The sequence below is a fragment of the Pinus tabuliformis genome, chromosome 3_2 (genome assembly GCF_031772625.1).
Source record: "Pinus tabuliformis cultivar Carrire ecotype Pingquan chromosome 3_2, CPIR1, whole genome shotgun sequence".
In the NCBI taxonomy this organism is placed as follows: Eukaryota; Viridiplantae; Streptophyta; class Pinopsida; order Pinales; family Pinaceae; genus Pinus; species Pinus tabuliformis.
In genome coordinates, this window is record NC_142302.1 from 978312564 (window position 1) to 978437813 (window position 125250).

General features: G+C 40.2%; 1 protein-coding gene across 1 annotated transcript; it reads left to right on the forward strand.

The window, feature by feature from the left end:
- Positions 1–47225: 47225 nt before the first annotated feature.
- On the forward strand, positions 47226–121592 carry LOC149183895 (elongator complex protein 3-like). Its single transcript, XM_089415134.1, has 8 exons — positions 47226–47930; positions 82909–82978; positions 83088–83260; positions 83506–83680; positions 84174–84340; positions 121028–121247; positions 121347–121451; positions 121581–121592. The coding sequence occupies exons 1-8, from the start codon at positions 47428–47430 to the stop codon at positions 121590–121592; spliced, it is 1425 nt and encodes a 474-aa protein (XP_089271260.1). The 5' UTR covers positions 47226–47427.
- The last annotated feature ends 3658 nt before the right edge of the window (positions 121593–125250 follow it).

Below are 125250 nucleotides of genomic sequence, written 5' to 3' on the forward strand. Positions count from 1 at the left end.
TCAGCCAGTCACCCCCATGCCATATTCCAAGCATGAATGTGGGATCTCATAGAACAACCAAGGGAATAGAGGTTAAACCACCTCCACCCTCACCACACTGTGATCACACTAAAACCGGTGCTCCAATCACAACCGAACCAAACTTGGAATGCCATATGGAATCCATCACTGTCCTTTAGGAATTTTCTGTCTCCTTCTCTCTCAGGCTTTACTGCAATCCAATCCTAGATCACGAGGCCCTAAACCGAGACCAGTCTCTCAAGCTTTACTGCATTCCAAACCCCGATCACTTTGACCTAAACCAAGACTTCTCCCTCAAGCTTTATCGTGTATCCCACAAAAATCGGTCAAGGGATTCCTAGGCCTTTGGGAATCAACCTTGAGACCACCTCTACCAAGGATTCTGAAATCCATCTGGCAAACCAAAGCTCAAAAACCGAAATAAGCATCCCAACACCCTGGCATCTAGAAAAAAAGGCAAGTCTTGGCTTAAAACCATTGTCATAACCCAACAAAACCATGCCAACGACAGCAAGAGAACCATACACCAACATGCAAATCCATGCATGTCCAAACCAGCTAGGAAATCACACATGCAAAAGGTTACCTAGAAGTATTCCTGCTGAAGCTGATTGATACTGCTCTTCCTTCCTTGATCCTTACTTTCCTTGCTTTCCTTTTGCTTGATTTTCCTTCCTTGATCCAAAGCTAGAGTGCTCTAAGAAAACTCTATGTGACCAAGAGTGAGAGATAGAGAGAGAATAATGAGAGAGCTCCAAACTTGAACTAATCAAGAAAACTCCAAGTGACTAAGCTTAACACAGAGTAACCTGCCAATTGGTCCTTAGAAGCCTTTTTGTCAATGAGCCCTCTAATTTATTCATTTTCCATTATTTTCATTCATTTTCCTCCTCACATGCAACCTGTGACATTTTACCTTCCTTTTCTCCTAATTTCCTTTATTTTCATAAATAAATGTGCCAAAAATGCCTTTTCCTTAGCCTTTGCCAATTTTCCTTAGCCAAAACACACATCCAGTGATGCCCACTAGGATATATTTTCCCAACATTCAGCTTGGAATAAGTGTCCCTTACCCATGGTCTTATTTTTCCTTTATTAACTTTTATTAGATGAACTTTTCACCAGGGTTGTTACACAACCCTCCCCCTTGGGGAACACCATCCTCTGTGTTAAACCACACCATGACCTCATAAAGACTGCGGAAAGTAAATGTACTTCCCATTGAGCTCTATAATTTAGCTCGTTGCAGTATTTACAATGAATGACATGCTCAAAAGCAAAACATCATGACAACATGACCAGATAACAACGATACCGCATGCTAGAGCTTTATAACTTAGCTCATTATGGTATTTACGATAAACACATATGCACATTTTCTAAACCAACAAATAAAGGATACGATGCCCGTATCAATCAACAAGGGAATCCAAAGGCTCACACCTCCACCCTCAGAGTAATACCAGGATTCACCTCCTTCCCAGGAAGTCTAGAATCTACCACAGTGAAAGCTGCATCCAATGTCCAACGCTACAATCCTGCGCCACTTGTCCTCTTAGTGAACAGTTACCGGCTCATTGTTCCAGGGCGCACCCCTAATGTGCATCTAATTCCATTTGGCAATGCTAATGACCAAAACCAATACATCTACGACCTTCCCTTCTCTGCTACACAATCCCTCGAGAAATATGTGGAGTCACTCACCTTCCAAGTTCCCCGAAATCCCCTACCCTGGGCGATCCATCCCTTGGCAAGGCTTCCTCGCATCGAAAGATCAAACCACCAAAGCATATACCTACCTCAACCATCATACTGATCATAGCATGCTCATGGCAATTTATTAGGTGCTCAAAATTAGGATCAAAACTCAGAGTGTTAGAATTTCTATAAATTTAGCTTCGAATTGAAGAGATCATCATCCTGATTCCAACAGTGTGAACGACACTTGAATTCGAGCTCGTATGAAGAAATTAGAGTAAGTCAAAGAGCAGGTTCGACTTGGACAGATGGCAGGAAAAGATGATGTGGCGGGGCTCTTCAGCGAATGGGGAAGAGCCAAGTGGTAGGCCACCATTGGCCCCTGCATTCCCCAAATCACTTATCATAGGCGAGTGGTGTTAAAGAATCGGCCCCAAGCAAGGTCAATGTTGTGATGCGATAAATCACACTTCGCAATAGGGAAGGCATTACAGAAATCAAAGTCCCACATTATGTTACTTGCTGGTTCTTTGCCGATTGTGATTTGCAATGGAACAATTGATGCTGACAGATTATGGATCACCGTATGGTGAAATTTTCGCTTAGTTAGCACTTTTTGGAGCTAATTTGTAGGATCATGCCGGATTTGGAGCAATTTGTGGAGCGAATAGTGGGAAAACTAGGACAGGTCATAATTCTTCGGTTTTCCACCAAATTGGATGCAAAAAGACGCTAGATAGCCATTTTTAGACATTCTAGACTCATTGGAGCAGGTTTCAGAAACATTTGAGCATTGCAAACACATATTTTACACTTTTGAGCATAATAGAGAGGCCCAAGCCATTGGAAGCTGGACCAAGGAGACATAGCCCAGGAGGGGTGAAATACTTTATCATGTTCTTGTTGTAATGTGTTTTTGATTTTGTTCTATACATGTTTATTCTGTTATTCAGTATCTTATTTATGTTAAATTTCTCATAAAATTAACATAAAAAAACTCTTCATTTCACTTGCAAAAATTCATGAATCCTTAAGCACAATGAAAGCATTTTGTTTTTAATTTGAGGAGGATCTTAGAACAACAATCTAATATTCTAAATCATATCATTTTGGTATCATAGCACTAGGTTTGATTTGTGAAAGAATAATTTAATTGTTTGCAAGTTTATGTCATGCTTATAAGGTTAAAACTCAAAAGAGGAGAAGGGAAATTGGTTGGAAGCCCTGAGGTTGGGTCAAGGGGAAGGAGAGCAAGGTTGCCACAATCTCGAACACCAATTCAGCCTCAAGTTACAGTTGAGACTCCAGAGATCATGTCTCATGAAGGAGAACCTACAAACATGACAAAAGATGAGAAGACCTCCAGAAAGGCTTTCTTTGATATGATAGAGATGGTGAAGGTCCTCTATGAAGATAGGAATACCAAGTTGCAAGGGGAAAGTTCCAAACCTCCCAAAGGAGAAGGTAATGGAAAAGGAGGTAATGGAAATGGATACAAACCTCCACCCTCTCCACCATCTTCTTCATCTTCTTCTTCACAAGCATCTTCACCCTCTTCCACTAACACAACCCTTACTCATACTCATCATCATACTTCAAAAGGAACTGGTAAATCGCCTTTTTTTAAAACTTGATGTTAAATTTGAGCTGCTCATGTATAATGGTGAAGTGAATGCAGAGAAACTTGATAATTGAATTCGTTAGTTCGAGGTCTATTGTAGGATTCAAAACCTTCAAGAGGATGACATAAAGATTCAGTTAGCTTCCTTGAGAATGGAGGGTGCAACACTAGTATGGTGGGAATCAAAGACCCAAGAGGAGATTAAAAAACATGGTAAGATCTCAATTTCTTGGAATGATTTCATTGCTGCAATCAAAATACAATTCTACCCTCTAGCTTATATGCAGAAAGCCATCATGAATTGGCAGAACTTTAGACAACTTAAAGGTCAAAATGTGCAAGATTACACCCAAGAATTCAGAAAAAAGGTCTTTGATGTTAGGTGTAGATTTGCAATCACAAGACACATTGCTGAAGTACATAGGGGGTTTACACAGTTACCTTAGGCATACTATCTTAATGTTTAATCCCAATAATCTAGATGATGTGTGTGTGCAAGCCACTCATCTTGAGGCAAGAGGGAAAAAACACCCCATAAGAAGGTAGTAAAAAGCCATTTAAGGGTAAAGAGAAAGAAAAGGTTTCAAGGGAAAGAAAAATGCATCCATTAAAAAGGAAGGAGAGAAAACAATGTGTAAACATTGTTCCAAAGAGGGTCACGATGAAGCTCATTGTTGGAAGCTTCATCCCAAAATGAAACCAAATAATTTCAACAATGAAGGAAAAGAAAATGCAATTGTTGGGCGCGGGATCCCCAAGGGCACTTTTGGGGCTAAGAGCCTAGTTTTGGTCCAACTTTGTAATTATAATGTAAAGACTCCGCATTTTGTGGGTGCGGAGCGCATAGTTGTTAAAGAGTTAGAGGGTTGTGTACCCTTATTTTGATAATGTAATGTCGGCTATAGAAGATCTACCCATGGTCTGCGGACCATGGAATTGTATAAATAGAGCGAATCTTTAAGTAGTCAAAGGCATCTAATCTAAGATAAAAAAATGCAGATGTATGCGAGATAGTTCTAAAGTGTAAGTCTAAGTTTTGAGTCATAGCGTAGGTAGAGGCTCTGCAGCTAAGTGCGCAGAGGCCTAGTAGTCCATAGCTAAGTGCGTAGAAGCCTAGTAGTCTGCAACTTAGTGCGCAGACCGCTGCAGCTGAGTGCACAGGGCGTGTCGAGTCTGTAATCATCCGAAAGTATTAATAAAGAGAAGTTTCTATCATTTATGCATCTTTATTTCCTGTTTATGTATCTGTTATTTTGGGTATGAATTTCACTTCTAATGCTTACATGATGCGTGAATGTGTATGACTGTATTGGTTAAGTGGATGCAAGTAAGAAAATTTGTTTACACGAAGATAATTAAGAGTTGTAAATAAGATAAGTAAGTTACTTATCCTAGTTTGGGAAATAGCGCAGTTCGCTGCCCTAGCAGCACGAAAGCATCTCAGCCCCTGATTAGGGTTGCGCGAAGGTCAATTGTAACAGATTGTGAAGGTGTTGAAGGTTAGAACAGGGTGCGAATCAACCTGCGCGAAGGCAGGTCTAGTTGGAATAAACTGACATCACATCCATCTCAAGGGTGTAGAAACTTGGTTCCAGCATCCCCCCATACTGCTTCAGGTGAGACTTCAGTCCGCGCTCCGCGGGCTAATGCCGAAACGGCCAGTATTGTAGGGATTTGTTTGGCTAACTAACTCAGAACTTGGGTCAGGCCCCCTCAAGCCAAAAAATGGTTCTGTTGCCGGGACTGGAATATGCATAGAGATGTGCAATGTCGTATCAATGTAATCCAACTAAGAAATAAATTGAAGGCTGGTTGAACAGAATAATTCACGAGTTCGCGGTGTAGGAGAACAAAAACCCGCGACTGTCAAAAGAAGAGTGGCTAGATAGCTACCTGTATATAGAGATCCACGAAATCTTTTTCACGTCCTTCCCTGAGTGGATCACGAAGCTAGCAGATAGCCCAGGAAGGTGGAAGCTTGATGGTCCTATTATATGGACCCCAGAGCTAATGCGGAGATTGGAAGCATCGAAGGATAATATCACACGTGTCATTGATCATTGGGTCAATCGTATTATAGGAGGATTTGTTACTGAGTTCGCGGTCGACGCCTCAGTCAGCTATAGCGAGGCAGAGCGACGCTTTCTCAAAGGACCGCAAGGTAAGTACGTAAAGTCTTTGAATACTTGGATTAAAATGTTGTTGTGCGAAAAGCAAGTTATGCAGTTACCTTGATGTTTGGGGCTACGCGAAGCAAAAAGGTTTACAGGAACGAAGGAAATAAGGGTCCAGAAAATAGCCCCTTGATTTCACCTTCGCGAGGGGACGAGGAAGAGCTCGTGAAGATCTCTCCATGAAGTGCTATTCACCTGATAAGACAAAGTATTCGACGAATACCACCTCCACCCACACCACCACCGACTTCACTGCCATCAACTCCATCTTTGCCCATACCAACTCCACCAATACCGCGATTCAATATGGAAGACACAGTGAAGTTGCTTGTGTTCAAAGGTTTGGGAAATGAAGATCCAGACCAATTCTGGTTCGTTGTAAGGGCTATATGGGAAGCGTAATGTGTTACAGGTGACGATATAAAGAAAGCAACGCTGGTTAGCACCCTTCAGGATCGCGCGCTGACCTGGTATATTAAGTACTCCAACAATAACCCAAATGCGAGAGTCACGGATATCTAAACAACGCTAAATACAGAATTTAGCAGGCTTAAATCTGAAGTGCAGTCGATCATGGGATTTAAAGAGATCACGATGCTACCAGGCGAGACTCCTTGGGAACTAGATCAGAGGCTGAAATGTACGATTTGCGAAGCCAATATGAATCTGACAGATGGACAGCATCGCGAGTGATTTGTGGATTTGCTACTACCACATTTAAGGAGTGCGTTATCGCAGCAGAAGATAACAGCTCGGGCAGAGGCCTTAGAGATCGCTATGAGGCTACATGAGAACCCGATGTAGGATCCTAACCTCGGAGTTCAACAAATCCATGCGCAACTAAAGAATTTGTGCCTTGAGATGCAAAGTTTGAAACAGGACAGGACGGTTCAACCAGAAGTGCACAAAGAAGTGTGGTGCGTAAAATGCAAGAGTCAGGGTCATGACAAAGACCACTGCCCGATTTTTACGAATTACCTTGCAGGAGGAGGATCGATGCCTTTAAGGCCGGAAGTTCAAGAAAGACCTAGTGCGGTGCCTGCTTTGTGGTGCGTTATCTGTCAAATAGCAGGAAAACATGCCACGGATAACTGCCACTTGTTACAGAAGTATACGCAAACTTCGCAACAGTTGTTCTGCAACTTTTGTAGGTCAGTGGGACATGACGAGCGTACTTGCAGAAGCTATGAATTGATGATGGATAGAACTCCCACCTACAGGGTTCTGGACGAAATGCGTCCACTTGACCAGAATGCAGGAATGGCATGGATAGTATTTCAAGGGCGCGGACAAGGACGAGGACGAGGCGGAGGAGGACCTAGTAGAGGTCGTGGACAGTTGATTTGCTACAATTACGGAGGACCAGGACACTATGCTCGCGATTTCACGAATCCAACGCACCCGTCGTGTAAGTATTGCATGTTGTTTGATCATGAGACAGAAGATTGTCCTACACTGATAGCTAGGATACACGACAAAGGAGCGCTACCGGCTCCCCCAACTCAAAACCTACAGATGATGAGGTTTGAGCCGCACGAGGAAGATCCAATTGTAAAATTGTGCTCCGAAGTGGAATCGCGATGGGGGATGACAAAGGAAAACAACCAGAATATAGTACATGGGTTCGTAAAGCCCTGGCGAAAACGACCAAGTTTGATTTGGAGCGTGCTTAGGAAACCTTCATGGAAGCTAAGAAGAGCTTCACTGAGGCCTCCATGTTAGGGAGCAAAGATAAACCGGAGCCGGAAATGGACCCATCCATGCTGACAACTTTCTTGGAAACCTGTATGAAGTTACTGCGCGATAGTAAGGCTGTGAAAGGGCTACAGGAACTTATCAATAGTTGGGACCACGCCAGGAGAACCGCATGCAGTCCGCAAGATCGGAAAGCATAAGATAAGGACAAGCCTTGAAATGAGATTGACAGCATAGATCGGAGAATACAAGATGGACCAAGTAATTCTGGATTTGGGATCAGACGCGAATGTTTTACCGAAACAGACATGGGAGAGAATGGGGAGACCTGTGCTACAATGGTCTCTGATTTAGCTGAGAATGGCGAACCAGCAAAAAATCATACCCATGGGGCGATTGCAGGGAATAACTGTGGATATTGAGGGAGCAAGCGCACTGGCAGATTTTGAAGTAATAGAGATTGTTGACGACAACAATCCCTACCCCGCGCTCCTGGGAATTGACTGGGCCACTGATATGAAGGGGTAATTAATCTGAAGAAGCGAAAAATGATCTTTGAAAAGAAGTCACTACGCATAATTATACCCCTGGACCCTGCTGAAGGATTGCATTATACGAAGCCGGTTCACGACTATAAGAGTGATGATGATTTGGACTGCATCTATAAGATAACAGCGCGAGACCAAGACTAGGTGAATCCCACCGCAGATGGACGGATTACATGGGAGCGCGAGAGTTCCTGCACTTCAGATTCCGACGAAGAAGTAGAACAATGGCAAAATTGGTTACACGAAGTAACTACGTTGAATTGTAACATGATGACCTGGTCGTTGCGCTGCGTGTCGACAAAAGTCAGAGATTCACCTACTTATGATGGTCTAAATGAGGTAGATACCTTCTTGGATTCATTCGAAAGGGAGGTTCCAGAAAGGCAACGTTTCCAGGCCTTGGATTGGGTACTGCGCGCTATGCCCGCGAGATGGTGGCGTACGCACAAATGAAGCTTTAATGATTGGTGCAAATGTAGGAGACTGATGCAGACACGATTTGAGAAGCCCAAGATGGGCCTGACAGACAAGTATGATGGACAGGATGACCCGCGCACGCATCTGGCCAAGTGGACGCAAGCCTATGGAGAAAAGCCCCAACCTGTGTAGAGGCACATGTACTCCATGCTAAAATACCTGGTCAATAAGCATGTGTTGGGGGGGCGAACTTGCAGATGGCTCTTAATGTTGGGAAGACATTATGCAGGAAGAGCAACCGTGCATAAGATTCTACGTGCAAGGTTGTGGTGGCCAACCCTTCATCAGGATTCAAAAGCATATTGCAAGGCATGTGATGTATGTCAGTGGACAGGAAGGTCATCACAGAGGGATGAAATGCCTTTGAATCCACAAATGGCATTGCAACCTTTCGAAAAATGGGCAATAGATTTTGTAGGACCTATTAAACCTCAAGGAAAGACAGGCGCGAGGTATATTATCACTGCAACGGAGTATCTGACTCGTTGGGTAGAAGCGCAGCCGGTGAAGGATTGCACAGGCACGACTGCCACGAAGTTTTTATTTGAACACGTACTGACGCAATTTGGATGTCTGAATATCTTGATGAGCGATCGCGGTACACACTTCCTGAACGAGACAATTAGTGCACTAACAGAGGAATTTCAGGTGTATCACCAGAAGAGCACACCTTATCACCCATAGGCTAACGGGACAATGGAGGCGTTCAATAAAGTGCTTGAAAACATGCTGACCAAGGTATGCAATGCGCAATGAAGTGATTGGGACCTACACATACCTGCAGTGTTATGGGCTTATCAGACGACATGCAAGAAACTGACGGGACAGACACCTTTTAGGCTTGTCTATGGAGTGGAAGCCATAATGCCTATGGAATATATCATGCCTAGTCTACGCATAGCAGCGCTCACAGGTATGACGGATCGCGAAGCCCTGGAGCTGAGGCTCGCGCAACTAGAAGAGCTTGAAGAAGAACGATTTTTGGCGGGATTTCACCAGCAGGTCTGTTAGGGTCCCACCCTAACCCCCTTATTTATGTCATGGGATCACATCATAGTCAAGAGTCAATAAAGCCCATATTAATATTTGTAAGTGGTTAACCCGCAATTAATGACGGGACCACAGTTAGTTGCAAATGGGCGGTAGTATTAGATAGATGGTAAATGGGCGGTAGTATTAGATAGATGGTATTAATAAAACCCACGATATTGGCCCGTGGTATTGCATGTATGAGTCATATATAAAGGATAGAGACTCCCTGCGAGGAGTATCGTGTCTTGTTTTGTAATCGAGCTCTGCTCTATTGGAGGTTGCCCCCTCGAAGAGGCCTGTGAACATTTCTCTCTGAATAATAAAATCATTTCTATTCTGTGTTCTGGGTACATTTTCTTCGCATATTTTGTGCTCTCGGTATCTTTTCTTCGCAAATTCTATGTTTGGGTATTGCTTTGCAGGTTAAGAGCATAACAAGTGGTATCAGAGCACTTTCCAGGGCTCGGTGGGATCTCCAAATTTTAGCAATTTTTTTTTTGGATAGAGACGTGTTCCGGCGTCTTTAAACCACGGGATCTGTCGTTAAGCGCATAAACCTGCGGATTTGGGGAGGCATGCACGCAAGAAATACAAGAGGTGGTCACGTCTGTTGGACTCCCTTGTAACCCCTGTGGGTACCCCTTCGAGTAGTAGCGCATTAGACAGAACCGCGCACGGACTATCTTCCACGTACCCTCTGGGTATATAGGAAGCCCCCTAGCTCCCTTGAAACCTCGCCATAGATAAACCTTCGGCCGTCTTGTGGCTACAGTACACCGAGAACAGCACTCGGAGAGATTACTCGCCCGTACGATAGGGTAGTCGGGTTGTACGGCTAAGGGTACGGTCGATCCTCCTTAGTTAGAGCCCTGAAACATTGGGCCGAGTACTACTGTCAGATCCTTATGTATATTGCGATCTGTAGCACCTGACACTCCCCAAGACCATAGTTCCCTTTCTATCGGGGGATCACTCATCATCTATTCCAGATCAGCAGCAGCAGTTGTTCCACCATTCAGATCTCTCAGATCCACTAGATCGGAGTAGTTGTGAAGGGTTCCTGTACCTGGATATAATTTTCGCAGGACTTTTGGCGGCATTGACATTTTGAGGATTTGGCGACTGCAATATTGATCAGGAAGGAGTAAAACTCCGTTAGGAGTTTTCCAAAAAAAAAGTCTAAGATCTTCCGGGGCGCTTATTGGTGACCTAGCCCATTAGTATCAGGACGACGAGCTGAGCAAGGTGGTACCATTCAATTTCTTAGTAAAAAAATTTTAGGCGGTCCCAAGTTTTCATCAGGTTGGTGTATGGTAGAAACTCGCGCTCAAGCGATGGCCAATGAAAGGATCGACAAAATTGAAGACCATGTGCACTCCCTCCAAACTGCGGTGAAGAATATCGAACTTGAGCTTAAAGGAATAAGTAACCAGATACATGATGCGATACATGATGCACTCCCAAAGGGCAAGGAGCCAGCCCACGAGGCGGCGTATAATGGCCATGAATACCATGAGGGTGAGTCTAGCCACTCTCATCATGTCTGGCACACCCATCCACCACCTAGTCAGCGACCTCCCAAGTTGGATATGCATAAATTTGACGGTTCTCACACGTCCGCATGGCTAGCACAAATGGAGCAGTATTTCCAATTGAATCATATCATAGATGAGGGGACTAAGCTTATGGTGGGCACCATGTACTTGGACAATGAACGATGGCAATGGAAGGAATGGCATCAGCGTTGCAATGGACATTTTCAGGATTGGGCCCAATTTGCCTAAACTCTTCGCAGTCGCTTTGAACAGGAAGACTCTTTTTTGGGGCGTCTCACTAAGCTCCGACAGACAGGTACAGTGGAGGAATATATTACTGCTTTTGAAGCCTTAGCCTTCCGCACTAGGGGTCTCACAGATGAGTTCTACATGGAATGCTTTATCAGCGGTCTTAAAGAAGCCATCAAAGCTCAGGTTCTACTCCACCACCCTCCCACATGGACAGAGGCTTGCCAGGTAGCCCGTAAGGTGGAACGTGCATTAACAGCCCAATCCAACCGCCCCAACTTCCCCGCTAAAGGTCGTCCCTCACAGGCTCCCAATACGACTCAGACACTTAAGATTCAAAAGGTGTCACCTGCAGAAATGGCCGAAAGAAGGAAGCAAGGACTATGTTACTACTGTGATGAAAAATATTCCCTGGGTCATAAATGCAAAGAGCACAAGTTTTTTCAAATAGATGCCACTGACTACAGCTCCACCGAGGAAGATCCACCACTTGAGGAACCGGAGGAGATCGAAGAAGATAACCAAAAGGAAATTGTATCTGATGAACCAATTATTTCGCTAAATGCATTGGCAGGAATTTCTTCCCCTCAAACTCTCAAAATCAGGGGTTTTCTTAAACATCGCCCAGTAGTAGTCTTGATTGATAGTGGAAGTACCCATAATTTCATCCATCAAAAGATCGCTGAAGCAGCACATTGTTTCGTCCGGGCGGTTTCTAACTTCCAAGTCCAGATTGCAGATGGGGGCACAATGAAATGTGAAGGTCGCTGTGAAAATGTCAAAATTCAAATGGGGGATTATCAATTGAAAACCCACATGTTTGCAATACACATGGGGGGTTGCGACATTGTCCTAGGCGCGGAATGGCTCCGCACTCTTGGGCCAATCACAATGTATTTCCAGGAGTTATATATGAGTTTTAAGCAGAACAACTCCACACATACCCTCCGTGGACTACAGGCGGGAGCCCCCTCTATCATCAGCTCGCATAGGATGGAAAAATTGTTAAAAAAGGGCTATCATGGAGTGGTAGCTCAATTTAATGCCATCCAGGTAGTAGACACCATGTCTCCGCCAATTCATCCTGAGATGCAACAGATCTTAAATAAACATCGGACGGTCTTTGACAAGCCTCATGAGCTTCCACCCTCGCGAGGGGAACATGATCATAGCATCACATTGGTTCCAGGGGCCCAACCCCAAAATGTGCGGCCATACAGATATCCGTTCACCCAAAAGAATGAAATAGAAAAAATCATCAAGGAATTGTTGGAAGCAGGTGTCATTCGTCCCAGCATTAGTCCTTATTCATCCCCAGTGGTCATGGTCCTCAAGAAAGATGGGGAGTGGCGGATGTGTCCCGACTTCAGGGCCCTCAATAAGTTAACGGTCAAAGATAAATTTCCCATCCCAGTGGTTGACGATTTGCTGGACGAACTCAATGGGGCTCAATTCTTCACTAAGTTGGATCTTCGCTCAGGCTAACACCAAATTTGGATGAAGGAAGTCGACATTCCCAAGACAGCTTTCAAAACTCATGAAGGCCATTATGAGTTCCTGGTCATGCCATTTGGTCTCTGTAATGCCCCCTCTACTTTTCAGAGCCTTATGAGTCACCTCCTCAAACCATATCTCAGAAAATTTGTCCTTGTCTTCTTCGATGACATCCTCATCTATAGTGGCACTTGGGCGGCACATCTTCAGCATGTAGATCTACTCTTGCAACTGCTCCGCATGCATAAATTATTTGTCAAGATGTCTAAGTGTTCGTTTGGCATGGAAGAAGTTGAGTATTTGGGCCACATTGTGGGGCATGAAGGTGTCAAGGTGGACCCCAAAAAGATTCAGGCAATGCAAGAATGGCCTCAACCTAAGACCTTGAAAAGCTTGAGAGGATTTTTGGGTCTCACAGGCTATTATCGTCAATTTGTCCGCAACTATGGCCGCATAGCGAAGCCCCTAACGCAACTCCTAAAGAAAAATTCCTTCTTCTGGAACAAGGAAGCACAACAGGCATTTACCGCTCTCAAAACCGCCATGTGTTCCACTCCTGTCTTAGCACTATCGGACTTCACCAAATCATTTGTCATTGAATGTGATGCTTCGGGAACAGGTATTGGAGCGGTCTTAATGCAGGAAGGGCGACCATTGGCCTTCACCAGCCAACAACTAAGTGGGAGGAATCTGGGCCAATCTACCTACGAGAAGGAAATGATGGCCATCTTACATGCAGTCGAGACCTGGCGACCTTACTTGTTGGGGCGACGTTTCCAAATCCGCACAGATCATCACAGTCTTAAATATTTTTTGGAGCAACGCCTATCTTCCCCACAACAAAATAAATGGTTAGCCAAAATGTTGGGATATGATTATGAGATCATTTACAAGAAAGGGAAAGACAACAGGGTAGCAGATGCATTGTCGCGCCAATTTGAGGAGGAAAGTACTATGCTCGCAATTTCCCTCCCCATTCCCGACTGGATTGAAGAGGCTCGCAGGGAATGGTTTTCACATCCCGGGCTCTCCCAACTCATTTCTCAATTGCAGGTAGATCCTAATTCCAGCAAGGGCTACTCGTGGCAGAATGATATTCTTCGCTACAAGGACAGAGTCGTAATATCGCCAACATCCACCCTCAAAAGTCGCATTTTGGCAGAATTGCACTCATCTCCCATTGCAGGACATTCGGGCTTTCAGAAGACGTATGCTCGCACCAGAAGATCATTTTTTTGGGCCGGCATGAAACAGGACATCCTTACTTTCGTAGCAGAATGTGACGTCTGTCAACGCCACAAAGGGGAAACCGTCAACACACCAGGCACATTACAACCATTGCCTATTCCGGCGTCAATTTGGACGGAGGTCTCCATGGATTTCATTACAGGTCTTCCAAAGTCTGGGAACAAGTCAGTCATCATGGTGGTTGTGGACCAACTGTCGAAGTATGCTCATTTCTGCGCCCTACCCCAACCATTTACACCAACTTTGGTTGCTCAAACTTTCATGGATCAGATCTTCAAATTGCATGGCATGCCCACTTCTATTGTGTCCGACCGCGACCCAATCTTCACCAGTAATTTTTGGCAGGAGCTCTTCAGAATACAAGGCACTCAACTCAAACTCAGTACTTCATATCATCCGCAAACAGATGGTCAAACCGAAGCCGTCAACAAATGTCTAGAAACCTACCTTAGGTGTTTCACTTCAGAAAAGCAACACCTTTGGGTACAGTGGTTACCTCTGGCGGAGTGGTGGTATAACACCAACTATCATGCCACCACCAAAATGACTCCCTATGAAGCAGTCTATGGACAACTTCCGCCTTCCCCTACTTCTTATCTCACGGGGTGCTCCAAAGTACAAGCCGTGGATCAACTCCTACAACACCGCGCAACCATGCTTGCCCATCTGCGTGAGAATCTTCATCAAGCTCAGAACCGTATGAAGCAACAGGCTGACCAACATCACTCAGAGCGCCAATTTCAAGAAGGGGATCAGGTCTTTTTGAGGCTGCAACCATATAAGCAAACATCACTCAAAGACAAGGGTTGTCAAAAGCTCTCTCCAAAATTCTACGAACCATACCAAGTACTTCAGCGCATTGGAGAAGTGGCTTACAAGTTGGCTTTGTCACCTACAGCAAAAATCCACCCAGTTTTCCATGTATCGTGCCTCAAGAAAGTGATTGGGAACAATTGCCGAGTTCAAACCAGCCTACCTGAATTGGACGAAGAAGGGTCAATCTGGCTTCAACCTGAACAGGTTCTAGACACACGAGACAAGCACCTACATGACCGCATGATTAAGGAGGTCCTCGTCAAATGGAAAGACACCTCTCCGGAAGATGCAACTTGGGAACCAGCCACTATTCTTCAGCAATTTCCGCAGCTTCAGCCTTGAGGACAAGGCTAGTCTTAAGGGGGAGGGCATGTTAGGGTCCCACCCTAACCCCCTTATTTATGTCATGGGATCACGTCATAGTCAAGAGTCAATAAAGCCCATATTAATATTTGTAAGTGGTTAACCCGCAATTAATGACGGGACCACAGTTAGTTGCAAATGGGTGGTAGTATTAGATAGATGGTATTAATAAAACCCACGATATTGGCCCGTGGTATTGCATGTATGAGTCATATATAAAGGATAGAGACTCCCTACGAGGAGTATCGTGTCTTGTTTTGTAATCGAGCTCTGCTCTATTGGAGGTTGCCCCCTCGAAGAGGCCTGTGAACATTTCTCTCTGAATAATAAAATCATTGCTATTCTGTGTTCTGGGTACATTTTCTTCGCATATTTTGTGCTCTCGGTATCTTTTCTTCGCAAATTCTATGTTTGGGTATTGCTTTGCAGGTTAAGAGCATAACAAGGTCCAAAAGCAGCACGAAAAGGCTTCGCGCGATCGACATATTAAGTTGTGCACCTTCAAGGTAAATGATCTGGTTTTTTTTTGTATGATAGTAAGTTTGATCAATTCCCAGGGAAATTCAGAATTCACTGGTTAGGGACGTATATTATTGACGAGATTACAGATGGTGGTGCGGTACAGTTGGTAAAGTTGAATGGCGATCCCTTCCCAGAAAAAGTGAATACCAGTTGTTTGAAGCCATACATAGGTGGTCTGGCCACCTAACTAGTCGACCGAAGCACAGTCTTAGCGCTCCAAGTAGCTGAAAGGAGGCACAGGACTATAAACTACTCTGCTCGAGAATTGTGCGCAGTTGTGAAGTGTCACAGGGTCCGCGACAGCGTGAAGACAGTTGCGCTAGTGCGCAGGTCTGCCGAAAAGTGACCGTTACAGTCACTATTCACGATGTGATGCTTGGTTTGAGGCCAAATGGAGCGGGCGATAGGAATTTAAGGCGAACTTTATGGGCTAGATTCTTGAAAATATGTCGCCAATCTAGCATTAATGGACCGAATGTGGGGGGAACGGTCGAATTCAAATTCGAAAGGCGCTATAAATTACAAGTGGTTGTCCAGCAAACAACACTTGGAAATTTGAGAACTGAGTTGTTACACGCTCAAGTATTCATGAACCGAGACTTATTTGATATTTTGAAAGTGAATTCGTTATTTAATCAATTACCAGAGACACTGAGAGAACTGTGGAATAGCACTATGTCAGCACCCGAAGAAGCCATGGACACAGGAGTAGTGACAGCCGAGGAAGCCGTGCAGGAAATTGTGGAAGTAGAAGCCCCAGAGAGCGCCGGAATAATCGTTGAGGTCCCTAAATCACCGCGCATGTTGAGACCCAAGAAGGATAAACATGCCATGATATCGGTGTGCGTCTCGCCTAGAAATCCACTAAGGACAAAGCTCACATTAGAGGAAAAGGGGAAGGCCATTAATCTAGAGGTCGATGAGGAGGAAGAGTTTGAAGAAATCCTAGTGGGGGAGGAGGATGTAGAGATGGAAGTCAAAACCCAAGGCGCAGACCCTATCACCAGTCTACCGAAATATGTTCTTCTACGAAAGGGTAAAACTAAGGTTCCAAAGGATATGGATGAGAGCAAGAGCTCTCTATAAACTCCCCTGCTCCCCGACGATATTGTGTTTGAAGGAGTGCACTTGGGACGGGTTCGCGTGTTGAAATTTGAAGATTGGGACCTCGCAAACCATGAGAAGTTCCTGCATTTAGCGACTATGAAGCTAATGCGCCAGAAGATAGACGCGTCGATTGGAATGATAGAGTTGGAGCCACGCAAATGGCTCAGAGGTGTTGAGAAAGCAGGGTTGCTAAACCTGCTCTGGGTGCCACATTACCACCGCACCCCAGTGACCATTTTTGTCATCAGGCAGCTTCTCTACTTGGTGCATGATGGGTGCTTGTGGCTGGAGGAGCCCATCCCCATCACAGATCATCTGGTTCACTGGATTACACGGCTACCTTGCACAGGGGAGGACCCAACAAATATTTCAAAGGGAAAAGGTAGCGATTTGGCCCTCGCGGAGGCAATGAAAAAGAAGTTTAAGTTGGAGAAGAAGAAGCGAGGGTATGCCATCTCCAGCATCAACAACCCTGCAGTCAAGGTTGCGACACAGATATTGGCAGGAAAGGTGATGCGAAAGTGCCGCACGGATGAGGTGCTTGCGCCAGTGGTTTCACTAGCAGCGCAATGCGCAGAAGGGGTCCAGTTCAACTGGGAAAACTATCTATGCGGTGAGTTCCTTGCGAACTGTTGCAAGGCACAGGAGCAGGGAAAAATATTTCATTACGCATGGCTCCTATTGTCGATAGTACTGGTGGCATGGGAGTTGCCCAAAGATAGCCAGTTCCCGTTGATCGCGCAAGAACTTCCAAAGGCAAAGAAGTACGCTTCACTGTGGGAGACCAGGTACGCGTAGAGGATAAAGGAGAGCAATATATTTTGGGTGCTCATGGAGATGAACATCATGATGGGGATCAATCACAAGCCGCGGTTATTGCCCACAGTCTACAACAGTCTGCAGAGCTTTGCAGAATTCAAAGCAAACTTCCACCATGTCTTCATCAGGGCGTGGAAGGACCCTATGAAGATGTGGCATGAGTTACCATACTTAGCGACCGATGATGTAATTTTCGCAGTCCTTGAGTCTTGGCCGCCGGAGTGGCGTGCTCCAGCTGACTCCACAGTGGAAGCAAAGAAGTTCGCTGCGCAGCGGAAGAAGGAAGAGACAAAACTGCGGATAGCAAAGTTGGCGGAAATGCACAGGCAAGAAGAAGCAACGGCTAAGGCCCAGGCAACGCGTGACGCTGCGAAGTTGGCAGAGTAGCAAAAAACAACAAAAGAAGAGTGCGAAGGATAGAAGTCACCTTCGCCCGAACCAAAGACCGATACAGAACAAGGTGGCGCGGACCCGCAGACAATGTCCACCTAGCTCAAGCGTTCACGACCACGAGAGCAGGTAGGGCCGCGAAAGAAAATAAAGGCCTCGAAGATATCTTTCGACCCTATCACCCTCACTGAAGGGGATCTACATGATATCGTCAAAACGGTGAGGCATATCACCGCAAAGGCCCTCTAGCAGTTTGAGGAACAACACCAGTTGGTATTGGGGGCTCTCTGGACACAAATATAGGAGTTGTAGGTGCGCACTCCACAGGTTAGCACAATGTCCACTAGCCTTGCAGTCGGCACTTCAACTGCTGAGGAAATGTTGCGTGCCAAGATGACCAACACAATAGTGCTACTAGATGGAGCACTCATTACAGAGAATGAGGCTGACAGGCCTATGGTCAGCAGTTTGAAAGGGGTCGGGTTAAACATGGTTGCGCTCCCTTAGGAGACGCTCTATCTTTTGTAAGATGGAGTCACTGCAGAACTTTGGGCCAAGGAGAGTCGCGCTCTATAGGTAATGAGTGAGAAGCACACCAACAATGAGCAGTTAAGCCTACAACGCAACGAGGTAGTGGAGCAGAACAAACAAATAGTGCAGGTTGTGGAGGAAGCCTGCCAGATGGTCCCAGAGTTGGCCATCTGAGCAAAGGAATTGGTGGAGGCATGCGTCTGAAAGATAGACACAGGGGTGCGCGACACAAGAGCAGAAATGGCCAGGGTTCAGCCGGAGTTGAACCTGCTGATAGCAGAACTGTAGTTGAAGGCTCAAACTTCAACTCCGCCGGAGGTTAGAGAACAGTGTACCACCACGGTCACAACAGCAATGGCGGCGGTTGATAGTGCAGTGATAGACTACATGAAGTTGTTCGAACAATCGTTTGAGGTCCTAACCACCCAACAGGAGGACCCGAACATAGAGTGCCTAGAGACAAAGGCGCGCGAGCTGCAACAAAGATACGATGAGGTAAAAGGGACCACGCGGCGGTTGCCCTTACACAGAGGCTTGCAAGGATGTAACAGGCAAAGGCGCTCAAGGAGCAGGTGGATGTCGCTTGGCATAAAGAGGCATTTTTGAAAGCGTACCTACAACCATGGATCGATGAGGCTTATACAATTACAGCCTCCATTGAAGCAAAGCTCGTGCAACTGCAAGCAACTCAAGAGAGGATTCAAGGCAGTAGTTCAACAACGATCACCAAACAGCGTGTAGAGGAAGTCCAGCAGGCAGCCGCTCAGCGCACTGTCGAACTTGCAGCGATCCAATCAGAGTTGGGAGGTCTTTGCGCTAAGATCTCCACACCTGCAGAGTGACTCGAGGGCGAGTCACGATGTTTGTGTTGGGGGCCTGTTGGGCATGGGATCCCCCAAGGGCAGTTTTGGGGCTAAGAGCACAGATTTTGGTCCAACTTTGTAATTACAATGTAAAGACTTTGCATTTTGTAGGCACGGAGCGTGTAGTTGTTAAAGAGTCATAGGGTTGTCCGCCATTATTTTGATAATGTAATATCGGCTATAGAAGATCTACCCATGGTCCGCAGACCATGGAATTGTATAAATAGAGTGAAGCTCTAAGTAGTAAAAGGCAACTAATCTAAGATAAGATAATTCAGATGTACACGAAATATTTCTAAAGTGTAAGTCTAAGTTTTGAGTCATAGCGTAGGTAGAGGCTCTGCAGTTGAGTGCGTAGAGGCCTAGTAGTCTGTAGTTGAGTGCGCGGACCCCTGTAGTTAAGTGCACAGGGCGAGTCGAGTCTGTAATCATCTAAAAGTATTAATAAAGAGAAGTTTCTATCATTTATGTGTCTTTATTTCCTATTTATGTATCTGTTATATTGGGTATGAATTTCACTTCGAGTGCTTATATGATGCACGAATGTGTATGACTGTATTGGTTAAGTGAACACAAGTAAGAACATTTGTTTACGTGAAGATAATTAAGATATGTCAATAAGATAAGTAAGTTACTTAGCCTAGTTTGGGAAATAGCACAGTTCACTGCCCTAGCAGCGTGAAAGCATCTCAGCCCCTGATTAGGGCTGCGCGAAGGTCAATTGTAACAAATTGCGAAGATGCTGAAGGTTAGAACAGGGCATGAAGCGACCTGCACGAAGGCAAGTCTAGTTGGAATAAATCGACATCACATCCATCTCAAGGGTGCGGAAACTTGGTTCCAGCATCCCCCCATACTTCGTCGAGTGAGACTTTAGTCCGCGCTCCGCAGGCTGATGCCGAAAGGGCCATTAGTGTAGGGATTTGTTTGGCTAACTAACTCTGAACCTGGGACAGACCCCCTCAAGCCAACAACAACGGTCGTCATTCAAGAGGATTTGGAATCCGATTTGGGTGACAAAACTAAAATCATAGCCACGGGGTTAAAAGGAAAAGAATCCATTGCTAACACTAGTTCTTCAAACTCACAAAATGAAACTCCAAACAAAAAGAGGAGAATATAACTTTTTCACATAAGGGTGATATCAAAACACAACAAGATTGATACACTGTTCGATAGCGGCTCTCAAGCCAATCTTATCTCTGAAAACATTGTCAAAAGTTTAAATTTGGAAACAGTTCCACATCATAAACCGTATCCACTTGGATGGGTGTGTGACAATGCACAATTGCAAGTTACAAGAAAGTGTAAACTGAAATTTTCCATTACTAAATTTCATGGATGAAGTAGAGACATGAAAACAAATATCATTTATTCAAAGGTGGGGCAGAATATATTGTGATATCTCATGGCAAGAAAATAAATATTCCGCTTGTTAATGCAAGGCAGATGAAAAGACTAGTGAATTCGAGCAAGAATTTTGTGTTTCTAATGATCAAACCTAAGGATGATGTTGATAATGAAGCTTTTAAAGGTTGTGATTTGAATTTGAAATCTGAATTGGTTGACGTAGTTAACCAATATGGTGAGATGTTTCAGGAACCAAAGGGATTACCTCCCAAGAGGAGAATCCAACATGAAATACAATTGCAACAAAAGTATCTTCTTCCTAACATTGGCATGTGTAGGATGTCAATAATGGAAAGCACAAAAATTAAGACGCAAATCCAGGGATTGTTGAATAAAAGGATCATTCAACCTTCTCCTTTACCATGTGGTGCACCTCTTGTTTTGGTGCCTAAGAAGAATGGTAAGCATTTCATTGAATGGGATTGAAGAAGTGGTTTTCATCAAACTAGAGTTGTTGAGGGAGATATATGGAAGACGACATTCTAAGCCAAGAAAGATTTGTTTGAATGGATTATTATGCTTTTTGGTCTTTGCCATGCTCCTACTACTTTCCTGCATATGAAGCAAGACATATTGAAGCCATTTATAGACATGATAGTCTACTTGGATGACATTTTCATTTTCAGAAAATTTCATTATGAACATGTCATGTGTGAGAAAAAAATATTTGATGTCATATGTCAAGAACATTTGTTTATGAAGATGTCAAAGTATATGTTGGATAAAACTTCTTTGATGTACTTGAGCCTTGAAATTGGTTCTTGCAAGCGCAATACTATAATTCCAACGAGTGGGATCTAAGGAAGTTGTAGATCTGTCACTCTGGGGTCCGTTCTAGTAGTCCACTTGGCTGTAACAGTCTGTGATGGTATTGACTCCATTATTGTCGACACTGGTGAAAAAATTATGCATCCTCGTCAAGTTGCAGACGCATTTGCTCTACTCTCAATTTATGCAGGCAGGCTCAAGACAGTCATTTGGATAAGAGGTTTTTCTCGAGCAGCCCAATATTGGAGGAAATTCATCGCCAATTTTTCTCTTGTAGCAGCTCCTTTGCATGCGTTGACAAGTGTGAAAAAGGTTTTTCAATGGGGAGGCAAACAACAAAAGGCCTTTGATGCATTGAAAGAAATTATCAGTACAACTCCAGTACTTGAACTTCTAAACTTGAAAAATTCATTTAAGTTTCAGGTTGATGTATGTGACTATGCCATGGGCGCAATCTTTATGCAATGTGGTAAGCCCATTTCTTTTCATTCAGAAATTTTCAATGGTGAAGTGTTTAAGTTGCAGCGACAAAGGCACTTCCATTGGATGGGTTTTCTTATACTATTCCACTCGGTCAAAAGGTATAAGAAAGGTATAAGCGATAAGTTTGTTGATGTACTTTCTAGGCCTATAGTTTGTATAACTACTTTCCTCAAGCATCATTTTGTTTTACATGAAAGTTATGTTTAGAAGAATACATACTTTCAAGATGTACATTCAAGCTTGAGTCAAATAAATCAAGTGGAGGAATTTGTTTACCATTTGCATCATAATGTATTGTATCATCTTGGTAAGAAGGATGTTGCTACTAATAGTAACATGGACAAAGCCAAAGAATTCATTGAAAAACTCCAAATGGTACATCAAATAGTGCAAGAACAACTTGAAAAGGGAAAATGCAAGTACACAGCAAGGCATGATAAGCATCATGTAGATCATAAGTTCCAACTCAGTGATAAATGGATCGAGGTTGGAAAGGTGAGGGAGTTGTACCCTCACCTGTTGGATAATTGAAAGTGATCTTTTTGGGGTCCAAAAGGCTTCCATTGGGGAGGAGTGATTAGGTGCTCAAAATTAGACTGAAAACTCAAAGTGTCAGAATCTCTATAAATTTAACTTCAGATCGAAGAGCTCATCATCCTGATTCCAATGGTGCGAATGACACTTGAATCCGAACTCGTATGAAGAAGTTAGAGAAGGTCAAAGATCAGGTTTAACTTAAACAGATGGCAGGAAAAGATGATGTGGCAGGGCTCTTCAGTGAATGGGGAAGCGCCAAGTGGAAGGCTTCCATTGGCCCCCACATTTCACAAATCGCATATCGCAGGCAGGTCGTGTTAAAGAATCGGCCCTGAGCAAGGTCAAGGTTGCGATGCGATAAATCGTAATCGCACTTCGCAACAGGGAAGGCATTACAAAAATTGGCCCCCAACATGCCCGAGTTGCGATGCGATAATCGCAATCGTAGATCGCAATCACACACCACAAAAGGCAAAGTCCCACATTATGTTACTCATCGGTTCTCCGCCGATTGCGATTTGTGATGGGACAGTCGGTGCCGACAGCTTATGGACTGCCACGCGACAAAATTTTCGCTCAGTTAGCATTTTTTGGAGCTAATTTGTAGGATCATATCGTATTTGGAGCAATTTGTGGAGCGAGTAGTGGGAAAACTATGAGAGGTCATAACTTCTTCATTTTTCCACCAAATTGGATGCAAAAAGAGGCTAGATAACCATCTTTTTCACATTCTGGACTCATTGGAGTAGGTTTCAGAAGTATTTTAGCATTGTAAACACATATTTTTACACTTTTGAACATAATAGAGAGGCTCAAGCCATTGGAAGCTGGACCAAGGAGACGTAGCCCAGGAGGGGTGAACTCCTTTATCATGTTCATGTTGTAATGTGTTTTTGATGATGTTCTGTACATGTTTATGCTATTGTTCAGTCTCTTATTTATGTTAAATTGCTCATAAAATTAACATAAAAAAAACTCATCATTTCACTTGCAAAAATCCATGAATCCTTTAGCACAATAAAAGCATTTTATTTTTAATCTGAGGATGATATTAGCACAACAATCTAATATTCTAAATTAGATCAACAATCAATGGACACTATTGGGTACCAGTGTCCCACAATGGCCCTGCTCCTAAAGTACTCTACCAACATACTGCTGAATGTTCCAATTTCTTTTGCTGTTACTACCGATTCTTGTAGTCGATTTCAACCACCCAATTGGGCATGTTCATGCATTCTTGTTCCAAGCACATAATTTCCATTAGATTCAAATAAATTGAAATAACCTCAAATCATACCTCATTGGTAGTTTGTCAATAAGGTACACTTGCAATTATGTTCGCTTCCTGTCACAACAAGTCAAACTAGCATATTTGAGCAAATCAACATGTATAAAAATATCACATCATGTTAGCTCAAAACATAACCACCATAATCATAAATCACATGTAACCATCACAAACCCAATCATAGATCACATGTAATCATCATAAACCAAATCATAGATCACATATAATCATCATATACCATAGTCATAAGTCACATGCATAATAAAACAAAAATAAAATGATGCTACTTATCCTTTCATCAATCCTTAGCTTCTACCTTTGTATTTATTCCGTACGCACTCTGGATCGATTGCCACACCAAACAAACACCCTGTGCCTTCTCCTCAACCATGTGCACATACACATAGTGTGCATCACACACATACAACTACACACGTCATACAACACCATGAAATACATGCATCTACACTAGTGCCATATGTACCACATGTACACAATACCACCTGTACACTGCAACCACCTGCACAATGTGTGCACAACATCACATGTACATGGCACCACCTGCACAACATGTACATAATGCCACATGTACACTGCACCACTGTACAACGTGTACACAATACTAAATGTACACAACATCACATGCACGACATCTGCACGACACCACATGAACATAGCATCACATGCATGACATGTACACAACACCACATGTACAACATGTGCACAACACCACATGCACACAACACCATATGTACATAGCACCATATGTACAACATGCATAGAACACCATATGTACATAGCACTACACATCCAACATGTACATAGCATCATTTGTACACAGCACCGCATATGTAATATCCGTACAACACTATATGTACCATCATATACATAACATTGCATAAACAACATGTACACACGCTATGTATACACAAGACCGCATGTGCACAACATCATAGATGCAACATGTACAACATATGCACAATAATAGTACCTCACATTCAAAATCACACTGTCTCTAGCAAGAAACCTTGCTCCCAGTGTCTTATCTATGCTTGTCTCAGCATGTCGCAGACCACACTGCTTTCATTTCGATGTTGTATACCTCAGTATAACCTGTCCATAACATAGGCATAATATAGTCACATAATATCAACTCATAAACACATGATATTGAACTCATATATTTGTCGTGACTACTCTTCCCACTTGATTCCTCATGAACCAAGAATCTCTTCATGCCATTCACCTGCATAAGAAATCATTCCTCCACAAGAACGATCCCTGACAACCCTGTCAGACAGTGACAACATACATACATACATATATAATCATTAGCATAAAACAATCATCATCCTGTCAAACAATGACATACATACATACATGCATACATATATAAACATCAACATAATCATGATCATGACATAATTACCAGATAACATAAGGTTTAGGTTAAGAGAACTTCCTTTATTTGTGTACAACATGTACAACATTGAGAACAATCATTCCCAACATAGCCAAGGCATCTGACTGATCTGAATGTTGGGAAAACTTGTTAATTCTATGCAAGCTCCCTCATTAGTATAAAAAAAAAATGTGTTTAGGATCATCTCAAATTAACCAAAATGTGAGGAATTATGTGTTAAGTGTTGAGTGTCTTTTAAGAGAAATTTATGAGGCTAATTAGATGTTTAAAACACATATACAACAAGTAAATTGCATAGAAGTAAAACACAACAACTCATAACACAAAGCTGATAAAGGAGTTCACCCCTCCTTGGCTACATCTCCTTGGACCCGCTTCAATGGATAGGCCCTCTTTGGATTACTGGTCAATTCTCTGATTACATACACCTGCAATGCTCCATTGGATTCAGAAGACCCAAAAACGACAAAAATGACTATCCAAGCTCTGCAATTGGACTTCAGTTGATCTAGGCTTGACCTCCTCTCTTGGTGGCCCTAGGCTTCCTTAAACTTCAACGTAGCAAAATCATATACAAAAGTGTCTTTCTGCCTCTACAACCTATTCCATTGTGTTCAGAGCATCCAAATAATCTAGGAATGACTCTTTTTGAGCCAAAATTGGTCGAATTTAGCAAAAGTTATGGTCTCTTTAGTTTTCCCTAGGAAAACTCCACCAAATTTGGAGAAACTCTAGTTAGCCCCGCCAAAATTGGAGCAGCGCCAGATTTATCATCCTGCTAAAATTGTCGCCAAGTTATTCCGCACTTTAATTAAGGGATAAGCATGGTTTAATTAACATTAATCTCCACTTAGCGCATTAAGCGCGCGGTTAGCATTAAGCACCGGCTCTCGGTTATGGTGTAAGGTCACATGTGGAGGGGGTTGGTCCTCTCCTCCCCCCAACTGCCACATGCTATCTCTTGAAATAGAAATTGTGCCCATTATATGTTAAGTTAAATGGTTGTGGCATAGCGGTAAGGCGTGGAGCTTATGTGGGTGAGGTCACGTGTTTGACTTCGTCAGCTTGCCAAATAACATTTTACCTGACCTTTGAGAGGGCATGTGGCGGCCTCCGGGCTTGCCACGTGTCAGCCTCTCATTGGTCCACCTCAAATGTCGTTGATCAATAACATGACAACACTTGTCACAATGCGATTGAGCCACCTATCAAAATATTCCAGTAATATTCTTTTTGTTGACTAGGCTATACGAATGCCTAGTCAGCGTCCCAGTCAACCCTGTACCTAAATTTTGTCCTATTTGACAAAGCAGACAGAAGTCTCTATCTTTCTCATACGAGCTTCGTTTTGAGTGAAACGAGTCGCGTTGGGATTGTATCACCGAGACGAACGTGGTCATTCAATTTTTGAGCGATTATGAGCACTTTGATTTTTGAGCAATTTTTTTCCCCAAATCGAGATTCCAATCACCGACACCTGAGATCGATTTAATTTACCTTTTCTATTTACCTTTCACATGTTTCTACTGCAACCATCAATTTACCATTATGGACTAGCCAATCCAACCAACTGTCATAGTATTAACTTCCACTACGCTTACTCATGCACAAAGCTTCCTCTGAGTCTTACATTACCTGTTGGGTACCACACGGCTCTCCTGGAGCTCCACTAACTTTCCTCTTTCCCAACCAATTACCAGGACTCAAAACATAAAAGGAAACCCAAGAAACAAACAAGAAGAAGATGATGAAAACCCATAATAACAATACAACACCACAATAAAGTGGCATAGTTATGCACCAGACACACACAAAATCACAAATCAAGCACAACAATTGCAAAAGACCAAAAGCGCAAGACTAACAATAGACACCATCACTCAATCCACATGGTTCCCAGTGCTTCGAAACGAAAGCTCAACCTGAGCCTTCTTCAAGATTCATGGAAATCTCTCTTGCCATGCAACTCCTTGCATTATACTGCCATAAACACATAATGTCAGTGCATAAATAAACATAAAAATACATTAGTTACCTTATCTTGTTGTGCCAAGCTTGCTGCCTTGCAACTGAACACATCCACACCATCTCTCAAGGGACTCCAATTATCTTGACAGATCCACCTGTAACTAGAGACTAGCTAATATACCTGTCAAGTACATGTTCATGAATCTAGCACATATCCACGTAATGTCAACAAAATCAAGGTTAAGAAGACTCCCTGTATGCAAAACACTCATTCATTTGCAATTAGGGCTTCCAAACATAGCCAAAGGAGTTATTTCCCAATTCCATTATTTTATCTTTTTACCTTGTTGCACTCGAGGCTTACTATGCACTGTCACATCACCCAATTGTTAGTTATATAAACACGTCAACTATTACCTTGTCACGCTACTACCAAGCATGTTTCCCTGCTACTGCTCATACATGACAACCGCATGTTCCAAATATTAGGACAATCATATATGTCAATTTGAAATTAACCTCTACCAAGACTAACAATCATGTCATAATCCATAGTCAACTCATAGTTATTAGACATAATGCTACAACTATCACCTACTTACACTTAAGTACATATCAACTGTCTCAACACCTATGTGTTAGTGCAATCATCTTAAAACAAGATCATTAGAACACATACTCATATTTTTCAATTCATCAAACATTCAACGAACTTGCAACATACCATGTTAAATAAATCAACTAGATGACATAATCAAACAGTCAAGCACCAAATATACAACATAAGCAAACTTGTACCTTACTATGTCTCAGGGGAGGCTATCTTGTCTGCACAATCAATCTAGTTAGCATGATATAACTTCACAACATATCAACTCAAACATAAATAAGATCATGATATCCAAAATAGTCACTAGCTAACATGTTTACATCATAACTCATACACAATTATCGTTCACACATATGCAAGGTCAATCTAGATTAGTACAACACCATATCACAAATATGTTAGCTCATACTTGAATATCGTAACCATAACCATTTGCATAGGCCAATCCAATTTAGCATGATACATATAACATCAAGGTATAAATGCTATAACCCTAATCATCAAGCTAACTATCATTCTCATCAACAACATATAACCTAATTGTCAAGCTAACTGTCATATAATAACAAGAAGTTAACCTATAACATACTCATCAACAACATATAACATAATCATCAGGTTATCTAATATAAAACAACAATAGCAATGCATACAACTACAGGTTACTATCATTCTTGACTATCTGACACATGTGCATATAACTACACTAATCAACTAACATCTATCATGAATGTAACCATAACATCAAAAGACATGTACATAACCCTAATGTATATAAACCTAATGCATATAACAATCATTGACTTACATACCTACATGCCAAACATAAAATACTTGTATGATGATCTGCTCTTACCCCAAAGTCCAATGTTACAACCTCATTATGATGCTCTGCATCTCCTGCTCTATCTCAGCCAACACATTAGCATCATAACATACTAATATCACCCCGATGACCTAAATTGCATACCACGACATCATAAGGCATGTTTTACCTATTATTCATGCATAACTATAACCAAGACCATACATGCATGACCACAACCATTACTCCATTGTACACATTGCCTCATGCAACTATCAACCTGCATAAGCAATGCTTAATCAACTACACATACACATAACTGCATGTAGTCGAGCATAAGTAATCAATTCTTGTAATCAACCTACAAGACTTGTGCATGTAATCAAATAACCAATAATGCAATCCAACATACAAGGATGTAATCAAGCTGCATATACTCATGTAACCAATCATATACTCCTGACGATTCATTCCATAAAATCGACATCAAGTTCTCATGATAACCTTACTACTACCATGATCAATATGATGCAGTTTAACAAGCACATTAAATGCAAGTGTAAGAGCCACACACGCAACTGACATGCATGCATGACCAACACATTCACCCATATCTATAGCACTAGATATGACCCAAAGAGAGCGTAACCATGCTCTGATACCAATCTGTAACACCCCCTCCCAAGTCTACCCAAAGTAACCATGCCAACTGGGGTAAACATGAGGAGAGATGCTACTACAACCAGATTCAACCTCCTCTGTCACCTTAAGGAAGTGGAATTGATGGAACATCACATAAAGTCATCCAACATCATCAAGATAACCCTCAGGATACAAGTTAGCTTGTCCCTGGGTCCCACTGCTATTATGCATCTCTTAGGCCATAGTCGCTCTCATACTATGGCCAAGTGAGTAGCTAACAACCTAAAGTCGCTCTCACAGTCTTGCCTGCCAGTGACTGTGGACCAAAATTGCCAGTTCTATGTTAGCGACCCCAATATTTAAGCCACTTTTCTAGCCTAGAATCCTAGCCTCTACCCATAACTTGTTGTAACTTCCAGAATTCATTAAAAACATAATAACAATGTTGATCAACCAAAAATCACCCTTAGGATTAGGCCTGAGCATCCCCAATCGGGACTAACATTCTGTCAAACACTTGGCATCAATGTAACCTACAGGTTTAGGATACAAGATGGAGCATAAACAACTGAAACAATTTATGAAACATAACCAGAAGGATCACCTCCTTCTCCATTGAACTATTATATAATCAATTAGGCCTTGCATCCATCCATTTAACAATTACAAGTAAATATATGAAATAACCATGACATAAAACAGTCATTCAACCATGCTTATAACCAGCATAAAACCATATAAATATTAGAGACATGACAACCATTAAATCCACATATAAACCAATGCAAAAGTAATAGAACTTAACTTTTATTAATCATAGGAAAATCCGACCAGGTTTAGGACTTCCACGTACCACCTGACCATAGACATGGCTGAAGCAAATCTCTCTTTCAGCCAGTCACCCCCATGCCATATTCCAATCATGAATGTGGGATCTCATAGAACAACCAATCCAAGAACAACCAAGGGAATCTAGAGGTTAAACCACCTCCACCCTCACCAAACCACGATCACAACAAAACCGATGCTCCGATCACAACCAAACAGAACTTGGAATGCCATCCAGAATCCATCACTATACTTGAGGAATTTTCCATCTCCTTGCCTCTCAAGCTTTACCGCAACCCAATCTCGGATCACTAGGCCCTAAAACGAGACCAGTCTGTCAGGCTTTATCGCAATCCAAACCCAGATCACTAGGCCATAAACCGAGACTTCTCCCTCAGGCTTTATCGTGTATTCCGCCAAGATCGGTCAAGGGATTCCTAAGCCTTTGGGAATGAACCTTTAGACCACCTTCGCCCCGGATTTCGAAATCCATTCGACAAACCAAAGCTCAAAAACTAAAATAAACATCCCAACACCCTGACATCCAGAAAAAAGGTAAGGCTAGGCTGAAAACCACTATCATAACTCAACAAAACCATGCCACCGGCAACAAGAGAACCATACACCAACATTCAAAGCCATGCATGTCCAAACCAACTAGGAAATCACACATGTAAAAGGTTACCTGGAAGTATACCTGTTGAAGCTGCTTGATCCCACTCTTCCTTCATTGATCCTTGCTTTCCTTCCTTTCCTTTTACTTGCTTTTCTTTCCTTGATCCAAAGCTAGAGTGCTCCAAGAAAACTCTAAGTGACCAAGAGTGTGAGAGAGAGAGAGAAAAACGAGAGAGCTCCAAACTTGAACTGAACAAGAGCTTAACGCTGACCAAGCTTAACACTGAGCAACCTGCCAACTGATCCTCATAAGCCTTATTATCAATGAGGCCTCTAATTTCTTCATTTTCCATTATTTTCATTCATTTTCCTCCTCACATGCAACTTGTGACCTTTTACCTTCCTTTTCTCCTAATTTCCTTTATTTTCATAAATAAATGTATCAAAAATGTTTTTTTTTTCTTTTTAATGCCTTTGCCTTAGTCTTTGCCAATTTTCCTTAGCTAAAACACACACCCAGTGATGCCCACTAGGATATATTTGCCCAACATTCAACTTGGAATAAGTGTCCCTTACCCGTGGTCTTATTTAACTTTTATTACATGAACTTTTCACCATGGTTGTTACATCTTCTATATGCCCTGGTTGGTTCTTTTGGTTTGAGTCCCATATTCATGCATGGAATATGGCATGGGGGTGAATGGTTGAAGAGAGATTTGGCTTATCCATTCTATGGCCGAGTGGAACGTGGTAATCCCATCTCCTATTGGTTTATTGCATTCATTAATGAGAAATGCATTCCCTTGATTTCCATGTGCAAATGTATTGATGTATATGTGGATTTTAATGGCTGATATGTTTATGGTAATTCTGTTCCTATTTTGCTAGTTATATGTATATTTTATGACAACAACTATGTATGACCCTCAACATGTTTTTACTTATAAATGAATGGATAGTGTATCTATGGCCTAATAGATGATAATGCCACAAATGACATGAGAAAACAATGGTTCATAGTGATTCTCAGATAAGTATGAGATCCCTACACTTGATTATGTTGTTTACACCTGTAGGTTACATGTTGGTGATGTGTTTGATGAAATGCCTAGTGGGGGTTTGGTTATGGTCTTGTTCAGTTTATTGCTTTTGCATCATTGTTTCCCTAAAATTTTACTGATTCTAAGCTATCACTCCATTATGGGCAGTGGCTTGGGCTTTGGGCCTGAAAAAGTGGCTTAAATCTTGGGTCGTTGACACAAATCTGGCAATTTTGGTCTTTGGCCGCTGGTAGGAAAGCTTGTGGGAGGGACTTTGGGTTGTTGGTCACTCCCTTGCCCATAACATGCGACTATGGCATAAGATATCTAGAACAACAGTGGGACCCAATGACAGGTTGTCTGAGTGGTTGACTTATCCCCTGAGGATTCTGTTGATGATGTTGGATGACTGCGTGTGATGTTTCTGTCGATTCCACTTCCTTAAGGTTACATAGGTGGTCGAATCTGATCATAGTAGCCTCTCATCTCATGTTTACATTGGTTGGCATGGTTACTTGGGGTAGATGTGGGAGGAGGGTATTACAAAGACCATAAGGCCCATAACACATAGAGAATGAAAATACAGCTAACAATCATCGGGGAGCATGAGGAAGGGTTGGTGCATGACCTGCACTCGATGCATCGAAGGTCTAGGATCCCCATAAACATGAAACTCCAAGTGAGTTAGGCATCCCTCAACTTGATCCATACAGTTATTAGTGCGCCTTTGACTCCTTCTCAATGTCAAGCGGTCGAGGATGTCCCACTGGTTTTGTTGCAAGTCATGCATAAACGCTATCACTTTGTTACAATCATCATGTCATTGTTGCCTCATATCCTCCAAAAGTGCAGTGATGTTCCCACATTTGAAGATACACATAATCTAGGGAGGGTGGTAGGTTGACTCAACCTGGAGAAGGGACCCTGTCATGAGAAATTTCACCCTCGAACTCTGCCCCTATAACTCCATCATTGTCTGCCTCTTCTGCCCGAACATGACGGAGGTCCCAACCACTGTTGATCCTACCCTCGTTGCCTAAGTATTGCTACAGGTGTGACAAACCACCAAAATTTAGGCCTTATTGTTGCCCGAGCTCGATGTCTATTCCAAATTACCCATAGACCGCGACCTACAACATGAGTGTCACCAATCCCTACCCAATCAACGTCTCAGGTCACATAAACTACATGCTAACTCAACCAACATCGTCTCTAGGATACATTGCCACAAATAGCCAGGAGGGCCTTCCCAAACACAGAGAGAACTACCATGGCCCTCCAATTGCCATACCCCCACACTGCGACGCCAAGGGTTCAAAAGCACACCCTCCCCTAAATCGATTTTAAACCAATTCACAACTTCCCAAGGGTGGGGTATAGAATTGAGACCAAACTAACCCGCACCCAAAATTGTGCAAAGGAAAAACTCTGAAAACCAAAGACCAAAGATAAAGAACTCACCAGAAAGTCGCCAAGAGTGCCAAAGTATCTTCGTCGACAACTACACACAAACCAAACCAACAAAATGCTTTCCCACACCAAAGCAAACTAGTAATAATGCAGACTCTAATGGATTCTTGCCTCAAGATCCCAAATCGTGCGAATGGTCTTCCCAACAGGACAATGCTGCAATCCCCACCTACTAGCTAAAAACGCATACACAAAATTCACCAAATGAAAGAGCATGCACAGGTTGGCAGCTTGTGCATACTTTACATTGTTCTCGCCACCCACACAAATTGCCCATAACCTGAAACCACAAACGACAAAACCAAACCCCCACCTAACTTATGTACCAAATGTCGCTCATCTCGAAACTTCGACGCCTCCAACAACAATTGTCACTGCCATCCGCCCTATTCCTACCCATTGTCATATGTGAGGGTCACATCTACACCTTACAACATAATTCAGACCATGTTCCTTCTCCCTCATCGGGGTACAAATTAACTTATATATTATTATTATTTTTAATAAAATTAAGAAAATCTATTGATTCATCAACAAGTCATACATTAAACTATTCTTCGTCGTGGTCCACCACTAGGGAAACTAGACCATCAACAGAATAATAAGTCTTTGTCCAAAAATAAATATTGAGGATACATAAGTTATTCCTATGGAGAGTGTTTCCATGAGTACATATATATGTAAAAAAAGGGAACATGTTTTGTACCGTGGACACCGTGAGACTATTATTATGATTCCCTGCTGAACCAAGAGAGCCAATTATGGAAGAGTTACCTGCTACAGTGCAACTAGAGGTAACACATGTCATGAGCAGAGGATTTACGATATCCCAGTAGTCTCTCTCCCCACTGAGATAGATGTCCATCACAAAAAAAGAACTCCAGAGGACCATAATGACTCCAACCTCACTTGGATAAGGAGCCATCAAAACTTCATAGAACAAAGGTTCAAATTCAATATGAGGGGTCTCTAGTTTAGGAGGACTTGGATAGTCCCCAATAGCGAAAATGGAAACAATAATACTCCACATTAACATATGACAGATGAGGGTGGAGAGCGAATTCACTACGTTTGGAGGATCAAGGCACTGGAGTGGAGGGGTCACAATGAACTAAGGATTTGTCGTATCACTTGCCTTGAGATGTGAGCCACTAAGGGTACTCACCATATTAATTGGTATCATGGGTGTGGCCAAGTGGAGAGTGAGCTAGCCTAACCTCCCCCCTCCGATGATCGAGTGACGACAAACTCCATGATTCCTCTTGCCTCACGCTTTTATGCAATTACCACCCCGAGTCATGATATTAATTTTTTTTATAATAATAATAATAATAATTTAAAATAATTAGAATTTAGTTAATTTTTATGTTTTAACCTATTATGTATTGATGTGTATTGGCATTTACGAGCCATTTAATATCTATTTATGTTTAATTCATATAATAATTCTTTTTAATAATAATAATAATTTAAATTAAATACAATTTAGTCATTTTTATGTCGATATGAATGGTCTATTTCAGTATAGGGCTTCCAGAATTTCCATTCTTAATTTTTTTTGCGTGAGATGGTTCAAATTTAATAATCTAATAATATTTGTCATCATATACACAATTTACTGGATGAAATCAAGAGTTTCCAAACCCTTTTTCCACTTCAAAACTATGTGCTATGTTTGTGACCTCTACTATGTCACGATGTTACAAATTCTCAGTGTTACATAAATTAAATAGCTCACAAATTTAATGGTACATAAATGTCTTCATTGACATTAATGACTAATAAATTAAACGACACATAATTTTGATGACTATCAACATTTATCAACTATTTAATTTAAATAAATATACCAATTTATATTTGTGCCTATTAATTTAATTTACCAATAATTTAATTTATATCACTTACCCCTCTCTCTAATATATATATATAGATGGTAGATCCACTCAAAGGGATCACTTACCGCCGACATATTAGCAGAGCTTAACTACGAGACCGTTGAGGAGAATGGACCCTGTGACCTCACTTCATCCAAATTGGATCCATAGAAAGACTGTCAAGAACCATGACTGAATCAGGTCAAACAAATCTCTAAGGAAATCCAAAACAGTATCAAAAACACCCTGAACCAGTGGCAATGGCAGCTGACGTGGAACGACAAGGACCTCAGTCAAAGCGCGCTGATCGAGGCCCATGGAGACTGCGCAGGAGGCCAAAGTAGCCCCTGGGATCCCCGGAATGGGAAAAGGGCGAGGTTTTTTATGCGCGGTTAGCGCTTAAACGCTGGGCGAACAAGGCCAAAATGGAGGAAGTTCGAGCACTCGGCCACGTTGGGAACCAGAGGACCGCGGGCGGAAAAGGTAAAGGCGCTAAAGTAAAAAGGCGGGACCCGCGCTTTGGAAACTGGCGGTATTGATCGGGGCGCCCTTGAATGGTAAGAGGTTTTGGACGAGAGCGGAGCGATTCCATACACCGATCGACGTGTGGCAGGCGGAGGTGAGAGAAAACCGTCGTTGATCGAGCGCTATCGGTTAGGCAAGTCAACCACGCGAAACGTGCATATGGCATCGGATTTGGAGGGCCTAGATCGAACGGCTGAGATTGCACCCGATGGAAAGAAGTGGAATTGACAGGGAATTAAGCCGCGTTCTAAAGGGATTTGGAATCCGTTTGACTGCCACGGTGGAGGAAGAACGCATCCACGACGTAACTGAAGAAACGAACCGACGAAGCATGCTGGCACCATTTAGAGGAGGACAAGTGGCCACTCCCTGAGCGTTCATGATGACACCGAACACAGGGAACTCCAAGCGCAACTGCAGAAGGCAAATCAACACAAGCGGAAGAGGAACCGAACAGGCATAGGGATCGAATGGCTAAAGCCGTGAACAGAGACAATCGAATCAATCAGAGTTGATTTGGAGTCAGAATTGAGAGGAGTCCAAGCGACCAAGAGAGACAGTGAACAATGAACCCTGAGAGGAGGACTGAACACAAAGAACAGTAAAGCCAAGCAGAAGAGGCAGAGGGCCGAGCTGACCACAGGCAGCGTCGAGCACCAGAGAGCTTGAAGATTCAAGCCTTCCCATAGAGGAATCTGTCCAGACTGAGCATCACATTTGGCTCTTTCCACTGTAGACCAAAGGTCACAGAGCTGGTAGGAAGAAGAAGAGTTTGTGTACTCCAAGTGGCTTGGGGAATCCAAGAACCACCCTGCCAAGCAAAATCTGCTTCAGGAGAACTCATATTGAGTCCCTGTACTGTAATCTCTGTGCGGAATGACACAATAAAACAAGGCCACCACTGAAGCTGGACCGGAGACGTAGCCCTAGAGAATAGGGTGAACTCCTTATTAAAATTGTTTGTGTCTTTGTGTTGCTTACTGTATTTCTCTGCTGTCTCTCCATTTTATTGTCTGTGTATTGGCAATCTGATCGATCTGTTGTTTCAATAACACAGAACACACACCAGCACATGAGTCTGTAATACCTTTAGTTTAATAAATCTTTAACTGATGGCACTCATAGGGTGAATATCAGATCAAGTGGTATTAGAGCTCAAGGTTGTAAGGTTAGACAAGCTTGTGTTGGTATAGCTGTGAATGCTCACAAGATCAAAGCTCAAATTAGGAGAAGGAGAGTTGGTGGAAACTAATCCTGAAATTGGAAGAGTCTATCCTCGAAAGACCATGTCAGAAGAAGGTTCTATGGGGCCAGATCCTCAATTCATAGAGAGTTTCCTAGCTATAAAGTTTGTGGTTGAAGAAATGTATAGAGACTTTAGAAAGCAAAAGGCAAAAGATGCATCAGGCTCTAAGCAAGAGAAAGAAGACGATGAGTCTCACTTCCATGAGAACTCCAAAGGAAAGGGGAAAGAGGAAAACTTTCTCACACCTCCTAATAGCCCTGTACATAATAAGAAAGCATCATTGATTAAGTTAGATGTTAAATTTGATTTGCTTATATATGATGGAGAGCTAAATGCTGAAAATTTGGATAATAGGATTAGACAAATCGATGTGTATTACAGGGTATAGAACATAAACTCAGACAAGAGTAAGATTCAGCTGGCAAGCCTACGCCTAGGAGGCACTGCCTTGGTTTGGTGGGAAGGTAGAACCCAAGCTGATATGAAAAGCCATGGTAAGACGATCTCTGTCTGGAGTGACTTTGTTTCTACAATAAAAAAAATAGTTCTATCCATTGGCCTACATGCAGCAGGCCATGATGAGTTGGCAAAATCTTCGACAGTTGAAGGCGTAGAGTGTACAAGGGTATACTCAAGAGTTCAAAAAGAGAGCATTGACATTGGGTATTTCACTAGACTCACGAGAGACTCTTTTGAAGTGCATTGGTGGTCTACACAGCTACATGAGGCATAACATCCTCATGTTTAATCTGACTAGTATAGATGAGGTATCTATACAAGCTACTCATCTAGAGGCTAGAGGAAAGAATGGCAATCCAGAAGTTGGGGGACCATCCCAACCCACTGCAAGCAAGAGCAAGGAGAAAAGAAAGCAGAAGTGGAAAGCAAGGAAGACTAACACTGCACAGAAAAGCAAAGCTTCATGCACTCACTGTAAAAAGGATGGGCATGATGATGAGCATTGTTGGATTCTGCATCCAGAGTTGAGACCTAAGAAGTCCGAGGGCAAGAAGAAGAAGACAGTTGCGGCTATTCAGAGAGATTTGGGGTCAGACTCGGGAGATGAAACAACCATAGCAGCCATAGGTATAAGAGGTAAGAATTCTGAAGCAACCACTAGTAATTCTGCTCAATCTATTATTGATGAAGAAAATGAGAGAAAAAGGCATGAGCTTTTCCATATTCGAGTTATTTCCAAAAATCAAAAGATTGATACTTTGTTTGATAGTGTCTCTCAAGTAAATTTGATTTCTTAAGCAATTGTAAAGAAATTGGGATTAGCAACTACACCTCACAAGAAACCATACCCATTAGGATGGTTGAATGATAAAGCACAACTACAAGTGACTAGACAGTGCAAACTCAAGTTTTCTTTTCGGTCAACATTTGTAGATGAGGTTGAGTTAGACATAATTCCTTTGGATATATGTGGAATTGTTTTAGGAAGCCCTTACTTGTATGATAGAAAGGCTATTTTCTATAGAGCTGAGAACAAGTATCTACTGGTTAAAGATGGAATCGAATACTTTGTAAGAGCTCATAAGCTCAAGAATAATTATACTCTCATAAACTCAGGACAGATGAAAAGAATGATTAATTCATGCAAACAATTCTTATTGATGGTTGTAAAGGAAAAGAAACCTGATAAAACCAATGTATTTGAGGGTTGTAATGCTGAACAACAGGCTAATATAGAAAAGGTTGTTTCAGAGTATGATGTCTTATTTCAAGAACCTAAAGGTCTGCCACCCAAAAAGGGAATAGTACATGATATTATTTTGCAGCAAGATGTTCCATTACCTAACATTGGGATGTACAGGTTGTCTGCTTTAGAGAATGCTAAAATCAAGAAGCAGGTGCAGGAGTTGCTTGAGAAGGGCTTCATCAAGCCTAGCACATCACCATGTGGGTCACCAATCGTTTTGGTGAGAAAGAAAGATGGCTCGTGGAGAATGTGCATTGATTACCGAGCAGTGAATAAGATGAAAATCAAAAATCATTATCCCCTTCCTCGCATAGATGATCTTTTAGATCAATTAAAAGAAGTTGTTTATTTCACCAAGCTGGATTTGCACAGTGGATACCATCAGGTCAAAGTTGCAGAGCAAGATGCATGGAAGACTGCTTTCAAAACAAAGCAGGGATTGTATGAATGGCTGGTTATTCCTTTTGGCTTAACTAATGCTCTTGCTACTTTCATGAGATTAATGAATGATGTGCTCAGACCTTTTCTTGATGATTTTGTTATTGTGTATCTGGATGACATTTTGATTTTTAGTAAAACATGGGAAGAACATTTAAAGCATGTTAAGCATACATTAGATGTTTTGAAAAGAGAAAAACTTTATGTTAAACTCTCAAAATGTGAATTTGGCAAAACATCTCTAAACTACTTGGGTCATATAGTAGGGGGAGGTGAATTGAAAATAGATCCCTCTAAAGTGGCAGTCATTGTGAACTGGCCTAAACCCAGGTCTGCTACAGAAGTGAGAAGCTTCCTAGGAGTAGCACAATATTGGAGGAAGTTCATCTCTAACTTCTCCTTGATTGCAGCTCCCTTACATGCTTTGACAAGATTGAATAAGGTGTTTCAGTGGGGAGGCAAACATCAGAAAGCCTTCGACACCTTGAAAGAGAAAATAAGTACAACACCTGTACTAGCACTGCCAGATTTACAAAGACCATTTGAGATCCAAACTGATGCCAGTGACTATGCCATGGGAGCAATGTTGATACAGCACAACAAACCCATATGTTATCATTCTCAGACTTTTAATCGTGCAGTAATTAACTATCCTACATGTGATAAAGAATTGTATGCATTAGTTCAGAGTGTGAAAAAGTGGAAACATTATTTAATGGGCAAAGAGACAGTAATACATACTAATCATCAGCCACTTCAATATCTACACTTCCAAACTAAGTTGTAACAATCAAGACACTACAGGTGGATGGGTTTTCTACAACAGTTTCACTTAGGCATCAGACATAAAAAGGGCATACATAACAAGGTTGCAGACATGTTATCTAGACCCATTATAAATTCATCTACCATACTTAAGCATAATTCTGTGCTACATGAAAGCTACATAGAACAATATGCTCAAGATATGGACTTTAAAGATGTATATGCAACTTTGAGTCAAGGCAAAAGAGTAGAAGAATTGGACTATCATATAAAGGACCAACTCTTATACCATTGTGGGAAACTCTGCATTCCACAAACTGAGAGAGTAAAGATAATTAGGGAAGCACACACTTCTCTGATATAAGGTCACTTTGGAGTAAGCAAAACAGTTGCACAGCTACAAAGATTCTGCTATTGGCTGAAAATGAATGAGACAGTTTCTAGATATGTAAAAGGGTGTGCCATGTGTGCTAAAAGCAAGCCCAGTAATAGAAAAGTAGGCTTGTACACTCCATTGCCAGTTCCTTCTCACCCTTGGGAAAGTATTTCCATGGATTTTGTTGGAGGACTACCTAAATCTAGGAAAGGTCATGACTATCTATATGTTGTTGTGGATAGGTTCAGCAAAATGTGTATTTTGATACCTTGTAGTAAACAGATCACAGTGGAACAGACTGTAAAATTGTTCTTTGAACATGTATGGGTTCATTTTGGATTACCCACTTCCATTGTATCTGATCGAGACACCCGATTTGTGGGGAAGTTTGGTCTAGTCTGTGGGAACTGATGGACACCAAATTAAAGAAAAGCACAGCTTTTCATCCACAAACAGATGGCCAGACAGAAGTAGTAAACAAGACTGTGATCCAGTTACTGAGAGGATATTGCAGTAAACATCCTAAGCTTTGGGATGAACACTTGTGTTATGTGCAACATGCTTACAACAGAGCCAAACACTCTTCTACACAGAGATCTCCTTTTGAGACTTGCTTTGGTTTCACACTAAGGTTTCCTTTGGATTTTGTCTTTGGTAAAGATACCATGGTTGATGGACACAGTGATGTGGACAAGGCAACCAGGTTCATCGAACAGATCCAGGAGATCCATCAGGCAGTACAGGAACAACTGGAAAAGAGCCAGGCCAAGTACAAGGCTAGGCATGATAAGCATCAGATGGAGCATAGTTTTCAAGTTGGAGACCAAGTCTGGTTGTATATCAGCAAGGACAAGATGCAAGGTGAAGGTAAAATTCTAAAGCCTATTAGGTATGGACCTTTTAGGATACGTGAGAAAATTGGTGAAAATGCTTTTCGCCTTGATCTACCAGCTTACATGCACATCTACTCAGTCGTAAATGCAGATTGTTTGAACCTTCAATGATTGAGGAGAGCAAAGTCAATTGCCTTCTATTGATGACCTGCTACCTGAATACCTCAATGAGTTGAAGGAAGACACAGTGTTGGACAGGAAGGTGAGGACAATGCGCAGGGGAGAAGTTGAGTACCTCAGGATTGGGCTCAAAGGTTCAAAGCCGAGCAGCGCAAAGTGGATTGAGATTGGACAAGTGAAGGAACAATATCCTCACTTAGTCGATGCTTGAAAACCAACTTTTGGTGGTCCAAAAGCTTTTAAGTAGGGAGGCCATGATCCAAATTGGATCCATAGAAAGACTATCAAGAACCATGACTGAATCAAGTCGAACAAATCTCTAAGGAAATCCAAAACAATATAAAAAACACCCTGAACCAGTGGCAATGGCAGCCGACGTGGAATGACAAGGACCTCGATCAAAGCGCGCTGACCGAGGCCCATGGAGATCGCGCAGGAGGCCAAAGTAGCCCCTGGGAGCCCCGGAATGGGAAAAGGGTGAGGTTTTTGATGCGCGATTAGCACTTAATCGCTGGGCGAACAGGGCCAAAATGGAGGAAGCCCGAGCACTCGGTTGCATTGGGAACCGGAGGACTGCGGGCGGAAAAGGTAAAAGCGCTAAAGTACAAAGGCGGGACCCGCGCTCTGGAAACCGGCGGTATTGATCGGGGTGCCCTTGAACAGTAAGAGGTTTTGGACGAGAGCGGAGCGATTCCATACACTGATTGACACGTGGCAGGCGGAGGTGAGAGAAAACCATCGTTGATTGCGCGCTATCAGTCGGGCAAGTTAATCGCGCGAAACGTGCGTATGGCGTAAGATCTGGAGGGCCCAGATTGGACGGCTGAGATTGCACCCGATGGAAAGAAGTGGAATCGACAGGGAATTAAGCGCATTCTAAAGGGATTTGGAATCCGTTTGACCGCCACGGTGGAGGAAGAACGCATCCACAGCGTAACTGAAGAAACGAACCGACGAAGCATGCTGGCGCCATTTAGAGGAGGACAAGTAGCCACTCCCTGAGTGTTCATGATGATGTCGAACACAGGGAACTCCAAGCGCAGCTACAGAAGGTGAATCGACACAGGCGGAAGAGGAACTGAACAGGCATAGGGATCGAATGGCTAAAGTCGTGAACAGAGACAGTCAAATCAGTCAGAGTTGATTTGGAGTCAGAATTGAGAGGAGTCTAAGCGACCAAGAGAGACAGTGAACAGTGAACCCTGAGAGGAGGACTGAACACAAAGAGCAGTAAAGCCAAGTAGAAGAGGCAGAGGGCCGAGCTGACCACAGGCAGCGTCGAGCACCAGAGAGCTTGAAGATTCAAGCCTTCCCATAGAGGAATTTTTCTGGACTGAGCATCACATTTGGCTCTTTCCACTGTAGACCAAGGGTCACAGAGCTGGTAGGAAGAAAAAGAGTTTGTGTACTCTAAGTGGCTTGGGGAATCTAAGAACCACCCTGCAAAGCAAAATTTGCTTCAGGAGAACTCATATTGAGTCCCTGTATTGTAATCTCTCTGCTGAAAGACACAATAAAACAAGGCCACCACTAAAGCTGGACCAAAGACGTAGCCCTGGAGAATAGGGTGAACTCCTTATTAAAATTGTTTGTGTCTTTGTGTTGCTTACTGTATTTCTCTGTTGTCTCTCCATTTTATTGTCTGTGTATTGGCAATCTGATCGATTCGTTGTTTCAATAACACAGAACACACACTAGCACATGAGTTTGTAATACCTTTAGTTTAATAAATCTTTAACTGATGGCACTCATAGGGTGAATATCAGATCATCACTTCCTGCCAACATATTGGCAGAGCCTAACCCCGAGAGCGTCAACGAGAATGGAGCCAGTGATCTCCCAATAATGAAGTGCTTTTAAGGCCTTGATCAATTGAGCTCACCCTAGGACTACTTGCCACTCTATATATTATTATTATCATCACTCTTGGGGTTAAACAGGGTTGTCCACTGTCCCCTACCCTGTTTGGGATCTATATTGATGAGTTGTAAGCATTTCTACACGAGCATATCTAGGACACTGATGGCTGCCTTCCTCACTAGGTTCTGATATCTATTATACTCTTTGCTGACGACGTGGTCCTCCTCTCCTCATCCCCAGAAGGATTACAAAGGTAGTTGGATGCCTTAGCTCTGTTTTGTGACGATTGAGAATTGACGGTCAACCTGAGTAAAACCAAGGTTATGATCTTCAATGGGGTGAAGAAAACCTCAGACCTTCACTTTCTATTCAGAGGGGAGGAGATTGAGATCACCAGCATGCATACTTACTTGGGGGTGCAATTCTCAGGTCCCCGCTTCAGTTTGCAACTAATGCTTCAATCTCGGATCAACAAAAGATATGGATCCTTAGCCCTTCTCGAGAGATAGTTCTTTCGACATCACTTCCAGGACATCTTGTCCAAGATGAGCCTCATGGGCACCTTGATTCGTCCCACTGTTCTATATGGCTTAGAGATTTGGGGACCATCTTTACTTGAGTCAGACTGGGCTTCAGCTGAGAGAGTCCAGATTCTTCTTCTCCATCGCATCATTAGGTGCAAACTGACAGTGCTGCAACACATCATCCTTGCAGAGTTTGGAGCTCAGCCCTTTCGGCTTGAGACAGTCTTCAGATTGGTTTCATTTTTGCATCGTGTCCAAGGCTTGGCAGACTCGATAAAAAGTAGGGATCGTTATCCTTACTTGGCATATTGCTCTTTTGAGATTATTGCCCGTTCTACTCCCTTAGGCTGAGCCAGATGTTGGTTTACAGGAGTTTCAGACCTCTTAGAGTCAGTGGGAATTCAGTTGGATCATCTCCCTCCTTTCCGATATTCCTTAGATGCTCCTAGTCAACTTTAACCTACTAGACAAGAGCTAAACAAGATCACCAGGGAGGACATCGACAAGCAGTTCGTCCAAGTCACATGGGTCAATCCCCTAGGAGGGTTGCGCCCAAAGATGGCCTTCTATGCTGAGCACTTCTTGGAGTTGAGAGACGGGCTCATTGTTAGACCCCAGTATATGTTTCACCACTGGATGCATGCTCTTCACATTCCTCTAGGCCAGTTCAGAGTAGGTTCTCATAGACTTCGGGTAGAACAGACCGCCTGACCCCAGAAGGAAGGGAAAGGGAGGCATTCAAGGAGGGCTAACCTATGTGGGGGAGAGTCAGAAGGAAGGGCCCGCTGTGGGGGATAGAAGGAAGGAAGGGCTTACCTCATATCCTTGCCTCCAAATTCAAGACCTCAAGGAAAGGCTACAAACCTACCCTTAGCTTCATTCTTTGGCTTAGAAATAAGACATTACCTTACCTTACCTTTCACTGCACTCATTAGTTAGCCTCATGTATTAGTTTGTTCAACTTGCAAGTTAGCAAGCATTCTTCTTAACCACATTGTCCCACTAGCTCCTTTCATTGTTGCCTTGTACTCTGCTTCAATTGAAGAAAGTGAAACTACATCTTGTTTCTTGCTCATCCAAAACATTAGACCAGTACCAAGACAGAAAACATATCATGTAGTCTATTTTCTATCATCAACTGATCCTGCCCAATCTGAATCTGAATATCCAATCAATCCTTCTTAGAATGGATAAGAGTCTTAATAGCCCAGATAATATGAGTATTAAGAGCGTTCCTTCCCTGTATAGATCGGCTCAAGCCCTGCCCTGTTTAGATCCCTCCCTGTATTGTATAGAGCAGACCGAGCTACGTTTAGTAGAAAACCCATTAGTAGTTTATTCCTTAGAGATTGGATAGAAGTGCCTTACCGGTCACAATCACAGTTACCAGGCTAAGGTAGAAAAGAGAAAAGAAAGCATAGAGCAGACCCAAGAAAGAATGAAGAAATGAACCAGGCAGTCCAAAAGCCATTCTGGGGAGGATGCGTAAGCAGGCTCGACTGATAAGGAGAGGACACCTACATTCTTGACATTCTTGAGGCTCGGGACCATAAATAAGGAAGGGATCTGCCCGCGTCTAAGGGTTTGAACCAAGGAGCACCTCCTTGTAGCTATTCTTGTGCCACCCAAAGGAGCTACTTGAATTGGTTCTCGCATTAATAGAAGGTCCGGAGGTCTTGCACTTCCGAGTGCAAGGAATACTACCTTAAGCCGCTCCCATAATATGCCCTTCGCGCTTTTAGTCTACTTATGGGGTTTGGTTTCGTGCCCGGTAAGTCAGTTACGAGTTGGAAGTATTAGGTTATTGACGAACCCCATTACTTAGCTTATGTACTCACTTTACCCAACCAATGGACATATCAGTAGGATAGATATGCCCAGCAGAGATCCTGTTTACAAGAGGCCTTCCAAGAGGCTTGCCTGCCTTATCCATTCTAAGAAGAAAGGAGTGGGACAGGAATCACTGGCCTCGGAGTAAAGAGTAAGGAGGACAGAGTAAGAGCTAATGACAGGGGAGTATGAGCAGTATCAAGCACTGTGACAGGGGAGTCAAAAGTCAGGAGTAAACAGCTAATGACAGGGGAGTCTATGATGTGGGCCGGTGTAGTTGTTGGGCCTGTATCTGTAGTTGTTGGGACAGATCATGTGGGCCAGTAAGTCCTCCAGTCGTGCTTGTGCATTGGGCTCTATCTGCTATGGCTCGTTCCTTCCTACTCTCATTACAACTCTTAGGTACGATAGAAAAAGAGTATAAGTCCCCCTTAAATGGTTTCCCCCTTAAAGTGATAAAACAACTAGCTAGTTCAATACTTCTTATAGTGTATAAGCACAACTTTTAGCTATTAATAACTCTGATCCTGACAAGAAAGTTCGAATGAACGAGAGAGGACTCTATGTAGGTAACCCAATGAAGGCCACAATAAAGTAGCTAGTAGCTCGTGCAATGCGTGGGTTTGAGCATGGAACTGGATGAAGCATGTTACTGCAAAGGTGGAGAATGGAAAGCAAAGTAGATGGAAAAAAAGAGAAACCACTCTAAACAGTACAACTGGGTAGAGGAAAATACATTAACACAAACAACCATATGTGCTATGACCAAGTAAAGCATGCTACGACTGCGAAAAAACATAGAGTGGGATATGAGTGTGCAATGGAAATTAGTGGATAGACTAGACAGACTCTGCCAGGTATGTCATTTACAAGAAGTGGAGACCGAGGTGCACTTCATCCTTGGATGCCCTATTTACTACGAGATCAGAGGAAGGTTTCATTGCTTGTTCAGAGATTCTCGAACCCTTGCCGACTTTTTCAGGTACCCTGATAAGAGATGTTTGGCCCTATATATGCAGGAGGCTCTTAGGTTCTGAGGGCATATTTTTCAGCCTTTCATCAGACCAAACCCCACACAGAGGATCATGACATTTTTCAGGGTACTACCTTCAGACAGGGGCACCAAGAGATAGATTGATACCAGTACGTATCCAGACTCCAGATTAGTGAGGATTCGTGGGACCTCACCCTGCCACACGAGATCTTAGCAACAGTTTCATCTCAGATCCGTTCCTGGGAGACAAACTAGGTCCTCCAACATTCAACAACGTGTGAACCCCCACAAGATACGATTTAGTGGATAGTCTGCACTTGCCATCGACTCTTCATTGGGCCAACAAACTTTGTTGAGTTTCTTCAGTGTTATTCATTCAACCTCAGATGTTAGGAGAGATGGGTCTGATCCTCAGACCTATTAGCTCCTGAATCTTTTGCGCTAGGGCCAGATGTTGATTTACTTCATGCATTGTATCTTTTATAGGAGACAGTTTGGTTCTCCTGCTTTGTATATACATTAGTGTACTCAACAGTCCCTTTGACCTACTTTGTGGTCATTAGTTGGACATAAATATAATTATCTTATCTTATCCTATCCTATCTAAAAATTACTAAAGATAATTATAATTTTCGAATATATTTTTTTGAGTATATTATTTGGTTGAATTTTCTCAAAATTCTCTAAAAATTTATTGAAATAAAAAATTTCAGTTGTGAACTCTTCACAATTCAAATACCTTAAATTTTTTTAAAAATACAAAACCCATATATTTAATAAAAAACATTAACTGAAAAAAACCATTTAACCCTAAGTTATTTCAGGTCTCTCCTGCCAAAAGAAACTACAAATTATTTCGGCTTTGGCTAAAAAACTCCAAAAACATGACCTCCACGTACAAATTTATTTCAGCTCTCGCCACATATAATACATAGACAACGCTGTATACTTCTTAAGATATATGTACCTCCGTATACTTTGTATTATTTTTATTATATTTCGACTCTTCAATTTGTTAGGAGGCTACGGGACCTGAACTGTGACAAAATATCACTTGGACGCCATGCTCTGCAAATCATTAAAAACTGTCTTGGACGCTATGCTCTGCAAATCATTCAAAACTGTCTAAAACCGTAAGCCATCCCTCTGTCCTCAAACCGTAGGTCGCCTCGATTGCTGTCATGGCGCTGGTAGAAACGGAGCCTGTAACCTTAATACACCCGGAGGAGCCCAAAAAATTCAAGAAAAAGCCCACTCCGGGCCGCGGCGGTGTGATTTCCCATGGGCTAACAGAGGAAGAGGCAAGGGTTAAAGCCATAGCCGAGATAGTCGGAGCGATGGTGGAAGGATGCCGGAAGGGCGAGGACGTCGACCTGAACGCCCTCAAGGCAGCAGCATGCCGGCGCTACGGGCTATCGAGGGCGCCGAAGCTGGTGGAGATGATCGCAGCTCTGCCCGATGGCGAGAGGGCAGCGGTGCTTCCCAAGCTCAAGGCCAAGCCGGTGCGTACGGCCTCGGGCATCGCCGTTGTGGCTGTGATGTCGAAGCCACATCGTTGTCCGCACATCGCCACCACTGGAAATATATGCGTGTACTGCCCCGGGGGCCCCGACTCAGATTTCGAATACAGCACGCAGTCTTATACTGGCTACGAGCCCACGAGCATGCGTGCCATTCGAGCCAGGTACCTTCATTTTTATTCGTCCAACCTCCTGACGGATTCATTAAATTTGGTTTTCGTGAAATTGCTAAATTGGGGGTTCTCAGAGCAGTATTTTTACAGAATATGAATTGGTTTTCATTTAAGATTGTTTCTGTACCCTGAAATTTTAGAATAGGTGGAATGAAATTCTAGCACGACGAGGTTATACTTTGCTTCAAAGTCACCTTGTTGGTGTCGGGGTACAATGAATTCAGAAAAAAATTTACCAATGCAAAAACAAATGATAGAATATTTGTTTTAAGTTAATCTGTCAGGAGAGCAAGTTTGGTTATAACTGAATATTTTAAAGCAAAAATAAATAACAATATTTTTATTTATAACTTCAGATAGATTGATGTTCTCAGAAAAATTCAATCTGACAGATTCCTTCCGAACGAATCCAAAGATCATTTAGTATATCCTGGCATTGTACGGTTCAAGTCAGTCAAATTTATTTCGACTTAGCAGAATCGCTAAACAAATCACAGTGTGAGACCACAATTAAATTGCTTGGGAAATTGTCAGATGGAAACCCAGAATTAGAACTTGATGGAATTTAGCCACCATTTATCTACATGTGCAAACCATCCCCAGGGAATACAAGGGATTGACGGTTAGCAACTTTGCAGGAATCACGGCATGGAATATTGGAACAATCCGTAATGCTGTACCTGTGATCAATTGCCAGAGTGACCATTTGAAATCATAAAATCAATTCTCTTTGTTAGGAAATGGGTACCAAAGGAAACTGCAATTTATTATTCTTAGCAGCAACCGTGAAATCTGATGTTGTGGAACTTTGACCCCAAAAAAACGTCGGGATTTCATATCATGAAGGTTCCCATCACAAAACTTCTCCATCGAGGGACATTTGAGTTAATTGTGTAACTTTGCTACAAGACATAAACGTTTGATTTCTGTATTATAGGGGTATAACTCACATAAATGAGAAACCGGAATATTCAACCATTTTAAAATTTTATAAGTTATAGGCTTTCAACCACATGGCTGTTTGATGTTAACTAACTACAGTTGAGGTTTGTTTGGAGCTTTGGGTCGGGTTACAATTCAGCACATGTATTTCTCTGAATGGTGGAATCCTATGTTGAAACAAGGTGGTCTATAATTACTAGCAACCGGTGAGGTCTTAGTAGAGCCATCTCCAAGATGGGAGTTTCCAGATTGTTATAGGTGTTATAAACAACTAATTTCATGTTTTCAGTATACACATAGTTCTATCGATAACAAAGGAAATTGGGGTGTCTCTTCAAAGAAGCATCTGCTTGTCATTAATGTCCCTTTGCCAGAGGTCATTTCATTTTCTAAGCTTTGTTGAGGGTTAACTCTAGGTTTTTGTGGTTATGGCCTTGTTACATCAAAATCCAATAGGCCTAGTGCAAAGCTTCACTAGGCATATAGGTCTTATGTCAACAAAGAGATCAGCCACCACTCAATGGCCTTTCTCCTGCTATTTTGTGGTTAGATGTTATCCCCACAAGGGAGGTTTCCCTCGCAAGACTTAGATGACTAGTTTTCCAAGCCAAATGGCTCTGTAAGGATCTTGCAGATAAATCACCTAGAATAGTCTTCAGTAAAGGAGGGTCATGTTACGGCTCAAACTAGCAAGGGTCCTAAAAGGGGGTCTTTGAAGGGCTACTAGTAGGCTAAGGGCAACAATAGAGCAATAGCCCACTGTCACCTTGGCTAAGGCTCCCTACTCTTTACGGACTTTCACCGATGGGAGGAGACCCGTTATAATAAGGATCACGAAATTGAATGGATCAATGATAGGATGAGAGGTGATCCTAAAAGCCTATTCACAAGAGAGGCTCAGATATAAGGCTTGCTTGCATTGAAAGCAAGATGAAAGACTCTCTAGGAAGGGCATAAGGGAATTCTAGGGGCTAGGGTTTGAGTATATGACTTGTCAACAAGATTCTTAGCTCCTAAAATCCCTATGAGAAACTTGGCTTCCAAGTGGTCTTTGTGAAATTGGCTTCAATAAGTTGCGGGACCACATGAGACCAAGCAGACCCAAGGTTAGGTCAAGGGAATGGGGTTGAGGAATCAATGATGTGCTTGACTTAATCAGGGAGGAGAAGGGGATCAATGAAGGAATTTTCAATGAAAGGTAATGCAATGATCCCAGTGAGGTTTCTAGCCAAGGGAAACCGGGGAAGGAATGGTCCCTGAGCTAGGGCTTGCAATATGAAACTTGGCTTCCAAGTGGTCTTTGTGAAATTAGCTTCAATAAGTTGCGGGACCAACGAGACCAAGCAGACCCAAGGTTAGGTCAAGGGAATGGGGTTGAGGAATCAATGATGTGCTTGACTTAATCAGGGAGGAGAAGGGGATCAAGGAAGGAATTTTCAATGAAAGGTATGCAATGATCCCAGTGAGGCTTCTAGCCAAGGGAATCCTAGGGCAAGGAACGGTCCCTGAGCTAGGGCTTGCAATATCTTGAGATCTGTTAAATTATGGTATGTTCTATGCTTAGAGCAGTTTACTTCAATTCTTCTTATTAGCCACTGATTAGCAATCACATATATATAAAGTGCAGATAGAACATTAAACGATCGATAGAAAACAAGCCAAGACAAGAGACACAAGATGTGGCCGCTAGCCAGGGACAAGCCCCAATGCAGGGGAACCCTTTGATCAAATCTTCTTTTATCTTCAATTGTTCAACAGAGAGAAATAGTACAAAATCAGAATTCTGTAATTTTATATCAGCAGCAACAAACCCTAAATCAGCAAAGTCAAACTTAGTCAAACGAGATGAAATTGACCTCCAATGTGCTTGGTCAATTTCTTGGGCATCTAGTCCATGAACAACCTAAAGAAGCAGCCCATAAATAGCCCCAAAAACATAGTCAAACTGCAGTTGATTGAAGTCAACTTGCTGCCCCAAACTAGGGCAGTGAACGCTGGTCAAACCAGAGGTTAGATTGCCTCGGTTTGTGTGCCAAAATTTGCAGCCTGCCTAGGAGAGGCAGGCACACCAAAACTGCACTCTTCTAAGGTCAACACTTGGTCAATGCTGGTCAAAGAGACCTTCTGCAGCCTCGGTCAACACAGTCAACTATTTTTGCGTCCTTTTTCCTGCGTCCTCCTTCAGCCTGCGTCCTCTTACTTCCCATGTGAGAGAGATCCTCTTCCTTGTGAGTACCTAGTATGCAAGGAGAGAGAGAAGAATGTGAGAGATGAGATGAGTTGAAAATGAATCAACCTCACTTGTATATATATGATTTGTTGGGCATGTGTGCCACACATTTAGCTGCTGGCCGACCTTGACAATTTGTCAAGTAAATACAAATAAATTCATATCTCCATAATTACTTGTCAGAATCGGATGATCTTTAGATCAATTCTACACCTCTCGACAAGAGGAATCTAGGAAAAATATCAGCTGCCATAAATAAGGTGACCCACATGGAGTTTGGCCCTAGTTGCCAATTTTAACAAGATCCCTCTGTCGGATTTGCTTGAAATTTGGAGGGCCTCTAGAGCAAACTCCAACGCAGTTGTGGACCAAAAATCGAAGTATTTGGATGGCTAGATTGTGAGATAAGTGATGCCCTAGGTGACCTAATGGGCTAGGCCTAGAAAAGAAGAGGGAGGAGAAGAAATAAGGTTTAAGGTGATCACCTTATGGTGGACCAGTGCCTAATCCTTTGGGGAGATTTGGAGTCAAGAGTAATTATGACTATGGACATTGAATTTTCTATGTCAAGGAGGCCTCAAAGACAACTTCGCATAACATTAGGGCAACAACAAAAGTAACTTCAAGAACTTTATACTTCGTTTTGCAAAATTGATGTCTTATAAAGATGAATTTCAATGAAAAAGCATCTCTAGGAACATTCATTCATAATACATGACCCATGCATGAAGCATCGCTATCTAGAAACCAAATTTCCACAACTTCGCATAAATGGATGCAGTAAATTAGCCCTAGTATAACGAAATCCTAGCAACAATGTATGTGACAAAAATAGAAAAGAAAATAACATTAAATTGCACTTACATGTATTAAGAGTATATCCAACCATCAAGAATTTTCCAATCAAGAAGCTCCAAGACAAGAGAAAATAATCCGAACATTAAAATTCATTCCATGCTCCAAAATTCATCCTCCAAGAAGGATAGCGAAATTCTCAAGAGAAATACAAGTCCAATCCAAGTGATGATGCTAAAATGAATTTCCATCACTTGTATTTATTCACTTCTAATGAGTTCGATTTAGCTAATTAGGCCTACATTAGCCCTAGAATAAAATAAGGTGCAAAATAACTAACTTTTGGTGAGACACCCACCAAACTAGCTCATAAACAAAAGAATAAGCCTCTCAAGAGGTCGAATGATCAATAGTACATGTCGTTGGGCCTTCTAAGAGGTCTGATGAAGTCCATAGGTGCCATAATGAGAAATAGGATGCCCAAAAGTAGTGGACAAGGGGTTGGCCCCTTGTTCTCCAAATAATAAACCTGTGGTGTTCCCAATGGGTGTGGGGGGAACACAAGTGTCCTCATGGGTCTCCAAATAGATTAAAATGCCTGTAGACCATTTGCAAGGGCTCAGATGATGGTGTAAGTGATGCCACATCATCATACATGTCTTGGGTCAGCTGCCAAGTGCATGATACAATTGTGGGGCCGACTGGGCATGGTGAACCAGGTGCATCTTCCTCATCCAATGGATGAAACTCGAGCAATCTCTGAACATCTCTGGGGATCCATGGAGTGTTATCTACTACTGTGGAGGCCCATGGCTCTCTACACACACCCTACATGTGCCAATGTAGCCCTCTAGAGAGTTAAGACCTCGTATAGGGAGACCAAACCCAAAATGGAGACCACTTGCAATCCTGCATAAGATCCGATGCGTCCCCTTGCCTTCCAATACAACGAGTCATTTAAAGAAATTGAGTTAAAGAGCTTACAAACCATGGACAACAAGTGGGCACATCATAATGGCATGCCCTGACATAGTGGGCTTTGACATGTGCTAATGTCTCCAAGCTCCAAGGGGGGTTAACCAAATACCTTATTAGGTGGTTTTTACTTTTAAAGGGGATGATATGTCCAAGGTACATCCTTCAAATGGTGGTGGCATGTGATAAAGTGATGGAACGAGGTAGGGGCTGAAGGGGGCAACTTTGGGTCACATGCCAAGGTACAAGGGTAGCTAATAAAGGGGAAGCCCACACTTGGGTATATAATGTATAAGAGGGAGCAATCGTGGTACATGAGTTACCCCGGCCTTGATTTTTCCACCCTTCTTCATATGCCTTTTGCCTTTTATGATTTTTCTTTGATTAACTGCTCGAGGCTCAAAGGATAAGAGCATGATGTGTAAGGTATAACAGTGGATACCCCTTTTAAGGTAGGGCGGTTCATTGCCCACCAGAGGTTGGGACAATCATGGGTTCCAAATGATAAAGGAGGCTCATCTAGGGCCTATAGGAACCAGGTTGATGGCCATGGGTATGGGGTAGAGCTCATGCATTTGGCTTTTTCTCACGTGCTAAATGTGTTTGTCCCCACCATCTTTTGCATTTTGTTGTACATTTTCCTGTTGAATATGGCCATTTATGCTTTTACTTTTCTTTTCAGCTGAATCAACCTCCGGGGCATCGTTTCAAGCTCGACCTAAGGTGTGGGAATGGGAAAGGGAAAGGGGAGGCTAACCTTATGTGGACCCAGTGGGAGAATGTAGACCTAGGAGGGAGAAATGATGAATGAGGTTATAATGAGCGAAGGGTGAGCGATGTACGTGGATAAGGGAGCGGGACCATGCAACCAAAATTGGGGTTTCCCATGAAGTACCATTTGGAGAGCCCAAAGGTTAATAAAAGAGATCCCACGGGACTAGGGCCCAAGGATAACATCCAAAAGAGGTCTAGGGGACAAGAGCACATACCTAGCCTACTCTTTCCGCCGAATCCCCCCATTAATTCATGCCCAAAAGTCTCCATGATAAGTAAACTACTATACTCAATTACCAAATGACAAGGCATACCTTCAGGTTTGGGAGGCCCACCTTTAAACATACGATCATGACAGATGGGTGAAGGACCATATGGCTGGCTCAGGTGGCAGAGAAGTGGCACAACAAGCAAGTTGGTAGTTGCAAGGGGCTGCCGGCTGAGGACCATCTTGGAGAAATTTTTACTCCTAGGGATATCACCCACAAAATGGTGGGCAACAAGGCCAATGGTGATTAAAGTCCAATGGTTATGGGAAAAGGTGTCGACATAGCTTTGGAGGCCAAGATAATAGTTACAAATGTTCAAGTACACTTTCCATCGACCCTAATAGATTATAAGAGGATTGTTATAATCTAGGGTTTCTATGGTATGCAAATTTACAACATGCAATAGCATATAACAACAAGAAAATAACCTTCAAATGATAGATTCAGCAAGGGATCGAAGGCTATCAAGAGGTAAGCATGGGGCAAGGAAACTTTTAGGTTTCTAATGGTTTCAAATGTGGAAAACAACAATAAATATTTAGAAGCCAGCCTTATTTGTGGGGTGAGAAATGCAATTAATGCTAGATTTTGTCTTTTTGAATTTATTAAATGCAATTGCTACCAATAGGACAAGAACATATAAATGCAAAATTACGATTAAATGCAAATTATAACCAAGAAATAAGGAAAAGATAAAGAGTTAAGAGGTGATCCCACAACTAGTCTAGCGCCTCTATTCATTTGGGCTATTGAGTCAAAGAGGGTGGAAAACATGTATCTATTCTTAGAAACACTTGTAGTAGGAGATTTAAGGTCAAAGGATGCATGCAACAAGTTTATTTGATGGATTTTTGAATGGAAAATTTTGCATAATATATAAAATCAATATTTCATGAAACCCTGTGTACTTTTTAATATGGCCCAATAGAAACTCATTTGAAAAAATTGCATGCAAAATGGAAGAAAATGACAAACTTACACTATTCAATCAAGAATCACTTAAATATCACTCCCAAGAAGAAGGTCCCTCACAAGCATAAGAAGTTGAAATCCTCTCTCTTTTTCCCACACATGTGAAGCTGTTGGAAGGGTCGAAATTTTGAAAGCTGCTAGTGAAGCTGGGGCCGAAATTTCTGGGTTGATGCTGGGCTGTAGCTGCTGAACAAGAAGAGACTATTGAAGGTTGCAATATCTCATTGGAAGGCTGACTTGGTGGAGGAGGAAGGTCTATTGGTCTAGGGTCTTGGTCTATCTCATTTGAATTACTGAAGGAAGAGATCTTGATTGGGTGTTCCCCTATATAAGGGTTTTGCCTTGGCTGTGCGCCTACATTTGGTGTTCTTGATCTTCGTGTTTTGATTTTGGTAATTGCTTGACGAACTAAGATAAAAGAAGAACATAAGAAAGATAGTAATACTTCAAAGAAATCACAAGTAATTATCAACAAGGGAAAATATTTCCTCCTTTCTGATTTTCTAACAGGGACAACTCATATAAGACTCGGCAAAATACAAAAAAACTTAAAAAAAGACGATCTCCAAAAAATATAAAATTAAAAAAATATGAATTTTGAGTGGGTCCACGGTCTTATGCAGGTCCTATGTGGGTCACATGCGGTTCTTCACGGGTTCAATATGAGTAGACAAGTTCTATGCGGGTTTGGACGAGTACGAGTAGAGATTGCAGGTCCTATTCGAGTGACCTGTCTCGCTATAGAACTCGTCAAGACCCGCGGGTCTTATAAGAGTCGTGCAACACTAGCAAGGGCACACATAAATTTATACATAGTTATTTTTGGTCTAATGACTCTCGAAAAACCCACAAAGGGAAAACAGATCTTCAAGGAGTATTTTAATTGCTCTTAAGGAAATTTGTACAACAGAGAGAAAATCAACTTATCTCCCTTTTAATGCTTGCTGAAATTTGAGCTTCCACAGTCATAAGCTCAGATTGATATTTGCATTGATTTCTGTGCATACAGTCACCCAACGGTGTCTAGAAAAACGTGCTAGACAGAGCATAAGTCCTCTCATAAATTCGTGGCAAGATCTAATATAAATTCTCTCCTGGAATCACACTAGATATGCCTAAAAAACTGCGCTGTTAGAGGCCCCAAAATCTCGACCCTGTTGTCTATATATATGGCAAAACAAAGGAATCAAACAACTCCTCTTTCACACAAGAAATACACTGAGTTTCTCACTCAGCTACTCCTTCAACAAACGCAATCTCTAAGCTAGAATCTCATTCTGTTTACCACTTAAAACATGACCTCCTAACCTCCAAACTCAGCTTGGTTAGCTTCCTTAAACCTCAGTCTAGTTTCTCCTTCTATCTCAGCTTGGTTAGCTTTGAAAGTTGGCTTGGTAGCTCTACAAACACGAACTAAACCTCTACCCGAAATTATCGGGATTCATGCCACTGTTTTAGTTGGAAACTCAATCTGGCTTCTTCTTGTTGTACACTCCTTCCTTATCCCTGCAATCTCAGCCTCCTTGCTCTTTGCTTCTACGCTCGCCTTTCTCCTCTTCTCCAATGCTACATATGAAGAATAATTGAATGAGCTTTGCCTTTTCCCTTTTGTTTTCTCTAAATGAAGAGAAACAACCCTAGAGATCTAATGACTGAGATTAACTCTCAGCTTATTAGATCAAGGGTAGAGATCATTTCCCTCTGATGACCCCTTTTCTCATGTGGTCCCCCTCACTTAATGAACTCATAGTCACCTTTTTAATGTTTTGTATCGTGTGCACATTTTCTCTCATAAAGTCATTGTTAAAACTTAAAAGTCACTTTAATAATTAAAAAACACTTTGTACTTTTTCTCCCTAAAGTCACATTTAAAACATAAAGTGACTTTATTAAAAAGGTACCTAGCACATACCCATAAAAAGTGACTTTGCTCCGTTACATTAATAAAACTCATATTGTCACATGACAAAAAGGTTATTAATGTGTCTTCCTAGGCCAAAAGGATAAATGCCTAGGAAATGCTTCCTTGGCATCATTTTTCTCAACAACTTCCCTTTATTTATGTAAGGGCAACCAAGTCACTTTTCTCCAATTTACAACAAAAAGCCCTAAAAGTTTGTGAGACCATTCAACTAGGCCTAAAGGTCACAACTCGACCTTAAGATAATTTTACAAAATGATAAAACATAAGAAATACATCATAAATCCTCCACACCCGTGGGAGGAAAGGCTCTCCAACATGACATCATCCTCCAAAAATGGGCATTTCCATCAAGCAACTAACAAAGTGGGTCCAAGTGTGCTCCTCACTCCAAGGGACATTGTCAAAATGCATGGGTACATCTCCAAGTAACATCTCCTCCACCATGACATCATCATCAAGATGGCCCATGTCACACTTTTAAGGCATGCATGGGTGATGTGGCAACTATAGGATCAAGCATTGGCATCAAGGCATGTTGTGTAAGCCCCCCCAAACCATCTCAAATGGCCTCCATCATCATCTGGGCTCTGGAGTAGGGCAATGCCCATCAAAAAAGTACAAGGCTAGTTTGGAGGCGTCTTGGGTCCATCTGGGCACATCATTAATCAAGCCAACGCCATGACTTATTGGCCCAACATTTTGTTGATTTGGGGTAGCACCGGCTGTGCTCTAACCACAAAAATTGGTGGAGAGGCTAAAACACATGAGATCTTCAATACTTAGAAATGGTTTGGACAGATTCTAAACAGTTTGGGAGATATTAAAATAATTAATATTTTTAATGGAGTCCCTAAGTCTAAACTTAAGGAAAATAAAATATTAATGTGAATTAATATAAAATTGTGTTAGAAGGGTCCAAAAGTCACGGATCAAGCCGAAGTTAATCTTAGCCGTTGATTAGGGACTTAATCTCGGCCGTTGGATTGTCAATGAGAAAAGTATAAGAGGAGGCTTGAGGGTCACTTGGAGAACACACTGAGTTGATCAAAAATTCGATTTTCTGGGGCAGGGCTTGCTGAGGAAATCGAAGGAGTGATTAGAGTTGCAGTTGAGGGGCAGTGAATACAGAAGCAGAGAGACAAAGAGGGTACTGGGAGCATCAGCGCAAAAGCCGGGAGAGAGGGACGCAGAGCCAGCTAGAGGCCACGCGGAGCTAGTCAGGACCCATGCAGAGGCAGCCAGGAGCTGCGCAGTGCCAAAGAGAGCCAGCGTGGGTGGTGTAGAGGCTCTAGATGCTGACGCAGGGCGAGTTGGGGTGATGCTGGGCTAGAGAGGCTGACGCAGTCCCTAGAGACAGACGCTAGAGATTTCGTGGGGCAGATTGGAGCTGAGAGCTGTGGGATTGTTCATCCGGGGTTTTAGCCAGAATATCTGCCTCCAACTGAGAGGTACTATTGCTGAGAGCATTCTCTGTTGGGTGAGCCATTTATGGGCACCCAGATTGTATTTTGAAACTGCTTAATAATAAAACCCTCAGATAGTTGCACCGGTTTTTCCGCATTGGGTTTTTTCCGAGGACATTAGTCCAAAAACAACGGTGTCACTTGTGTGCTTGTTTTTCCTTCAGTTGATGATCTGTAATGTGTTGAGCATGTACTTGTATTTATTTTTAGTATTTACATGGTAAATAACTTGTTAATTAAACAAAACAAGTAGGCAGAAATAAATCAGAAAGTACATGAAGGATTTCTAACAGTTAGACTTAGAAATTCCAACATGGTATCAGAGCATGGTTGTAGATCACAAGAGAATTGAGGGCATCAGCCGAGCAGAGCAGTAGCAGCAGAAACAACTGTCCCGAGTGACAGAAGCTGTTCCTAGCGGAGAAGCAGCAAGGAAGGGGTGACGCAGTGCTTGCGTCATCAAGTTTGAGCCGAGAGGAGGATCAACGCAGTGGCAGAAGGGAGTAGACCTGACCTATGCAGTGCCCAATCATCTTTCTCAGTCAGCAAGGATTGATGCCCGAGGCTAGGATGTGCGGATTTTGCTAGTGCCGGGATTGCGAAGAGCCTAGAAGCTGTAACCTTTAGTTTGCTGAGGCATAGGAGGCTGTGGGTAAGTTGCAGAGTGAAGCTGGTGGGGTACTGTGGTTAGAACAATACCTAACAGGGCAAGACCAAGGAGGAGGGAGTTGCTGCGGAAGATTTCTAGCCAAGAAATCTAGATCAGTGGTGTAGCTGCACTAACGATCGGAGTGGGGGCATCTCGACATTGGCAGAGGGGTTTCCAGGAGGGAAATCAAGGCTTAGAGGGAGTCACACCAAGAACTTCCAGAAGGGAAGTAGAGGAGTAGTGAAATGGCAGTGAATAGGGTAAGAGACCAAGACAGACTGGACGGAGCCTCCAACTTCCTAGTTTGGAAGGCCAGAATCTTGTCCATTCTAGACAGGAATCGTCTCAAGCACTTCGCCTTGAAGACGATAGTGATCCCAATTGACCCAATTGAGAACGACAAGTACTTGGGCCAAGAGCATCATCCTTGACGGGGTCAAGGACCATGTAGTACTACATATTGCTGAAAAGGAAACGACAAATGCGATGTGGGAGGCCTTGATGAAATTGTATCAGCATACTTCCGTGCAGAGGAAGATGCTACTAGAAAATCAGTTGCGGTCATACCAAATGCAGAAGGGAGAACAGTTCGACACCTTCCTTGGTCGATTGAAGGAGATCTGGGATCAACAGACTTCCATAGGAGCCACGCCGGATCAAGAATTGATGGTGAGGACAGCCCCGAATGTAGTCTCAAAATACTGGAAGGTGTTCATCCAGAGCATACTGGGTAGGTCGACCCTTCTAGATTGGGAGGCACTGTGGGCGGCTCTTCGTCAAGAAGAGATTAGAAGGCTGACCAAGGTGGGAAGCAACGACAAGGGGGTCAAAATCAAGGAGGAAGAGGAGGATGCTGCCCTAGCATCTGAGGGAAAGCAGGAGAAACAGAAGAAGAAGGACCTCTCCAAGGTCAAATGCTTCCACTGTGGGGAACTGGGTCACTATGCGAGCCAGTGTCCGAGGAAGAAGAGCAAGGGAGAGGCTTCTGAGGGAAGCAACGGCAAGGGGGTCAAAATCAAGGAGGAAGAGGAGGATGTTGCCCTAGCATCTGAGGGAAAGCAGGAGAAACAGAAGAAGAAGGACCTCTCCAAGGTCAAATGCTTCCACTGTGGGGAACTGGGTCACTATGCGAGCCAGTGTCCGAGGAAGAAGAGCAAGGGAGAGGCTTCCGAGACCGAGGAAGAAGAGGAAGGGAGAGGCTTCCGAAACCAAGGCTGCGCCAATAAGGGCGGAGAAAGAAGTGGAGACAGATGATGACTATGACATGAGTGCTCACACGCTACTTGAGAGGAAGTGGGGAGATATCGAGCTGTAGTCAGACAAACTACAGGCGATGAGGGGCAGGATCCTCGAAGTACCCAGCCTTTTGGATTATACCTTGCTATGGGAGCCCTGAAGAGGAGTGGCAGTACTGGCGAATGTCAGTAGAGACGGATGCAGATGGAGCGATAGAGGGAGCTACAGTGCAGGATTCCTAGGACAGCGTGAGGTAGCAGTGCGAGATGCATGGAGTTGTTGCAGCAGCGCAGAGGTCAGAGAAGGGGCACTTGTCAGTGACAGAGGGAGTTTCAACATCATGGGTGTCTCTAGCCTGACAGAGATGTCAGAATTGGGAGATCAATTACTTACTTCTCAGTAATTGAGGTGCAGTGCAACAGTTAGCAATGGTGGTGCTATGGGCAGTACAGATGCAGCATGAAGAGAGGGGGTTGCTGTACGGATGCAGCAATGGTGGTGGCAGGGCATGGGCAACAGTACATGATGCAGTAGTGCAGAGGATGTTGGGCAACAGGCCTAGCATTAGCACAAGCACCGATGCCGGATCAGGGTGATGCTTAGTGAAGAGTATTACTAGAGCACAATCTTCGCTAAGAGGGAGTGTTGATTTGGGGTAGCATCAGATGTGCTCTAGCCACGAAAATTGGTGGAGAGGCTAAAGCACATGAGATCTCCAATACCCATAAGTGGTTTGGGTAGATTCTAAACAGTTTGGGAGATATTAAAATAATTAATATTTTTAATGGAGCCTCTAAGTTTAAACTTTTAGGGAAAATAAAATATTAATGTGAATTAATATAAAACTGTGTTAGAAGGGTCCAAAAGTCATGGATCAAGCCAGAGTTAATCTTAGTCGTTGATTAGGGATTTAATCTCGGTCGTTGAATTGTCAACGAGAAAAGTATAAGAGGAGGCTTGAGGGTCACTTGGAGAACACACTGAGTTGATCAAGAATTCGATTTTCTGGGGTAGGGCTTGCTGAGGAAATCAAAGGAGTGATTAGAGTTGCAGTTGAGGGGCAGTGAATACAGAAGCAGAGAGACAGAGAGGGTACTGGGAGCATCAACGCAGAAGCCGGGAGAGAGGGACGCAGAGCCAATCAGGGCCCACACAGAGGCAGCTAGGAGCTGCGCAGTGCTAGAGAGAGCCAACGTGGGTGACGCAAAGGTTCTAGAGGCTGATGCAGTGCCTCCAGAGGCTGACGTAGGGTGAGTTGGGGTGACGCTGGGCCAGAGAGGCTGACGCAGTCCCTAGAGGCAGATGCTGGAGATTTCGTGGGGCAGATTGGAGCTAAGAGTTGTGGGATTGTTCATCCGGGGTTTTAGTTGGAATATTTGCCTCCGACTAAGAAGTACTACTGCCGAGAACATTCTCTGTTGGGTGAGCCATTTCTAGCACCCAGATTGTATTTTGAAACTGCTTAATAATAAAACCCTCAGATAGCTGCACTTGTTTTCCCGCATTGGGTTTTTCCGGGGACATTAGTCCAAAAACAACGGTGTCACTTGTGTGCTTGTTTTTCTTTCAGTTGATGATCTGTAATGTGTTGAGCATGTACTTGTATTTATTTTCAGTATTTACATGGTAAATAACTTGTTAATTAAACAAAATAAGTAGGCAGAAATAAATCAGAAAGTACATGAAGGATTTCTAACAATTAGACTTAGAAATTCCATTACATTTCAACATTTAGAGGTGTAGCAAGGGGCATACAACCATGTGGAGGCTTCTCATAGCCCAACGCTTATCTTAGGATGGGTGACGATGGTGTTCTGGTGTCATACGTGCTCCCAAAATTGGGCTAGACATCCTCTTTATGGTGTTGGAGAGGTGTCAAGCCATCCCTCAAAGGATCTCTATTGTAGGTGTGATGTATCGCCTAAAACATATCCTCAAGATTAAGTGAGATCAACGTCATTAGGGACAAAATCCATTAAAGTATCATAGTGGACCATGTTCAATGTCAGGGGCATAAGAATACTTCACACAAAACATTGCCTTCAAATGTCTTTCTAGCTTAGGATTTATAAGCAAGTTACCACACTTGTGTTAGGGATGATTATACAATTAGCCCTATTAGATGCTTCCGATGCCTAAGGGGAAGGGCATTTCTTAGGTCGACCCATCAGTCCATAGATGCATGTGATAATGTGGTCATGGAATGGGAAATACTTCAAGGAAGATGGCCATAGCCATGGTACTAGCTGAAAGAGGTCCAACGTCTCGAGTATAATGATGAGAAGAGGGAACAATCGTGGAGGCACGAGCTATTGCTTTCCTCGGCTTGCATTTTCCACTCCTCTGGGGTGTCTTTTACTTTAATGATGTCTTTCTTTATAGCACATCATAGGTGACCCAACTTGCCTTACGCTTTCCCAATGCCCCTTAAAGATGTAGCAGTTTATCCGTCATCTGAGTTGGGACATTTATATCTTCCTTTGTTTAGATAGAGCATGAAATGCTTAGGAATTGGGTGATGGCTAATGAGGGGGTTAGAGTACATGTTAGGATTTTGCTTATTATATGTTCCAACCATATTTTGCATTTTTCATTTTCTTTCATTTATGGTTTCATATGCTTTTATCTTTCTTTCAACTGCATCACCTTAGGGGTAAGTTCTGTTGAAATATGTAACTAGGTTTGGCCTTCATATGTACTCTTGATTCTTGTATTTTGTAAAATGAAAAGAGAAATTGTTATTGTTGTCGCACAAAGTGTCTAGGCACAACGACAACGCTTAGAGTAAGGGCTGTCACTCTAATTCTTACTCCGTTTAGACTCTCTCCTAGACAAGTCAAGGGGGGTAGTCCCTAAGGTGAATGAATGAGAATAGCCTGTGGAAAGTGTCTAGGCACCGCGACAACGCTCAAAGTAAGGGCTGTCACTCTAATCCTTACTCTGTTTAGACTCTCTCCTAGACAAGTCAAGGGGGGTAGTCCCTAAGGTGAATGAATGAGAATAGCCTGTGGAACACAGACTCTAGGAGACTTGAAGATGGACAACTTGATGAATGTAAACAAGTCCTAGTTAACTGAAATGGATAAATCTTAATAAAATAAGACACAACCACAAGATATAAATGATTATAGACCAGTGCCTTTATACTCAATTAACCATAGACGAAATAAAAAAACAAGTTATCCAAGGCAATTTATAAATGTGACAAATAGTGACAATCATGAACGATTAAATGTAAACGCCCAAAACTGCAATATGTTCTAGCAATTAAATCACATGAAGAATTATGAAAATTAACTGCTAAGCAATGATTCTAGATTAAAAATGATTTTATTCAATAACCCAGATCTAGGATCAATTTATCATTCTCCAATAGTCAATGATTTAGAAAAAACATTAATCACATATGACAATAGAGAAATCACTACTATGAAAGGACACCAAGGAATTTTAGATTAACAATTTAATTATTCCTTAGGTAATTAATTTAATGTGGTAAAATGAAGAAATTAGATTCTTTAATGTGACCAAAAATAATAAAATCAAAAGGACTTTAGTAATTTAATTTCTTAGATGTAAAGTCCTTTTGATTTTATTATTTTTGGTCACATTAAAAAATCTAATTTCTTCATTTTATCACATTAATTTAATTACCTAAGGAATAATTAAATTCTTAATCTAAAGTTCCTTGGTGTCCTTTTGTGGTAGTGATTTCTCTATTGTCAGCTAAGTCACCTGACACGAGGATTCAGTATTCGTAGGATACGGAGATTCGAGTGTCGGATTCGGACACGTTGACCCCCCCCGGAACAGGACACTTAGGATTCGTTACATATTATTTTATTATATATATATATATATTAAAAATTAGATATTTCTTACACAAATTCTCATTAATGATACAAATTCATTGATTTCAAACATAGATTTTCATCTAGATGTTAGTTTTACTGTTTACAAAGTATGTTAGTAACATTATAGCATGCATAGTACATACAAAATTCAAATATCTGCATAAACCCTCACAACCCTCATAAACCCTCCCTCATAAATCCTCACAAACCTCATAAACCCTCATAAACCCTCCCTCATAAAAACCTCGTAAACCTTCACTTTTATGGGATTCGAACCCAAAATCGAGACATGACCGGGATTCAATGGTGTCCCGTTAGGACACGTGGTGTCCCATTTTTGGATTCGAATTCCCATCGAATCGTGTCGGATTCGTGGGATTCAGACACGTGGCCTGTTTTGGACAAATCCGGTTTCATAGATTGTCAGATGCGATTAATGTTTTTTTTTTTTTAAATCATTGGCTATTGGAGAATGATAAATTAATTCTAGATTTGGGTTATTGAATAAAATCATTTTTAATCTAGAATCATTGCTTAGCAGTTAATTTTCATAATTCTTCATGTGATTTAATTGCTAGAACATATTGTAGTTTTGGGCATTTACATTTAATCATTCATGTTCGTCATTATTTGTCACATTTATAAATTGTCCTGCATAACTTGTTTTTTTATTTCGTCTATGGTTAATTGAGTATAAAGGCACTGGTCTATAATCATTTATATTTTGTGGTTGTGTCTTATTTTATTAAGATTTATCCATTTCGGTTGACTTGGACTTGTTTACATTCATCAAGTTGTCCATCTTCAAGTCTCCTAGCGTCTGTGTTCCACATGCTATTCTCATTCATTCACCTTAGGGACCACCCCCCTTGACTTGTCTAGGAGTGAGTCTAAACAGAGTGAGTAAGGACTAGAGTGACAACCCTTACTCTGAGCGTTGTCGCGGTTCTTAGACACTTTGTGCGACAACATTTTTTGGCACTGTTGCCGGGGATAGAGTTTTTTCTGTCCTTCGTTTCCTCGACATCATTTTAATCGTCTCATCTTTATTCTTCTCGTCAAGCGGCACACCATTTTTTGGTGCCGTTGCCGAGGATAAAGTTTTTCTGTCCTTGGCCATCACGACATTTTTCTAATCATCTAATCTTTTTCGCCATTCATTAGCCTGTCAAGTGGCACAACATTTTTTGGTGCCGTTGCCGGGGATATTTTATTCTCGGTGTTTCAACGACATTTCCTCATCATTTTTCTCATTTCTCATCTCTCATTTGAGTCGACAAAGCCAACACTTCTTGGCATTGCCACCAAGGACCAATTTACTGGACCTTGGCTTTACGACATTTCATATCATTTTTCTGGCATCATTTCGTCTCTTCATTTCTCACCATCCTAACTCTCGTCATCTCTCATCTAATCCTCTCATCTTCACTTTCTGCACTTGGACATTCTAGTTGGTTTCCTGTTTGGGTGGCGACTCCACTTATTCATTCATTTAATCCTAGACAGGGAGCCCTCCTTGGATATCCATCTGCCTCCATCCTTGCCGCCGTCGCTATTTTCTTTTCATTCCGTCGACTTGCACACACATAACAGAACTCTCATTCGACTTTTTATTTTTATTTCATTTGCATTGTATATGCATTAGGTTAGTTTAATTTTTCATTTCATTTTTAATTTGTATATGCGTTAGGGATTAGGGTTAGTGTATTTTCATTTTCATTTGATTTTGTCTCGATTTTTATTTTTCATTTCGATTTGTTTTAATTTGATTTCTGATTTTTATATATTTTTTGTTTTGATTTCACATTTTCTTGTTTTGTTTTTACTTATGATTCTTTGATTTTGATTTTTTGATTTCCTTTTTCTTTTTTATTTTTGATTTGATTTTTGTTTTACATTTTATTATTTATTATTTTATTTTAACTTATGATTTTGATTATTATTATTATTATTTTTTTGTTTTTCATTTGAAAAACATACAAAATTCTAAAATTTAAAAAATCTAAAAGATAAAAAAAAAAAACATTTAAAAAATCTAAAAAGTTTTTTGTTTTTTTTTGTTTTTTGTTTTGACTATGAGATTACTAAGGAATTAAATCAACAGGACCTACACTTTTGCATCTAAAAAATTAAATTTTTATGTGGCCTATGGCCCATAATTTTTTTTAAAAATTTATTAAAGTCCTTTTGATTTTATTATTTTTGGTCACATTAAAGAATCTAATTTCTTCATTTTACCACATTAAATTAATTACCTAAGGAATAATTAAATTGTTAATCTAAAGTTCGTTGGTGTCCTTTTGTGGTAATGATTTTTCTATTGTGAGATGCGATTAATGTTTTTTTAAAAATCATTAATTATTGGAGAATGATAAATTAATTCTAGATCTGGGTTATTAAATAAAATCATTTTTAATCTAGAATCATTGCATAGCAATTAATTTTCATAATTCATGTGATTTAATTGTTAGAACATATTGCAGTTTTGGGCTTTTACATTTAATCGTTTATGATCATCACTATTTGTCACTTTTAAATTGCCCGGATAACTTGTTTTTTTATTTCATCTATGGTTAATTGAGTATAAAGGCACTGGTCTATAATCATTTATATCTTGTGGTTGTGTCTTATTTTATTAAGATTTATCCATTTTGGTTGACTAGGACTTATTTACATTCATCAAGTTGTCCATTTTCAAGTCTCTTAGAGTCTGTGTTCCACATGCTATTCTCATTCATTCATTCTAGGGACTATCCCTCTTGACTTGTCTAGGAGAGAGTCTAAATGGAGTGAGTAAGGATTGGAATGACAACTCTTACTCTGAGCGTTGTCGTGGTGCTTAGACACTTTGTGCGGCAACATTTTTTGGTGCCATTGCCAGAGACAAAGTTTTTTCTGTCCTTGGTTTCCTTGACATCATTTTAATCATCTCATCTTTATTCTTCTCGTCAAGCGGCACAACATTTTTTGGCGCCATTTCCTGAGTTTTTCTGTCCTTGGCCATCACAACATTTTTCTAATCATCTAATCTTTTCCACTATTCATTAGCCCGTCAAGCGGCACAACATTTTTTGGCGCCGTTGCCAGGGATATTTTATTCTCAGCGTTTCAATGACATTTTGTCATCATTTTTCTCATTTCTCATCTCTCATTCGAGCCGACAAAGCCAACACTTCGTGGCATTGCCACCAAGGTCCAATTTACTGGACCTTGGCTTTACGACATTTCATATCATTTTTTGGCGTCATTTCGTTTCTTCATTTCTCACCATCCTAACTCTCATCATCTCTCATCTAATCCTCTCATCTTCACTTTCTGCACTTGGACATTTCGGTTGGTTTCCTGTTTGGGTGGCGACTCCACTTATTCATTCATTTAATCCCAGACAGAGAGCCCTCCTTGAATATTCATCTGCCTCCATCCTTGCTGTCGTCGCTGTTTTCTTTTCATTCCGTTGACTGCACACACATAACATAACTCTCATTCGACTTTTTAATTTTTATTTCATTTGCATTGTATATGCATTAGGTTAGTGTAATTTTCATTTCATTTTTAATTTGTATATGCGTTAGGGGTTAGGGTTAGTGTATTTTTAATTTTCATTTGAAATTCGATTTTTTGTCTTGATTGTTATTTTTTTTCGATTTGTTTTAATTTGATTTTTATAGTTTTTTTTGTTTTGATTTCACATTTCCCTATTTTGTTTTTACTTATGATTCTTTGATTTTGATTTTTTGATTTCTTTTTTCTTTTTTATTTTTGTTTTACATTTTCTCTTTCTTTCTTTCTTTTCTTTTCTTCTTCTCCTTCTTCTTTTTTTTTTTTTAAACTTATGATTTTGATTTTTTGTTTGTTTGTTTGTTCATTTTGAAAAACATACAAAATTCTAAAATTTAAAAAATCTAAAAAATAAAAAACATACAAAAAATCTAAAAAGCTTTTGTTTGTTTGTTTGTGATTGAGATTTATAAGGAATTAAATCAACATGACCTATACTTTTACATCTAAAAAATTAAATTTTTGTGTGGCTTGTTAGGGTCCTATAATAATAGGATTCATAATTTTGAATTGACTATGATTAGTCTTGTAATATTGTACATACTTTTGCTTTCTGCAAAATGTTTTCCCATATTAAAAAAATAAAGAGGGTGAAGTTCTAAAAGAATAATCAAAGGACCAAAAGAAAGAAAAAGATAAAAAAGATATAAAATATGAACCCCAAAAAGAGATAAGAATAGATCATGAAAGTGTGCAAATTCAAATGCCACTCCTTTTTACTTTATTTTGCAAAATAATATTGTGTGCAGCTTGTCAAAAATGCCACAATCCATGATGGTCAAATAGTTTAAACTTGATTCATTCATGCTTTAAATTTCATGTTAATAGATAGAGAAGAAAGATCTAGCCAAACTGTTTAATCTTGGCAGATCAGTAGTTAGGTAGAGAATAATAATGAGCTCATTAGTTTAATCTGAGCCATTGGAAGTTATAAGGTTAGAATTAGATAGTTTACTTATCAAAGAAAAAGAAATAAAGGGTCAGCAAGCTCAAATGCACCCAATGAATGAAGAGAAAATGCTAGGGTAAATAAAGGGTAGGTAGAAGAAGTTTTGCAAGTGCACAAGGTTGCTAAGTCAAAAGCACCTTCATTATACTTAATCTTATGTTCCATGTGCAGGAGGAATTGTAAAAAAGAAAGGACATTCACTAAAGTTTATTTACTAATTTCTCCTCATTTCACTAGATACCCACATACTTAGTTTATTAATTTCCCCTCATTATCCCTTCATTACTTTTCATCCCCTAATGTTGTCCCCCTTCCTTCTTCATTTCCCTAGTGTGAAACCCATTCCCATCACAAATAATACATTTCCCCCTTATGAATTTCCATTTTTTCCCTTAAAAACCCACTAAACCCTTTATCCTAAGTTATCTCCTAAAGTCCCGCTTTATATATTTGAACCCCCACTATAATTTCCCGACCCTCACTAAACCTTAGAAAGTATTAAACCCGTCGTATTATTTAACCGCGGGCCCTGCCAACCACATCCCAACTCCATCTGTGCAACTTCGCCGTGCGATAGCCCTCCGATATCCCACCTCCACATCCAACGACGCATGTTCATATTGCGCAGTTTTATCATTTGACAGTTAAATGTCCAAAAGCATGCGAGATTTACGGTTTTGGCCGAGCACTGTTTCGGTACATGGCGGCACCAGGTTATATCGCTTGCTCGCGAAAAATACTGCCCTCCACCCAAAAGCGGTGCGATATGGCATAAAACCACCTCCCACGTAAAACAAAACTACCCACCGTTCATTTATCAAATCTCGCACCAAAATGTAACCATTGTTGGTTAAAAAGCCGAAAAAGCCGCCTTTTCACTCTTTTCACTGCAAAAAACCTCTGTTAACCAATTTTGAAACCTTGAACCTCTGTGCAACCATTTTAACCACCTTTTGCAACCAGAAGACGTTGCGGACACTAAATTGAAGCAGCAAATAGACAATTGAAGCCTCAGAAACCTCTGTTGCTACCACAAAACCCTATCTACGCACCAAATCGTCATTTTCTAGGTATTCTTGAAAGAACCAGAACGACCCTGTAATTTAAGCTATGCACAGTAATTATCAAAAGGTTAATTAATTAAATTAATTAAAAAACTTTGCTAGATTGAATAAAACCTTACTGTGCATCCAAAAGCCCTTTTCTACAGACTGTACTTACCTTCCCCACTGTTCCAGAGCTTCTGACCTTACCCTTAAAGCTGGAGAAAAAGTAATTCAGTTGAATAAACCAAATTATGGCTTCCCAAAGCACTCTGGATGTAAGACCCCTGCAAACCCCTCACCTGGATATTGACCACCTCCCATTGGCTGACAAAGATTTTCAAATTAAAGACACTGTTTCCCCTAGCCATCTACTGAAACTCCACTGCTAGAGTAAAGAAAAATTCCTAAACCAGAATGATGACATTCACATATGGGAATCAAATTTGCCCGAATACTTGTTCCCATAGGTATACCTATTCCCAAAAATCATCCACTTTTGCCAAGTTTGCTATGTCCCAAGTCAAAGAGCCATAGTCTCTCCTGACCAACAGATTTTATTCACCATTACTGCAGAGTCAATAAATCAAATGCTGTAGATCCAGCCAAACCCAAATGAGACCCCACTTTCCATTGAAGCCTTACTTGAACTCTACACAAAGCTGGACCTTCCCAAGAGAGCTCAAATCTTTCAGACTTTCATCATAGAAGAGTCTCATACTCCTACAGATAGTCCTCCATATGCTGCCACCATTTTCTCTGAGAGAGCCAGACAAATTATAACCATGCTCTCTTGTATTCTAGGATACACCACTGATGAGCATGTAGATGAGGCTATACTTGCTTTCCTTTCTATTTTTTGCCCAGGCAAGCCTCCAGCTACAGTTTTTAACTTTGCTCAGTTCTTGGCAGACAGAATCCATGAGCATTTTATCAGATTGCCAAATGAAAGAGTATTCAAATACTCTTCAATATTGTTTCACATGTTCCTATATTTTCAGTCAGACAGGTTTCCAGTCAGCATCCAAAAGTTAGACACTAAGGGCCATCCAAGATCTGTCATCTTTTGGACACCATTAATCCAAAGATATTCCACTGTTTTTAGTTATAAAGATTTCATTGATTCCTTTGTTTATCCAGTTGTAAACATGCTAACCAGTAGCAATCAACCCAGGACCAATGATGAGATTAAGAGAGTTTTACAGTTGTCTAAAAACAGTAGAGTGGGATATTGGTATCTATACCAGGACCGCACAGAAATCAGAGTATATGGATGCCAGCTCACCCCCTACACGTTGCTCAGATACCTCCCCATGAGAATATTTGCATTAGAGTATTTCAGACAGATCATAAATTCAGATGAGGTCAATTTTCTGTCAGCTAGGAAGAAAACACAGTTCAAGATCAAAAACCAATTGGGCCCTTTTATTTGTAATAATAGGGAAGCTGGACAAGAAGTAGAGAAAATTTTACAGCAAATGAAGTTCAGCAATAGTTTTATGTGGCAGTATGACCCTAATGGAGTCATAAACAAGTTAAGACTCAAGTTCAAATTAAGCCCTTTTATGCATGAGTCCAGGCCAGATATTGAAAGATATGCCAACCAGTCAGAGTGGTTGGAAAATACCTTAATAGATGTGGAAAATACCTTATTAGATGTGGAAAAGTAGATAGATACTAGTTCCTTTCTGCAGGTTCCAACCCAACATGAACAAATGGGTAGTAGCCCCATTTTACAGACTCCAGCTATGTAAGATTGAAATGTAAAAAGAACCAGGAAAGAAGGTTCTAGCTCTAGAATGGATACAACATGTGATAGGTTTGAAATCAGTTACAGGAGAAAGCCCAAGCTTAATCCTGTAACTGAGCAAGAGGACACCAATGAGACAGTTGAAATCATTGATATTGACACAATGGTTGAAAAGAGTAAAGGTCCAGCAGTTTCAGAGGAAACTCATTAACCTTCTACCTCAAATACTCAAATTATTGAAAAGCAGCTTAGTATTGAAGTCTCTTCATCCAACAAACCAGTGGATAAAAGAGAAGTACAAAGAAATCAAGTTGAGGAATGAGGCATTAAAGGCTGAAACATATGCCTAGTACTTCAAACAGACACCTGCCAATTAGAATAGATTAATGTCAGCCTTTGACATTAAAACTGGTAAAATGCAAATGACCTTTATGCAGCCTACAATCCAGCAACCTAGATCGTCAACAGACTACAGGAAGACAGAGTTTGAAGTTTTAGCCAGGGATGTTCACCCTATTGATCAAATTGAATTCCATAAGCAGGCAGGTGAAATGATTTACTCTACAATGACTAACAAAGCAATGAGTGTGCACAAGCTTCAAAGTTCTCTAGACAACATCACAACACAATTTAAGCTAGAGAAGGCATCCTCACAGGCCAAGGATAACATAATCAAGTCATTGGAAGACTTGGTAATTGAAATTGGATATAATCCAAATGATATCAAGGCTGCAAAAAAAACTAATAAAGAAGAAAAGTGAGGATATTGTTGCTTTGAAGAAACAATTGAAGTTGCCTCCTTCTGAACATCCGCAGACCAAGGAGGTCCTAGAAAGCCAAACCCAGCAGGATGAAATGATGGATCTCATTCTTCAATTAAATGCTCAATTGAAAGAAATGGAGAATGAATTGGACAATTTAATACAGCTGAAACAAGCCAGCCTTGAGACAACTATTGCCACTGCTATCCCTATAGTTACTACAACAGTTCCTTCAACTTTGGCAACTTCATTGGCCCCAACAGCTCCACTAGCTACAACACTTCCAGCTGCAACAACAACTACATCAGCAACAGGTTCAACAACAACAACAACTCATCCAAGTGATGAAGCAAGTAAATTGGTCAAAGCCATGGAGGACATGTCCATTTAGACCACTGAAATAAATAGACTTAAAGAACAGATAAGAAGTCTAGAGGATGAGAAGAAACTGGCTCAAATTATGCATAAAAATGAAGTACAGAAGTCAAACAGGTTGACTGAGAGGATAAAGAACTTGGAAAAAGAATTAACATTGAAGGAGCCACTTGCCCAAGCAAAAGAGCAGCTATGGGCCAATATCATTGACTCTGTCAATGATATTTGGCCATCTATACAAGTTATCTTTGAACAAAATGATTTAGTCAAAGAGGCTAGTGAAGCAATTCAAAGAGTTAAGGCCGAACTTGGAAATATGCCAGAAGAAGCCTCAAGAATAATCCAATTCCTTAACTCAAAGAATAAATATGAATTGCAGGAACTTGACATAGCTGACAGGACTGGCACTATACTAGAGGTGAAGAAAGTAATCACCAAGAGGAACTTGATGATGCAACTTGAAGACAAATGCCAAACCATGGAGCTAGCTATAGGCAGGTTCATGGTCAAATTTGATGCTTTGAGGCAGAAAGGTCTGCCAAATCCATTGGTAATAAATGACAGGTTAATGCCACATGAAGACTATAACAAGAAAATTAGAGAAGTGGCAAGGGAGCAAGCCAATAGTTCCTCTATGAAAGGGATTCCTACAGGAAAGGTTCTGTACCAGACTTTTGAGAACCTCTTTTACCTCCAGCATGAGGTAAAACATCTTTTTGTAAACAAGCCCACCTTTGCAAAATACACAGAAGTTGATGAAGTTTACAGGAGAATGGTAAATATTAAATTACCAGATACAGAGACTTGGGAAAAATTAAATGATTTACTGTGAAAATGCAAGGTAAACAATGCTTACAGAGCAGTGAAAGAAAAGCAGCAGATCAACTAAGTCAAAGAGTATCAGATGAAAGAGTATCAGTCAAAAGGCAAAGTAAAAGAACAGTTAGCATGGAAGACAAACAACAAAGGAGAAAAAGCAACAAAAGATTTGACAATAGAGCCAAATAAACAGGGACAACTTGTAGCAGTTACATATCTGTCTCTATCTTCTTGCATGAAGATTTTTCTTTTTCCTTGAATAATTCCTAAAGCAGTTTGGGATATTTTGTAATAAGTTTTTGTATAAATACTTCATAATTCGAAGTATAGAGGGTGGATTGCTTAACATTTCTATAGTTGTATTGATCTGAAACCTAAGGGTTCATTGTACCATTTTTTCAAGTCAGCAGACTGGACTGAGTAATAAAGACATTGCATTACAGGATTCATGTGTTGGGCCACTTTAGTGAAGTATTTTCTGTTTGTCAAATTGTTATCTTCTTAAGTGTTTCACATACTTGCATGTTATCTAAATTGAATGAAATAACTGGAAAATTATTACAGAATTTGTTTAAGTACACTCTGTCCTAAACAGTTATTCGTTTTCATGTTTTCTTTTGATATCCAAAGTAGGGAATCCTTCATTGCTCCCTAGTTTCGATTGACTTCTATCATTTCCCTCATTATCCGGTTTGAGGAATTCTTAACTGCTCCTTGACCCCGATTGAAAACCACTTCACCATCCAGCCTAAAAGATCTAAATTTACTCAGCTACCTTGCCCTGTGAACACTATCTTTAGAACCTGATTCAGTCCTATTTTCTTGACACTTGACCCCATAGCACAATGGTAAAGGACATCCCTCTATCCATCTAAGTCAGTAATTCCACCACCAAATCAAAGTCAAAACCCAATTAAGCTTTTTTTTTTCTAAGTAAAACTAATCTATTAATAAAAACATAATGTACAAAGAGGCACCAGCCTCTGCGGTACTAGGTCAGCTATATGACCATTTTGAACAGCAAGACTTGACATCGCGACTGCCCCAGTTGGGGAAACCAGTCCAAGAACGAGATACGAAAAAAGTTCATTTTACCCACACAGGGGCTACAGTTCCAGAATTCAAAATTTTTAACCAAAATTAACACTATGTAAAGACTGTAAAATTCAAAAAGACAGCCACAGTAAAACCACAGTATAGTTCAAAATTAACCACAGTGAAACAGCCTAAGAAAACCAAAACTCAGAACCCGAGCTGGACGCGAGACTCAAAATTGACCATAGTGAAGCGAAAAAAAAACAAAACCAAACTCAGAACCCGACACGTGACCTAGCATGCAGTGACTAGGTGTCTTAGGTTGGTGTCTTCTCTTCCACGATCGGACATCAACCATATTCTTCTGAACCAGTTTCCACTGATTGCCCGCCACCTGTAGTGTCCTGTGGCTCACAGTTCTCCACTTGTATTCCTTTGCCTTTGCAGGTGGCGTCGCCTCCTAGAGTCTCTCGGCGGGTGGCTGGTACTTGGCTCCCCCTGAAAGTTGATGAGCGAAGGAGGAGCTTGGTTCATTTCCGGGCCGAGCTCTGGTTCAGTGCACGAGCCAATAACCTCTCTGAAGTCCATCGTGACGATGGCAATTATGACCGGCCTATCCATGGAGCAGCGGAACCAGAATTGAGCTTGCTGGGAAGAAGCAGTGGAAGTGGTGTGCTGGGTGACTCCACCTAAGCGCCGAATCTCGCGGGTGCCCATTCTACCTCGGCCGCTACGGGTATCCGGATATCTGCCAAGGAAGCGGGAGGAGGAGGGGCTTCGGGGGGGTGGAGGCGGACGGGGAAGTGGAGACAGAAGGGGGCAAAGACGAAGGGCGAGTGGCGCCACCCCGACTACCACCTCGCCTGCATCGCATTCGATGGCGTTGGCGCATAATTCTTCGACTAGAAAGCTGCAGTGAGCGGTGAGTTTCAGGGGCAGTAGGCGGGGCAAGAACGATGGAGGGGATGTTTTGAGGAGCAAGGGAATTCAAATCCGGGCCAGAGAGAGGGGCTGAGACCTCAAAAGGCAGGTTGCAGAGAAAGGACTGAGAAAAATGATGACCATTGCCCAGGTCGACGCAGCAAAGGAGTCTGCAGTGTCTTCCTGTAGCGGTGCGAAGGCTCGGCTCTGCTGCAGAGGGGTGGCAAGAGCAACTGAGAGGCCGAATGGGTAATTGTAGGGGGCTTTGCTCCATATTTCTGAATTTGCAGGGAATTTCTCGGTTCTCACAACGGGTTGATGGCGTTGGCCGAGGAGCAGTGACCTGCCTTAAATTCCCACAGGGGAAGGCGCAGGTTGCCATATGGATCAGCGACCTGCTTGTCCAGTGGCCGATTTGCATTAATTGCTCATCTAACACCTGCATCTGGGGAAAACCCAATTAAGCTTAAATAACTAGCCTAAAATCAATTAACTCAACAAAGTTAAATCATAAAGAGAGAGCCCTCTCTGATCATTAGGTTGGCTAGATCCTAATCTCAAAAGTAGGTTTGTGGTTACCTAATATTTCTTTTGACACGAGATAACAACCCTAGGGGAATTTTAGAGTGATAACATGGCCTATGGCCCATATATATATATATATATTTTTTTTAATTTATTAAAGTCTTTCTGATTTTATTATTTTTGGTCACATTAAATAATCTGATTTCTTCATTTTACCATATTAAATTAATTACCTAAGGAATAATTAAATTGTTAATCTAAAGTTCCTTGGTGTCCTTTCGTGGTAGTGATTTCTCTATTGTCAGATGCGATTAATGTTTTTTTTTTAAAATCATTAACTATTGGAGAATGATAAATTAATTCTAGATTTGGGTTATTGAATAAAATCATTTTTAATCTAGAATCATTGCTTAGCAGTTAATTTTCGTAATTCATGTGATTTAATTGCTAGAACATATTGCAGTTTTGGGTGTTTACATTTAATCGTTCATGATCATCACTATTTGTGACATTTATAAATTGCCCTAGATAACTTGTTTTTTTATTTCGTCTATGGTTAATTGAGTATAAAGGCACTGGTCTATAATCATTTATATCTTGTGGTTGTGTCTTATTTTCTTAAGATTTATCCATTTCGGTTGACTAGGACCTGTTTACATTCATCAAGTTGTCCATCTTCAAGACTCCTAGCGTCTGTGTTCCACAAGCTATTCTCATTCATTCACCTTAGGGACTACCCCCCTTGACTTGTCTAGGAGAGAGTCTAAACAGAGTGAGTAAGGATTAGAGTGACAACCCTTCCTCTGAGTGTTGTCGTGGTGCCTAGACACTTTGTGCAACAACAATTATTATTATTTTTGTAGCATGGGTTTCATGCTCAAGGCCAATTTATTTTAGGTTAAAGCACACATTGAGTGCTTCTAGGTTTTGTCATTGAGTTAAGAAGTCAAAGAATCACTGTCATATGTAAAAGACCCCATTGGATATCTTTGAGTCAAAAGTATCAAAATACCCTTGCAAGACCAAGTCAACCTGGTAGAGGAGAAGTCGGCCTAATTAGGGCAGTTTGTACTCCTGGAAGGGCTATAAATAAGAGACCATTCGACCTCATTTGCTCACTCACTGATTCACTCATCATTCAAGCGAAGGACAAGAAGAAGAAAGCAAGCGAAGGACTAGAAGGAAGAAGGAATGAGGAAGACACATTTTTGGGTCTTTGCACTCTCTCTCTCTCTCTCTCACATGTGCGAAGTAAAGCTAGGGTTTATGCAACATTAAGGTTGGAGTTTTCAAGTTGCAAAGAAAGGGTCGAAGTTGGAAGAAGATAAGTCTTTTTGGTCTCCTACAAGCCCTAGAGGAAGAAGCAGCCAGAGCGAAGGAAGGAGGAAGCCTTAGGATCCCTAAGTTCTCCCACACGTTCAAAAGTTGCAGCTGTTGCAGAGGCCGAAAATCTGAAACTGGGGGTCGAAGTTTTGCTATTGGAAGAGATTTGACTTGGTAATAACTAGTACATTTAACAGAAGGTTTGACTTGGTCTTGGAAGGGTCTTGGTCTTTGTCTAGAGCTCTTGGAATTTGTCATTTGAAGAATCTATAAGAAGAGGAGATTTTTGTGGGTTTTCCTCTCAAAGGGAGAGGTTTTGCCACTGACTAGCAGTCTACATCTTGTCTCTTTGTGTACTACTGATCTTCATGTTTTGGTAGTTGTTTGATGATAAGAACAACATAATAATAAGAGAAGAAGCTAATAATCAATAAAAGTAAAAGAACATCACAAGCAATTATCAAGTCTAAGAGAAATCACCTCTTTTGTAGCCCTATTGATTTCTCAACATGGTATTAGAGCTAAGGTTGACAAAGGGCATGATGAAGATCACTACATCCTTGAAGAAGTCATTGAAGTTCTCATTGAAGCAGTTTTCTATGATGGCAAGTCACCTCAAGCAAGGCATCAAAGTATTTAAGGATCTCCTATCATCTATCAAGAACTATATGACCAAGACCTCCACTACAAAGGACAAAGGATTATTCTCAACACTTACAGGTACTTTTGAAGATGAAAATATATGGGTAATTGACAGTGGAGCATCTAGACATATGACAGGTGAACATAGACAACTAAAGACCCTATCAAGAGGAAAAACTTCTTATTCAATTGAACTTGGAGACAAAAAGAGTTATGCAGTAAGAGGAATTGGATCAACTTTGTTGGAGCTAGAAGATGGAGGAAACATACATCTCAACAACATTCTATTCATTCCAGGTTTGAAGAAAAATTTACTTTCCATTTCATGTTTAGAAGATAAAGGAGATAGAATTGCTTTTATAGATGGAAAATTTATGGTGTGGGATAAGGGCTCTAACATCAACAATGCAAAAATTATTGGGATTCGTGAGGGAAGGCTCTACAGATTACTTACACCTCTCTCTCAAGCCTTGGTTCACATTGAAGTCAGCGCATGTGAGCTTTGGCATAGAAGGTTTGGACACCTTCATTACAAAATATTACCAACTCTAAACTCAATGGTGTATGGCATCCTTGAACTAAATGAGGATCATGAAGGAATTTGTAAGGGATGTGCATAGTCCCATGCAAATATCTCAAAATGTGTTTAGCAGTGATCTAGTGTGAATGGAGAGGTTCAGTCATGAATTGACCCAATGTATTCATTGCATAGCATATGTCCGAAAGGGTGTTCACTAGGAACATCAAAGCCCCAATTGACTGTCTATACTCTGATGGATTCGCCAAATCAGGTCTTGCAGCTTCTCCACATAGTTTCTTGAAGTTCATTTCCATCGGTGTGGGTAGGGACTTGCATTTTGTCATTCCAAATCTTTCCAACAACTTCACAACATATTTTCCTTGTGAAAGGAAAATCTCTCCGAGCCTTTGCCACACCTCAAGGCCTAGAAAGTAGTGCATGAGTCCAAGGTCCTTCATCTTGAATTCAGAGGCTAGCTCCCTCTTACACTCGATCATTAGGGGCTCACTACCTGTCAAGAATAGATCGTCAACATATAAAACCAAAATCAACGACATACCTTGGACTACCTTGAAGTAGAGGTTGGGATCGACATTGCTTCTTGTGAATCCCAACTTCACCAAATAATTGTCTATGCGGGCGTACCATGCTCTGGGGGCTTGCTTCAAACCATACAATGCCTTCTTCAACCTGCAAACATGTGTCTTTCGATCCTCTACTTCAAATCCCTGTGGCTGCTCAACGTACACTTCTTCTTGTAACATGTCATGGAGGAATGCAGTCTTCACATCCATCTGATGAAGGGTCCATCCTTGACTTGCGGCAAGGGCAACTATCGAACGAATGGTTGTATATCGAGCCATAGGTGCAAATATATCATCATAATCTTCTCCCTCTTTCTGGGAGAATCCTCGAGCCACGAACCTTGCCTTGTATTTCTCAATGCTACCATCAATTCCATGCTTAATCTTGAATAGCCACTTAGAATTCACCACATATTTCTCTTTTGGTCTCAACACTACATCCCATACGTCATTCTTCATAATCGATTTCCAAACTTGTTCCTTTACGACTTCTTCGAATGTGGGAGGTTCAGCTTGAATCATAGTGCTCATGGCTGCAACATATCCCTGGTACTTGCATGGCTTCTTCCTTTCTCTAAATGATCTTCGAATGGGAGTTCATCTCTCATCATCTTGTAATGTGTCTTGAAGCCAAAGTGGCCTCTTCCTGGTGGGAGGATCACATGGAGGATCTAAGGGATCCATGGACTCCATGGGATCATCAACAATATCTGTCTCAGATTCGGGCATGGAAGGACCATCCAAAATATCCATATCATCATTCTTCTTAGGAGGAGGAGGCGGAGGAAGTTCCCTTGCTTTTCCAAGGGTGACATCTTCATCGAATGTAACATCCCTGCTAATTTCAACCTTCCTTTGACCAGGAATATATATTCTAAATGATTTAGAATTTTCACAATATCCAACAAACGTACATTTTCTTCCCGTGGCTTCTAGCTTGTTTCTTTTGTCCTTCGACACATGAAAGTATACAGGGCAGCCAAAGATACGAAGGCGGCTAACATCGGGCTTGACACCTGTGACCACTTCTTTGGCGGTCTTGTTGTCCAATGCTTGATGAGGCACCCTGTTTTGAACATATACGACAACATTTGTTGCTTCTCCCCAAAGGAACTTCGACAACTTTTGATCATGGAGCATGGCACGAGCGACTTCTACAATAGACCTGTTCTTCCTTTTAGCTACTCCATTTTGTTCGGGAGTATAGGGCATAGTCGTTTCCTTCTTGATACCTTCCTTTTTGTAAAAATCATTGAATATATTCAAAGTGTACTCTCCACCATTGTTAGACCTGAATATTTTGATTTTCTTCCCTGTTTGATTTTCGATCAAAGCTTTGAACTCCTTGAACATTTTGAAGGCTTCATCCTTGTGCTTCAAATAATATATCCACGTCTTTCTTGAAAAGTCATCAATGAAGGTGATGTAGTAGAGATGGCCACCAATAGAATGTACGGGCATCAGACCACATATATCAGAATGGATGAGATGGAGGATGTCATTTGTCTTGTTCTTGCTAGAGGGGAATGGTCCCCTTGTCTTCTTTCCACTGGCACAACCTAGACATACTCCATCATGATGGGCTTGAACCTTGGGAATCCTTGAGACCAATTTCTCCAATTTCGGAAGAGCATCATAATGTAGATGGGCCAATCTTCGATGCCATAGCTCACTCAGATGATTAGTATCATGGACCAATGCTAGAAGTGGTCTTCTAGTAACCTTGTAGAGTCCTTCATATCTTGATCCCAATGTGAATGCATCTCTCATAGGTGAACCAACATGCCAAGCAAGAACTTTTCCCTTGATGAAGGCAACCCTCATCCCTTTATCTTCCAAAGCGGATATAGATACCAAATTATTCTTTAATCCAGACACATACATAACATCATGCAACAAAACAGATTCCCCAAAATTCAAGTTGAATTTAACAGACCCAAAGCCTTTCACGGGATGAGTGGTATTGTCTCCAAGAGTAATCTTCAACTTTGTCTCCCTCTCTACTAGATTAGAGAGAACTTCCTTATAACTCCTTGAACGTTTTGAAGGCTTCATCCTTGTGCTTCAAATAATATATCCATGTCTTTCTTGAAAAGTCATCATTGAAGGTGATGTAGTAGAGATGGCCACCAATAGAATGTACGGGCATCAGACCACATATATCGGGATGGATGAGATGGAGGATGTCATTTGTCTTGTTCTCGCTAGAGGGGAATGGTCCCCTTGTCTTCTTTCCACTGGCACAACCTAGACATACTCCATCATGATGGGCTTGAACCTTGGGAATCCTTGAGACCAATTTCTCCAATTTCGGAAGAGCATCATAATGTAGCTGGGCCAATCTGCGACGCCATAGCCCGCTCAGATGATTAGTATCATGGACCAATGCTAGAAGTGGTCTTCCAGTAACCTTGTAGAGTCCTTCATATCTTGATCCCAATGTGAATGCATCTCTCATAGGTGAACCAACATTCCAAGCAAGAACTTTTCCCTTGATGAAGGCAACCCTCATCCCTTTATCTTCCAAAGCGGATATAGATACCAAATTCTTCTTTAATCTAGACACATTTCCTTGTTTGATTTTCGATCAAAGCTTTGAACTCCTTGAACGTTTTGAAGGCTTCATCCTTGTGCTTCAAATAATATATCCACGTCTTTCTTGAAAAGTCATCATTGAAGGTGATGTAGTAGAGATGGCCACCAATAGAATGTACGGGCGTCAGACCACATATATCGGAATGGATGAGATGGAGGATGTCATTTGTCTTGTTCTCGCTAGAGGGGAATGGTCCCCTTGTCTTCCTTCCACTAGCACAACCTAGACATACTCCATCATGATGGGCTTGAACCTTGGGAATCCTTGAGACCAATTTCTCCAATTTCGGAAGAGCATCATAATGGAGCTGGGCCTAATGATTAGTTTCCTGCACCTTTTCTACTTGGTCCTTCCAACCCTCCCGCAGTCTATAGACCCTAAACAAATGCAAAAAGAAACAACAAGGATCATTTGCAAGTGCTGGTCTGTCATTTTGCTGGTGCTGGGCATTGGTTTGGTTGCTTAAAACTCATAATAGCAGTGGATTTGCAGCATGTTTTCATTTGATTAGATACTGAACTTTCATTGTATGTACCATGTATCATTATTCATGTATCAATCAAGTATTCATTATTAATGATTATTTTTAAAAGCTTAAAATTTTAAACGTAATATATACTTTTAATATTTATATTTTTGGGATAGGAGCCCCAATATTCAACCCCTGATGTATCCAGCTGCCCTTAAAGTGTATTGAGGGGTCTGTGACTCTGTAGATGTACTGGATAGGTATCCCCATGTTCTGGAAACTTGGTGTAACATAGAGGAAAAGGTTGTAGTAATACAGAGGAAGTTTGAATGTTGTTGGGACCAAAAGAAAGCATTTCCTTGTTTTTTTATTTTTAATTTTTTTCTCGTGGAAAACCAGGGTAGGTCCACCTGAAGGGACCACACCCCTGACCAAACTAATCCGAGCCTAACCCCGAGGGTGTCGACGAGAATTGAACCCGTGACCTCCCAATGGCAAGGTGCTTTAGCAACGGGACCTCGACCAATTGAGCTAACCCCCCGGGGCTCATTTCATTTTTGTTTGTTTCTTCCTATCTCACTCATTCTTTCCTGACAGACTATTGATTATTTTGTATTGTGCTATGGTCTTTTATATGCATGTCACAGCAGTACTACCGCTTGTTTCTTTATTTCTTTATGTTATTTTCAGCATTTTCTAGGAGCTGTGCTTGCACTCCCACATTGTATTCATACTGATTTTTTCCCCAAATATTCATACTGATTGTACTCTTTTTCAGTCCCATTTGCCTACTTTTGTGGTCATTTGTTGGACATTAATATAATTGTCTTATCTTTGTGGTTTCCTCTATAAGGCAAAAGAAAAGGTTCTATTATTTGTTATACATAGTTGCAGGCACTTTTACTGAGCTTAGTTGATATTGTGCATAGAGTTTTTTTGTTTGTATAATAAGATTCTTTTACTTTTAATTATTGGTTATCATATTTTTTAGGGCTGCTTTTAATTTGAGGTTACAGATATAATCCATATGTTCAGACAAGGAGTCGGATAGATCAATTGAAGCGACTGGGTCATAGTGTGGACAAGGTTGGTTATTCGTAGCCCAAAGTTCAAATAGAGTACTTAGATAATTTATTCCCCGTTAATTATTATGGTCTTTCATTATTAACTGTTCAATGAGAAAATTATGTTGCAGGTGGAGTTCATCTTGATGGGAGGGACTTTCATGTCTTTGCCAGCTGACTATCGTGATTATTTCATTCGAAATCTGCATGATGCTTTATCTGGTCACACCTCTTCAAATGTGGAGGAAGCTGTGTGCTATTCAGAGCACAGTGCCACTAAATGTATTGGCTTGACTATTGAAACGTAAGATGCAATTTGCTGTATTTTTAGTTTCTACTTTAATGATGAAACAAAATTTTACAAGTTACAATGCCATTTCAGTGATGGATGCCATTTTCTGACATTATATGTTGGCATTTTGGAAAATTTTGGAATGAATATCATTATGACCTTATAGAACCGTCTCTTATATTGTATTCTATTCAATATGCAGGATGAAATGTGGCCTGAATCTATTTTATTTTGTTTTAATTTTTTATTGCTCTCAGGAGACCTGATTACTGTCTTGGACCTCATCTAAGACAAATGTTATCATATGGTTGCACACGTCTAGAAATTGGAGTCCAGAGTACTTATGAGGATGTTGCACGTGACACAAATAGGGGTCACACTGTGGCTGCAGTTGCTGATTGCTTTTGCCTGGCAAAGGATGCTGGTTTCAAGGTAATTATCGTCCGTTCGAAGATTGATTTCTAACTCAAAAATTCTTTGCCATTATGTATTAATTATTATTGATGCAATGCAAGTCCCTCTTTCAGTTATCTCTGGTGGTTTATGCTAGAGTTTACTGTATTCAAGGCTATCTTTGCTCCTAAAGACATAAGAGAGAAACTCTCCATTTCTTCTTTCTGATGTTGGCAGTGAACTCTGATATTAGAAAAAAGGTAAAGGATGAACATGGATATAAATACACAGTAGATCTAAAATAATCAGGATTTTCAACATTCATGACCTTTGATCATCAGGATATTCTGCATATGCCACATTTTTTTGTTTCCCGACATCTACATTATGATTATGACCTAAGCAGATTGATTTAGCATTAGTTGATCTACATTGATCTAAGAAAATCTTAAAACTAAGTAACTCTGTTTTACTGGAGCGCTTTCATGTTTCTTTGGCAGGTTCCTAATAGTTGCACTTTTTTTTGTGATAGGTGGTAGCACATATGATGCCTGACTTGCCAAATGTTGGTGTGGAGCGAGATATGGAAAGTTTTCGGGAGTTCTTTGAGAACCCCGCATTTAGGGCTGATGGTCTTAAGATCTATCCCACCCTAGTAATTCGTGGAACTGGACTTTATGAACTCTGGAAAACTGGCAGGTACCATCATTCTTCAATTATAGTTCGTCTTGATTCTGTAGATGACAAGTAAATTTCAAAGTGTAATTTTTTTAATTTTTGGAAAGAGACACTGAACAAGGAACAAGAAATCTTGGAATATCTAATATTCTCATAAATGGAGTCATTCCTCATAGAAGCTTTCTAGTTGTGGATTTAAAATAAGTAGTTAATTCATGACATGGAATATACCCTATAGAAAGAATATATGCAGCTGGTCAGAATGCAGTTGCAGGTAAAAGGACATGTTAGAATGATATAATTCCAGATATGGTATAACTATAAACGGCTATGAAGAGTGATTGCAGAATTTGAGGAATTTCTTACATGCATATCTCCAATATTGAACTAAGATGGTTAAAGTAAAGAATAGTTAGATATTGATGGCCATATAGGAGCCCACCCCATTTAACTTTGATTGGGATATTCCTTGCTTCAATCCTAATTAACGCCTATCACTCATGTAAGCATGTGACGAAGCATCCATTATTAATCAACCACGATACACACCAATAAACCAAGATTCAAGGTCTTGGGGTTTCAATCAGGTCCCATATATATCAAAAACTTTGCATGTGAAGTGTATTTTTGCAAGGACAGAGTTGGAGCCTGGAGGCTAGAGCAATGAGATTGGTATGACGTTTCAGTGGCTGTGTGCTGATGGAACGTTTTAAGCATGTGGTATCAAAAGAAGCAGACTCATGAGTGACACCGATGTTCAAAGAGCTCAATAGGAATGGAAACACAAACTTGGGTATTGTGTTGTGTGAAGCTGATGAAGTGTATTGACAATTTGCATCTAATGTATATCTGTAAGTCTAGGTAGACTGTAAGAAGGATGGCCAACATTTTTATATAATTCTGTTTCCAAGGCTTGAGCAGGCTTGATATCTTGAGAGGGTTTAGAATATAAATAATTGTAGCTTGGTGTTGCGTTTGCTTATCATTTAAAACAAGACTGTGTAGGATTTATTTTCAATTACAATTTTGCTTGAACGGAATTTTGATTTATTGTCAATTGGTGTGGTTTTGTTAACAGGTCCTGGCACCTATTGCACAGCTTGCTGTAAAGGTGTCAACCATGTTTTCACTTATAGCTATATTATTAATAGAAACTAATACACCAGAGATTATGGCAGTGTAGAACAGGGCTGCGGGGGAGTGACCCCCTCACCCTCACTGCCGCTCCCTAAGCACGCTCTAAACGAAAGAGCTCAGGGAGTGCCCTCCTGAATCTCTCCCGTTTGGGAGCAATTTTCAGGTGCATGCTCCCTTAAAAATATTTCTGCTGCCTCGCCTGGAATGTTTGGTTCTTTGCAACCTTTGGCGATTTTTTTTTGTAGTCAAACCAGAATGTTTGGTTCTTTGCATGCAATTGATGATAGAGATAGATTGGATCCTGTTGAATGGTGGAACATGTATGGCTCTGGCAGGGCCTTTGATGAAATTGGCAGTTAAAGTGCTTTCACAGATGGTTAATACTTCGTCTGCAGAGAGGTGTTGGAGAACTTATAGCTTCATCCACAATGTCAAAAGAAATTGCCTCAATGAAAACCGGGCAAAAAGCTTGGTTCTCGACATGGTTCACAACCATTGGAGAGTCAGACTATGCAGGAGGAGACTCCCATTGTTCATAGATCACGAGAAAAGAAATTAGAATTCCCTTGTGGCAAGAAGAAATTTTAGTAGATAGTAGATTTACTTGTCTTTTCTAGTTTCTACTTTCTAGTACTTTTTATAACTATTGACTCTTTCATATTTATTATGGTAATTTTTGTAAACAATATATGACAATTTAAGTTTGAAGTTGGCAATGATAACTCATTGGTAATGAAGTATGAATATGATGCTTCGTGAAACATTTCATTTCATGTTTGATATCCTTTGTTATAGTTTGGTAATGGTTACAAGTACAACTTTAGTGATGACAAATGTTATAATTTGAATTTTGAAACTTTGAAACTTTAAGGTTGATAAGAATCGAGATGTTGTAACTTGTGGAACTGTGGTTGATGAAGATTATAACTACTAGATGGTTGATGTTATATGGTTTAATTCATGTTTTCATGTTTTTTATAACTAGTTCCTCATTCTAAATGCTTTTGTTGACATATATGTATCAAAATATATAAAAATATATATTATATAAAAAATGCCCCCAAAAATGGTCCCAACCTGGAAGCTTTTGAAAATTGTCGCTCCTGCTCCTGCTTCTCGGTCCCGCTCTCACTTCCAAGCAACCTTGGTGCAAAATCCTTAATTAGATGTCTTTTACTAATGTTGGAAGTATTCTACAAGTTGTTGGTTTGTTTTTGAACTAGAAATATGTCTTAAGGATGACTTGAGGAGCTATAATTCACATTTATGATTTGCAAGCAATTCAATTGCCGGCTTGTAAGGTTATAGGTTCCCACAAGAAGTGATGATCCAAAGGACTAAGTATTTTGGTAGTTATGCTAGAAGCATGGTGACTTGTCTGACTAAGGAGAAATGAAGATAACTGAAGCAACTAACAATTTCTAGCAAGTCAAAGGATCCTAGCTCGAGTGGTTTGGTGAACAATTTGTTTCCCCGACTGCATGGGTTCAAGTCTCTAGAGACATGTTGTAACTGGACCATTTGTGGCATTTATGAAATAGTCGTACCTGGTGTAATAGTGGCAACCAATCTTTTGAAATGATCAATTCTCTAGAAATTTTCGTTCCGAGAAAAAAATAATTTCTAGCAAAGTCACCAAAGTTGGATCAACAAAAAACTTGGTGAGGCGGAAAATTCAAGAGTCTGACTCAGGGCAAGAAAACTTGACACCATAAGAAACGATCAAGAAATACACATTTTTTGATGAGAAGAAATTTTCATTGACATCAAATAAATTTGTGTCCATGAATCCATACGTGGAATATCAATAGATGTCCAAAATTTCATGTATACAATATCTCATATATGATAAAAAAAAGGGATTTGGAAGCCTCTTTCTAAATAACCTATAAAGTTAACTTTAAACTAAGAACATTTTCCTTGGGGATTCTTTAGCCTCATGGTCCTTCAAGTCTTGTAGATGGAAGAGAGGAGTCCCCTTGACCAACGAATATGATGTAGGCTCTACATTGTGCAGTTGAGTTGGAGTCTCCTTGACCAACGAATCTGATATAGGCTTCTACATTGTCCAGTGGAGTTGATGCATGATCCATAAATTTACCATCTTGAATTTTGAACTCTTTATTATTTATGCTATTATGTTATACCAATTTAAATCAAAACTTTAAATTCAAAAGCTTAGATCAATTGGAACAAGTCTCAAGTTTCTCACCTTGCATTTGTATATTTCAAACTCAGATTATAATGGACAAATACGAGGCCATTTAAATGCTTTTGTGCTAATGGGTTGTGCCTTTTAGAATGAATTTTGTTAAATATACTTCAATTCTGCTTGTGTCTAGAAATATTGCAAGTTTGACGTCAGATTCAAAGGGAAAATCTCTTAAGTTCTTGTGTTGTATTGCTAAAATTTTGCTACCAAAGCTCTTGTAAAATTTTCTGTTTCCCACCTCGGTTTTCAGTTTCACCTTATTTCTCCCATGTAGTTAAATGCCCATTCCCATAACCATACATTTAACAGACTGAAAAAAAATAAATATTGCTGAAAACACAAATTCTGGAAATTTTTCAGAATGCTGGAAATTGCAGAAATAAAAATCAGCAATTAAAAACAACCATTAAAACACATTTAAACTCAGTGATTTTTGGTCAACTTGACCCTGGAAAAACCCCCTACAACTCTTGGGGAAAACCAGTTTGAGAGCTCTTCTTTATTTCTGGAAATGCCTTTTTACAGTGAGAAATTTTCAGCAAAAATCAGCAAAAATCAGCAAACAAATTTACAACTTATCTCGATTTCTGAGCCTCACAGCCCACCAGAAATTTCCAAACAGCAACACAATGCTGTACGGCCACTGTACGGACGGTACGGGCGGCTGTACGGACGGTACGAACGGCTGTACGGACTGTACAGACAGGCTGTACGGACGGTACGAACAGGCTGTACGGACCTCGATTTTTGTGCAGAAAATCAGCTGCCTCGATTTCTGTGCAAAACAAATCTGCCTTTTGTTGTTTGCTCAAGAAAAATCTGCCTTTTACTGCTTGCACATTCAGCTGTAAGGATTTGCTTAAATGCTGCCTTGGTATGGGTACCAAGCTGCTGCCTCCTTCTCCTCCTTGTCCAAAAATCTCCCTTGCTCTCTTGCTCTCTCTCTCTCAATCTGCTCATGAAAGAATGAATGATCTTTTTCCTCATTTTCCTCCCTTAACCCAACCCTAAATGACTTTTGGGTGATCCCTAAATCCAATGGCTGAAATAGATTTAGATCAATCGCTGAGATTAAATGCTCATTTAAATCTCACTTTCTATTTTTTAATTCACCCCACTTTAATAAAGACCCACTTAGTCATTTATTTCCAAAGTCACTTTTCCTTTCTAATTTTTCATTGACTTTATAAAAATCACTTTAAAATTAGACTTAGTAACTTTATCACTTAAAGTCACTTTCAAATTAGATTTAACTTTATAAAAAATTATAAAGTTACTTTAAGAGAAAAATTAAATTCTGTTGGACACTTTTCCCTAGGCCAAAGATCAAAGCCTTAGGGAACCACCTGTCCTCAGGTACCAAATTTCAACACTCCCTCTTACCGAGGAAGGTCTTCCTCACCACACCCATCTTGTCTCTGAAGTAGACATGCTTGCCCCGTGGTAAGGCTTTGGTAAGAATATCTGCAACCTGCTCATCAGTGGAAATATACTCAAGCTTCACAGCTCCCTTCTGAACATAGTCTCTGATGAAATGATATCTGATCCCGATATGCTTTGACCTGTCATGAAATACTGGATTCTCCGTGAGTTTAATGCAACTCTGATTATCACAGTAAATCACTGAAGGTCTCAACGGCTGACCAAATAAGCCAAACAACATCTTGCGAAGCCAGATGGCCTCACAACTAGCTAGACTGGCTGCCATATACTCTGCTTCCGCTGAACTCAGTGCTACTGACTGCTGCTTCCGGCTGAACCATGACACTACTGCTGAACCCAACCCAAAACAACACCCTGAAGTGCTCTTCCTATCAGAAGCACAACCTGCCCAATCAGAATCAGTGTATCCTGCCAATCTCACTCCATCTCCCTGCCTGTAGTCCAGACCATAATCCACTGTCCCCTGCAAGTACCGCAAAATGTGTTTTGCAGCCACCCAGTGAACCTTCCTAGGCTCACACATAAACTGACTCATCGTGTTGACTGCAAAACAGATATCTGGTCTAGTGTTGACCAAATACATCAAGGAACCAATCAGCTGCCTGTACAATGTGGGATCCACCAACTCGGAATCCGAAGCATGAAGCTTCTTCCAGTTGGTGATCATCGGTGTCGACATGGGTCTACAATCCTCCATGTGGAATCTGCTAAGGATGTCCACAATATACTTCCCCTGCCCCAGGAAGAAATGCCCCTCCTCCTGCCACACCTCCAAACCCAAAAAGTAATGCATCAAGCCGATGTCCTTCATCTCAAACTCCGCCGCAAGATCTCTCTTGCAGTGCTCTATGAGTCTCTCTGCACCTGTAATGATCAAGTCATCCACATACAGCACCAGAATGAGAGGCTCCTCACCAATCACAATAAAGTAAAGGTTCGGATCTGCCTCACTCTTTGTGAAACCCATCCCCTGCAAGTATGCATCTATTCTGGAGTACCAAGCTCTAGGAGCTTGCTTCAAGCCATAAAGGGCCTTCTTCAATCTGCACACATGGGACTCCTTCCCATGCACCTCAAAGCCCTGTGGCTACTCAATGTACACCTCCTCCTATATGAAGCCATTGAGAAATGCGGTCTTCACATCCATCTGGTGGATCTTCCAACCCATCTCTGCTGCTATCGATATAATGGAGCGGATCGAAGTATATCGAGCCACGGGAGCGAAGGTCTCCTCATAATCAACTCCCTCTACCTGGGAGAACCGTCTAGCCACAAACCTCGCTTTGAATTTCTCAATGCTGCCATCTGCAACATGCTTTACCTTGTAAAGCCATCTAGAAGTAACCACGGATTTGCCCTCAGGCCTCGGCACCACCTCCCAAACATCATTCTTCATGATAGAAGAATACTCCTCCTGCATGGCCTCTCTCCAGACCTGCTGGCTAGCTGCCTCCTCATAGCTAGAAGGCTCAGAGTCAAGGATGCTGGTAACCATCGCCATATAACTACAAAACCTCTCAGGTGGTCTACTCTCTCTGACCGGCCTCTTCGGCTCAGCAACAGATGTGGCATCTCTCAAGGTGTCCTGAAGCCACTTGGGCTTCCTCTTCCCTGAGCATGCTTCTCCCATAGGAGAATGAAACTCCTCCTCCTCATCACCATCAGTAGCCTGAACTCCTGACTGTCTGTCTGCTGTCCTCCTGCCTGCACCTGAACCTGTAGAAGCTGAGGTACCATGCGAACTGTCCATCAGTGGACTCCCTAGTGAACTACTCTGCATGCTGCCCGGAGCACCACCCCTCTGGCTCGGCGAGCCACTGCTCACTGATGGACCTGACATCCTCATAGATGTACCTCCGGATCCTCCTGATCCCTGCCCACTGGATCCCTGCGACTGACTCAACTGCTGCTGAGGGTCTGGTTGATCCAGATACTCTAACTCCCGTGACCTCCTAAAGGCCCTGTCCTCCTCGAACTTCACATCCCGTCTGACAACAACTCTCCTCTGTGCAGGAATGTAAATCCGAAAGGCCTTTGAGGTCTCACTGTAGCCCACAAAGATACCCTTCTCTGCGGTGGGCTCTAGTTTGGTCCTCTTCTCCTTGGGTATATAGGAGTATGTAATGCATCCAAAGATATGAAGATGACCAAGATCAGGCTTCTTCCCAGAGAAAGCCTCCTCCGGAGTCATGTGCCCCAAGGCACGATGCAGACTCCTGTTCTGCAAGTAAACAGCTGTGTTGCAGGCCTCTGCCCACAAGAACAATGGCAACCCCTGATCATGTAACATGGCTTTGGCAGCCCCTATGATGGATCTGTTCTTCCTCTCCGCAACCCCGTTCTGCTGGGGGTTGTAAGGAACAGTGAACTCCCTCCTAATGCCTGCCTCCGCACAATAGTCAACAAACTCTCCAAGGGTGTACTCTCCTCCATTGTCCGACCTCAGGGACTTGATTTTTCGACCTGTCTGAGTCTCCACAAGAGCTCTGAACTCCTGAAACCGCTTGAAGACCTCACTCTTGGTCTTCAAGAAATAAATCCAGGTCCTCCTGGAGTGATCATCAATGAATAAAACATAATACTCATATCCACTCAAGGAAACATGAGACATCCGACCGCTCACATCAGAATGAATCAAATCAAGTATCCCAGTCGCTCTGCTGTCACTGCTGGGAAAAGGGGATTTGGCAAACTTGCCCATTGCACAACCTCTGCAAGTATCAAAGTGATCAGTACTGAAATCTGGCACACCTGTGGTGATCTCCCGCAATGTCCTCAAGGCTCCATGATACATGTGTCCCATCCTGCGGTGCCAAATCTCACACAGCTCAGAACTGCTAGCTCTGCTGTCGGTACTACTGCTCAATGCCAAAAGGGGCTGGAATGCAAACTTGTACACCTATGCATGGCGTACACCTATCACTCTAGCTGAATCAGCTGGAGTGCCCCTGGGTTACATCAACACCTGTCCTCCCCTGAACAGTACCTCATATCCTCTGTCCTCCAAAGCTGAGACGGATATGAGGTTCTTCCTCATCCCTGGCACATAAAGAACATCTGACACTTTCAAGGGAGGTCTAGACTCCCTCTGAAATGTCAGTGTACCCACCCTGACTGCTCTAACAACTCTGTCATCACCGAGTACTACCTCAATATCAGTGCCACTCTCTGAAAGCTCTGAGAAGTACTCCCGGACTCCTGTCATGTGACGTGAAGCCCCATTGTCCACATACCAGATACCTGTAGATGCTCCGCTAATCGAGGGAAAAGCATGCTCCCTCTGAACCTGTGTGGCAGGTGATCCTGCACTAGAGGACTCACATGTAGTGAACGCAAACTCCCGGTCAAAACGACCTGCAAAGTCCTCAATCTCAGCTGAAGCTGCCACATCCTGGTTCTTCCCCTTCTTCTTCTTCTTCTCCGGACACACAACTGCATAGTGTCCCATCTTCTGACAATTCCAACACTTCACTTTGGAATAGTCCTTCTGTGAGTTACGCTGTTTACCTTTACCTTTGCCTTTGCCTCCACCACCGCTTGTGGAAGCCTGCTTCTTCCCTTTGCCTTTCTTGCCTCCTGCCACCAGTGCTACGTCGTCATCCTGCTCAACTGGCTTGGCTGCCCCAAGCTGTCCTTTCCTGATCTCTGTCTGAATACAATCATCCCAAAACCTCTCCCATGTGGGAAGGGTCTCACGTGCACAAACCCCATCAGCAAAGTTCAACCATGAATGGGGGAGGCCATTCACTGCAATACGCACCAACTCAGTGGATGGAATGGCCTCTCCAATCGCTGCCAACTCATCTCTCACATTGGTAATCTTTGTGAGATATCCAGCTGCACTATCATTCCCCATCTTAATGTTCTTCAGCTTCTCCTTCAGGACCATCTTCCGGTTCTCATTGGTACTCTGGTAGAGATTGGACAATGCTGTCCACATCTCATGGGCATTGCTCTTTCCTCTCACATGAGGAATGCAATGGTCTTTGATTCCGTCTAGAATCAGCCTCTTACCCTTTTTGTTCTTTCTATTATAAGCTGCCAACTGAGTAGCATCAGTAGGCACAACAACAGGGTGCTGTACTGTATGCACCATGATATCCCAGACTTCTGCCTCCTCAAAGATACTCTGCATTCTCTCCTTCCAAACGCTGTAATTTGTATGCCCATCCAACCTATCCTCCACCCTCAATCCCAATGACATCTTGCTGTCCTAAAACTGAAAAATAGCACTGCTGTGGTAAAGATAAAACTGCTGTTTATAAAAAATCAGCTTGCTGGAATTTTCTGAGTGAAAAAATCAGCAGCTGTATTTTTTTTCTTTTGCTGTCCCAAACTGCCCTTCAGCACTCAAGCTCTGATACCATGTAAAATTTTCTGTTTCCCACCCCGGTTTTCAGTTTCACCTTATTTCTCCCATGTAGTTAAATGCCCATTCCCATAACCATACATTTAACAGACTGAAAAAAAATAAATATTGCTGAAAACACAAATTCTGGAAATTTTTCAGAATGCTGGAAATTGCAGAAATAAAAATCAGCAATTAAAAACAGCCATTAAAACACATTTAAACTCAGTGATTTTTGGTCAACTTGACCCTGGAAAAACCCCCTACAACTCTTGGGGAAAACTAGTTTGAGAGCTCTTCTTTATTTCTGGAAATGCCTTTTTACAGTGAGAAATTTTCAGCAAAAATCAGCAAAAATCAGCAAACAAATTTACAACTTATCTCGATTTCTGAGCCTCACAGCCCACCAGAAATTTCCAAACAGCAACACAATGCTGTACGGCCACTGTACGGACGGTACGTGCGGCTGTACGGACTGTACGGACGGTACAGACAGGCTGTACGGACCTCGATTTTTGTGCAGAAAATCAGCTGCCTCGATTTCTGTGCAAAAACAAATCTGCCTTTTGCTGTTTGCTCAAGAAAAATCTGCCTTTTACTGCTTGCACATTCAGCTGTAAGGATTTGCTTAAATGCTGCCTTGGTATGGGTGCCAAGCTGCTGCCTCCTTCTCCTCCTTGTCCAGAAATCTCCCTTGCTCTCTTGCTCTCTCTCTCTCAATCTGCTCATGAAAGAATGAATGATCTTTTTCCTCCTTTTCCTCCCTTAACCCAACCCTAAATGACTTTTGGGTGATCCCTAAATCCAATGGCTGAAATAGATTTAGATCAATGGCTGAGATTAAATGCTCATTTAAATCTCACTTTCTATTTTTTAATTCACCCCACTTTAGTAAAGACCCACTTAGTCATTTATTTCCAAAGTCACTTTTCCTTTCTAATTTTTCATTGACTTTATAAAAGTCACTTTAAAATTAGACTTAGTAACTTTATCACTTAAAGTCACTTTCAAATTAGATTTAACTTTATAAAAAATTATAAAGTTACTTTAGGAGAAAAATTAAATTCTTTTGGACACTTTTCCCTAGGCCAAAGATCAAAGCCTTAGGGAACCACCTGTCCTCCGGTACCAAATTTCAACAGCTCTAACAGTGCAAGGGGTCAAGCGTAGATACTCCAAAGGAAAAAATATAATAAGATTTAATAAAAAGATAAAAGAAATCAACATTTAGTGAATTGATCAAGGGTATAACTAAGACTTAAATTTCCACACACGTTTTTTGCTCCTTCCACAGACTTTGTTCCCAACATAGCTTGGAAATGACATGTTGGAAAATAATGTCCATATCCCACAACTAAGATTTGTAGAACTAGGAGGAGGTGGCATTTGGTTTTGGCTTTGAGAGTGTTGAGAATGCTGTAATCTTCATTATTGGCCACAACCAACCTTAAATTGTAATCATTCTTATTGTATTTCTAGATTTGGTTAAGGCTGGCCTAATCAACTCAACATAGGATTATAAACCCTCCTTGGGAAAAACACTATCTGTCTTAACTTGTGTTTATATATACAACTCTCATTTGTAAGCATTTTTAAGCCTATGAGCGCCATAAAGTATTGTACCCTCTTGTGCTTGGGTTATTTCTCTCTATAATGTGCTTGTGCTAGGGTTTCTCTCTCTCTCTCTCTCTCTCTCTCTTTGGCTTTTTCTTGGTTGCCCTAGTGTTGTTCTTTCTTATTGTAGAAATAGGGCTTATTGGGCTATTTTTTCCTCATGGTGGACTATGGTTTATTTACTCTTTATACAGAGTTAGAGTTTGCTGGTTGGTTCCATTGCACTCCTACTTTATATTGCCACTTATGCATTGTGTAGTCTTTTTGACCTACCTTTGGTCATTGGTTGAACATTTATAAACTTATTTTATCTCTCTCTCTCTCTCTCTAATGAACCTCAACATGGTATCAAAGCAGGTGTGAACCTCCCTTATTTTATTGGTGTTTAGGTTATTCTTCTAGGCTTTTAATGCTTATATCATTTGTGTTTAGACTTCACATGTGGAACAATGGCTAATGTGAGGAGTATTGGGCCTATTTTTAGGATTTATTATTGGTTGAAGAAGGGTTCCTTAATTGAAAATATTCGAGCATGTTTTATACACTTATTTGGAGATATTATGCATAGGATTGGAGTGTCCAGCTTGATGGTTACCTACCTATTTATTCTAGGATTTTTTCTTGAGTTGATTCAATGCTGTTGGTTGGTGGTGTCATTGTTCTTTGTGATTGTGGAGCCATGGTTTTTAATCATATTTTTAACTCATTTTTCAATGGCAGTTTTAAGGCTTTTTGGCTTATTGCATCACTGAATTCGTGTCATTGTGGAAATAGGGTTTCAAACCATCTTCTCTACTCATTTTCAATAGCTGATCTATTGCTTTCAGTTAGTGGTGTCATTGTTGTTCTATCAATGCATGGTTTTATATCATGTTTCCCACTTATTTTTTCTACCGATCCAAATATTTTTGGCTAGTGGTATTGCCCTAGGGCTTGTGGAGCTAGGTTCGTTTGGATCATTTGTTTCCTAGGGCTTCCTAGTGTTTAAACCCTCTTTCTATGGCTAAATTCGACCACTTTATTGAAGGGATTTTGCATCATCTATCTTTTAGGATTTCTTGGGGATATTACTAATGTTTAAACCATCCTTCAAAGCCTTTGAACGCCCCCTTCCTTTGTTAAGTAGCAAGAGGAAGCACATTGTGTGAAAAATCAGAAACTCGATTCCTATTGCAGCAACTGATATTATTTCTCCTAATTGTTAATTTAACTTAATAATTTATTTGCAATTTTCTATGACAAATATCGAAATAAATACACTGTAATCTTCACAAATAAACTGCGGAAGAAATAAACACTAGAAGAAATACTAGCACACACACATAAAATTGACACAGTTATTTTTGGACCAATGTCCCCAGAAAAACCCAACTTGGGAAAACCGATGCAGCAGCTGAGGGCTTTATTATTATGCAGCAGTGAAATAACCTGAGTACAATTGGATGTCGAAATTGGCAATCCTACAGAGAAATACTAGCAGGGAAAATCTAGTGAGGAAATTTCCTCACTCCACAGGGAAATCCCGACACTGACTGTTGAAGAATCTAGGGCACATGTAGTTAATGAGATTCTTCTTGAATTGATAACTATTTGTGAGGTTTTTAAATTTTTTTTATTAGCACAATATTTTCTTTGACATTATTAGAGCGTGTGTTTCTTATTTCATCAAATAGCTATAAAAAACAAAGAGACAAGAACACAAGATGTTGGCATTTTGCCAGGGCTAAAACCTCTCCCTCTTGGAGAGGAAAACCCGCACATAATTCTTTTTATAGAGATTCCAATTGATGCACACCAAGACCATGACCCTTGACTTACTATGCCACTCCAAGATCAAGACACCAATCCTCTTCTTTGTCATTGTTGAAATCCTCTTCATCACTGTTGCTTCACTGAGGTCATCATTACATTAGTACCATTGCTGCAACTTCATCTAATGATTGCTACACTTTTACTGAGATCATCACCATGTCAACTAGATCTTTATACTGGCCTTGTCTTCATTGAGATCATGACAATGTTTATATGATTACTCTATGAGAGTATAGTTGTTACTTAGAATGTATGCCGAGACAAAGAACATTACTGTACGATCACCGAAGTTCTTATCATAATAGTTATGTCAAGAACGTGACTGTGTCTCTCTTACTGATGTCTTCACCGAGATTGTAACTATATTCTTCTTGCACTGAGATCATAGTTATGTTGAGACTATGAGAGAGTGTATCCCTTGTCATACCCATCTGAAAGCCATGGTATCTTTCTCCAACCGAGACACTGTAATACTCCTTCATTTGAGATTCCTGTAATACTGAACTTGACTGAGATTTCTGATAGGTATGCGAGATCTTTGAGATTGTGATTACTAACTGTAATCACCACTGAAACTTTAGATACATCTGAGATTTCTCTGCCTGTAATGCGGATGCTTTCCATGCCTATATATAGTAGTTAGTCTCCATAAATAAGCCGACATGAACACTGAACCGGTGTGTCATCTTTTATGAGCCGACTTGACAGTTATATGACTTTTCTTCATCATTTGCTGGCAATCTTCTTCTTTGGAGGATGGTGCTTGTCTTAGAGGACTACTTGACACTAGGTTGACCCATATTCATGCTCAAGAAGAGTTCTTTAACATGACTTTGATTCTTTGACTTTCCTAGACCTATGGATTGAGCAAGAAACTCATTTGAATAATTTACAAAAATTAATAATTTTTTTTTCTTGACAAGTACAAAGATCAAAATTACATTTACAAATACCGAACCTAGTTATACTTTTCTTCAACACTCCCTCTTAACTAGGGAGGTATTTACAATGGTACTTGGTTATTCTCAATCTGAAGAATTTCTCATAAGAAGAATCAGATTGGTAATCCCATCTGTATAGCATCATATCAACCAGCATTGTCACAGTGCAAGGCCTTGACTAACAACTCCATCTCTCCACAAGACCATGAGCTACAATGCTGGTGAGACCAATGATTATAGACGCCGCCTTCTTTGTCTCTCAAGGTACATACCCACCCGGGTGTTCACTGAGTATGACCTTCTAGGACTATTCTTATCTTGGGTTCCCAACCCTCAAAGAATATCGGTCCTCTTGCCTACTCTTATCTTGGATGCCCTACACATCCTCAAAGAGCATCGGATGCCAGATGATTACCCAATCCTCCATTCTTTCTTCCCAAATGAAGACAAGAATGTTGTGTCTATCTCTCCCTCTCAACTAGGGAAGATACATCCATCATGTGTCTACATTTCTCTTCATGGCCTTCACTAAGACTTACGGTTGTTAGTCCTGGTCTAGTGCATGACACATGAAATAGAAAAACACAATTGTCACTCCTTTTTAATCAGGGGTGACCCAATCCAAGCTCCCTCTTGATCAGGGACCTATCAGAGCTCCCTCTTAACAAGAGACTCTCCTTTTTCATCAACAACTTCTTCTTCGTGGGTCCTTTAGTTGCTTGATCAACTTCTTTCCTTGATGTCATGAAATTTAGTTGAGCTTCTTCCTTGTAGGGCATCAACTATCGATCAATTTCCTTCTTGGTAGTCATGTCATTCCTTTCTTCATGGAAAGTGGCCTTCTTGATACATATTTGGAACCTTCTTCATATGACTACTTCTTTCTCATCATGCTTCTTCCATCCACCACATGAATGCTAGTTGTACTTGTACTTACAACTCTTGTTCGAGTAGCCCTGCATGAACTCATCCAGATATTATTCAAGAAATCAAAACATAATATTAAATCAAATCATACCTTACAAGATGGCTCTTCATCATGACATCTTCCTGTAGGTATCAACATCTTGCATACATGTTGACACATCTCCCAAAGATATCCATTGTCAAGGGTCTTCATCATCAGAGTCTTCATATCTTTCCGGGAGATTTCCTAGTCAAGTCTTCTTGGTCTTTTGGATGTTGATCGCCTTCATCAGGGTTGCATATCGATCTCTTCCTTCCTCACACATTCCATTCCTAGCAACTTTCAATTAGAGTTTCTTCATTGTAGTCAAATATTATGTTGATTTCATGTAGTGCGACTTATGCCTACCTGCATCCTTTCAGAGGAGGAGATCCTTTTTCTCTTGATTATGCTTCTTAAGATAGAAGCAATGATCCATGTTATCTGCAACCATATGATATGACATTATAATATTAAACACAAGCATACGTACCTTATTTTACCTTCAGGTCATCGAGGCTTCTTCTAGCAACTTTCTTGATTGAAAAGATCTTCAATTCCTTGATCTGCTTCATGTCATCATATCATCATCTCATGGATTCCATAAGTTGGAGTTCTTGTTGAAACACTTGCTTCCTCTCTAGATTAGTGAACCCTATGATGAGGATTCCATCAGAGAATTTTGAGGATCTTGTATATCCCCAACTGGCAGATGTTTCCTTTTTGACTTGATGTATGATGAGCCTTGTCTTAGATGACTTCTTCCTTTCCTTCAATGTCCACTGAGGTTCCCAAGAGCTATATCCTACATGTTTGTCTGCCATGGATTTTGTCCTTCATGATTCCCATGGTGTTGTCACGAGCTCTTGTTTCTAATGCTTCCATGATGCCATGATGCATCTTATTATCATTGTCATATCTTATAGCACAAGATTTAGGAGCTTATGATAGGACCCTTTTTGTGAGGGATACTATCTTACTCATAGGAGAGATTTGTTACTCCCTCTTTCCTTGGCCCTTTTCTTCAGCTTCCTCCATCTTTCAGTGATATGAGCTTCCAAAATATTTCTATAGCATTGAATCTTAGCTATGCTTATTCTGTCTTGCTTTGCTTGAGGACCAATCTTTTGTGTAAGTCTAAGTGATGTGACCTTCTTTACTACAATTTTAGAGAATATATCTTCTAGTATTTCATATATCTCTCTTTATGTCTTCTCTTTTGGCATGTGAGGACCTTTGAGTGATTTCATACGATTCCTATGAGTCTCTTGATGCATTCAAGCACTACTTGACCTTCAGAGACCTTTCCATAGACATCAATGACTTCTCTTTTCTATGAGGATTATGACAATCCTCCTTATTCTATGCAAGGACCTTTTTCATGAGGACTATGACTATCCTCTAGTATTTCTATTTCCTTGCAAAAGAAAGTTATTAAACCAAAAATTGATTGAACATGAAAGATACTTACTTGGCATGTAAAGAGGAGATCTTCACCTTAGTACTTCCTTGGATTGAGATGCCCAATCACTAATATCCTTTTGTCAAGACTTCCTTGGAGGCCTTCTAGCTCCATGACATTTGTGATTTTGACATCACCGAAACTGCATTGTGGCCATATCTTTTAAGGTATCTGAGCACATTGTTGACATGCTAGTGATACTGCTATCCCACAAGTGGACTTTATCACACTTGATATTCCTCGGAGTGCATCAGCAAACACTTACATCAACCATTATCCAAACTATGATAGTGATATAAGGAGACTTATGTTCTGATCTGAGCATCATGCGGTTCAAGGTTCGATACTGTGACAAGTATTTTGTTATGATGCTGTATCGAGACAATGATGTCTTTGTGTAGAGAGACACTGTATAGAGAGACTGTCTTACCGAAACTGCCTTCTTGCAATAACTAGATTGAGACAGTGGTGTAATATTGATTGTGAGAGGCACTCCTTGGATCAATTCTACCATATATACTTGAGTCTGTAATTTATGCTAAGACTGTCTTTTATTTTATAGAGAAGGTTCAGTGATCAAGAAGTGAGGTTCCCAACCGCTCCGCGCCACGTGTCCTCACTCGTTCCCGCTTATCCGTTGTCGCCATTTATTGCCTCTCATTACCGTTCTCCTCATCCATTAAATGCCAAATTAGTCGATCAGTAACAACTTTCCTGTAACGGTAGCCTTATCCCGATGATAAATATCCCTTCGCCCCATTACGCCTGTTTTCTTCAATTGCTCTTTCACTGTTTCCTTCACTGTTCCTGTTTTCACAGATTCATGCCACTGTCAAGCCTACAGTAACAGTACACACGTAATTTGAAGGTATCTCTGCAACTTTTTTGCCATCCACCATTTCAGTTCTGATATTATGGCTCCAAAGAAGAAAGACAAGCCATCTGCCAGTTCCTCTGCAGCACAGGAAACCCCAAAGGCCTCTGATGCCTTAGACCTAGACCATATCCCATTAGCTGACCAATATTTTAAAATTGCAAACACAGAATGTGAATTCGACATGTTCGAATTGCACAATTGGCTGAAATAGATCTACATCGACTTTGAAGATGACATAAACCTATGGGAATCCCTTCTACCTCTATATATGTTTCCTCAAACCTATTCCTTTCTTGATTTAGTCATGTGGTGCCAAGCCAAGTATAATCCTTTACAGAGAACCGTGGTAGCTTAGAATGGAGACATTCTGATATCTATCACCCCAGAAACCATTAATAAAATGCTTCTGATCCCTGAAAATGATTCCCTTAGCTTTTTCTCCACTGTAGCCTTAATTGACCTATATCATAAGCTCACCTTCCCTCAAAGAGCTCAAATTTTTGAGATCTTTCTCCCTGAAGATGCTGAGCTCCCCAAAAAGAATCCTCCTTATCCAACATCTATGTTCCCTGAGAGAGCTAAACACATAATTTCCCTAATTTCTTGCTTGTTAGGCTACCAATCAGATCAATGGGTAGATGAAGCTATCCTAGGCTATCTGTCCATTCTTTCTAAAGAGAACAGGCCTGCCTTCATGTATAATTATAGTCAATTCTTGGTTGAAGTTATGCATGAGCAATTGATGAATATCACTACTGAAGGAGTGTTCAAATACTCCTCTGTACTAGCTCATATGTTTATTTTTTAGCAGGGAGACAGGTTACCTATTGTTTGCACAAACAGGATGATCAGCAAGAGAATCAAGCAGTCATACAGTGGACCTCACTGATTAGGAAGAATTCAATTGAGTTCATGTTTTCAGACTTCATTGATTGTTTCATTCACCTAGTTGCGCAGCTTCTCAACAGTCAGAGTGAACCCAGGATTAGTACAAAAATCAAAAGGATCTTGCATCTCAGTGATCAAGTTAGAACAGGAGACTGGTATCTTTACCAGAACTACACAAAGATCAGAGTATATGGCTGCAAATTGGCTCCATATAAGTTTCCCAAATATGTTCTAATGAGAATTTTCTCTCTGGAATATATTAGGCAAATGATTAATATGGATGAGCTTCATTTTATTTCAGGGAAGAGGAGATCTCAGTTCAAGATAAAGGCACAGGTAGGATCATTCATTTGTAATACTAGATCAACAGGTTTAGAAGCAGATGCAATACTAAAACAAATGGGTTTTCAACCAAGCTTCACCTAGTCTTATGACCCATTCAGTATTATCTCAGACTTAAGGGTGGAACTCAAAACCACACCTTACAATCATACACCAAGACCAGAGATTGAGAAGTTCAGAAATCAAGAATAGTGGGAAGAGAATACTCTTCAAGAAGCAGAAGAACATGTTTTACCTCCTACTCTTCAGACTCCTACTTCTCAAACCAAGCATGACAAGAGGCCTAGGGAAGGATCTTCATCATCAGCAGTTGGAGAAAAGGAATTCATTCACTATCAAAAGAAATCAAGGACTGAATCCAAAGGCACTACTACTACTCAGGGTCAGAAGGAGCCTATCATCATCAATTTGGATGATTCACAGGTTTCCATAGGGATAGAAGAACCTGTAATTACTACTCCATCTTCTTCTTCTGCTTCACAAAATTTGCTAGAAATCACTCAATCTGCAGGACCAAGTGAAACAGAGGAGCCAAATGTCTTCACTAATTTCCTTGAAATTAAGCAGAAGAATGAAGCTTTAAAGGCAAATGTTTATGCACAGTTTTGGAAGCAGACTTCTACTTCATAGCACAGGTTGTTGACAACTTTTGACAGCGAAAAGGGAAGAATGCAAATGGCTTTTCTGCAGGCTCAAGTGCCTTTTCCTAAGGGTTCTTCTGATTACAAGAAAACTGTATTTTCTTTTGATGCTAATCAGATACACCCAATTGATCAAATGGACATGCATAGGCAGTCTGGTGAGATGCTTTTCTCAACCATGACCAATACTGCTATGGCATTGTCAAAACTCAAAACTGCTCTATCAAATGTGCAGTCACAATTGAAGATTGAAAAGATATCATCTTTAGCAAAGGATAACAAGGTCAAGTGATTAGAAGACTTAGTGATTAAAATTTGATATGACCCTACTGATGTTAAAGTTGCTGAAGATATTATCAAAAAAGAAAAATACAAATATTGCAACATTGAGGAAGCAGCTTAAACTGCCTTCTACAGAGGACCCCCAGACCAAGGAGATAGCAGAAAGTGAACAGCACAAGGAAGAAATGCTCAAATTGATCATTGAGCAGAATGTATAGATAAAGACCATGGAGGAGCAAATTGAGAAATTGCTTAAGGAAAAAGAGCAATTTACTCAGTTAGCTATAGCTCCCATCACAACTATTCCTATTACAGTGTTTAGAACAGCAGGGGAATCTACATCAGCCACAGCGAAATCTACATCAACAGCAGGGGATTTGAACAAACTCTTACAGGAGTTGACTCACCAGAAACAAGAAAATGAAAGGCTTCATAAGAAATTCAAGAATCTGGAAGCTCAGAAGATAAAGAATGACACTCTGTATGTTGAAGAAATGCAGAAAACACACAGGTTGAACAAAAGAATAGAAGAGTTGCAGAGTGAGTCATTGATGGCTCAAACCTTGGCCCAAGCCAAGGAAAGAATTTGGGCAGATATTAGTCAGGCCATAACTGAAGTATGGCCCTCCATTCATATCATTTTTGAACAGGAGGAACTCATAAACAGATGTCAAGTAGCCATTGATGAAGTGAAGCAACTTCTTAAAGACAAACCAAGTGAAGCTACATACATGATCAAAGTTCTTAATTCAAAAATCAGGGCTGCATTGGAGCAGATTGAGATCCTAGATTGAACAAGTACCATTTTGGAGATCAAGAAGGTGATGCAGAAAAAGAACCTTATGAATGAATTAGAGACTAAGTTCCAAACCTTGAATATTTCTGTTCAAAGGTTTCATTTCAAGTTTAATTTACTAAATCAGAGAGGACTGCCAGGATTAGTGGCCCCAAATGACAGGTTGATTAGTTTGGAAGAATATTGCCAAAAGCTTTATACTATAGCAATTGATAAAGCAAACTTTGCAGGCATAAAGGGTCATATTACAGGGAAACAAATGTTAGAAGCTTTAGATTTTGACTTGACTATTAAGCATGAGATTAAACATCTTTTTGTAAATAAGCCCACTTTTGAGAAATACACCGAGGTTGATGAAGTTTACAGGAAATTGGTAAATCTTGCTATACCAAGTGAAGACCGATGGGATCACTTGTGTGAAGTTATTGAGTAACTTTCATCAACAACTGACAAACAACTGGGCAACATTTTTTGGGGACCACATCATCAACAGATTCGTAAATAATAATGCCAACATTTAGCAGTTTTGAAATTCATATAGTTTTGTACTATTTTTGTATTTTTGTTTTAAAAATATCTAGGAGCATTTTTGTATAAATAACTCCTCCTTTGAGTTATTAAGGGTTGAACCCTTGGATGAGCTTTGAGAACAAAATTGTAACTGAGCTGGAGATTTGCCAAGTTAATGAAAGGATTTTGAATTTGCCTTCTATAGTTTTGTCTCCTAGTAAGTTTTTCATATGTGCTTATTTCATTATGTCTTTCTTCATATATTTAAGTCTTTATGCAGAGATCTGGGTAAGATCATATTGAGTATCAGTTAGTCTTAAATCCCCCGTGAAGTTATACGCAATAACTAGGGACTAGTTTATAAGACTATATGTTATTATAGACTCCTCCTTATCAATTAACATCTCACACAAATCTGCATTCGTTTAAATATATTTTGTTCTACAGGAAACATTGTTTGCCTGTATTCTTTTCTTATAACCAATCAAATATTTTGTCTGAATATTTAGCAAGTTATATTTCATTAAGATTCTGCTATTCACTCACTTTAAATCAATTAACTATAGCTAGACAAATAGCAACCCTTTCATTCAACTTAGTAACTGTTAAGGCTTAAGCACATGTTTTCAATAATTCATAACATTGGTCATCCATAAAACTTAAAAACAAACAAAACATTTTAGATGCTCTGGCATGACTAACTGACCTAGAGTCATCTCAGAGGACAACATCAGATTGGCGCCGTTGTCGGGGAGCGAAAATTGAACTATTTTCCCTGGGACAACGATTAAAGACTTTTTCTTTAAGGTGAATAAAGAAATTGTAGGTTAAAATCATTCACCTGGCGACTCCACTAGACCAAGCTGGCTCCTTCAAAACATACCAGATCTCACTCTGACTCTCAAATTATATCTCCTTTATCTGATCCAGAGAGACTGGTGAGAGAGGCCTCGTTTAGAAGGAGACTTGAAGCTTTTGCTTCTTCTTCTGTACCATTACAGCCTGAAGATATTTCATCTTCTGATCCCTTTAGCTCTGTTCCATCCCAATTAGATTTGGCTGATCTAACACCTAGGGTTTTAGAACTTTTATCTAAAGGAGTTGATCTGCAGTCAACTCTCTTAGTCCAATCTTTGGAATCATACAAACTTCCTGAAATATTTTCAGATTCACCCAAGTTAGAGGAAGAACTAGATGTACATTTACCGGAGCTAAAACCAACTGATTTTATCTCCCCCACTCATTATACATTTCCATCTACTTCTGCCCAACCTAAAGAAACCTTCTCTGTATATTCAAACCCTTTGTTTGAAAGTAAAGAGCAAGTTGAAACAGAGGTTCAAAAGTTAGTAATTAAAACACCTTTGAAAACTTTTAGGGATCCTCCACTTTCCCATTCTCCTCCTCCCACTTTTACACCTCCATCTTCACCCACTGCTTCACCACCTTCCTCTTCATCCTCCACTACATCATCTCCAACCTCTTCTACTGAATCATCTTCTTCTTCATCTTTAGATATGGCCTTTCAACCTATAATTCAAGCTAGATATGCTGCCCTGCATCTTCCCAACCAGCTCAACAATTTTCCTGATGGGTATTTGAAACACCTGCCCAGGTTTAATGGGGAAACTGGTTTGTCTGCAGAAGATCATCTAGTTGCATTTTTAGATTTTGCAGATAATATGAATATAGAGCATGAGGATGTATATATGCATTTATTTGTTCAGTCTTTAGAGGGAAATGTTAGGATATGGTTTAGACAACTGAGAGCTGATTCAATTTAGTCTTGGAATGAATTAACTACTATATTCAAGAATCAATGGGGTGTTAAAAAGGATCTAGTTTACTACCTTACTGAGTTTGAAGAGCTTAAAAGGAACCATGGAGAACCAGTGGCAGATTTTATTAAATGATTTAATAAACTTTACCACAAAATGCCTCCTGATTGTAAACCTCCAGTTACAGCAGCAAAAGTTAGGTTTTCCAAAGCCTTTGATGATGACTTTGTAGTCATGCTAAGGGAAAGGACATCCCCTACCCTTCAGGACATGCAAACCAACGCTATAGAAGTTGAGGCTAATAGATCAGCTTCATCTAAACTCAAAGCCAAGGCTGAAAAGGCTGAAAGAAAAATGAAAGCTAAGGAAGAAGGATCTTCCTCAAAGACCAAAAACAATGATCAGAAAATAGATGAGATAACATCATTACTTAGAAACCTTTCTAATAGGATTTCTAAGATTGAAACTCAGCCTAGAACGATACAACAAACTGTTGCTAGACCACAAACTCAGTTTAGAAGAGCCCCTCAAACTCAAATTTTACAGAGACCTAACACTGATCAACAGATCCAACCCCCTCTGATGATTGATGACCAACAACCAGATGACATTGGACCTCTAATCTCTGAAGATATAAATAATTTTGATTCTTCATCTGTACATAATGCTATTGTTTCTCACCCTTTAAATCAGTCTTCTCAAAATCAAGAAGACAATCAAATTTCTAAATATCAGGCCTTCTCTGAATTCCTAATTGGAGAATTGAATAGAAGATATGATCTAAGACCTAGGTCAGGGCCTGGTAGACCTCCAAAAAGTCCCACTCTAAATGAACCTCAGATCAAATCTGTTGAAACCCAGACAACTATCATTCAACCATTGAATCAAACAAGTGAAACAAGCCAAATTGATAAAACTATTTTGACAACCTTCAATGTTGAAAGAGAACTGGAAAGAGTTAAAATACCAATTCCCCTAGCTAAACTATCAAAGAACCCAGGGTATAAGAACCAAGTTTCTAAATGGATTCAATCATCCAGTGTGGATGCTGAAGGGGATGTGATAAGCCTGCAGGACGAAAAACCCTCAATAGTTTTTGGTCCTAGCTCTGACATGATAGATGAGAATGTACCACCTTTTTATGTGACTCTGAAAATTCATGATTTCCTGTTATATAACTATATGTTAGATTTTGGGGCTTCCCATAATCTAATGCCTAAAGTGATCATGGACCAACTACAATTAGAAGTCACTAGAACTTACCATGATCTTTACACTTTTGACTCCAAGAAAGTACCTTGTCTTGGACTTATTAAAGATTTGGTGGTTACCTTAGCTCAGATCCCTGTCAAAAGTGTGGTTTTAGACATAGTAGTCACTAACATCCCTCCCAAATTTGGCATGCTGCTGTCAAGATCTTGCTGTGCTAAATTAGGAGGAAGCCTACAAATGGATATGTCTTATGCCACTATTCTGGTATATGGGGGTGAGCATCTCAGGCTATACAGAGAAGTTAGATTTATGAATACTGTTTGTAGATCTGATCAAGCTAGGAATCATCCTATTTATGCTATTGACCAAGACTTTGGGTGTTTTGAACTATCAATTAATAATTCACAAAATACTCAACTTACTATTGAAAACATTGTTGATCAACCTAAAACCATTGAAACTGATATTTGGAAATTGTACTTTGATGGTTCTTGCTCAAAGGAAGGAGCAGGAGCTGGAATTGTATTAATTTCACCAGATAAAGAAAATATTACCCAATCATACAAACTTGAATTCGATGTAACTAATAATGTAGCAGAGTATGAAGCTTTTCTGCTAGGATTGGAGTTAGCAAGAAGTCTTAAGGTGCAGAACTTAAGTGTATACAGTGATTCTGAACTTATTGTCAAACAAGTTAGGAATCAGTGTCAAACTAAGCACCCTAGATTAAGATCTTATAGGAATGAGATTTGGGATTCAATTGAAAATTTCTTTTCAGCATTCAATATTACTACTATTCCTAGAGATCAAAACATGCATGCAGATTCCTTGGCTGTCTCTGCAAGTTCCTTTAAAGTTCTTGATAAAATGCTTGTCCAGTATCAAATTCAAGTCAAGTATAGACCATCTATTCCTAACAATCTTAAGCACTGGCAAATCTTTGATGATGACGAGCAACTAAAATCCTTTTTGCAAGTCATTGATGAATTCTCAAACATGCAAGTTGAGGAAGAACAACTTGATAATCTTGAAATTGACAATGAAAATCAAACACCACAATTTGATTCTAAAATTGTTGATCATAGCATTATCCAATTATCTAACAATTTTATTCCAAAAGGGTTAATCCCTCTTGAGAAGCTCTTTGATCATAATGATGTCCCCAAAAATCCACTATCTGATTCACATGAGGAAAATATTGAAATTTATAACATTGGAAGTTCTGAAGAGATCAGAAATGTTAAAATTTCTGCATCCCTATCAATGGAAGCCAAAGACAAATATTTAGCCCTCCTTAAAGCCTACAAAGATGTTTTTGCCTGGTCTTATAATGAATTAAAAACATATGATACATCTCTTATTGAACATAAAATTCCATTAAAACTAGAGGCAAAACCTTTCAAACAAAAATTGAGGAGAATTAATCCTGTCCTTCTTCCTGTAATTGAAAAAGAACTTAAGAAGCTACTGGATGCTAAAATAATACTTCCATTGAGATACTCTGATTGGGTAGCCAATCTAGTTCCAGTGAGAAAAAAGAATGGTGAAATTAGATTATGTGTGGATTTTAGGAATTTGAATAAATCTTCCCTAAAAGACAATTATCCATTACCTAAGATGGATCAATTACTTTAGAAAGTTTCAGGAGCCCATAGAATTTCCATGTTAGATGGTTTTTCTGGATATAATCAGATTATGGTTAGTCCAAAGGATAGAGAAAAAACTACATTCACTACTCCATGGGGCACATTCATGTATGCCTAGATGCCTTTTGGGTTAACTAACGCTGGAGCCACATTTCAACGTGCTATGGACCTAGCATTTGTAGGTAAGACCAACAAATTTGTTGTTATTTATTTAGATGATTTAACTGTTTTTTCCAATTTTGATGAAAAGCATTTGAAGCATTTGAGAAAGGTTTTTGACAGGTGTAGAAAATTTGGGATTTCTCTTAATCCCAAGAAGTCTTTGTTTGCACTCCAAGAAGGAAAACTGCTCGGCCACATCATTTCTAAAGGAGTAGTCATTGATCCTAAAGAGTCTCAGCAATTCAGGCACTCATATTACCAAGGAACAAGAAGGAAGTTCAAGCTTTCCTTGGCAAAATTAATTTTTTAAGAAGGTTTATCCCTAATTATGCTGAAATAGTTAAGGACATAACTGATATGTTGAAAAAGAACCATGAAGTCAAATGGACTGTTCCTGCTAGGTATGCATTTGATCAGATTAAAAAGGCCATTGCAGAAGCCCCCATCTTAGCCAGTCCAGATTACTTTGAACCTTTCAGTGTCTTTTCTTTTGCTTCTGAAACTACCTTAGCTGCTGTTCTTTTGCAAAAGAACAAAGATGGAGATGACCAACCCATTGCATTTTTTAGCAAAGTAATGAGAGATGCTGAACTAAAGTATGACATCATTGAAAAACAAGCCTATTCTTTAGTTCAAGCTCTGAAAGCCTTTAGAGTCTATCTCCTCCACTCTTCTATCATTGCCTATGTACCCAATAGTGCTGTCAAAACTATTTTAACTCAGCCTGACATTGATGGAAGGAGAGGGAGATGGATAACTAAAATTTTAGAGTATGATCTCATCATCAAGACTACCAAGTTGGTAAAAGGTCAAGGCCTGGCTAAGCTCCTTGCTGAATCCAATTGTAAGATCTTAGGAATAAATTCTGTTTTTGAATCCTAGCTGAGAAGAATACACAAGAACCTTCTGCAACCCCCACACAGGAGAATCCACAAGAACCTTCTGAGAGCCCAATTGAGAAGAATCCACAAGAACCTTCTGAAATCCCAACACATGAGAATCCACAAGAACCTTCTGCATCAGATCAGACAATTCTGATTCACATTGATGAATTTTTTTTATTATTAGATTGGTACTTTGATATTGTGAACTTTCTTAGACAATTTGAATGTCTATGTGAATTCAACAAAAATCAATGTAAAACATTGAAGTTGAAAGCTGTAAAATATTGTATTGTAAATGCAAATATGTATTGGAAGGATCCTCTTAATATCCTTTTACTTTGCCTAACAGAGAATGAAACAGAAGGGATCATTGATGAATTTCATGTAGGAATTTGTGGAGGGCACTATGCTTGGAGGGCTACAGCATACAATATCTTAAGGGTAGGGTTTTATTGGCCTACTTTGTTTGCACAGGTGAGCAAAGGTGAGGAGTTGTACACAATGTCAAATGTTTGCTGGAAAGCAAAGATTAGCATCTCTTCCATTGGTTCCAGTCTTAGTCCAAGCACCATTCCTTCAATGGGGATTGGATTTCATTGGTGAAATTCATCCTCCATCAAGCAGTTAGCACAGATGGATATTGACTGCTACAGATTACTTTACCAAATGGGTAGAAGCCATTCCAGTCAGAAATGCAACTGATACTGTTGTTATCAAGTTTATTGAAGAATATATATTGTCTAGATTTGGATGCCCCATGAAAATAGTGACAGATAATGCACAAGCATTCAACAATACTAAGATGATTGAGTTCTGTCAGAAATATCAGATCTTGTTGCATCATTCTACACCATACTATCCACAGGGAAATGGACTGGCAGAGTCCTCAAATAAAAGTTTGGTTAAAGTTATAAAGAAAACATTGGAGGATCATAAAAGGAGTTGGGACAATCATCTCATTTATGCACTTTGGGCCAACAGGATTTCACCCAAAAGATCAACAGGTAAATCCCCTTTTCAGCTTGTTTATGGAAAAGAAGCTATATTTCCCACACATTTAGCTTTTCCTGTCATGAAGTTTTTGCAAGAGTCAAATGAAGAGCCTGATGACTTCTCTCGAAGAATAAATCAGATCATAGAATTAAATGAGGATAGAGATGAAGTACATTACAAGCTTAAGAAATATCAGAGTAAAATGAAAAGCTTGTTTGATAGGAAAGCTAGGGAAAGAGATTTCAGGGAAGGTGATTTGGTACTAAGATGGGATGCTAGAAGAGAAGACAAAGGGAAACATGGCAAGTTTGACAACCTTTGGTTGGGACCTTTTAGCATTGCTGAGGTCAAGGGTAATAACACTTTCATTCTGTAGAATTTGGAGGGAGAGTATTCCTCATTGCCTGTCAATGGGAAGTACTTGAAGCACTACATTCAATATTGAGAGGTTTCCATTCATTCATCATTGTATTATACCAGAGAGTTTTATTTTACATGCAGTGTGTATTTGTTTCAACAGAGACCCCATTAGCTCGAGGAGAAGGCACATGGATCTGCAAGTTCTCTGCAACTTGCAAGAGGAAGCAGTGCCCAGTTGGAGCCGATGTTGTAACATGCTTTATTTTTGATAAGTTGGTTTTTAAAAGAGGGTATGAAAAAATAAAGAAAAAATGGAAATCTGAAAAAATAGAAAATAAAAAAAAAGAGATAAATAAAACCCCATCAAAAGAAAATAAAAAAATGTATAAATGTGCCTGTTTAAATGCAACTTCATGAAATAAATTGCATTTGTAATAAATAAAGTTTTGTATGCAGCTTGTTTTTATGCCACAACCTTTTCTTCTTATTTGGATCAAACTGTTTAAGTTTGATCAAATCATTTAATTTTTTTTATTAGATTAGTGAATAAGTTCACCAAACAATTTAAACTTGGTTGAACATTACAAGATAGGATAGAATAGGATAAATAAACGGCCTAATATGCTCAAAATTTGGCTAAGTTGTATTAGATTAGGTTTAATTAGTGAGTTAGTTAAATAAGGGCAGCTAGTCTAAATGCGCCCAAATTAGATTAGTTTTCAATTAGCATTTAATTGCCTTTTCAAACGGTGATTAATTATTTTGTAAATAAACATTTTATGTTTTATAGTCAAAGGTCATATTAGATACACGAAAACTGTATTTTCTTTTGATGCTAATCAGATACACCCAATTGATCAAATGGACATGCATAGGGAAGAATGCAAATGGATTTTCTGCAGGCTCAAAGTGCCATTTCCTAAGGGTTCTTCTGATTACAAGAAAATTGTATTTTCTTTTGATGCTAATCAGATACACCCAATTGATCAAATGGACATGCATAGGCAGTTTGGTGAGAGATGCTTTTCTCAACCATGACCAATACTACTATGGCATTGTCAAAGCTCAAAACTGCTCTATCAAATGTGCAGTCACAATTGAAGATTGAAAAGATATCATCTTTAGCAAAGGCTAACAAGGTCAAGTGATTAGAAGACTTAGTGAAACAAAAGGGGGAAAAGAAAAGAGAGACTGCATTCATTCTTCATGAGCAAATTGGAGAAATACGCTGAGAGCTAGAGAAAAGTTTTGAAGGAGAAATTTGTTGTAGCAAGCTGAAGGAGTGATTTATGGGCAACGCTGGACATAGAAATCAAGGCATAGAAGACAACAAAATGTATAGTACGAACAACATTGAATGCTGTGAGCTGCACGCCGTTAGAGAGAAGTTTTTGAATTGTTTTTTTGAAAAAAAAATCCATATAGTCCATACAACGGTACAAAAGTCCGTGCAGTCCGTACAATACAGTCCGTATAGTCATATCTGTACAGTACATATTTTCAACTTCAAGTGGGCCCAAAAATCGAGGCAAATTGGGCATGATTTTCAAGGAGTTTTGCGCTGAAGAGATAAGTTGTATTTTGCTGTTTTGTTTTGTCTGCAAATGTATTTTCCTTGAACTTGAAAGATAAATAAATTTGAAGAGCTCTCTAATAGGTTTCCTTGGAAAAGATTGAATGGGTTTTGCCTGGGTCTAAGTTGACCAAAAATTTGTTTGTATTTTTATGTATGTTGTTGGTCTGGTTATGTCCATATTTATTTTCAGCATGTGTTGACAGTTCCATGTGTTTTAATCTGAAAATTTCATTTCCAGAATTCTATATGTTGAATGTATGTTTATGGGAAAGAGCATCTAACTGAATGAGAGTGATAAGGTGAAATTAAAACCAGGTTGGGATTGCAGGAAACCTTTTTTTGTCATCAAATTTCAATACAACTTCTTAAAATCAATTTTTTGGCTCATTCTCTCACAATTCAGTTATAGGTTTGGTGCTCTCAGAGGTTTTGGAGTGCAGGTAAGGGTGATTAAGTAGTGTCAAAAGGGATCCCAACTGCGGGCAACTGGATTTTTTTAGGCCCTACTAATGCTATATAATTAATGGTAATGTTATTCTTAATTACTTTTAACATTACCGTTAATTGTTTCAGGATGTTGGAGAGTGGTTCTAATCTCACTACATTTCATATGGAGAAAGTATAATTTTAAATCCCACCCAAAAACCTACAGGCTTAATAGGTTTTAGGATTTTAGCATTTGGGGGATCACAATGTTCCCATTCGATTTTGTCATGTATGAGGGTAGGGAACTAGCATTTAATCAAGAGCACCAAGCCCTCTACATACCCAATGTTGGTGGCAATGATTGTTGAACTCCTCTATCTAGTAAAAATGTACCATAACTCAAACAAAATCTCAATTTGACATACTAAGCTTTTTAGATCTTATTTTAATTCTTAGAGGGTAATATTGGTGATGAGGATCCCGATATAGGCAATGCTTTTGATGATTATTTGTTGTAGCATGATTTTTCTTGGACTCCAGAGGTTGTTTAGAGCAGTGTGCCATGGGGATGCGTCCCTTAAGTTGGGGTGCGCTCACTCCATGTTTTCCACACACCCAGGATGAGAGGACGCCTGGGAAAAAGTTTCCCCACGTCCCCTTTTGGGGAAACTCAGGGGGGATGTAGGGGGAAATGTTTGCCCAATGTGGGGGATTTGTTTCCCAAAAATAGGTGCTTGTGGGCATCCCCCCTCAGAAAGGGCTATGTGCCCCCTCTTAGTTTTGGTTGAAAACAATAATCTATGAGTGGGGAAGCCTAATATTCAACTGTAGGGACCTACTAATGCCATGCAATTAATGGTAACCTACTAATGCTATGTAATTGATGGTAATGTTATAAGATTCTCCTTTATCTTTCATTTTCATCATTTTACTTAAATTTTTAGCATTACCATTAATTGACTTAGGATGTTTGAGATGCTGAAATTTTCATGATTTCCTAGACTGATAATTAGTTCTAATGTTTTCTTTATTAATTTGTCTAGTGTCACATTTATCATTAAGCAATTATACATAGCAAGTCTTCAACAGTAAAAAAATAATGGCAATAGGAATATGAAGAGACAACCAAACGCAAGAGACACAAAATTTATCCTGGGAAAACCCTAACTAGGGAAAAACCCAACAACCTTTTCTTAGAGAAATAGTCCAATTCAATAAGAGATACTATCTGAACATTCCAATCAAATAAAGTCAAACTGACCCAGTAAACTTAAACTTATTGTTAAATCCCAGAAAAGTTCAACCTGCTGCCAAAAAAAGTTCTCACATCATGCCTCAGATTCACCCTTTATAAAGCCTCAGATTCGTCCTTCATAAAGCCTTAGATTTGTCCTTCTTGTGCCTCAGAAAAAGTTCCATGTGTGAACACAAGTGATCTGAATTGGTGCTTCGAGGAGAAGGTCTAATGGCCTTTATATAGAGATCAAAAGAGTCTGAATTGGTGTGTCTATTGGGTTGAGTCGACTTGATCTTCTTGGAGGGCCGACATAATTTTGGAGGCATAAAATTTAGATTTCAAAAATTGAAATTCCCTCTTTCGAAGTCGACATGATGTTTACATTTTTATTTATCGTTTCTCATATATTTGGAGGGCTAGAACAAATTATGAAGACCGACCATAGCTACACAAATTCAACATGAGAGTGGTTCTGACCTCATTGGATTTCATATGGAGAAAATAGATTTTAGATCCCACTCAAAATCCAACAGACTTAATAGTTTTGCAGGATTTCGAGACTAGAACGTTTCCATTGGATTCTATCATGTATGAGGGTCTGGAACTAGTATTTAATCAAGAGCACCAAGCCCTCTATGTACCTCAATGTTGGTGGCATTGATTATTGAACACCTCTGTTATGACCCTAGTAAAATTGTACTTATTACTCATAAAAAATCTCGACTTGACATGTTAAGCTTTTTCTATCTTATTTTAATACTTAGAGGGTGATATTGATGACGAAGATCCCAATTTATGCGATTATATTAATGATATGTAGATATTTGTTGTAGCATGAATTTTTTGGACTATAGAGGCCATCTGGAGCCTCTTTGTTGATGTATTTTTGGTTCAAATATGGATTGCACTTAATGCTATTTTGGTTATATGCACCCTTGCTATCTATCTATATATATATATATATAGATATATATAGATATGAAAAACTTTGTATATTTGTGTGTAATGGTTTGGATTCAATTGGATGCACATGAATATTTACATTTTTTTTTTCAAAATTTCAATATTTATGTATTTTTTGGTTTGTTTTTTTTCCAGTTCCTAGTTTTGGGCTTGACCAATTCGATCACTGGTCTAGTTCTAATAATGTTGGTTCATTGCCCATTGTTCATTTTTAGTTTTAACTTTTGAGTTTTGACCCTAGATGACCTTAGACCAATTCTTTGATTTGTCACCTTTTACTATTTTTGAGTTTGAGCAATTTTAATTTACTATTCCAGTCTTCAGATTTTAGTATCTACTATTTTGCTTAGTACTAATCAAATTCTAGAATAATGAATGATGAATTTAAATCAATATATACAATATTTTACTATTTCTATTTCATTGAATCATTTATGATGTATGAATCAATTATTTCATTATTGAATTTGATATATATATACACTCGACGTCCTCTCATCCCCCTTGAATTTTCCCAAAATTTTGGGGTGCTCCCACACATCCCCCCTGTGTGTCTCCCATCCTGGAAACTTGGTGGAACATTAGTTTAGAGCCTCTTTGTTGATGCATTTTTTAGTTTAGACATGGATTGCACTTGGTGCTATTTTGACTTATATCCACTAGTATGATTGAATTTGTATCATCACCTGTAAAATTGTAAATGTTTTAGTTTCTAAATTCTAAAGAAATTTGAATCTTTGTCTATATTTCTTTTTTGTATGTGTAATGATTCACTAATTTGTTATATAGCACATGATAATGCTAGCAAAAAAGGTTTGAGACATTAAAATTTTAATTTTCAATTTTTGATAATGCTAGTGGGAGCAATGTTGCACGACTTGTACTCGTATAAGACTCGTCTAGCTATTGACTCGTTGACTCATATAAGATTCGAGAACGAGAGAACGACCTGTATAAGACTCGTATAAGTCTTGTCAACATACAAAAAACCCTTAAAATATGGTAAATTTTAAGCACAAAAAAGAAACTAATGACAATTCGAATCCTTATAAGTTATAAAACCACAATATATACAATAATTCATAACATCATCTCATATCTATAAGTTCCTGGAAATTACTAAAGAAAACATAAATGAGAGAAATTAGAACTAAAATTTCTATGGTTTTAATGGAGAAGATAAAATAATTCACTACTGCAAATTTTGTTATAGAATACCTGAAGTAGTTTTGATGGCAACCAAATGTGAAGATGATACTCGAGGAAGGTGTTCAACAAGAAGACATAAATACGAGAGGAAATAAAGTAGTTTCAGATTCAAATTGAAGATTTTGAGCAGTCATTTACTGCAAAAAGAAAAAAAATTATTGTTCAATTGGTGATACTTGAAAGTTAACATGGAAGAAGATTTGAGAAAATTGTCACAAAAGCAGAGTAGGACCCAGTTTGTGACTCCTGAGGCAGGTATTTTCTGCACAATTTAAACAACAGATAGTGCGTAATAAATTATTAACTCTTTTAGAGTGGATGAAAAAAGTTGAATAGTTGGAGATTGATCTTCAATAATCTAAGGAAAAGAGGCATCCTTCAAGTTGCTTGCTCAGTCCTGTGATGTTCAAAGTTTATTTGTTCTCTCCAATATCATTTAATTTATTGACTGCATACATTGCATTTTAGTTAGAAACCTGCAAAACAATAGAGCCAGATAATATTCCTGGATTTGTGGACGAAGTCTGGCAGTTAAGGGTGGATGATGTTGTGGGCAAATGCAGATCCACAAGTCTAGGGTGCAGACAAAATATGGCACAACTAGTGAAGAACCCGTTAGGTTTGGTTGTGGTCCATTTAACAGTTCCATGATTTCGTAAGGATAGGTGAAACCTAGAACGGCCACAATGCTTGGTTGCAGATCAAGGGACACCTGCAAAGCTAGGTTGAAAGACAGGAAGAAGCTGCAATGTCAAATTGTGGACACAAGGGTGGTCACAATGGGAGATTGAGAATAGGCAGTAAGAAGAAAAAATTGTGTAGCTGGCATTCCAATTTTCACAGAATAGAAAATGAGTCAAATCGAAGATAAAAAGTACATGTATGCCTAGGCTCAAAAGACATGTTTTGTGACAGCCCAGTGTGTTTTGTGAAATTGTGTTTAACATTTATATATTTCTCAGTGATTAGAAAGGTAAATGTTCACACTCTCTGGTGTGCTCTTTGTGTTTGCTTGATGATCTAATATGTGGTTACTCAATACTGTTGATTGCATGTGACTATCTGTAGTTAGGCCAACATAACTTATGTATAGCTTAGTTGTGAGACAAGTGAAGCAATGAATATCTCCTTTAACCTCCTCCAAGAGCTTCTTCACTGTGCAATGGAGTCACTCAACACTCATAGAAATGAGCCAAACACTCAAATGACAAGTGAATGACAAATGGAAGGGAGAGGTGCTTATAAAGCATTTTCTTGCCTCTAGTTTCTCTTTCCCTCTGCCTCATTACCAAAAAAGAAAAAAAAAATAAAAAAAGAAATTTTTTTTTGCCTTCTGAGGGTTGACGGGTCTTGTAAGGGTTTGATGCGGGTCTTATGCCAAACCCTCGAGTCTTATACGGGTAGACGGGTTTAATGAAATACTCTCCGAGTCCGGGTCTTAAGCGCGAGTTCTATGCAAGTGACCTGATTATAGAACCCGCCAAGACATGCAGGTACTCATGGGTCTTATGTGAGTGGTGTTACATTGAGTGGGAGTGCTCTGGGAATGCTTTGAGACAATATATAGATAATAGTATATATTCTTAGTTTAAAAGCATGTTCACAGAGAGGTCACAGGGGCAAATCAATGTTATTAGGAGCAAACCAAACCGGCTAGTCCGACTGGTTTGAGGCCAAAATTGTTTCGGACCGGTGACCTAAACCACTTTTGGCTGGTACTTAACTAGCCAGTTCTTGTGCGAAATCGGCTGGATTGGTACCAAAACGACATGTTCTTGTATGAAAAAGGTTAGTTCGGTGCCGAACCAACCTTTTTTCATTGAACCGATCGGTTTTGTACATAGCTGCTAAGGACCCTTTGAACGCAATTTTTTTCAAAAAAACAATTATTTATGATAGGGGAGGTCTAGTATTTGGTCATATTGCCATGAAATGACTCAGGATGTTTGAGAGTGGTTCCTCATTGGATTTCATATGGAGAAAGTAGAATTTTAGATCTCACTCAAAATCCAGGAGACTTAACAATTTTCTAGGATTTTAGGATTGTGGGGATTGCAACGCTCCATTGGATTTGTTCATGTACAAGGGTATAGAACTAGTATTTAATCAAGAGCAACAAACCCTCTATGTACCTTGATGTTAGTGGCATTGGTTGTCGAACTCCTCTATCATGAGCATACTAAAAAAAATACCTGTCACTCAAACAAAATTTACACTTGACATGCTATGCTTTTTCCATCTTATTTTAATGCTTAGAGGGTGATATTGATGACGAAAATCCCAATATAGGTAATGTTTTTGATGATATGTAGGTATTTGTTGTAGTATGAATTTTTTTGGATGCTAGAGGCCATGCGGAGCTTTTTTGTTGACTTATTTTTAGTTTAGAGATGGATTGCACTCGGTGCTGTTTTGGTTATGTGCACCCTTACATGCTATATAAATGAGAATTTTTGCTTATTTGTGTATAAATGGTTTGGATTCATATGGATGCACATGAATATATATGTTTTCTTTAAAATTTGAATATTTTATGTGTTTTTGGTTGACCGGTTTTTTGTCCCATTTTTTTATCGGTTCTAGTCTAGTTCTGACTGGTTCCTAGTCAGGGGTCTACCGATTCGATGACCGGTCTGATTCTGATAACATTGGTTCAAATCCAAAGTGGGGAAGAGTATATATGCCTTTGTAGACTTTAGTAGTCAAATCATTGCATGGAGGTGGGTCCTTTGTCCCACAAACAATGCAGTCTCATACACCAATTTGGTGTCCGGATTGGCCTGACCTTGAAATTGGATTATTATTTTAGATCTTAGGCTTTTGTGATCCATAATGTAGTAAGCAAGTCTTTCGGATTAATCACATCAGAATTATTTGGTCAACGTTTCGAACCAGCTAATGTGGTTCATCTTCAGGATTATTATTATTATTATTATACTCTTAGTTTTCAGTTTTCTTTGTGTACAAAGGATGGCTGTGTCATTGATATTTTAATTTGATCAATCCCATCCAACTCTAGGTGAACAATCATCTTAGAATAGTATGATATGTATATTATAGCATGTTCTCAAATGATGTAAGGTATTCATTTACCATTGTAACTAGTTGGGAGTTTTTACATTTCAGGGTAAATTTCAAGGAAGATGACAGGCTGATCATGATGTAGAGTTGAAATATTCAGATGATGAGGATGTAGACCCATTTATGGAAATACAGTCCTAATCTAGACCATCATATGAATAGAGTGATCATTGATGAGAATCTCAATTTTATTTACATTTTTCCTTTTTGTATAAGGCATGATGCATCATGATTTCAGTTCTAATGTTGTGATTCACGAACGATCTTGATTTTTAACTTTAAATATGTTTTTAAAAATTTAAAAAATGTTATTGTATTTTTTGTATGCTGTGTTTCTCCATTGTATCCAGATCCTAGCTTTTCAAAAATCTGGTTGATCCGTATCTATTTCCTGGTAACTTAGATCACAGGCAGTTGCGGATCTGGCCTGTAAAATTTAGTCTTCTCTATGTTTTCTATACCATTGATTACGCCACTTTTCTCAAACACGGGAGAAATTGTGGCCCAGAAGGAATTTTTTAGGTCAAAAGAGAAATTAATAAGACTTGATTTCAGCTTAATTTTCTCATCATGTAGGTTCTGAAATCCCCTTTTTAGATTTTGACCTTAGCATTGATATATTTGTTGCTAATGATTGATATTAAATCTTTTTTTGCTGGGTATGACCTTTATCATCGTTGAGTCTAGACATTCAAAAAGATAAAAACATATATGTTGTAAAATTGAAAAGTTTTTAAACAAAGTTAGGACATAGGATTTATGCCCTAACTTACAGTATATGCTGGTCTTTCGGGATCATAACTGGGCGCAGTTAAGAATTATCAATATCTGGGAGATTGCAAGAGCAATTTGTGGAAAGTGCACTGATTATTGTTCAGAAAATAATGACTAGGTTAATCTGCAACTCTGTATTACTCTATTTGTGGACAGATACCGGAATTATCCACCAGAGCAGCTTGTGGACATAATTGCAAGGGTTTTAGCTTTGGTACCACCCTGGACCCGAGTCTATCGTGTTCAGAGGGACATTCCAATGCCGCTCGTAACATCTGGTGTTGAAAAGGGCAATCTTCGGGAGCTGGCTTTGGCACGTATGGATGACTTGGGTCTTAAATGTCGCGATGTTAGAACCCGTGAGGCTGGAATTCAGGTAATCTATTATGGTTGCTTTTTGAAGGCAATCAAGTAATTTCTGTTTCATTTGAAGCCCATATGTTTTGAAGGCTATTTACTGGGTCTTTTTTTGCAGGATATTCATCATAAAATAAGACCGGAAGTAGTGGAGCTTGTACGACGTGACTATTGTGCTAATGAAGGTTGGGAGACATTCCTTTCATATGAAGATACACGGCAGGTAAGCTTTCCAAGATTTAAAGGGCAAGATTTTTTATATGTCTAGTAGGCTCATATCGAAATCTTGACATATAAAGACATATTACATATAGCTGTGTTATTTTCTGCAACTAAAATTTATTTTTTGCAGACTTTGGTATGACACTGAATGATATAATCTGCCCTTTTACCATACTTGAAAACATTTTGGAGATAATTTTTTTGATAGTATAATTTTCCCTCTCCTTATACTTGAAAAGCCTTTGGAGATGGGGATATTTTAGTCATGATTAAGTGTAAATCTTAGCTATTTTAATGGGCGTGTAAATACAGAAACATATGATGCAGACATTATGCCACTAAATGTAAGATTTTATGGAAGTAAATTTGTATGTGCTCAAACATAGCCTTTGCAAGTCAATAGGGCAAATTGCAATCTCATCATAGTTGAAATTTGTTTTGGCAATGGGAATATATCCATCGTATTCAAAGCCTTAACTGTTAAAGATCCAGCCTTCATCTGGCTTGCATATTCTAGAAGGTATTCCTTTTATTCTTGATGTAATGATCCGCTACAGGTTTTTGACTTTGTCCTGTATATTTTGAATGAATTATTTAATTGCTGGTGTCTGCTGGTCATGAGACAAAATAAGATCTGTAGAACAATTGGTACTATTTGCATTATGTATTGAAATTTGAAATACTGGGTCAAAGCACTCGCTGTTGGGAGGTAAGCTGAACTCTGTTATGAAAAGTGAATAATATTATGGTATTTGGGAATCTATTATTACAAAAACGATACATACAAACTTACATAGAAAGCAAGAACACAAGAACTTGAAGGGAGATACTTTTTAATTGCTAAAATAAAGAGAGCTCATGCCCTTTTATAGTAAATGAGTGACATAAAACCTAAGTGCATAAACCTAGATGGATAAACCCTAAAATGGCGTAAATGTACTTTAAGTCATTATTACAACATTAAAGGAAAAAATAGATAGTCAAAAAGTGACATAATTAATATTATGATTTTGTAGAGGAAAGTGAAACTGCATGTTGCCATGTTCTTCCTCACCAATCCAAGGAACTGACCCTGTGCCAAGTTTGGATATGTAACCTGTTGTAGACTTCTTGTCATCCACTCATAGTTTCAAAAGCAGGAACCAGGTTTTGAACCGGCCCACCTATCAAACTGGGTTTTGAACCAGAAACAGATCAAACTGGATTCAATGAACCAGTACTGAAAAAAGTACATAGAACAATTGATTTCAAATGAAAAAAATTATTTTTAAGATTTCAAACCATTATTCCAAACCATTAGAGACAAAAGATTCAAAATTTACTCAGCTATAAGCAATGTAAGGTGCATATATGAAAATGGCACCAAGTGCAATACTTATCATAAACAAAATACATAATCAATGAGGCTCTAAATGGCCTCTAGAGTCCAAAAACAATGCTTCAAGCCACTGGGCCACTGGCCTACTACAAGTAGAAATCACTAATCAAGATGATCACTCATCAAAATCATTACCACTACTAGACATGGGATCATCAGTAGGAGCTACATAAACATCATTTGGCTCAGATTCTAAGGACTCAGAGTCCGAACAAGCTCCAGGATGACAAACAACCTTGAAACTTGCTGCTGTTAGAGACTGCCGCTGCAAAACTTTGTGCTGTTGCAGAACTCTCCAAGTTTACATATGGTCACAAAAACTCAAAATGAGAGGTATGAGGCAAATGGGAGGGGAGAGATTCTTTATAAGTTAAGGAGGGAAGATTTTGGAGGAAAACAACCCATGGTTTTCCTAAAAACCACTTCAAAACTCAGTCTAGAGACCCCCGCCTCATTGCATGCATTATGTCAGAGCTGGCTAGTTTGGACCGATTGGTACCGGTTAGATACCAAACCCTAGCCGGTGCCAACCAGTCCCCAAATCGGGTTTGTCTGCGGGTTAGATATGTTGAAAATGTTGAAGATAGCAACAAGAAATGCTAAAAATAGAAAATGCTAAAAATAGCACTGCTATAAATAGCAGTTTCATCCAGTGTTGAACTTAGCTACAATGGATGAAAAGTGAAAGTGCTAAAAATAGCTTTTCTATAAATAGCATTTCGAGATATCTTTCTATTTTAGTCAGTCCCTAGACTAAATAGGAAGTAAAATTCGAATTTGGACTTAACAGCTGTTTGAAAATAAATTAATTAATTTACCATGAGTTAATTAGTTGTGAAAAATCAAACATGAAGTCTATGTGAGGACATGCAACAGTTTCTCTATTAATTGAAGAATTTATCCATCAGTTAAAGAGATAAGGATGAGTTCTAATTTGAGATGTAATTAGTTGGCTCAGTTAACTGAGTCAAGTCTAGTTAGATTGATTTAAACAGTTTGTTTAAATTAATGTAAGTTCAGTTAGTTAATGCATGCTTGCATATAACTGCTGCTCTTCAGATAACTGAATATTCTCTCATACATAACTCATGCATGTCAGTTCAGACAGAGACCCAGTTGAGATCAGATGGAGGGACAGTGTACTATCAGTTGCTAGGATATTCCTTGGTGAATATTCCTTGCATGCAGAAGGATTTCTTTCCAAGAGAATTGCGTTGTTATTTCTTCTTGTACAGTGAGTGTGATGAGGCCAATTCACACATGTGGCTTCACTGGACCCCAAGAAAAATTGCGCAAAGAAATAGGAGCTTGGAGGACTTGATGAGGATATATACTTGTCTATTCAGTCTATGAGCTTCATTGTTTGATTACAGAGAGAGCAGGATAGCTTTTGAGCTGATTCTTTTTGTAACTTGGACAAGATTTCCACTTGTATGATAATACAGAGTTGGGGTTTTATGCTTAGGCTTTCCCCTGGTTATATCTTCTGTGTTATGTGTGATTGATTTCTTCTTATCAGTTATATGTGTTCAATTGATCTTGCTCAATTCGATTAAGCTTCTGCATAATTGTTTGTAGAAGTAGATCAAGTATTTTGCTTTAGTATATTGCATAATCTGTTGATCTACAGGTGGGAATTTCTACAGAAAAATGTGTAACTAGGTTCAGTCTTAATAAACATGAAATGTACTTTTGATTCTTGTATATTGTAAAATGAAAGAAAAGTTATTATTAATATTTTTGGAGCATGGGTTTCATGCTCAAGGTCAAGCACCCATTTTAGAGGTCAATCACTCATTGAGTGCATCTAGGATTTGTCCTAGGTCAAGAAGTCAAAAGAGTCATTGTCATAAGTTGAAGACCCCATCAGGCACATTGTAACTTGTAAAGAAAATTATTTTTGTCATTAAAAGTGTCAAAATATCCTTCAAGACCAAGTTGGCCTAATTTGAGGAGCCACATCCACCTTAAGAAGCCTATATAAAGGAGGGAACTCAACCTCCTTGGAAGACATTCATCACTCACTCATTCAAGTGAAGGAGGAAGAGGAAGAAGGCAACGAAGAAGGAAGAGGACGAAGAAGACTTGTTTTTGGGCTATTTCTCTCTCACACGTGCGAAGGAAGGCTAGGATTTCTGCTGCTGGTCTAGGGTTTTTCTTCTGCAGGTTCGATCTTGAAGAAGGAAGAGAAAGGTCAGCGAAGGTCACATTAGGCCAACCTCATCACCAGAAGGAGAAATACAAGCGAAGGTTTGAAGGAGTATTAAGAGGCCAGAATAAGCTCACATGTGTGGCAACAACTGCTGCTAGGGGAGCCGAAATTTCAGGCCTGCAGTAGAGGCTGAAATTCTGAAGTTGGGGGTCAAAGTTGTGCTGCTAGAAGAGATTTGACTGGGTTTGACTTGGACAAAGGAAGAATCAT

What these genes read in the sequence shown, in the direction of transcription:
- LOC149183895 (XM_089415134.1), top strand. Translation starts at nt 47,428, where the DNA reads ATGGCGCTGGTAGAAACGGAGCCTGTAACCTTAATACACCCGGAGGAG. An exon ending in ATGCGTGCCATTCGAGCCAG is followed by an intron (nt 47,931 to 82,908) that starts GTACCTTCATTT and finishes TTGAGGTTACAG; the next exon opens with ATATAATCCATATGTTCAGA. An exon ending in CCCGTGAGGCTGGAATTCAG is followed by an intron (nt 121,248 to 121,346) that starts GTAATCTATTAT and finishes CTTTTTTTGCAG; the next exon opens with GATATTCATCATAAAATAAG.